This window comes from Antechinus flavipes, chromosome 4, assembly GCF_016432865.1.
Source record: "Antechinus flavipes isolate AdamAnt ecotype Samford, QLD, Australia chromosome 4, AdamAnt_v2, whole genome shotgun sequence".
Classification (NCBI taxonomy): domain Eukaryota; kingdom Metazoa; phylum Chordata; class Mammalia; order Dasyuromorphia; family Dasyuridae; genus Antechinus; species Antechinus flavipes.
Genome location: NC_067401.1, coordinates 461,261,596 through 461,405,774, shown reverse-complemented (window position 1 = coordinate 461,405,774; position 144,179 = coordinate 461,261,596). Strand labels below are relative to the sequence as shown.

The following is a 144,179-nucleotide window of genomic DNA, read 5'->3' as shown; positions in this document are numbered from 1 at the left end:
TGAGTGACCATGACAACTCTGGAGTCCACATCTTTCTCTGGTCAAAGTCATATATCCCGGGGTCTCTTTCCCTAGCAAATCGATGCTTTCAGAACCATTTAGCTCCTTCCCCCTGCATCACTACATTGGAGCTTTCAAAGCCACTTAGGTCATTTCTTGGCAAGGCCATTGGATGTCTATTTTTGTTCAGTCAATAACACATGAGAGCAAAATAAATTGGAGGCTTCTCGGTATTAATAATGCCCCAAATATGCAACTTCCCCTCCCATAGTCGACCAGCAATTTCTTTGAAATCAATCTCAAAATGATAGATTTTGCTTCCAACAGAAGAAAAGGATTTTGAAAATATGGTTTTGAGTTTGAATGCTTTGAAAATGGTTGTGAGTCAAAAAATAGGGACAGAGCGGGACCGGCCTTTTGGCCTGTTACCTTCCCAATTTACTTTGTCAGTTGGTTCAAAGGGCTCCTTAGGAAACTAGGTTACTATCACCCCTGAAGCTAGCCACCTGGACAAAGACTGGAGGTTTCAAACAGGATCTGGTTGCTGGAAAATAGTGGGATGGGAAATGCTTTTGGGTAAGTCATATGCCCTAAGAAGAGCCCAGTTGACAGTAGATCAGGCCTGGTCTCAGGGACTAGATAACAAGGGGCAGGCTGAGTGAACATGGAGGTCTCATTAATAGTAAATGGGGGGAAGTCCATGAAGATAGAAAGTCAGCACGGGGGCTGGGGGTCTGGGATCCAGCTCTAGCTAGGAATTGGGGACCAGAGGCAAGGCTACTGTCCTGGGGAACAGCAAGTCTGTGTCCTAGCAGGTGTGAACTGTAGTATAGAACAAGTAGAGATCAATGTACAGATTGGAATCCGCAGCAAAGCCAACCTGTGACCTTGGAGAAGTTGCTTAACTTATTGGACCTCAGTTTCCTTTGCTGTCAAATAAACATAAAGGTAGTTTAAACTTTTTTTTTTGTCTTTGGATCCCCAGTGACTGGCACATACTACATACTTAATTAATGTTTATCAATTTATTGATCCATTAATAGTTGACTTCTCAGGCTTTTTGCCACTCTTACAATCCATGATGTGAGTGTAGAAGAGACTCTGACTACAATGGCTGGTGCCATTCTCCTCTCCCTGTAGGGTCGAAAAGGGTCTCATCTCTACCACCAGTTCAAGCCTTCACTGGTTTTGTTCTCCCAGTTTTGTTGGGTCCGAGCACGCCAGTTCCTTTAAGCCACTTATTAGTCAGATTAAGTTTTACAAAAGAATACTTGCTTCAAAGGTAGAGCAAGAAAAAAAAAAGCAAACATTCCAGTAAGTTCTGGGCAGGGAAGAAGCATCAGACTTCTGGGTGGTCCCTCTGGGCTGACTTCTTACAAGCTTCCCTGCTGGACTGGTGGTAACCATTAGCCTGAAATCCCAGACTCCATCATGGCTCAATCTCCCAGGTTGGGGACTCCTCACACACCCTGAACCTGAACAGCCCAAATGAGCCAGATCAAAATCACAAGCCTGTTTCTTGGTGAGACCTTTTATGAAGGCTGTCCATCTTGCTTATTAAAGAGAGTATTTCGGTATGGTGAATAGTGTTGGACATGGAATCAAACACCGGGGTTCCTGCCTCTGATAATGACTGTATGACCATGGACAAAACCCTTGGTCTGCCCCTCTGTTTAAGGGACTACTAATGGCTATGATACCTATTTGTTAGGGTAATTGCAAGGTTCAAATATATAAATGTAAATAAAGCATTTACTTAATGCTTAAAAACCTAATATTAATGAGGTCAGCTATGATGGTTCCTAAAGGCTCTTTTTTGACAGAAATAAGAGCATTAGAGCAGAGTCTCTGGCGTTCTTCTTGGGTATGCTGGCAGAGGTCTCAGTTCTCATGGAGGCTTCCTTTGATTTCATTGCAAAGGAGACTGGGGAATCTTGTTACTGGATATGAAATGCAGCTGGGGTGCACTCTAGGTTGTCATATAGAATTCCCACATTGACTGATGGTTATTGTACCAGTATCTCACTTAGCAGCTGTGTCTAGTCCTGCATGAACCGTGATTCTCCTGGGGGTTGGAGTTCTGTATTTATTTATTATTTTTTAAAATTATATTTATAGTTCATTTATTTTAGCATTCATTAAAAAATTGTGAGTTCTAAATTCTCACCTTTCCTGCAGCCTCTCTCCCACACATCAAGAAGACAAGCAACATGATTTCATCTAAAAAATTAAATTATAAAATTATAATATACTTTATGTATAATTATAGTTGTTAAAATAAGCTTTCAATAAAGTTTACTTTCCTTCTCCCTTGAGGATCTTCATCCCAACAGTGTCACTCTAATGACTCCACCAATTACTTGTTCTAGTTCACTTTGGTAATTAGGCTCCCTACATTCAGGGCACAACACATATGAATTTGGACCCTAGCTTTGGTATTTTCTAATTTGTGATCCTGAGCATATCATTAAACTTCTTTTGAGTCTCAGTTTACTTATAAACGGGGATCATGGGTGAGCTATTGACTTCATGGTGAAGAAGATGGCTTTTTTAATCTTAGAATATTAAGTAAATGTAAATTATTATTATTATAGAGACCAGATCTGTGATATTTCCTCAAATAATGACACGCTCATTTCTATATTCTAGCCTTGCTTGGATTAATGGGATAAGTGGGGACAGGGCTATGTGCTTTTTGACATTAAGATAAATGACTGACCTCAAAACATTTAGATTGAAGATGATGGGAAAATTCTGAGGTTTTTATTTTTTTTTTATTTTACAGAGGAGAGATGAGAAGTTAAATGGCTCCCCCAAATTCTTCCTTGGAACCCAGGACTTTTACCTCCAAAATGATCACTTTTCTCATCTCTCAATGAAACCATTTTTACTGACTCTTCCCACTCCCCAGCTGTCCTAAACTTTCTTAAAGCTCTGGTCTCCTGCTTCAAAGACTAAGCCTTGGATCTCTAGGGGCTGCCAGACCACTGTAATTGCTCCTCAGTTCACTTCCCAGAGGCACTGAGGCACATCATGCAAATTAAACACATACTTTTAAACCAAAGAATCCACTATAACTAATAGAGGTTATATAAGGATCTAAGAAGGGGTCCACAGAGGGTAGAATGGAGCTCAGATGTGACCCCTAAATAAACAAGAGAAAATTGTTTTCAATGGTTGGCAAAGGAGGAGACTTATTTGGAGCAGTTGTTGTAATTTATTCCCTCAATAGAAACTTAAAGACAGTGGGTTAGGGTAGAATGCTATTTCCTCCTAAATATAATAAAAACCAGGAGGATTTGCTGAATTATTCAGGAGAAAATGGTCTTAGTGTCAAAGAATTTTAGAACTGGAAAGGACCTCAGTAAACATTTAATCTGGGGGAGGAAGGAAGAGGAATAAACAATTCCCTCTCTAAGATACCTGATAAATGGTGTTTCATCCTCAACTGGAGGATAAAATTGAGTCGAATAAGCAAGTATTTTTAAAGCACCTACTATGTGCCATGCACAGCGCTAAGTGATGAAGATGCAAAGCAGACCCCCACACCCCCCAAAAAATTCATGGCCTAATGGGTGGGAGAAAATACTGTAACACAATTCTAAAGGACAAATGAGAAAGGATCAAAAAAGGGAGGCACTTAAGAGGGAATGGGGGAAAACTTGCAGAAGAGGGGATTTTATTTTTAAAAAATTGTGATTTCATCACTGTGGTGAGCCCTCCATGAATACAGATTGCAACCTTTCTGTTCCTTAACACTTAGTTGTCTCAGCAACAAGACCCCCTAGATTTAAATCGAGAAAGAACTTTAGAGGTCTTCTAGTCCAACCTCCTCATTTACAATGGAGGAAAATTAGGTTTATGAGCATTAAGTGATTTGCCCACAGTGATGCAGCTCATAAATAGGTTGGTCAGTTTGAACTCAGTTCCTGTCATTCTAAATCTAGCACATTTCCTTAAGTTACTTTGACTATTTATCTACCTACCTGTCTGTTTACCTACCTACCTACCTATCTATTTTCATAGGATATATATAATATATAATATATATGTATATCTATCAATCAATATATGTAATCTGTACATATGTTTGGATGTGTATATATACATATATGCATATCTACCTATATATATTCTATACATCTGTATGGATGTGCATATATATGTGTATAACTCTATCAATCAATATAGATAGTCTACATATATGTATGGGTATATATATATAGCTATCAACATAAATACTTTATACATATGTATGGATATAACTATTTATATATCTATCTATCTACTCTATACACAAGAATACATCTATCAATATACATATATACACTCTCTATATATGTATGGATATGCATATATATATATCTCCATCTATCTATATATATACACATATTATGAATGTGTATATATATGTGTGTGTGTATCTATATGCTATATATATACATATATACACACATACATACACACATGCATACATACATTCTATACATATGTATGGGTATGCATATATATGTGTGTATATCTCTATCTATCTATCTCTCATATTATGAATGTATGTGTGTGTATATATATATATGTGTGTGTGTCTATCTATATATACACTCTATACATACATATATACATGCATACATACATTCTATACATATGTATGGGTATGCATATATATATTTGTGTATATTTCTATCAATATATACATTACACATATGTATAAATGTATCTATTTATCAATATATGTACTCTATACATATGATGTGTATGTATGTGTGTTTTTCTATCTATATCTATATATACTTTATAAATATGTATGGCTAGGCATATATGTGTGTATATCTATCTTTTTATCAATATATATAGTCTATACATAAGTATGCAAATGTATATAATAGATACATATATATTGCCTATATGTATGTGTGTCTACATATCTATTGACATCTATAATCCATACATGGATATGCATATATGTGTGTATATCTATCTATCTATCTATATATATTCTGCACATATGTATGGGTATATAGATAGGTATATATATCTATCCATCTTTCTATCCAATATATAGTCTATACATATATATGTGCATATATAGGTATCTATACATAAGTATGCATGTGTGTGTGTGTGTGTATGTATATGTATACCTGTCATTTACCTATCTATTGATGTTCTAGATCACATCTCATGAAACAACAGAGTGAGAAGATTTTTCAGTCAATCTTCTCTCTTCTGACCTCTAGCCTACTTTCCCACAAATACACGCCCCACTAGTGAGTACAGGATCGCACATGAAGGTCCTACAGATGGAGACCATATGGAGAAGAACAACTTAAATCTCAGATTCTTCAGGTTTTCCAGTGTCTTCTGGGGAACTCTCACGTCTTTTCATTTGTTCCTTTCCAGGGGGTGTCTTCTCTGGGCCCCCTTAGGCTCACTGGTCTTGCTCCTCAATGAGTAGGTTACTCTGCTGGTCTTGCCAGGTGGTGAAGATCTGTGTTGGGGGGCTTCTTTCTTTTGGTCTTGTGACCTTTGCTGGACACGCTCCCTCCTGCCATGTTTTGGGCTCATCTCTTTCAGGACCAGCTTCAGTTAACTAGGACATAGTGATTAGAACCTCTTCCTAATGAGGTTGACAGCTCCTTTATTGTGGCCATCACGCCCAGTGAATACAAACCCAGGCTCTTAGGCTTTCCTCTTTGACTCCCAGGTGTGAGTAGAAAGCAAACCAAGTCTTCTAGTACAGATAATTATCTTCAAGTTCAATACTCAGCTATTTCCTAAATCTTCTCTGGCTTAAAAGCAAATGAATTTGACCAGAACAAAAGGCAAGCTAAGGAGGCAAGGTCAATATTCTCTCCCCACTTAGCCTTGATTCCTGCCGTTATAATGTGTGCTTGCCAGCAGCAAAGTCTGATTGCTCTCATACTGTATTTTGGCCAGCAGAAAGACCTGTTTTTTTTTATCTTGAAAATAAGCAGAAGGTAATTTGAGGAGGGTACCTGATAACTAGGGGAATTAGTGTGGGAGGCTGTTAAATTTGGGATTACCAGGGCTGGTAGCCCATTTTTTCTACTCGTCTTGGTACTAGTAGTCCGATCATTTCCCCTCTCTGAGCCTATTTCCATATGATAATTAAATAAAATTGGGTTAGGTCATTCTGGGCTCAAAATCTATGATGATCTTCTGACTCAAACTCAATTGCAATATGTGCCTAGCATCATAATTGCTCTTCAGATAATGAGCGGTCCACCATGCCAGGAACCAAATCTAGCCTCTTTAAAGTTGTCTGAAAACCCAGCTGCTTCCCCTAGGAACATGGGCACTCACACGTGTTCACGTCACATCAGTTTATTATTATCCTTTCTCATTACAAATTGCCTGCTTTTTCAGGGTTGTTCTCAAAGTGGTTTCTAAACAGTAAATCCTGCAATGCTTTTACTAACAATTTATATGACTCGCCAATAACGTCACTTGAATGTTACCTTTGCCGAGCAGAAATGTTCTTTTGGGAGCATCGTGTCTTTTGGGTGAACATCACAGGAGAGAATGAGATTGGAGGAAACGGTCAATGTTGGGAAATCCTTGGGCTGATGTCACTGAAGCTTCAGGCACTGCTAATGTACCTCTAGAATGATCTGGACGTATTACCCAAGATCCTCCCCACTGGACGCTCTCTTCCCGTCAAAAAGGATGGGAGAAGTTGCGTAGTCTAAGCTCCTGGACACTTCATGCTTCCTCCTCAGTAGAGGCCTTGTAGCCTCTTCTTAAATTCACCAAGTGACGGGAAGCATATTACATCACAACATGATCTGCTATGTTGTTGGACCGCTTTAATGACTCGTCAGTTAATAAGTAGGTAAAGAATATGCTATGGAATTCATAGGAATGAATTCTCAAGTCAGAGGTCCTGGATTCAAATCCTACCTCAGTCAGTCACTTTTTTGCTAAATCATCTTGGGGAAGTCTTCTTATTTAAAGACTTCAGTTTGCTTTTTTTGTCAAATGAAGATAATAAAAGCATCTTTGTTGTGGTTCAAACATTTCAGTCACATCCTATTCTTCATGAGCCCATTTGGGGATCTCTTGACAAAGATACCGGAGTGATGTCTTCACCAGCCCATTTTACAGATGAGGAAACTGAGGCAAATAGGGTGAAGTGATTTATCCATAGTCACACAGCTAGTAAGTATCTGAGGCTGGATTTGAAGTCAAGAAGATGGGTCTTTTGGACTCCAGGTCCAGCACTCTCCCTGCTGTACCCTATAGCTGTCCTAATAAAATCACCTACCTCAAAGGATTTTGTGGGATTTAAATGAAATAATGTATAAAAATTACTTCACAAACCCTAAAACTTTAACTATATTATTGTTATCATTTATTTTATTAATGGATACTAACCCACACTGGTCTAAAGCCCTAGCTCCTAGTATAAAACCAATAATAGAAAATATGTCTGCCTGTCAGGAGCAGATTGTCTGACTGGGCCAAGTTCTTTAATGCCCAACTCCTCCTCCTCCCTGAAGTTAGGTTCTACTAGTCTGAATTTATGTCCTACTATTTCCCCCAAACTTAGATTTAGTCACCATTATTTTAGCACATACTTAGTTTCGGTTGTTTTCCTTCTCAAAGAGATCTTATTTTGGGGATTTCCATTGTCAGGGATTGCTCACGTTTGAGGTATCTTCCTAACTTTTCATAATTTCCATATAGGATCACAGAGCAAGAGCTGGAAGGGGTCTGAAATTCCATTTAATCCAAACCTCATATATATATAGGAACTGAGGCACAGAGAAAGTGCTGGACACGGAGTTAGGAAGACCTGAATCCAAATCCAGCCTTAGATATTCATGAGATGTATGGCTTTGTCTGGATAAGTCCCAACTTTGGGGCTTCAATTTTTCATCTGTAAATGAAGATATTAATGAGACTTGCCTCCCAGAGTACTTGTGAGGATTTAATGAGATGACATTTGTAAAGCACTCTGTAAATCTTCAAAGTGCTACATAAATACTGCCTATTATTATTATTTGTCCAAAGTCACTCATTTAATAAGTGGCACACCTAGTGTCTGAACCTGCATCCCACAATCCTTACTCTACCCTTCCCCATCTCGTGCTGGGTGTATTTACCCTAAAGCAGATAAAATTGCATAGTGGGGGGAAGAGACAGACAGAGGGGCTGCCTTCAAGCTTTTGCAAGGCTAGAATATGGAAGAGGATTTATTCTCTTTGACCTCAGATGATAGGAGATTGAAGGATGGCAATTTTAGATGAAGGGATTTAAAAACAAATGGTTGAAGCTGTCCAAGGGCAAAATGGCGATGGGGCACTTTGGGAAGCGCTGAGTTTCTCAGCACAGGAAGTCTTCAAACACAGGAAGGAGGAAAACATGTCAGAGATGGGGAAACATGGAAAATTCCTTGTATTGTATTAGAATTGTGGCTGAGGTTGTTCCCTGAGCCTGCAGTGTCTGGACTCTGCCTGTGAGCCAGCCTACATGGTCTCGGGTTTGTTGGTTTTTTTGCCCTTTGGGAATGGATTCTCCTCTCTATTTGCTTTTGCAATTTCTGCTTATATGATTGTGTTCCCACTTTTCTCCCATGAGTTGAGGGTTTCTAAGCTGTTTACTTTAGAAACCTGCAAGCTTGGGGTTTTGGCAATATTGCCACAAGGCATATGTGGAATATGAAGAAGGGAGAGCAGACAATTAGAAACGAGGTTCCTCATAGTGCCCTCCCTACTTTTGTGGAACAATATGAGAAGGCCTATCTCCCTATTCCTCTGAAAAGGTTGTAGGGCCACAGGTAGGAAACACTGCATTATTATTAGGGATTTGTGGATTCCCAAATTCTTTTTCTCCCTCTCCCTCTCCTTCTTTTTCTCCCTCTCCCTCCCCCCTCTCTCTCCCCCCTCTCCTTCTTGCTTTCCTTCTCCCTTTCCTTATCTCTCTCCTTCTCCTTCTCCCTCTTTTTCTCCCTTTCCTTCTCCCTCTCTCCCTCTCTCTCCCCCTCTCCCTTCTCCTTTCCCTCTCCCTCTCCCTCTCCCTCTGTTTTTTTTTTTTTATCTCTCTCTCCCTCTCTCTCATATATGTCTCTCTCTCTGCCTCTCTCTTAAAATTTTTCTTTGTTATATGAGATGGTCCACTGGGAATTAAAAAGGAAGTCTAGGTGATATAAAAAGATATCAGTAAAATTTATTTAAAATAAGAAATGGGGATAGTCCATAGCTTGAGACATAGAACAAAATTTAGAGATCTGAGGGTCCATCAGGAACACCACAGAGATTTCCCCTCTACCCTTGGCCTGATCCAGAGCCTCAAGGAGGACTAGTTTAGGGTTTGGGCTGAAAAGGTTTCTTCTTTGTGACAGAGGTAACTTTTTAAAATTTTTGTGTTTTCTATTATATAAGCTTTTTTAGCTTTTTATTTTCAAAATATACGCAAGGATAGTTTTCAGCATTAATCCTTGCAAAACCCTGTGTTTCAAATAATTTTCTCCTTCCCTTCCCCTCATCCTCTTCCTAGACAGCAAGCAATTCAATATATCTTAAACATGTAATTCTTCTATACACAAGAGATAACTTTTTAAAATAATGCGTGATTGCTAACTTGTTTATTTTTATTTCCAAAAACATTTAGTTTTGAGTTCCAAATTCTCTCTCTCCTTTCCTCCTTTCTCCCTCCCCCAAGATGGTAAACAAACAGATATAGGTTATACAATGCAATTATGTAAAACATTTCCATATTATTTATTTTGTAAAAGACTCAAATAAAAGAAAAAATGGAAAAGAAACAAAGTGAAAAATCGCATGCTTCAATCTGTATTTAGTTAATAGCAGTTCCTTCTCTGGAGGCAGGAGGCTTCATCATTAGATCTTTGGGATTGTTTTGGAACATTGTATCCCTGAGAATCCCTAAGTTGTTACAGTTCTTCATCAAACAATATTGCTTGTTACTATGTTCTCCTGGTTCTGCTCACTTCACTATGCATCAGTTCATGTCAGTCTTTTTTAGGTTTTTCTGAAATCATCCTTCTTATCCTTTCTTATAGCACAACAATCATCTGTTACAATGTTTAGCCATTCTCCAGTTGATGGACATACCCTTGATTTTCAATTCTTAGCCACCCCAAAAAGAGCTGCTATAAATATTTTCAAACAATCAGGTCCTTTTCCCTTTTTTTAGATGTCTGTTGCAGAAGCATTGCTTAGCTTACAAAACTATCAAGACTGAAACATATTAAAATATAACCGAGAAATATTTAATACAACAAAATAGAGACGTGACATTTTTAAACTTGATATGAGACACATAAGGTCCTTTATGTTCAATTTCATGGCCCCCATTTGTACTTGAATTTGACACTTCTAGTTCATTATATAATTCATTTTTAATGCAATTCAATTCAACAGACTCATTCAACATTTACAGTGTTCTAGGCTCTGATAATATATTGACCATATGGTCCCTCTCCTTAAGGAGAGTATAATCTACATTTAGTAGGCAGAGCACACAAATTATTAGTTTGCTCTAACACCAGGGGAACGGTGACCTTCTGTTCACTTACCTCCCTCTCTAAATGTAGATAAAACAACTTGTTTAACTGTAATTATTTAGTTGGCCCTAATGGTGAAGGGACATCTGGAGAATATTGAGGTGTTTTGTCAAGCTTCTAACTCCATTGGAAGTGCTAGTGCCTGTCAGAACACATAGATAAAATTATGAAACAAGGAGATGGGAAACATTAGGCTATTAACTTTGCCCCAAAACCACCCAGTGTCAATAAAAAAGCTTATTCAAGGATGAGATATTGGAAAACAATCACCCAGCAGAATAATACCTGACTCAGTCTTGGGCTTTGCCACTTAAATTCTTGGCAAGTTAATTAACTCTGGGCTTCTAATTCATCATCAGTAAAGAGACCTGTTTGAATGAGATGAACTCTCTGGCCTCTTCTGATTCTGTCTATATGAGTCTGTGTCTTTGACTACTGAACATCTTTGTGTGTGATGCCAGAAGTTGATGGTCTCTATAACTCTGAGGAGACATTTTAGAATTGTGATACCCTGATCTGATTCTTCAGAATACTTTTATAACAAGGAAACTCTGAAATATCTCCTTCTATCATACTGGGTTGGTAACTCTAAGAGAGGTTTGTTTCCCTTTGAGAGATATGGAATACTGCAATCAGAGAGATGTAGAAGTAGAAATAAAGCTGGAGAGAACTTACCTACTAAGAACTATAGAGAGCTAGATAGGTATCACATGCTGGGGAACCAGAAAAGTGAGTTCCAGCCAGAAGCTCTATCTAAAGTATGATTGTGAGTATCTGTGAGTCCCTGGGGAAGGATTGCTCATATTTTCCATGAATTCTTTGTGTTTTTTCTATGTATAAATGGAATTTCTTCTTTTTTGAGCTTTGCGAACCTTTGTGCTTGTAAGGAGAATTGGTGATAAGGAGATGAATCTTGTTTATTATGGTTTCTAGATTTTGTAACTGAAAGCAATGAGGAAAAAAAATGTGAGAAATCCCTCAAAGCATATTCAGGACTTTTGTACCATGTGAAGGTCTCTAACCCAAGGGGGGTTATGATTATAATATGAATTACAATGTGCTAAGAGATTAACAGAGGTACAAATAAAATCCTTTGAGGGAAAATGAGGAGACAACATTTCCATCTGGGTAGATGTCTCAGAGAAAACACAGAATAGAGGGAACTCCAGCTGCATCTTTAAGGAAGGGAAGGAGTTTAACAAATGGAGGCCAGTAGGATTGACCTCAGGTGTGGGAAAGATCACAAATAATATCACAGAGACAGCACAAATCCAGAAGTTGCCAAACAGGATGATGAAATGCCTTTAGTTCTATCAATCAATTAAAAAAATTGTCATAGCGCTGTGCTAGAGAACCAAGAGTAAAAGTGAAACACCCTTGTCCTCAAAGAGCTTACATTTTACCAAGGGAAATAATTGTCCCTAAGCAGACAGAAAGGATTATTGGAAGGATGGGTACAAGCAGCTGAGGGGACTGAGAAAATTTCTTTGCTGAAGATCCTATAGGAAGTCAGAGATATCTAGAGGTAAAGAGGAAGAGGAGGAAGAAGAGGAAGAGGACTATTCCAGTTATGGGGAATCACTAATGTGAAAACATGAAAATCAGAGAAAAAGCAGCAGGTGAGATATGTAAAAAGATATGATTTCATGATTGATTTTATACTCATAGCACACTTGCCTTTCTTTAGAATTTAGGAGACTTTGTGGCCCACATTAGGTGCCTAATAAATACTTGTTGGCTTGATTTGGCTTTAACTGATGATAGAGGGCTGAAGAGTGAGGAGAAAGTGGTACGGTAGAGGAACTAGTCTGGAATTAAGAACTTGCCACAAACACTTGATATTTGAAGGACTGAGAATTTACTATTTAGGAAAAAAATATTTTTAATATGATCTTAGGTCTTAGAACTGGTAGAGACCTCAGAGATTAAAAAAAAAATCCAACCTCCTATTTTGCAAATAAAGGAACTAAGACTTTCTGTCTGAAGTAGGATTGAAAACAAGATTTTCTTGGGTCTGTCTGAAGTAGGATTGAAAACAAGATTTTCTTGGGTCCAGTGCTCTATGTACTAGTGAAATCATGCTGTCTCTGAGCAGAGTTTGTTGATTTGTAATATAAAAACAATCATAGGAATCCCAGGATACTTTTGAGTGAATGAGATTTCCACCCATCCCAGGAAACAGAGAATTCCCGTCCAAAGGCTCAAAGCCCATAGTAATAGCATTTTATAGCTAAGGAAACCGGTCGGAGCTTAGACAAGAAGGAATAGCAAACATCTGTGTTTTCATCAGCGTACAGAACATCACTTTGTTCAGTCAGTTGATTGATCAATATTAATTAAGTACCTACTGTGTACAAGGCACAGGGACACAAATATAGATAATGAAACATTGCAAAGAACTGAGACACACTGAGATAAAATGATTAGCCCCAGTATACACAGCTAACAAGTGTTAGAATTTGGATTTGAACTCAAATCTAAGTTGTGATCCAGTATTCTCTCCCCTCTGCCACAGTGTTTCTAGTCTAGACAGTGCCAGGAAAAATTCCGATATGAATGTGGCCCTGGAAATGTTACATTTGAAGGAATTGCTCTTTTTATATCATAGCTCAAAAGTGCTACCCAGCGTGCTCCGCTGAGTAACTAGCTATTACAATAATAGGCTTCCATATTTTCTTTGGGCTCGATCTAAAGGTGTTCTAAGAGTTTTGAGTTAAGTGACATCTTGAATGGGAGTGTGATTGGCTGTGTCACATTTTCCCTGCTGAGATTGTTCATTCTTCCCATAATATTCTGCCTGGGAAGACCTCAGGCTATCTCCAGGTCAGAATCAGTCCTTTAGTAAAAGAGCTGATTTCCTGGTAGGGAATATGTAGATTATGTCAGTTATACGATGATCAGAGTAGAAGGATGGAGACCCAGGGAGCTGGGAACATTGAGTTTCCTTCCTATTCACATTTATAAGCCTTTTTAGAAGTCATCTATTAGAGACACTTGAAGCCAAATGGAACACTGCTAAAATGGTGGCTTGAGATACAGGACAGCATTTTTATTTTATTAGCTCTCCACCTCCCTCCTTTTCTGTATCTGAGTGGAGCCAGCCCTACATTGCTTTGTCCTTTGTACTATCCAGTCTTTGCTATATGGCTCTAAATTGCTTTCTGGCCTTTTTGGGCCAGACAATGTTTTTTGCCCATTCTACTTGGAGCTGAAAATAGCCTATTCAGAAGGTTCCACACAAACCATTCCTAAACAGTGGATGAATGTCACGGTTCTAGCTTGACCCTGAGCATCACAGAATTGCAGAATTGTAAGGGAACTTAGAACATAGAATATGAGAAGTGGAAGGAAACTTACAACACAGAGTATTAGAGATGAAAGGGACCTTACAGCACAGAATGGCAGACCCAGGAACACTCTATGCCAGTGGTGTTGGAGAACTTAAAATGTGGGAACAAAGAAGATAGAAAGTAAGAACTGGAGAAGAATTTAGAAAAGCATCTGTCAGGGCTACAAGAGACCTCGGGACAAAATTTTACCATTGGGGAATCTGGGGAAGTTATGAATTGACAAAGTAACTCATGTAGTGAGCTAGATTTCAGCAGGTCCTTTCACTTCTGAATCAAGATTCTATGGCTTTACATGCTGTGCTCTTTCAATAGAAAAAAAGCAAAAATAATGAAATTCTGTTCTGGTGGATGTGGTGGGAGGACCCAGGCAACACTCATTGTAATGTAGCATTCTGGAAATCATAGGGGTTCTGCCCAGTGGTTGCTAAAATAAGTCTGAACCAGGACTCAGAAGACTGAGGCAATGAAAACTGCGTGACTGAATGATTCACCTCTCCTCTTTTAGTTTCCTCATCTATATAATGAAAAGGTTGGACTAAACCAGGGATTCTTACCATTTTATGTCTTATAGACATCTTTGTTATAGGCTCCTGCTTAGAACCTTGGATTTGAATCAGTCGTAGTGGAAGGAAATGTTACAATTCTGTAATCCCTCAATGAAAGTTATATATTTTTTCCCATCCAAGTTCAAAGACTTCTTGAAATCGATCTATGCATTAGAGACCTATTGTCTGTGTACTCCTGTCAAGAACCTGTGGATTAGATGAAATCTAGACTAATTTTCTGACTTCAGTCATCTGGTGGTTCTGTGGAATTATATTTATGGAGAAATCCCTAGTTTTTCTGAACCTCATTTTTCTCATTTGTGTAAAGAATGGATAGCACGAATCTCCTCAATCTTTTCCAGTTTTCATGATGAGTAGAAGTTTCAGAGGCACAAATTTAAGCTTGTTATAACAATGGGATGTTGTTTACTCAAATAGATTGTAAACTCCTAGAGATCACGGGCTTGTGCCCTCTAATTCCTAGCTCCTCCCACAAGTCTCTGGCACAAAGTTGGTGTCTAATAAACATTTGTTGAATCAATGAATGGAAAATTGAAAGTAGAATCTTCTGGGAAGGGCTGGATGACCAATTGTTGGGTGAACTGAGGAGGGAATTCTTACTCCAGAATGGCTTGGACCCCATGCTCTTTGAGGGCCCTTCCAACTCAGAGACCTTGTGATGCTGCAATTCTGATTCTAAAAGTGGAGTCATGTTCTCAATGAAACAGTTCACATCTTGAAAACATTTCCACTGAGATAACTGAGGGAAAGGCAGCCAAGTGACGGAAGAGCTGGCTGGAGGAACCCATTCTAGGCACTTGGATCATTACACTGATTCTCCAGTTTGCCTGTTGCAGGGGGTGGATTTTGGGTTGTTCAAGAAGGCAATGCTTATTTGTTTTGGGAAGGCAGCTGGTCTAGACACGTGACTGAAGGAGGTTTACATCCTGAAGTATGATTATACAGAGCTCAACCTGGTATGCTGAAATTTTAGTTGCTGTGAAATTGTTATGTGGGTTGGGTTTCAAAATACTTCACCTATAAAAGTTGCAAGAAACAAATATTTATTTACTTTTTACATATCTTAATCAGGGTTACCAAGGAGTTATATTTAGAGTAGTACAAAGGAGCCTGAATTTGTATTTTGCCACGCTCTAGGATTTGCCATCACTGTGAAAATGGACAAGTGAGCTAACTTCCATTCATCTCCGTTTCTTTTTAGAAAAGTAAAATGAATTTTTCCATCAATGAAAATCATCCTTGTCTTTATCTTACCGCATCCTCAGCCCATTGAGAAAGAAAAATACAAACTCTATTATGACCACATATAATCACACAGGAATTTCTGCTTTGATGTCAAAAGTCTATGTTTGAATCCACAGGAGGTTGGTAGCAGATTTCATCAAGAGTTTTCTGGAATCATTCAACCACTCTGGAACAAGTGGGAATTGTTTTGATCAGAGTTCCAATCTTTCCAAGTTGTTTCTTTTTATCACATTATTGTCATTGTGTAAATTGTTCTTACCTTCTACATCAGTTCATAAAAGCCTGCCTAGGCTTCTCTGAAACCATTTCCTTCATCACTTCTTGCAGCATACTACTACTCCCTCATAGTCAATGTTCAGCTATTTCCCAATTAATGGGTCTCTGCAGTGGGGTGCTGATAAACATTCAATTATCAACAACTCACCAAAAAATCCAAAGCATAAACAAAATATTTAAGTTTAATCTGTATTTGTACACTTTCTCCATCACTTTATTAAGTTTAGACGATCAACAAAAGAAAAACAAAACGAATCATATGATTTCTAGTCTTCTGATTCCACAGTATAAATGTCCACACTGAAAAGTTTAACACTTGTCTCTGATGAGCTGCTTTGAGCTCACTCCAGCATCCAGTTAGGTCTCCCTATTAGTTTCTGATTCTTTGCCACGACAAAAAGAGCTGTTCCAAATATTTCTGTACTTATGTGCGCTTTCCTTTTCTCTTTGATCTTTTTGGAATATAGACCTACAGTGGTGTCATTGGGTCAGTTTATGCAGAATTCAATAACTTTTGGGGCCTAGTTCCAAATTACTTTCCAGAATGACCGGGCCAGATCACAGTCCCAACAAAAGTGCACCAATGTCTCTGATTTTCCACAGTCCTTCCAGCTTTTGTCATTTGGGGGGAGGGGTCAACTTTGCCAGTCTGAAAAATGTGAGGTGAAACTCAGAAATCTTTGAGTTTTAATTTCTCTAATCATCAGGACTTTAGAGTATTTTTCCTATTTGACTATTGATAATTTGAATATTTTCATCTGAAAATTGCCTCTTGATACTCTTTCCCTGTTTATCATTACAGAACATTCTTATTCTTCTAAATTTGAATCAGGTCTTTATATAGATTAAAAATAAGGTTTTTTTTTTTGTTTGTTTGTTTGTTTTTTTGAAATCAGAGAAGACTTACTATACAATTGTGCTTTTTATTTTGCTGGCCAGAGGTTTCCCTGGTAGAGGAAAGAGTGTCCCTGGCCAAAGTCGGATGGGCACCTGCTCTGCAGCTCAGAGCCTTGCCAAGTTGCTGGGTCACTGAGATCTTAAGTGATGCGTGCCAGACTTTGTGTGTTAGGGCAGGGTTCAAATAAAGTCTTTCTGACTCCCAGGTTATCTCTCTGGTCATTGTCCCATATTGCATCTCTCTCCCCATTTTACAAATGAAAGTGAAGTACAGTTAGGAAATGACTGAGGTTGGCTCTAAATCTCTCCTGACTTTCCAGTCCAATGCTCTATTCACTAAGCTATCCTACCTAGCTAGCCTAGTGCCTCACACACGGCACGGTGTGGTACAGTACCTGCAATATTATTGGTATCAAGAACTCCCCATGAAATGCCCTCAACCAACAATAGTAGGTGTGTTTTATGCAAGGGTTGGCTGAGGCATTCAGATATTAAGTTTGGCTCAGGGTCACAAAGCCAGTGTGGATTAGAGTAGGACCTGAAGGCCACCTGTCTTCTCCTGAGATCAGAGTTGCTCCCACTATGCTAAGCTGCTGCTTACCTTTGTGTTGAATAAATTCTTGTCAGATTTCTCTCTAGTCCTCAATCTGCTGCCTGTGGCTTGGGAGGCCCCAGTAGCATCCCAGCAGGCCCACTGTCCCAGAGGATAGAGTGAAGATCAGCTCCTGGGGAGCTCTCCAGAGAGGGCATTCAGACTGTGTGTAACAGGCAGCAGTTGGGGTGATTGCAAGCTTGGCCACACCATGATGCTTCTTGGATCAACAAAGTAAGCTGTATATTCCTTGTGGCTACTGGCACATTGCTTAGTAAAACAAGTTCTGAAATGTCCACAGCAAATGGCTCTGGTGCCATTGCCCAATTTATTAGGTGAACCCTACCATAATTTTTTCTTGAGTTTCATCATCTTATTTGATGAGATTCTCATACTGCCATTCAAGAAGGAGTCAAGTCTGTATAAGAGAAAACATCAGGATTCACTTGGAGGACCTGTAAGGGGGTAAGGCTTTATTAGAGGCTCAGCTGTCAGTCAGTAAGTCAATAAACATTTATTAATAGCCCACTATGAAGGAGGCACTGTGATAAGCACTGCAGATACAAAGGCAGAAAATAGTCCCTGCCCTTGAGAATCTAATGGGTCCAAGGGAGGGTTAAATAATTGTCACTTGCCACCTAACAATGTATCGATAAGTTTAACGGGTACGTTTATTGATTTCAAGCTGTCTCACCATAATTGGCACTCATCTGATATTTCCAGATGAAACACTGATCCTCAAAAAGATCATCCTAGTGCCATCTAACCATCTCAGTTAGAAAGAAGGGAAATTCATATTTCAGATGTAGGCAATGGTACTCTGGCACTCCATCTGCCTCTGGGGCAGGACCTCATTTCCTCCCACCTGAATAGGCTGTTTGGTGGCTTCTCTGCCACAAATCCTTTACCAACACAGTCCATCCTCCACTCAGCTCTTGAATTGATGGTGCTAGAATGAAAAAATGTTATTCTCCTATTTGATTAACCCCAGTAAGCTCCCTAATAACTTCAGAATATGGAATATGGAATCCTCTGTTTGTTACTAAAGATCCTTCATAACCTGCTCTGACTCCTTACTTATCCCTTCCTTTCCCTCATGGACTCTTCAATGCAGTGACAATGGGTTATTTTTGTTCCCTGCACAGATTCTCAATCATCTGACCTCCTGATTCTATGCATGTTTGCCAGCTGTTCCCCCATTGCCCCTTCTCACCTCTGCCTCTGGCTTCCCTGATGCTAGTCCAAGCTAAATTCCCCCCTTCCATAGGAAATCTTTGCAAATCCCCTTTAAAGTTAAATAAACTTGTTCCCCTTTTGATTTCTCTCCAAATCATCCCATCTACATCTTGTCTGTAGATAATTATTTTCATGTTGTCCCTCCCATGAGATTATGAATTCAGACTGTCCTTTGCCTTTCTTTGTATCTTCAGCGCTTAGAACAGTGCCCAGCACACTTAATCAACCAGTGCTGACTGACCTACTCTTTCCACACCTAATATCACTCTCAGACATGGAAGGAGCTAAATGAGCTGTATCTAGTAAAACCTCCTCATTTACACATGAGAATGTTGAGACCTAGGAAGAGAAAATGACTTGTATAAAGTCACCCAAACAGTAGGTAACAGAACTTAGATCTGAAAATATGTTCCCTGTCTTGTGTAAAATCCAGCTTTCTTTATACTTTCATGAATCTCAATGTTTTCCCTTTCCCAGATCCAAATTCTGTTCTTTTAACCTAAATCCTGACCTTTCGAAAAGCTGTCCTGAGAAAAAAACCCAAACACGTATCTATTGGGTTATCACCCAAATGATACAGCACAACATCCCAAGAGCATTTCATGCAATCACCCAAATGACACAGCACAAAATCCCAAGAGCATTTCATGCAATCTGTGACCTTTTCTTTGGCCGTCCCCATGGTTTTCCCATGTTTGGTTGTAATAGGTGGCAGAGATATTGGAATGAGAGAAAACAGATGATGTCTTTTGCCATGGCAACAAGAAAAGCTTTTATAAAGTAAGCCAGGGAGGGGAAGGTTGTTTTTGGTCGCTGTGAACCTGATTCCTTTGAAGGAGGGATTCAATTGCTTTATTAGTTTTCCAAAATAGTAATCAACAGACCACAGTAGTCAATTCAATTAGTGTGCCTTTCTCTTTCTGTAGTTTCAGGTAAGGCTGATTCCACATTTCCTCACAATTTTGGGGATGAGAAATAGATTTAAGACTATAAGTTTCAGAACAGTTACCCCTACATAGAATTATCTCCCAATTAACTTTCTTAATGATTATATAAACAAGTTATTGTCAAGCTTCAGCCTGAAGGCTTCATTGGGGGATGTGGGGGAAGAACTACTCCCAGACCATTCCATTTCTAATTCTTAACAATTCTTTTCTGATGTCAAACCTAAATTTCCTCTTCTCTGGGCTAAACATTCCCAGTTATTCAATTGTCCATCTATGACATGGACTTGAGACCCTTCCCTATCCCAGTCACCCTTGTTTGGATGATCTCAAGCTTATTTTTAAAGTGTGAAGACCAGAACCAAACAGCACTCCAGATGAGTACATACAGTGGAGCTCTCTCTTCCTTCTTTCTGTACCTCTGTTTTTCTAAATGAAGCAAAATGAACTTTAGGTCTTCCATGTCAACCTACTGACTCCTATTCAGGTTGGAGGCCACTAACCCTTCCAGATTGTTTTCAGATCAACGGCTGATTTCCTATGCTACCTTCATCTTGCATTTGTGAAGCTGACATTATTTTACTCATATTTAAGATTTCAAGTTTTAGAGCCTCAAAAATTTTACCCTACCAGTAAAAAATAACAATAACAAAAATCCTGAGTGTGTACTCCCTTTATATGTGTATTAACTTAGGTACAAATTATATACATTTTCTATTATATTAATAATAATGAAAATTGTGAAAGATGAAATAAAACTACTTGGTCCTAGATACCATAGGGAGTCAATGGAGCTCATTGAATTGGGAAATAACATGGTCAGACCTCTGCTTTAGTAAAATCCCTATGGCTACTGTGGAGAGGATGATTGGAGCAGGGAAAGCCTGAGGAAGGGAGGCAATTAGAACACTATTTAAATTGTTGAGGAAATAAATTATGAGGACTTGAACTAGAGTCCCCATTTTATACTTAGGGAAACTGAGTCACAGATAATAAATGATTTGCTTAGGATTGCAGAGTTATCAAATGGATTGGATCTCATCTTCCTGACTTGAGCTCCAGCTTTCCCTCCATTGTATTACCCAGCTTTTTCTTGCGTCATATATCACAGAGTTATGAACTAGAAGGGGCATCAGAAGGTCCTAATTTTGCAAATAAGGCCCAAATCATGTGAATTGTCCAAGGTCACACAGAGAGTTTAGTGCTTGAATCAAGACTATTATTCTGTCTCTTTCCACTGCTTTTAGCTCTCCACTGATTACTCTTGCCACTGAAAACATCAACAACATTAAAGTTGGTTGTTTTTTTAAAAGCTTTTTAAGATCAAAAATTATAAAAAGATTAAAAGCTCATTGAGAGATGAAAATATGTTTTCTGCACAACATGGAGGAGTGCTTCTGCTAAAAGTTTCTCTCTAGTTTTGAGACGATGAACAGAAATGCATGGACAAAAGTATAGTTTCCTCCCCAATTCAGGATAGTTAGCAAAGACTGATTCACTCATGGGTCACAAAGGGGAGAACATTTGCTGAGTTAGATTGAGAAGCTAAGTGCCTCAAGGTGAAAAGGAAAACTTTGTTCATCACAAGAACCCTCTTTGTGTCACAGAGTTCTTCAAAAGGTCATTTTGCTGCCCGTGTCATCATGTTCCTGATGTCCTTGGGAACTCTGGGGAAAGAAAGGCTGTGGCATCAAGTGGACCATTAAAAGAGACAGACATTAAAAGCAGAAGAGAAGTGGCAAGATGGCAAGGTCTCTGGAAACCAAGAGTCCTGCTGGCTGACCAAATTGGAGGCTTGGATTTTTAATTTGATTTTATGCATCAAATAATTATTAAACAATGTTATTTGCAAGCTGAGAGCCAGTAGGGGAGAGGAGAAACCCAGAGAGGAGGCAGGAAGTCCTGGGATCAGGGTCTGCCTCAATCATGTGCCAACTGGGTAACCCTCGGTATGTTGTTTGACCCTCAAGTGCGATAGGGTCAGGGTAGCTTCTCGTTGTTACAGAAAGCTTCAGAGCAGATGCTGATCTTGTCCAGGGGTGGTCATTACTGGGAGTTCCCAGGAAGTCAGACATTGGACCAAAAATATATTTTGTAAGATATTATAGTGAGTACTGAAAAGAGAGGCGGGACAAAGGATGGGGAAAGAGAGAGAAAGAGACAGAAACAGAGACAGAGACAGACAGAAAGACAGAGACAGAGAGAAAAGGGAGGCAGAGGGACAGAGGCAGACATAAGGAGAGAAAGACAGAGACAGACAGAGATGAAAAAGAGACAGAGACAGAGAGAGTGGGCAGGGACAGGAAGAGAGAGAGGAAGAGAGAGACACTCAGAGAGAAAGAGACAGAGAGACACACATGCATAAAGAGACAAAGAGAAAGAGAGAGCCAGAGACAGACACACACAGAGACAGAGACAAAGAGAGACAGAGACAGTTCTTCTACCTAAGTGTTGAAAGAGCACTATATCTGGAGCCAGGAAGACCCGAGTTCAAATGTAGTCTCAGAGGCATTGTCTCATAATGTCTCTCAGCTTTAGTTTTCTTCATTTTGTAAGACAGGACTAAGACTAGACTATCTTCTAGGGCTGTTGTACAGAAAAAATGAGATAATATTTCTAAAGCATTTGACACACTTTAAAGCCCTGTTAGTTCTTGTTACTATTTTCCTTAGTATAACAACAAACATTTGTAAAAAAGCCCAGTATGTACCAGGCACTGGGTTAATGCTGAGGATACAAAGAGAGGCCCCCGAAATGATGATCACGATCTGATAGAAGAGCTCACAATTTGTTATTATTACCTGACAGGAACTTAGAGATCAGCGGAGAGGAACACTGAACAGATGCAAATAAGTGTAATTAAGGAGAACTAGGCAAAATACTATGAGAAATCTGAGGGGAAAAAAAGATCACTGGGGGCAGTGTATAGGAGTATACATGGTAAGTATAATAACATACATGATGATGCTAGTGGGATAGGAGCTCTGGACTTGGGACCAGGAGAGAACTGGATTTGACTCTCAACTCTGGCGCAGATTTGTGTGACTTCTCTATAAATCTCATCTATAAAATGAATGAATGAAAACACACTGATTTACTAAGGCTTTTATTTTCCAAGCACTATGTTATGTAATGGAAATATAACTTCAAAAAGTAAGATGGTTCTTGTGCTTAATTACATTCTAATAGGTCATGATATCACAATAGAGGAGTTATAAGCCATTTGGGAGCAGAAGAGCCCACTTTTTAAAGTAATAATGGCAGGGTTGATAAGATCATATTTCTATAAATGGATGGAGGTATCAAAGACCCCAGCTTCTGCAATATTTGACAAAAATTGCTGGGAAAATTGGAAAATAATATGGCAGAAACTAGGCATTGACCTACACCTAACACTCTCTACCAAAATAAAGTCAAAATGGATTCATGATTTAGGTATAAAGGGTGATACTATAAGCAAATTAGAAAAACAAAGTATAGTCTACCTCTCAGATCTGTGGAGAAGGAAAGAATTTGTGGCCAAAGAAGAACTAGAGAACATTATGGAATACAAAATGGATTATTTGGATTATATTAAATTAAAAAGATTTTGCACAAACAAAACCAATGCAGCCAAGATTAGAAAGAAAGCAGAAAACTGGGAAATTGTTTTCACATCCAAAGGTTCTGATAAAGGCCTTACTTATTAAATATATAGAGAATTGACTCAAAGTTTTAAGAATACTAGCCAATCAGTACTTGTATTGAAACTAAGTGGATGCCCATCGGTTGGAGAGTGGCTGAATCAAGTTATGGTATATTATATTAATGTTATGATTATTATAGTTCTATAAGAAACCATCAGCAGGATGATTTTAGAGAGACCTGGAGACTTACATGAACTGATGCTAAGTGAAGTGAGTAGAACCAGGAGAATATTGTACATGGCAACAGCAAGATTATACAATGGTCAATTCTGATGGACGTGGCTCTTTATAACGGAGAAGTCATTCAAGCCAGTTTCAATAGTCTTGTGATAGAGAGAGCTATCTGCATCCAGAGAGAGGACTGTGGGGACTGATTCAGGATCACAACATAGTATTTTCACCTTTTTTGTTGTTTGCTTGCTTTTTTCCCTTTCTAATTTGTTTTCCTTTTTGATCTGATTTTTCTTGTGTAGCATGATAAATGTCGAAACACACACACACATATACACATATATGTATAGAAGAATTGCATATGTTTTACATATATTGGATTACTTGCTGTCTAGGGGACAGGGTAGGGGGAAGGGAAGGAGAAAAATTTAGAACACAAGGTTTTGCAAAGGTGAATGTTGAAAACTATCTTTGCCTGCATTTTGAAAATAAATCTATTATTGTTTATCTAAAAATATCAGTGGGGTTGGGCAGATAGTAGACAAGGCAATTGTTAGGGATGAGAAACAAAGTAAAGTGGCCTGGGTGAGGTGAGGTATTTACCAATGGAGATAATAGGGCCCCAGGGAAGAGATTCTCCAGATGAAAAAGTTAAAAATACTACAGCTTTGACTCTGGTCTCTGGAGCAAGTCACTGAACAAGAAGATGGACAGTGATAAGATTTTGAGTGAAACATGAGGGTAATAATTCACAAAGATCTTCAGGAGCAAAGAACAAGCAAGAATATAGGCCTTAAAAGGCTTTATAATCATCAATTAATATCATTAGTCCTAGAAGAGTAAATATGACCATTTTGTCAAGAAATTGGCCTATTCATGGAATTTTGGATCTCTGGTGAAACATTTGTTGTGTCCCCTAATTCCAAATCATAAAAACTCCATGATTTTATTATGCTACTTTTTTCTGCCCAATACAAAAAGATCACTGATTGAAAATTTTACCTTCAAGCAACAGATATTTATTGAGTTACAACATGGAGAAAAGCACTTGAGCTTATTAGTCCTTTAAATTATGTTTGCAAAAATTGAATGTAGCTCATCTATATTTACCAAAAAATAAAACCCACATGGTCAATATAGCTCTGTTGTGATGGTTTCAATCTCCTTGATTTTCAGATTTCTCCTTGTTAAGCATATAACATCCTGCCACCTTCTGATTACATTAGAACCAGATTACTGAGGCCTTGAAATAGAAGTGTTTTCTCTTGGTTTTCACAGATGTTAAAACATCTATTTAAACACACAGGTGGTCTTTTTTTCCCTCTTTATTATTCTGTGTATTCATTTAAAAATTGTCAAAAGAAAAATTATCTTTCTTTCCTTTTTCTATTTCTGAGAGAGTACTCTGTGTGGTTGTTAGCTGTTCTTACCACTGGAACACAAACATATTCAAAGAACTTATAAAGAAAAATGCTATCCTCCTTCAGAGAAAAAACCAATGGAGTCTCAATGCAGATTGAAGCAGACATTTGAAATTTTCTTCATTTTTCTGGAGGTTTTTGGTTGGTATTTCCTTCACAACATGACCAATATGGAAATATGTTTTGCATGATTGCACGTGTATAATTGATAACAAATTGTGGATTTGGGTGGATTTGGAATTCAACATTTCAAAAAAAGAATTTTGAAAATCTTTTTTTCATATAATTGAGAAAAAATAATATGAGAAAAAAAGGATACAATTATAGTTCCTGTTCAAAGCAGGATTGTATTACTGAAATGTGTTACTGAAATGACTTTATTTTTGCACTCAAGGCTCATTTTTAAATGTAGAACTCTACCTGACCCATTTCTTCCTTGTAGATACATGCCATTAAGCTGTCAGCAGCACCAGAAGTCATATTGTCTTGTTGCCAAACATCTGTAAATGGTGCTCTGCCCAGCATGGTAGAATGCCATAAATGCCTCTTGTAGAGATTTGAAAAGAAAAAAAAAATGATTCTACACTAAAGTGACTGATAAACATTTTAGAAAGCTGGAAGGAAAATCCTGAAGAATCCCATGATGCATTCTACTACAGGGCATTTCCATATGGCACATAGTAGGTGCTGAAAAAATGTTTACTAAATAAATGAATGTGGCAATTAGGAAGACTGGTGGCAGGGTATAGTGGCAGGGGATTGGTCTTGGGATCAGAAAAACTTAGACTCAATCCTAGCTTCAAGTATTTTTTAGTAGGATTGTGAAGCTGACAAATCACTTCATTTCTCTATATCTGTTTTCTCTTCTGTAAGAGAAGTTGGATTTAATTGTCTCTCTCTCTCTCTCTCTTTTTTTTTTTTCTGAGGCAATTGGGGTTAAGTGACTTGCCCAGAGTCACACAGCTAGGAGGTGTTAAGTGTTAAGAGGCCAGATTTGAACTCAGGTCTTCCTGACTTCAGGGCTGGACCTTTATCCACTGAACCACTTAGCTGCCCCCTCTAACTTCTTTTCTAAATTGAATATAACTTGAGCAGTTAGTAACTTTAGAGTAATGTAATAGAGAATCATTGGCTAAATTATTTATCCTATCTGAATTCCAATTTTGCCAATCTGTAAAATTATGATTATGATTTTTTTTTGGGCTGAGGCAGTTGGGGTTAAATGGCTTGCCCAGGGTCACATAGTCAGGATGTGTTAAGTATCTGAGGCCAGATTTGAACTCAGGTCCTCCAGACTTCAGGGCTGGCGCTCTATCCGCTATACCATCTAGTTGCCCCATGATCATTTTTTTAATTAGCTTCTCATTTTGCAGAAGAAATTTCTTTGAAATTTGTTTACTAAATCAATGTGGGTTGTTGGCTCATTGTTAATATCAAGCTTTTATTTGTGTGACTGGGTCCTGGCAAACAAGGACACAGACCTTGGAGCAGAGGCAGTATCCTCTGCCTGAAAACAACCCCCCAACCCTCCAGAGGTTTGCTTCAAGAGACACATAATGTCATGGAGATGTCATGGAGAGCCTTGCTCTGATTCAGAGCATGGATCAGCATCTATTATTCATCAGTTTTCCTTGTCAATTTATTGATAGGTAGCAAAAAGCCTTTTGGTTGACTGTTGAACATCCAAAAAATTTGCAGAAACAAAGAGTTTACTCTCTCCCTGGCAGTTAGAAAGGAAAACTGATTCTTCATAATTTTACAGATAAGTCTTGAAGAGGACATGATATAGCCTTGCTCTGGGGACCCAATTTGCAAATACAAATGAATGTTGGGAAATTAAATTCAGTGTGTAAGTCAATAAGCTTTGGTATTCACTTACTTGGTGTCAGGTGGGCCACTATGCAGACTGCTGGGGTTACAAAGAGTCTCCACTCTCAGGGAATTCACAATCCCTAGTAAGTGAAACAATAGGAGAACAACTATATACAGATCAGCTACATACAAAATAAGTTGAAGATAGTCAAGAAAGGAAAGATACTAATTAATAAAAAGAATAGATAAAGTCTCGACATGGAAGGTGAGTTTTCAGCTGAGAATACAGAGAACCAGGAGCAAGAAATAAAGGGGAGAGAGTTGAAGCTATGGGGTGAGAACCCTCAGACTAGAGAGATGGAGGATCAGCATGGAGAACCATGGAATACATTGGATGGGAATGGGGGATGTATAAGAAAGGGGACAGGATAATGAAAGACTTTGATCTCCAAATAAAGTACTTTATATTTAATCCTGGAGGTGACATGGAATGACTAGAGTTTCCTAAGTAGGGGAGGTAACATGAAGTGACTGGGATTTACTGAGTAGAGGAGGTGACTTGTTCAGAACTGCATTATAAGAAGATCAATTTGACAACTGAGGGGAGAAAAGAAAAGAAAAGAAAGACTTGATTCAGGGAGACCTGAAAGCTATGGCAACAGTATAAGTATGAAACAATGAGGATATATAGCAGGATGGTCTTAATGTTGACTAAGAAAAAAGGGGTAGAGACAGAATCAGCCCAAAGTTTGCTATTAATGTGCCCTTGAAACACAGGGATATAACTTTCATAAGTTGAAAACTGTAGGTCAAAAAGCAAAAAAGGAAATAACATGACTTGTTTTTGCCTTGGGAAAGCGTATTACCACTTTAAAAGTGTTGCAAGCAGCATTGCTGCTGCCCAGTCTCTGTTTTGCCAGGGTTGATTGTCCAGATACCACAAGTTCATACCAGTTGCATTCCAAGGGAAGGGGAAAAAAGGAATTGCAGAAGACGAGGTCCCCCACGTGTAACATGAGGCTGGGGCGTATCTCCAGAGCCTAAGAACCAACTGCCAATTGGCATCCAAAGCATTCAGAGCTCTGAGACTAATTGTGCTCTAGGGAGTGGTACCCAATCTGAGGGTTACATCCCCATGGAGAGTCATTGCAAAGGCTCCTCAAGTCCATTAAAAAAGAAACATGCCCAAATTAAAATGTGAGTCTGATATCTACATGTCCTGCCAATTTGCAAATGTATGAAGGTTAAATGTTGATAATAAAATACACATTCATCTCACAGTGTTGTTTATTGTGCAGAAGGTTTTTGGAGTTTGTATTTAGAGACTGAATGTCCAACTATTTTTCTGTAGTGGTTCATGATTTTTTTCTTTTTATAGTATTTTATTTTTCCAAATATATGCAAGGATAATTTTCAACATTTATTTTTTGCAAAACCTTGTGTTCCAAAATTTTCTCCCTTCCCTTTCCTCTCCCCAAGACTTCAATAGCAATATAGGTTAAGCATGTACAATTCTTCTAAACATATTTCCATATCCATCATGCTATTTAAAAAAAAATAGATCAAAAGGGGAAAAAACACAAGAAAAAAAACACAAGCAAATAAACAATAACAAAAAAGATGAAAATACTATATGTTGATCCACATTCAGTCTCCATAGTCCTGTCTCTGGATGTGGATGACTTTCTTCATCAAAAGTCTTTTAGAATTGCCTTGAATCACCTCATTGCTGAAAAGAGCCAAGTCCATCACAGTTGGCCATCAAGTGATCTTGCCGTTATGGTGTGCAATGTTCTCTTGGTTCTGCTCACTTCACTCAGTATCAATTTAGGTAAATTTTTGCAGGCTTTGCTGAAATTAGCATGCTAATCATTTCTTATAGGACAATAATATTTTATTATATTCATATGCCCTAACTTATTCAGCCATTCCCCTAGTGAGGAGCACATGATTTTTTAAAATGTTAAAATGGAGCCTTGTGCTCAGAAAATCTGGAAATCACTTCTCTTGTTCATTTAAATTTTTGAAAAACAAACCAGTTATGGGCTATATTAACTGGGATTTTATAAAATTGATCTTTATGCTCCTGTGGTGTTCTCTTCTTTTATATAATATATGATCATTCTCTGTGAGCAGATTTCTTGGGGAGGTTTTCTGGAGGCAGCCTTAGTTTCAGTTCAAAGTAATAATGATTTCAAGTACAGCCAGCTGATAAAATCCAAACATTTATTTTTTCCTTTCAAATCTTGTCTCTTTCCTTGGGCTGGTTAGCTTTCCCAACTCCTGGCAATCTTCCTAACTAACTGACTGACTGAAGCTCTAAGAGATTCTTACATATGATCTCTTAAAGGTGTGAACCCAAAGGTTGACTCCTCCTCTGAGAGTGGGATTATGGGAGGTGTGAATTCATGAATCTCATACTGAATACTGACTTGTGAATCTCCCCAAAGTGTGAACTAATGTGTGTGAGCTAATGTGTGAACTCTCAAAGGTGCAAACCCAAGCACACAAGCATTGCTTCCATCAATTCCATTGAGTTATCACCTTGTTTCAAGTTCTGGCTCAAAACATGCTCCAATTAAAAATTATTTAGATCTCAGTTTCAAAACTGATAAAATTATTGTTTTCTTTTTAAAGATCAAACAATATATTTTAAAACAATAAGAAAGTTTTAGGTCATGGGCTGACAATACTTCAATAATAATGATTTTTCTCAATGAATTGTCAAATGGATTGATTAATAAGTAGGTTTAGCAGTTGCTATATGCTAGACACTGATCTAATGTGGAAGATACCACTGGATTAAAAGTCTAGAAAATGAGTTCTATTAGTTAATTATAAAAATTAAACATTTATGTTATGTTTTCAATACCTTACCTACATTCTTCCATGAAATTCTCACAACTCTGAGAAATAGGCAGTGCAAATGTTATTATTCCCATTTTTGTTGATGAGGAAGTGGAAGCTCAGTGAGTTTCAGTGACTTGCACATGACCTCAGCTAATAAGACATGGTTTCCACCCAGTCCTACTCATTCCAAATCTAGTATTAGACTGCCTCTATTATGATGCTGACCAAATCACAAAGCCTCTCTTGGTCTCTGTTCCCTCATATGAGAAGTGATGAGACTGACCACAAGAACCCTCAGAGTCGTCCCAGCTTTAACACTCTGTGTTTGTACAGTAAAATTTTCCCTTACCACAGCCATGATGCAATTATCCAGATATTGATTATCCAATTGGTGACTCATTTTGTCCTTTACTCTCACCTTTTCTTGCACTTCCTCTTTAGCTCTTGTTAGTTCTCTACCTAAGTTCAGACTGATTGTATGTTTTTGAAAGTGAAACATGTAAATATATGGGCTTAATTTGGGCAATTACTTTCAAAAATACTTGGGCTTTTAAAACCACTACTTTTCAACTGTAAGCACTGCAACGTTAAATGTGTGTTTTCAAAATGATTATTATTTTTCTCAGTTAAACTGATTTTCAATTAGAAATAGAGTGTAAACAATCCTGAGAGATAAATGTTATTATGGTACACAGTTTACAGTTAAGGAAATCAGATAGAGGATAAGTGACTTGTTCAGTGCCACCCAAAGTAAATGGGAGAATAGATTTGAACTCGGGTGTTCTTGACACCAGGTCCAATACTCTATCGAAAGTGTCACTTATCTGTCTCTGCTAAGTAGAGCTATGAGTCTTGGCCATTTGATATTAACTCTCTAGACTTTAGTTTTTCACCAGTAAAATTAGAGGAAGAAGAGAATATGGTGTACTGGATGGACAATTGGTTTTATCAATTGTGTTCAAATGCCATTTCTAATACATATGAGTTGTGTGACTCTGGGTCAGGTTGAAGAGGGAAGACAAGTGGAAGGGGCTGTGCATAATAATAGTCATTTTAGAGGGGAGATGGATGCTCAGTGTCTTTTTGACCCTTGTTTTTACTCTGGGGAAATGTCATTAATTACCCAGAAGACTTAGAAACTCACCTTGGCTAAGCTTGAAAAACTGTTAAATTGGGCAGATGTTGTGTGGGACCCTTGGTTTAGCCCCAACAGGACTTGTGAAAAGGGAAAGGGCAGAGTGTCGGAGCAGACCTTCCACTTTGGATTGTAAATGACTCTCTGTATTGCTTGACATGCTCGTATAGGCATTGTTGGCTCTACTTTCAGGGATCTGTTTTGTTTACTTCTTTCTTTTAATAAAGCTTCCTTCCATAAAAAAGCGTGAATACCATTATCTTCTTCAACCCTGTTTCACATGAAAAGATGCCAAGGCAAAGGCCTCTACCTGCATAAGTAATCCCATTCCATTGCATTTTCTCCAGCAAATTGGCCCTCAATCATCCTGACTCTCACATTTCCCCACTGACTCCTTCCCCACTTCATACAACATGTTTATGTCTCCCCACCCTCAACACCCCCTCACTTCCTTCATCCATCTCTGCAAACTTTTGTCCTGTATCTCTTCTTACTTTTTGTCTAAAATCCTTGAGAAATACCTCAACAATAAGTGGCTCTGGTCCCCTTGGTCTATCCTTAGCCCTCTAGGGTCTACTTTCATCCTCAATGTGCAATCAGAACTCTTCTCTCTAAATATACTCTTCCTTGAAGAGTCCATTAACCTCGATCCTAATCTTTTTTGACCTCTCTAGTCTCTGCTACTGTCATCTACTTTTCTGGATATTCTCTTCTCTCCAGGTTGTCATGAAATTATTCTCTACTTATTCTTTTTCTACTTATGTGACCTCAGTCCTTCCTGCTAAGGATTCTTCCAAATTATACCTGCTAAACATGGGTATCCCCTAAAGCATCTGAAACTGGATGTCCTGTAGACATCATAAACTGAATATGTCTAAAGCTGAACTCATCTTTCCCCCAAAATCTTCCTCCTTCTAGTATTTCTGAAGGAAATTCTATTCTTCCAGTCACTCAGGCTTGCAAGACAAGATCATCCTCAACTCCTTATGCTCTCTCATCTCCTTATTTGACTTGTAGTCAAGGCTTATTTATTTTAATTTGGTAAAAGCTCTCATATATACCATTTTCCTCTTTCATTACACTTCCACCATTCTGGTACAGACCATCATCATCACACATCTGGACTATTGCTCTAGCTGCTTATGAGTCTGCCTGCTTCAAACTGCTCTCCACTCCAATCCATACATTTACCAAATGATTTTCCTAAAGTGCAGATCCAATCATGTCACCACATACTCAATAAACCTCCTAGCTTCCCAGATAAAATCCCACAATTCCTCTTAATTCTATTACCTCCCCTTGGTTGATTTTGAACTTATGTTCTACACACACACACACACACACACACACACACACACACACACACATTTTCCCCCTATATAATTGTTTGCATACTATTTTCCCCAATAGATAGTGAGTTCCTTGAGAACAGGACTGTATCACCATTGCTTAACATAGTGGTAAGACATAATTGGCACTTAAATATTTATTGACTGCCGGGCTGCCTGATGTTCTACTTAGTCATGGTCTTGATGAGGTCCTTTATACTGAGTATATCAGCTGAAGAGGATATTGTTTAATTGACATTTCTTTGTTAATTCACATAAACTGATTTAGAACATTCATTAGAATTTTCTTTGCTTACCAAAAGAGTATTTATGTGTTTTTCTCAGCCCTACTGCCTAATCTCCTTTTAATATTTTTTGATATGAATTTGTGCCATTGTAACTTTTTTAATACAATCCTCAGCCCTCTCCTTGAACAAAGAAAAGTAGTCAAGAAATAATTATAGCCATAACCACTGAAAGGATATATAACAATATAAATATAATATATATTATACATATGTAAATCTATATAACACCTACCACATCTCTATGGAGAGATAAAAATTCATTTTGCTTCAGTTATAAAAAGAACTGTGACTTTATGCTTGGAGAGGCTTTTGAATCATGGCTTTTTAGCTGATAGAAACTGAGATGATCAGGAGATGATTCATCAGTAGACAATTAGAACCGAACTTTGTGTATCATCTGAACTCGATTGCCTTTAATGCTGTTTCTTATTTACTTTATTTTAGTCATCATGTATTAGGTATTCCTGGTCCTATCTTCTTCATTCATCTATTTCTCACTTTTTTTCAGTTCCTTCTATTTTTTCTTAAAGTGTAAGTTAACACTTTGAACTCTTTCGATAAAATTCAATAGCTATCCCCCTCCTTATTGACTATAATCATTAAAATACATTCTCTATATAATGAATTCTATATTGAGTCCTCAGAAACTGTCTAATTACACAACATTCCACCTTGATCCAACCTAAATTTCTTCTATAGCACCTTAGAAATCCACATTTATTAAAGGTTTATAATGTGAAAGATTCTGGTAAGATCAAGATGTAAACTAATACTATCCCTATGAAAAGAATGAGAAAGAGATCTGTGTCACAGAACCAGTGAGAAGTGATTTATAATTAGAAGATAACAGGAATTCTTAATGACATGCTAAAAACATTTAACACTAAGCCCCCAATCTTCAGAAGCTCAGAGCTGAACATTTTAAAAGCACCTGAAGTCTCTCCAGGTTTCAATGGCTCATCCTTAGTCAGAACCACTCTGAGATGGACCTTCGTGACTAAGGGTGGAAGCAGGACAGCACTCAGGAAAGAACAATGGGGTTGAAATCCAAGGAACTGGATTGGAACCCCAGTTCCTTCTGCTCACTAATTGTGACTGGTCAAATTCTTTCCTTCCCTTCTCTGGGAATGGAGTTCAAACTGATTGATTGTACTTGATTTTTTTTTCCTTTGTAAAATGAGGGAATTGGACTAGTAAAGTCCAGTGAAATATGTGTCTCTCTTCTTCAGAGGTTTTAAATTACATAAAACAAAGTAAAGGGAATTAGAAAAGAAAGTAATGATATTTAAATACAGCCATAAAGAAAATTTAAAATAATAGCTTTTTAAAAATTTTTAAAATACATGGCGAAGATCGTTTTCAATATTCACCTTTGCAAATCCGTGTTCCAAGTTTTTCTCCCTCTCTTCTCCCCATCTCCTCCCCTAGACAGCAAGCAATCCAATATGTTAAACATGTTTGATTCTTCTACATATATTTCCACATTTATCATGCTGAACAAGAAAAACCAGATCAAAAAGACAAAGAAAAAAAAGCAAACAACAACAAAAAGGTGAAAATACTATGTTGTACTCTACATTCAGTCCCCATAGAGCTCTCTCTGGATGCAGATGTCTCTCTCCATGCCAAGGAACTGGCCTGAATCATCTCCTTGTTGAACGGAGCCATGTACATCGCAGTTGATCATCACATATTTTTGTTGTTCCTATGTACAACATTCTCTTGATTTTCAGTGCTCTACTCTGCATGAGTTCATAAAAGTCTTTCCAGGCTTTTTTGAAATCAGCCTGCTCATCATTTCTTATAGAACAAAAATATTCCATAACATCCACATACCATTATTCAGCCATTTTCCAACTGATGAATATATACTCAGTTTCTAGTTCCTTATCATTATAAAAAAGGATGCTATAAACATTTTTTGGCATATGTGGGTCCTTTTCCCTTTTTATGATCTCTTTGATATACAGAACAAATAGAGACACTGCTGGATTAAAGGGTATGCACAGTTTGATAACCCTTTGGGCCTAGTTCCAAATTGCTCTCCAGAATGGTTAGATCAGTTTACAACTCCACCAACAATGTATTAGTGCCCCTTATCTCTCCCTACATTTGTCATTATTTTTTTCTCATCATATTAGCCAATCTGAGAGATGTACAGTGGTACCTCAGAATTGTCTTAATTTGTATTTCTCTAATCAATAATGCTTTAGAGCATTTTTTCATATGACTAGAAATTATTTTAATTTCTTAATCTGAAAATAGTCTTTTCATATCCTTTGACCATTTATCAATTGAAGAATGGGTTATATTCTTACAAATTTGAGTCAATTCCCTATATAGTTTAGAAATGAGGCCTTTATCAGAACCCTTACATATAAAATTCCCCTCCCTCTAGTTTTCTGCTTTCCTTTTAATTTTTTGCTGCATTGGTTTTGTTTGTACAAAACCTTTTTAATTTAATGTAATCAAAATTATCCATTTTTGCATTTGATAATGCTCTTTAGTCCTTCTTTGGCCATATATTTCTTCCTTCTCCACAGATCTGAGAGGTGGACTATCCCTTGTTCTGCTAATTTGCTTATAGTATCATCCTTTATGTCTAAATCATGAACCCATTTTGACCTTATTTTGTATATAGTGTTAGATGCTGGCCAATTAATTTCTGCCATACTATTTTCACATATATGTGTATATATATATATATATATATATATATATATATATATATATATATATTCCATATGTGTATATATTCCACATATGTGTATATTTCATATGTATACATATATTCCATATGTATATATATGTAAAATATATATTCCATATATGTATGTTGTGTGTGTATAGTTAGATAAATAGATAGATAGCTGAGGAAATTGGGGTTAAGTGACTTGCCTAGGATTACAAAGAATATTATTTTCAAAAAGTTCATTGATGCTAGGTTAAGAATCCCTGTACTAGATGGTCTTTAGACACTGCCCTTGTTTTGTGTCAGACACTGCCTGAGATGCTGAGAAAACAGAAGCAGAAAACACACCCACATGTGCCCACAAAGAGCTTACATTCTATACAGAGAAAGAACATATATCTAAGTAGGTATATGGGAAGTAGGACAGGGACTGGATCTGGGATTTTATTAGTATAAACAGTTTCTGGATGAGGGAACTTCTTCTCTGCAATTTACAGTTTCTGAGAGTTGTCCAGAGCAGAGGTATCAAACACATAGATTAAAATTTAATTGGGAAATATTTAACAAAACCAATCAAAACAATAAAACATAGAAAATATTAATAGGTGACCTTTTAATCCAAACTGTGATCCATAGGGATATTTGTGTATGTTTTAGGAGATCCCTTTCTATTTGAATTAAACTCAATTGCTCTAGATTCTTAAGATATTTGGTGACTTATTCTGGCTCGCCCAACTAGAATGTGTAAGAAATATGACTTCAACTCAGATCTTCCTATCTCCAAGATCATCTTTCTGTTCTTAAGCTATGCTGCCTTGCATATATATTGACTATATTAAAAATAAATAGAAGGTGGGTTAGAGAGGGAAGGCAAGCTGAGATGGGAGGATCTGGAGAACTTTCTTATGGAAAGATTATGCATTGAATGTAGCTAGGAATTCTGAGGCAGAGTTGAGAAGGGAGGGCATTCTAGGAATGGACAATGGTCCATTGGGCAAGGCATAGAGATAATATATGGATTTTTGATGAAAGAAAACAGAAAAAAAGCCAGTTTAATTACCATAGAATATATACAAAAAGGCTGTAAAGGAAGATTGTGAAAGGCTTACAAAGATATAGCTTGAATATTACTACCCTAGAGACAAGATAGAGCCTCTAGTGTTTATTGAGAAGAGAAGTGATGTGATCAGTCTTCCACTAAAAGTAAATCAGAGTGGAAGCCTTGTGGAGGAAGAACTAGAGAGGGACAGACTTCAGGTGGAAAGACTAACAAGCAAGCTATTTCAACAGGCCAGGTAAGAGGTGATGAAAGTCTGCGATAAGGAAGAGAGAGTTATGGATGATGTTGTGGAACTTGAAATGGCAAGATTAGCCAGCTGACTAGAATGTTTGAGATGAACGATAAAGAGAAGCTGAGAATAACTCAAAGATTGAGAACCTGGGAGACTAGAAGGATGATGGAACATTTCACAGAAAGAGGGAAATCTAGAACGGAGATGGGTTTGGGAAAGGAAGATACTGAGTTCTCTTTTGAAGATCCTTAATTTGAGGATTCAAGGAGATAACAAGTTTGACATATCCAAGTAATGGCTTGTGATACCAGAGTAAAACTCAAAGAAAAATTGGGGTTACGAGTATTATCTGCATAGAGAGAATAGTTATTCTCATTGGAGCTGCTGAAGTCATCAAGGGAGAGAGTACAGAGAAGATGAGAGAGGGTCCAGGACACCCAAAGAATATCCAAAATAAGGAGGTATGATATGGTTTGTTATCCAGAAAAGGAGACTGAAAAAGTTGCTGTCCAATGGGTACAAAGAGCACCTGGACAGAGAAGTGTCATGGAAAGAAAAAGACAGACAATGAGAATGAGAGAGGAAGAGAGACAGACAGTAAGAAACAACAAGAGAGACAGCAAACAAGAATGAGAGAGAGGGAGAATGAGAGAGGGAGAGATGCAGAGAAAGAAACATGGACACAGACACGCAAAGACCCCCTTTACACACACACACACACACATCCTTCCTTCCCTTTCTTCCTTCTTTCTTTTCCTTCCTTCCTTCCTTCCTTCCTTCTTTTTCTTCCTTCCCTCTTTTTCTTCCTTCCCTCCCTCCCTTCCTTTTCTCCCTCCCTCCCTCCCTCTCTCCCTCCTTCCCTCCCTTTTTTCCTTCCTTCCTTCCTTCCTTCCTTCCTTCTTCCTTCCTTCCTTCCTTCCTTCCTTCCTTCCTTCCTTCCTTCCTTCCTTCCTTCCTTCCTTCTTCCTTCCTTCCTTCCTTCCTTCCTTCCTTCCTTCCTTCCTTCCTTCCTTCCTCACTTTCTCCTATTGTTAGTCTTCATATTATTTGGATTAGTGTAATTGGTACCATTTTATTTCAGATTTTTCTCGTGTTGCTTTGGGCCCATCAGGGCTAAGGGAGAGCCAGATGCCGTTGGAAGAAAGGTCTCCGTGGGTCCCTTCTGCATCTCCCGGGGCAGAACTCTCCCTCTTCCACGCAGCAGAAGTGGGCACAGTTACTTTCTGCTCATCCCCTCCCACTTCGTCTCTTTCTCGCCCCACTCCTGGCTCCAGCTATGTGCGCCCACCACTGAGACACCCGTCCAAGTGACAGCCCGGCGGGGCCCCTCACCGCCCGAGTCTCCCGCTCCCTTGCCCAGCCACGGCGGTTTGGGGAGCAGGCGGGGTCGTCACTAATGACTCCCCAGGTCTCCAGCTGTCACAGCTGGAATCGAGGCGTCCACGATCCTAGTCCCTCGGCCGCCCCGCGCGGAGGGCTGGCGCAGGGGCTGGAACGCGTGTCCGAGGAGCTGCTGGCTTTTCCAGCTCTCCTCCCCTCGCTGCCCCTCCCTCCCCTCCGGCAGTCTCTTCCTGTCCCCGGGGCTGGCGCTCCCCCCTCTCTCCGGGCCTCCCTCACAGTCCCCTCCCCTCCTCTCGGGAGAGTTCCCGCTGCACCTTGCCAGGGAGTTTGGCCGGAGCGCGCTCACTCAGCCAGGGATGCTCAGAGCCTGAGCCGCCAAGAGTCGCAGGGGCCGCATTCCCTCCGGGAAGACGCCGCCGCCAAGGCTGCCCTTGGCTTTGCTGGCCACTCTGCGGGGCGCTGGGGGCCGTGGATTCAGGTAACATCCCACCCCATTTCTCCTCCTCTCTTGTGCGACTCAGTTCCGGGGGTGGGGGACTAAAGTCACGTTAGAGTTTGACTCAGGAGGGCAGGTGTGACCCAGGTGTGTGTGTGTGTGTGTGTGTGTGTGTGCTCACACGTGCTCGCTCATGTGTGTTGTGCTTGTGTGGCTAGGTGTTTATGTTTGGTGTCTAGCACCGGTACGGTGTGAATGTGCAGACTTTGCCATAGCTAAGTGTGTAGTACGCATATATATTGTGTGTATATGTGCCTATGTGTATTATGTGTGTGCATGTGCGTACCTCAGTGTATGTCCTGCACAGCCACCTGAATTCTCAGCTTTGTTCCTTTCTGATCTGTATTAGGAGTTGGGGAAAATGTGTGTGTAGGAGCTTTTAGAGGTTGTATGTCCTGGGAACATCTGGAAGTCTTCTCCTGGACTGGGGCTCCAGCTGCAGTGTTTGGAGTCCCCAAACTTTCACCGCTATTGAAGTAGAGGGTGGGACCGGCTGGACTCCTTCCTACAGACTTGTAAGGAAACAGGCTTAAATAATGGGTCCTAAGAAGTTTGTCTTGTTTGGGAAGGACCCAAGCCTGGAAATCACAGAGCAAAGTGCATCCCTTGTCCCTAACCTATTTTCCAGATTGTTTTCTACATATGTGTGTGTGTGTATTATATCTTTATATATGTATATATCTTTACATATTATATATGTATTTGTGTGTGTATGTGTGTGTACATATATGTACACACGTTTGTATGTATCTATTAGCAAGGTCCAATCTGGACTTGGGAACTCTATTCAGTTCACCAAACTTTTAAGAAGCACCTATGTGCAAGGCAGTAGGGATAAATCCAAAAGAGTGCAAAGACAAAATGGGGGAAAAGAAATCCTCAAATTGAATTGTCTAAAGAAATATTTTTTGGCTTGCTAAGAGCTTCATTAATTCCTTCAAGCAAAACAAAACTCAAAATGCTCCTCCTCTCCATTTTTCCTCCCTCTCCCCAAATAAAAAACAAAACTAGGTGCATTTCTTGAAGAAAAGCATAGAAAAACTAGACAATTATTTTTTAGCCCAGAGATGATGATACAATTATTTGATTGTTTGCTTTACTGTCTGAGTACCTGTTTCCTGATTTCTTTTCCTTTAGAAATGTTTGGGGAAAGCATGGTTATTGGGAGCTTGCAAGGGATGATGTTTGAGTGGTTTGAAAATTGCCTGGCTGGGATTTTCTTTCTAATTTCCCTCTTGCTGCTAATGTACTTGTTGGATTAGATGGTCTCCAAGATCTCTTTCAACTCTGAAACTCAGAGAGTCTGTACAAATATTGAATGCAAGTGATGGGTTTCCCTGCAACACTAAACCCTCTCAATGGTGGCTTTAGCATCTGTCCATGTGATTGTCAATAATGAGCAGGAAGAGATCATTCCATCATTATGGAGATGAAGAAAAGCACAGAAAGTAAGCAGCTCATCCAGGTCACCCAGGTCACACAACTAATAAGTGACTGAGATGGAATTTGAATCCATGTTCACTATTCTACTATAGCATGTTGTCTCTGGATTTTCCAAATAATGACAGTAAAGGAAATTATTTATAAATCGATATGAAAGAGCATGGCAAGTTGGAAAGGACTTTGGAAACCAACTTTATTTTTACAGAATAAATCACAGCCCAGAGAAGATAGATGGAAGGAACTAGGTATGTTTAACCTAAAGAAGGAATTTGGGTGGGGACATTGGGGATCCATTGTTATTGTTGAGTCAGTTTTCAATTGTTTCCAATTCTTTGGGGTTTTCTTGGAGGAGCTTTCCATTTCTTTTTCCGGTTCATTTTACAGATGAGAAAATAGAGACAAATAGGGTGAAGTGACTTTCCCAGAGTCACACTGCTAATAAATTAGCATTGACATTGGATTTGAACTTGAGTCTTCCTAGTTCTCATGGAAAATGGGATTAAATGGGGTCTACTTGGCCCAAAAGGTAGATTTAGGAAGGATGAGTGAAAGTTACAAAGGAGAAAAGTTAAGAGAGTTAAGAGAGAGGTAGGTAAACATTTTCTAGCACCAAGAGCTGTTCCAAAGGAAGGTATGGGTAGAGCACTTTGATCATATGGTTACATGAAGGGCAGCTAGGTAGGGCAGTGGAGAGAGCACCAGCCCTAAAGTCAGAAGGACCTGAGTTCAAATGTGACTTCAGACACAATGCTTCCTAGCTGTGTGCCCACAATTGCCTCAGGAAAAAAAAATAAGTGAACACTTATTTCTCTGTTCTACTAAACCATAGTAGGCTTACACAGGACTCTATGGACCACTGGTTCCAACTCTGAGATTCTGTGATTCTCTGCAGAGGTTTCCATGAGGCAAACAAGGTAGAAAGAAAAAGCTGGGCTAAGAGTATGTCTCCTCACTCCAAATCCAAGAGCCTTTTCAATACACTCTGCTGTCTCTGAGAATTCTGATATTCTGTGTCCATGCTCTCCCTCCAGTATGCTTTTCTTTAGGGTATGGAGAGCCAGTACTTTGAAGGGTTTTTTTTTGTTTGTTTGTTTGTTTTCTTTTCTTTTCTTTTGCTTTGTTTTTATTTTTGTTTTTGTTTTTGAGGATGAGCAATTCAAACAACACACCATGTTATTGTTGCTCTTGCCAATTAAGTTTTTTTTTCAAAGTTAGAGGCTATGGTTTAAGGTCTAGTTTACCACTTTAGTTGGTGAGCAAGGGGTCATAACTCATAGCGTTAGAGTCCCTGGACACTGATACAATTTGATTTTTAAAGTTGCTTTCCCCTCTAAACTTAAAGGACTAACACCTTTTGTAACCATGTGAACAGATATATTGTGATTTTGCAACTAGAATAATGCAGCTGGAACACAATATCTTTTCTAATTTACTGTAGCAAAAAAAAAAAAAAAAAAGCTTACTTTAAAGGAAAAGAAAGTAAACATTTCCAAGTCACAGTTGTACTTGAATAATCTTTGTTACTTTTTAATATAAAGTTGTGTGTCGAATGCTAAGGAAGCAGTTTCAGACCTCGTCAGAGCTGTCTGAAATTAAGTCTACTGGCAGACAACTGCATATTTAGTTGTCTTGGAAATAATCCCAGAAAACAACAGAGGTTAACTAAATAGATAAACCAGAAATTGGAAGTTGTCCAGATTCTCCCTCCTTCCCGAAATATAACATGTCCAAACCACAAACTACCTCCCTTTGCCCCTCAAACCTCTCCCAAACAACTAACCAACTAGGCAGTTGTGCAAAGGATTGAACTTGTGTTCATTAACTCTTGTTTTTTATTTGTTTTTTAATCTAAAAATGATTTTTCTGTCTATCAAGAGAATGTAAAATCTGATTAATTCACTTTTGTGGTTGCTAGTAATATTTGTCTCCCCCTTCCCCAGCCATAGTAGTTTCAGTTATTTAAAATGAAACCATCATATATGCCTGTGGATTTGGAACTGAGAAAGTCATTGAATAGTCAGCTTCAGTCTCTGGAGAGGAAATAGTCACTCTGTGCCCCAGCCCCCTATTCTGTGCTGTGCCCCACCTTGTGGGCTTGCTGAAGAATGAGAGCATAGCAAGGATAGTCTTCTTAAAAGCTTCTTTGTGTGTCCCTAGAATTTAGCACAATGCTAGTCATATGGTGGATGTACTAAATGTTTTTTTTTTTAATTGTTTTCAAAGTATTGAGCACACAAAAAGAAGGGAAAAGAATGTCTTCTCTCAGGGAGCTTATATTCCATTGGAGGAGCTTCCATTCTTTCTGCATCTAATTTTCTTTGGTATATTTAATTTCATAATTTCTTTCTTTCTTTCTTTCTTTTTTCATTTCATTTCATTTCTTTTCTTTTCTTTTCTTTTCTTTTCTTTTTTTTTGCTGAGGCAATTGCAATTAAGTGACTTGCTCAGGGTCACATAGCTAGGATGTTTTAAGTTTTGAACTCAGGTCCTTCTAACTTCAGGATGCTCTATTCACTGTGCCACCTAAGTGCCCCCATTTCATAATTTCAAAATAAATTTAAAAGCATTTATTTTATGACTCCAGGTTCTTTGACTTCTGAACTCTTTTTCCTGGGCCATATTAACTCCCCTAGGGGAACATTTCCACTAAGTGTCAGAATCAGGACTTGAATAGGGTATAGATAAAAATAGCTATTCTGCTAGTTTATTTTTCAATACACCATCCTCTCAAGAGGGCAGGGATAATAACTGAGGATATTCATTCCACAATATGATGGCTTAAAGAATTGTTTCCCCATGTCTGGAATTCCTCCTCTCTCCCATCTTCTTTTGACTTTCTGTGATTCTCTTAAAATTTTATCTTCTGAAAAAAGTCATTCCCAGTCTTGCTTAAAGCCACACATTTTAAAGTGCTAGATAAATACTAGCTGTTATTGCTGCTTTCCCTGTGAGACGAGCCTTAATTTGTTCTATCATAAACTTATTTATGGATGCTTGCCTGTCGGCTTCCCCATTAGACTGTAAGCTCCTTGAGGGCAGCAACTATATTTGCCTTTCTTTGTATCCCTAATACTTAGTCCAGGGAAAGGGCATATAGTTGGCACTTAATAAGTACTTGTTGACATGTACTCATGGCAGAATCTCAGCTCCATCTTTTTCTTTTTTATAAATAGAAGTGGACCTGCAGTGTTGAATTGAAATGCCAAACCTTGTAGAGTTTCTTTGAACAGAGTAACTGTTTTGCCTTTCTCAAAGATGAAAATTTATCTTTTAAAATTGATGACTAAACTTAGTTGACAAGATAGGTGCAAACTGATTTCCCTTACTTTTCATAGTGTCCTATTACAGTTTCCTCTTTCATTTCTTATATTAGATGGGCAGTCTTGCTCAATTTAGATTATTGAAAGGGAGTAATTGATATTTATCAAAGAAAATAAACCTAAAATAGGAAATCAAATCTGCATGGAACAAAAAGACAAAGTAGATTTATTAAGTACCATAAGGAGAAAAGAGGGTCAATGTATTTTGGACATGTTACTTTATAAGTACCATTGAGATGATAAAGTTAAAAATTTTATAGATGAAGCCTATGAAGGATGATCCAATAAGAGTACCCCATCCAAGGGAAAGAATTAGGAGGACTATGTCTTGGAATGGGGTGCCGCAGACAATGGTTATTCACACAAGGAAGTGTATTGAGAAAGAAAATAAAGGGGGGATTCTGAACCACAATTATATTTTAGCTCGATAAAGGAAGAGACAAGGCTATCTGAAATGTTGTATCTTGTCTGACAGTCATTAAAGCAATATTAATGGGAAAAAGTCAAGAAGAGTAACCAAAAAATATTCTAGAGGAGTGAATTAGTGGGGGCAGGGAGAGGAGTTAATAGGATTATAGGTTTGAAACCGGAGATAGGCCTTAGAGATTAATGGATCTGATTTTATTTTATTTTTTTTACAGAAAACCAAGAGTCACAGTAGCTAAGGGACTTGCTAAAAATTGAATAGTGATGAAGAGGTTCTAAAACTTGTATCTGGACACTGGTCTCCTTTTCAGAGGACCATTCATTCTCCTGCACTCAATTGTCTCTTTTGAAAATAAGTATTTCTGAGTTGTCACCGAATCAGATTCTCAGAAATAATAGGGAACTTGGATTCTACTTGTGATGTATATAAAATCCAGTGAGTATCCTCCTTAACTTCAGAGTAATATAATTTCATAAGTACAAGATGGGGGAGACATGGTTACATAGCACTTTGTCTCCAAGAGATCTGGGGATTTAGGAGGCTGCAAGATCAACTTAGTTGTGTGATGGCTTTGTGCTATGGGAGCCAGAAAAGTTAATATGATCTTGGACTACATTAAGAGAAGAGTTGCCAGAAATTAGGACCTGAATTCTCTCTCCATGCTCTGCCTGGTCAGACTATATTTAGTGGGTTGGATTCAGTAATTATATCTAGAGTGTTGTATTCAATGACTTGAGAATGTTATATTCAGTGTTCAGAGCCAGTTTGATCAAGAGTAACCAAGATGGTGAATGGTCTCCAGTACATCCCCAAAGGATATTGGTTGGGAATAACTAGGAATATTTCATTAGAAGAAGGATCCAGAGCTGTCTTTATTTATTTGAAGGACTGTCACTTGGAAGAAGTATCAGACATGATCTGTTTGGTCACAGAAAGCCAAACCTGGGACAAAGGATGGAAGTTATAAAAAAGCAAATTGAGATTTGCTATTAGGAAAAACTTCCCAACTACTAGAGTTAAAGAATAGAACGAGTTGCCTTGAAAGGTGGTGAGATCCCATTCTCAGAGATCTATGGGTGAAGGTCTTTTGTACAGCTGGAAATTTTTCAGGCAGAGGTAAGACTCAGCCATTGAACTTCCTTCCAAAGCTGAGATTGTGATTCCCTGACCTTTGGGCACTGGGCTTCCAATCTTCATCCTTTCTTCTTATTTTATAGGGTTTTATCCTGCTTTTTGCCATGCCATCTTTTCCTTTAGATTTAGAGCTAGAAAATTCCCAAGTATCCAGTGAGAGAAAATTTTTGAATTTTTTCTTGTTGCCATATTTATCAGTCTGCATTAATGCTATTATAATAGGTTTTTAAAATGTGAACTCATGTTTAGGAACAGCTGTTACCAAATATCTTTTTTTATTTTTTTGGTGGAGTCAGGGTGGCAATAGTTGTTCCCAGAATTATATTCTCATTTCATATCAGTTAGCAGCTGCTACTTGGGTGACTAAGCCCAAGGAAACCAAGAATCTTTAAAATGCACTAATTGAGCAATTAGATTCTATGAGCAATAGGAGGAATTTCTGGACTGTATTGGCCAGTTTTTAGCAAATGAAATGGGCAATAAAAGAAGGAATCATCTCCCTTCAGTTGTTAGCATGCTAACTGAATTAGTCCAGCCCAGGAAATAATTCATAGACTTAAAATGAATGAGAAGTAGCAGAAATCACCCTGCCTAGCTAGGACTAGGGAAATAAAGTCTGAGGAGGGCAAGGGCCTGAGGTCACACAAGTAGCAAGCTTCAGAGAATAAATTGAGCTCAAGACCTGATGCCTAAGGCAGAACTCTTCGCTTAAAAATACAATTCTATTCCATTTCATTCCCCATTAGAGCGCTATAACCACGATAATTGTTGTTTCCATTTTACAGACTCCATTGGAAACTCCATTGGAGAGAACTGAAGGTCACACAGAAAGTATGTGCCAAAGTTGGGATTCAAATAAACTGGTTCTAAATCCATGATCTTTGCATTTCCCCTCAACCTCCACCTCTTCTCAAACACCTTCTCATTCAGATAAAGTCATCTGAATTCTGAAATGGGCACCTTAAACCTCAGGGCTGAGTAGTGATAAAATTACACTTCCCTTAAAGGATTATTGTGAGGATCAACTGTGATAATATTTGTAAAGTGTTTAGCACAGTGGCTGCCAATTAGTAGGTGTTGAACAAAGACTCATTTCCTGCCTTCCATTACTCAAGAGAGATGAGGCCATTTGGTTTACATACTCACCCAGGTGAAGAAGTGAAGATGAATTATACTAGAAAGGACAGACCCTCCAAAGATATGTTCTGCTGAACTCCTAGCCTTTGAAATCGTACAGTGAAAATGGCCAAGTCCATAAAATTAGCATTTAGAATGAAAGGTGGCCAGACAAAATATTTGTTCTGTTTCTTGTTGATGGAAGAGAAAAAAGATTTTGCTTTAGTGGAATGAAAAACAAAGCTCAAAGACAGACAGGGCCCGTTGGGACCCCTCTTTACAGTCACGGAATCATCAGGCTGTTCTACATGGATTCCTTTGTCAATCAGTTTTCCCAGGACATGGGAATGCTTGGAATTAGTGGAACCACTTGCCCCTGTCTCAACCAGTTAGTTCTTCCATCACTTTCTCCAGACACTTATAAATTTAGAGTTTGAAGGGACCTGGAAGGAATCTAACTTATACAGATAACAAAACTTGGCCAGGTCTTCTAACTCAAAGCAAGTAGTCTTGCCTCATACTATCTGCTTGTCTATAGATAGCAAAATGACATTATTTATTTCCACATAGTGTGTGGTACACATGTTTCACTGAAATCCTACTCTAGGGCAATGGATAGAGTGCTGGGCTTGGAATCAGGAAGAACCAAGTTAAAATCTGTCCTCAAATAAATAATAACTATGTGACCCTAAGCAAGTCATTCAACTTCTGTGTATCTCAATTTCCTCATTTGTAAAAGGGGGACAGTAATAGTACCTACTTCCCAGGATTGCTATCAAAATAAATTAGATAGTAATTGTAAAAAGCTGTTTGTGCACATAGTAGGTGAATGCCTATTTCATTTTCTTTCTTTCCCTCTGCTGATTCCTCAAAGTATGGAGCAGATCTTGGACTCCAGATAGTTATGCCAGCAGAGCTAAGGCATGGGTAGATAGATCTAAGCTACAAAGGCTTTGAAGACAAACACAGTCACCTGTGGCCTTCTCTTGTTTGAGCAGTTTAACCTAGATCCATTTGGAGAGCCCCAGTGCCAGGTTGGTTGTATGGTGATGGATTTCCCCCCAACCCCAGCTCCTCTTAGGGATCATCTGCTGAGTCCCAAGGTTATGTTACATCCTTTTACTCTCTATATATTCCAGCCAAAGTGACTGCTTTCTGCCCCTTCTACATCCCTTTCCACCTCTGGTACTGATGTCTTTGTGTGCATTTTCCCCAAGGCCTAGAATACTCCCCCACTTCTGGCTTTTCTGTCTCCATTTAATGTTCAAGTCAACTGTTGACTCCTAGGCAAGGTCTATTCTGTTCTTCCTATAAGATTCTGGAAGGCTGGAGCTCTTTCATTTTTGTCCTGTACCTCCAATACTTTGCACACTGTTTAAAACATCCTAGACACTTATTAAACACCTATTGATTGATTGATGGATCTGTCATCTAATCAATATGGAACTTCATTGTAGATCACCAATTATTCTTGTCTGCCCATTCAATGCAATAATAGCCCATGTCTGCCTTTAATTTGCCATATGGATTCCAGCCAACATGGTGGGGATCTCTCCCCAGTTTTCTTGCATGTGTGTGTATATTTATATCCACACATGCATACATGTGTACACACACATATGTATATATGTCTCTGTGTGTGTTTATGTGCCAGTGATGCACACTGGTTGCCCATTGGTTATCTACCTGCTACCGCAGGTCCAATTTTTTCTGATTGTCTATTTTATCCTTTACATCAAAAGTATCAAAATAATTTCCTGGTGGCTTCTTGTGGACCCCTTGAATGTGGCCTGAATCATATTAAAATGTAACTGGGAAATATTTACCAAAATACATATAAATACAATAAAACACAGATAATGTTAATATGTTTTCTAAGTAAGTTTGTACCTACAGGGATTCTCATGTATTGTGTAATACAACCCCCCCATCTCACCCCCTGTTTCTAGTTGATTTTGACACCACTACTTTACATCCCAATATATTGCAGCTCCTTCTCATCCATCACACATCTCTGCATTCCCCTTTGGTGATACTTTATACTTTATCAACTTTATTCTTTAGAGACTGCGGCTTGTACACTGGAAAAAATATTGGTGCCATTCTATCTCTCCTTAGGGAAGAAATTTGGGGTCATTAAAAAAACCTTATTAATTCAAAGGCAATACAACCTAACTTTCACTTCCTATTCAATTTGATTGATATTCTCATACTACTACATTTTTCTAAGATATATTCATTGTTAGAGAAGGTCAATATGTTGCACATGTTACACATGTATCTAGACCATAGCCATATATCATCCACTTGGTTTTTCTTGTGTGAATGGCAAGGACAGACTTTTATGAGATGTTATGAATCTTATTCTGAAGGAAGGCTTTACAATGTTCTAGGGCTTAATGTTATCTACAGACAATAATATCTGGAAGACCTTGCCATTTTCTCCTCAGTGACAGTATTGAACAGTCTGGGGCAACACCATTTTAAATAGAAGCTCATTTATACATTCTTGTGGAAAAGAATCATAGAAGATTTTGATTGGGACAATCTCATCAACAGTAAGAAGGAATCAAAGGTAAAATAAAAATAAAGAAAACTTTGTAAGAGACCCTACTACACAAAATTATACCAATAGCATTTAAGAATGCATCTGGAAAGACAACAGACATGAAAAATAAAAAAAATATCTGAAAAAAATTTCATATCAAACTTTCAGAACCATTAAAGACAATGAAATAAACATAGAGAGACCCACCATAGTCCCAAATCTGCTTAGAGAAGAGGCAGGAACAAAGCTAAAAGAAGCAGCTGAACTGGAGAAATTGTACACGGAAGACCCATTGAGGAAACAATTCTCAGGGTATCTGAAGAAGGGGCAGATACCAAAGGTGTAAATAAATCTCAGACCTTAGTGACACCAAAACAAGAGGTGACTAAGAGAATGAAAGTAAATAACTGATTTGTGTAAGTACATTTCCATTTATGTAAGACTTTAAAATTTTAAATATTGCATTTTTCTCAATTACATGTAAAAACAATTTTTAACATTTGTTTTTTTAATTAAGTTCTGAATTCTCTCCCTTCATTCTTTCCTCCTCTTCACTTTCCCATTGACGAAACATGAAATTTTGTGTTGGTAATACATGTGCAGTCATGCAAAACATATTACCATATTAGTCATGTTATGAAAGAAAATCAAACAAAAAAACCCCCAGAAAATTTTTAAAAAGTATGCTTGGACCTGCATTCAGATTCTATCAGTCCATTCTCATGAGACAGCAAGCATTGTTTTCAACATAAATTCTGCATTGTCTTGAATCACTGTATTGCTGATAACAACCAAGTCATTCACAGTTTATCAGCATAAAATATTGTTGTTGCTGTATACAATGCTCTTTCAGTTCTATTCACTTTACTATACATCAGTTCATGTAAGTCCAGATTTTTCTGAGAGCATCCTGCCCTTCATTTCTTATAGTACAATAGCATTCCCTCACAATCACATGCAACAATTTGCTCAGTTATTCCTCACTTGATGGATTTCTTCTCTCTGTTACCACAAAAAGAGCTTCTATAAATATTTTCATATGTATAAGTCCTTTTCTTTCTTTCTTTTTTTTTTTTTTTTGCTCTTTTTGGGATATATACCTAGTAATACCTAGTAGTGGTATTGCTGGGTCAAAGAGTATGAATCGTTTGTGAGTCCTGTGGGGATAATTCCAAATTGCTCTCCAGAATGATTGGATCAGTTTGCAACTCCACCAATTGTGTATAAATATCTTAAATTTTCCACACCCCATCCAATATTTCTTATTTTCCTTTTCTGTCTTATTAGTCAATCTGATATATATGGAGTGGTCACAGTCTTTTTTTAAATTGGCATTTTTCTAATTAATAGTGATTTAAAGTACTTTCTCATATGACTCTGACTAGTTTTGATTACTTTGTTTCAAAACTGTCTGTTCATATCCTTTTTTATTAAGTGGGGAATGGCTCTTATTTGTAAAATGTTAACTCAGTTCTCTATCTGATGATAAATAAAACCTTTAGCAAAGAAACTTGCTGTAAAATTTTTTAGTTATTTTATAAATGTATCCCCTTTCCCCCTCTGTTTATTTTACTCTGTCTCTATCTCTGTCTCTCTCTCTCCCACCCTTCCCTTTCACCCTGTTTATCCCCCAAAGTATTTTGTTTCTGATTACTACCTCCTCCAATATGCCCTGTCTTCTATCAGGATCCTCAGCCCCTTTCTCTCTTTATCCTCTTCTCCTACTTTCCTATAGGGTAAGATAGAATTTTATATTTAACTGAGTGTACATGTTATTCCCTCACTGAGTCAAATCTGATGAGAAAAAGGTTCATATGCTTCTCCCACTCCCCATCATCTCCCTCATCTTCCCCTCTTCTGTAAAAAGTCTTTCATGCCTCTTTTGATAATTTACCCATTCTACCTCTCACCTTTTCCTTCTCCTAGTGGATTCCTCTTTCTCATCCCTTAATTTCATTTTTGTACTAATCATCTCATAATATTCAAGTCATACCCATGCCCTCTGTCTAATTATACTCCTAAGTATCCTAATAATGTCTGTAAGCTTTGGGTTCTTTCAGGGAGGTATGATCTAAGGAGAAATGTGTTTACTACTTTCCTGTCCTGTGCTCTGGTCTGTGAATTAAGCACAGGAACTCTCTTCTGCTTTGGATTTATGACCAGTATTCCTACTGCTCTCTTGGGGCTTCAAAGTCTGGTGTGCTCATGTTCCTCCTCATCCTGCAACTGTGACTTAGGGCTATGACTTGGATCTGAATATGGATAATACGTTAGAACCCTGCCCACAGTGACAGCAAAAGAACCCTTGTAACCTTCTGACAAGTTGTCTGACCCCCTCACAATCTATGGGCTAAGAGATCGAGAAGCAGGCCCTGTTGCTACTGATTCAGTCCCATTTAAGACTTCCTCCTGGTCTGATGGAGTGCTAGCTAGTTAGCAGGAGCATTGCTGCCTGTGTTAGAGCAGCCTGTGATCCACACTCATCCTGGTGAAAGAGACCTTTCTCTCTAACCTTCTAAGTTGTCTTGGGCTGGGAAACTATTTCCCACTTTCTTTTTATGGATTCTGTGGCTCCAGAATTTGATTTAAGGCATTTTAAAAAGTTGTTTGAAGGGGGATTCCAGAGAGTTCAGACTAGTCGCTGCCCTTTCTCCTACATCTTAGGTCGATATACCTTGAGATCCTTTTGGAGGATCTACACTGCCAAAACAATATATAATAAAATTAAGCTTTTTAATTTCTACTCCAATAAATATTGATAAGGAGAACTTACTATATGATGATAAATATTTAACAATCAGCTCTTCAAAAAAACCATACTCAGCACATTTTTTACTTTAGTCTAGACTAACATTTTCTTCCTCACGTTCTTTAGTTCAGACAATCAACAAAACTCCAATTTGTATTCTGAAGTGTAAATTCTTACACTGCAAATTTTCACAATTAGCTTTTGCAAGTTTCTATCAATTGGTGCCAGTAAAATCCTGAATATAAGGACAATAACATTAGTCACAATTATATAGAGCCTACTGTGTACCAGGCATGGAGATAAGTATTTCATAACAATTATCTCATTTGATTTTCACAATAATCTTGGGAGATAAGTGCTATTATTATTACCATTTTACAGATAAGGAAACTGAGGAAGGTCACACAACTGGTAATTGGTTGAGATTGAACTTGAACTCAGGTCTTCCTGACTACAGGGCCAGTATTTTCTCTGCTTCTCTACTCCGATGCCTTAATCATTTTTAATCCTCAATTATTTTACAGAACATAAATGCATCCTGACATTAAAAAAGTTGACAATTGCTGTTCTAATCAACCTTATCTACAGAAGAGTTAGTAGCTAGTGAGTATCATCTTACAAGGTGGCATTTATCAGATTTTCCCTAGCCTTCCCAGGGACAAATTAGGATGTTGGTGCAGAGGGCATCAAAAATTTCTTTTTTTCTTGAAAGATCCCTATGCATCCATAATTTTTATTTTTAATGATTTTTATTTATGATTTGATTTAGCCTCAAACTGATTTTATTTAGCCTCAAACTAATTTTTCCCAGGAGTCAAGTCTGTACTGTTATGCAGTTTGGGCCCTTGGTAGGGTTGAGGTTTGACTAAGATGTCCTTTCGAAGACTCAGTTCTCAGCTGCTGGGATTCTGTGATCTTTGTACATGCTATTCTATATCCTGTCCGAACCTGGTTTTCTGATACTGTTTGCTTTTGAGATCCTGTTCAGGCTTTAGCTGTAGGTAGACAAATGTTTGTTCGATACTGAAATGAAATTTTAATGTCTCAGGAAAGCTTAGTTATTTACCACTGATCTTTAGGGAGAGATGACCTCAGAGGAGAAATTCATATTCCAATAACAATAATAAGAATTGATAACCTTCTGGAGTTTCCAGCATAAATTAGTATTTATGCCTCCCCCAAAAAGAAAGTTAAGAAGTGAAGAAATGGGGTTAGAAATGAGTAAGAGATTATGGAGTGTATCTGGATTTCCTTCTAAAGATGCATATGTGCAGTGCAGTGGAAAAAGCTTTGGACCAAGAACCTAGAGACCTCAGTTGTAGTTCCATTTCCATCCTTAACCGTGTGACCTTAACAGGTTGCTAATATTTTCTGGACCTCAGTTTCCTCTTCTGTAAAATGAAGTAGGACTACATCAAGGAAGGATGGATTTATTTTACAGAACTATCTTGTGTGTTTTTTTTTAAATGAGCAAATTCTGCTCTATCTTGAAGCTTGAAGAACATTTCTTGTCATTACTGAAAAGAAGGTAAAAAAGGAAAAGTCTAAACTTGAGAAAGAATATTAACAAGATATTAAAAAGATTAATCAATACTTACAATGAAATGAATGATTTGGGACCAGGTTTTCTGGGAAGAGGAACAGAGTCAACTACTAACTCTTGAAGTTTTGAGGAGACTTTGATGGTGACATTGGTCATAGCCAAAATCTTATAAATAGTAATTTATTTTTGTTTATTATGGCACATGTGCACAAACTGTTTTGAGCAAAAGAGCGTCCACATTTGTACTGATGATCAATGTTTTCATGGATCCCCTTGTCAATAAGGTGTTTTTCATTGAATAGAATCAGTATGGGTCAGCAAGACCCAAACTAGCTGTAATGTTTTCTTAACTCTGGTGCCTCAGGGTTTATGGGAAATATTTAATTGTTTTGTCTTCAAAGAGCTTTTATTTTAATGAAAGTTGCCTTGAGAGGTTGTTCACAATAAATATGGAGGTTAAGCTTGTGGAGTACAAAGACTGCCAAATTTTCCCCAACCTACCAGGTTCAGCTTTGTCCTTGACACATGGTAGTAGCTTAAATATATATTGTTTGATTGATCAATGCATGCTAATCATTACTCTATAAGTTTTATTTTTATGCTCCTTAGCTCCAATGTCTTTATTCTTCAGAGACTCCCCTTCGTCTATAAACATAAATGTGTGGTTGTATGCATACACACATACAGATAAATAGATAGATAAATAGACAGACAGACAGATAGATAGATAGATAATTGGAACTTTAAAAATAATTTGCTTTTAAGTCATTTAAGTTTCTACCTGTACCTTTCCTCATGGGAGTAATTTAACTTATTTTCCCCCATTAGGCTATTAGTTCCTAAAATCATAATTTAAATTATTTTAGAAATGAATGTGTGCATTGCCATCTTGCCAGCATGGTGACCTTTTGGATTTATAGCTGCTATAATGAAAATCAGAGACAGGAAATGAGCTGGGGAGGTGACCAATTGTATGTGAGGGCTGGAGATCTCCCAATAACATTCACAGTGTGAGATTTACTGTTCGATAGTTAATTAACATTGTGAGTATTTCCACTTAGTTAAAAATAGTCACTCTTCTATGAAATCCACTTTGGTTTGTTTTGGCATAAAAGAACTCAGAATACTGTTGATTATATGATTGTTTAAAATTGTAAAAGGTAGGATGAGCAGTGGAATAGATTGGTGGTAGCCAGTAATTGCATGTTACATAGGGGCCTTCTCCGTGGAAGATAAAACTACAATAATAAACTCTGCTTTATATATATACACACATACATACACACACATCACACACATATATATAATTTTCTGAATATAATTCTCTCTTTAAAGCTTTTTTTTTTTCCATTTCAGATTAATTTTCCAGTCCCACATCTTAGAACAAGATGCGTTTTCAAAAATTCTTTGTGGCATTGCTCCAGTGGGGTAAGTTTTTTTTTTTTTTTTTTTTTTTTTGTTCTTAAATCATTATGAAACCCCTCACTATATGAGAGATTTTGTCTCAAGAAATCTAACTGTAAACCTTTTTACATTGATTCAACAGTTATGAATAACATCTCTCCTCAAGTTTCATACATATCAAAAATATCAAACCCAAAAGAGAGGGAAGACATATGTTTAAGAAAAGAGACCATTCCAAGTTATGACTTGCTAAGGATCATGTCTTTTTAAAAATAATAATAATAATATTATGTCATTCTTTTGAATCTAGAAATTTTAGTTTAGGGGATAGATCAATCAGAGAATATATTTAAAATCTTGATTTCATACTTTTAGATAACCCATATGTGTGGGACAATATTTATTTCATCCTTCCCCCTTCCATCCTGTTCTTCATTGAGTCAATATAATGTAAGTTTTCATATGAAACTGGAGGACATCTAATTAACAATTACAGTCTTTTATTTCTTCTCACTCTGATTAGAATGTTATTGAAGTCTCTCTCTCTCTATATATATGAATCTATCCACATTAAGAAAAAAAAATCTCCGAGGAGTACTAGTTTAATGATGTCTTAACTTATGTGTTAATTGGATATGAGCTGGGCAGAGCTGCTCAAAGATCTTAGGTTCACTCTCTCTTCTGTAGTCACTGAAGTCCAGTGAGAGACAAAATTCAAGGTGTCCAGCAGCGGCCCAGGATGCAGTGAGTGACCTGGTCCTTTCTAAATTAAGGCCTTTCCCAGGTCTCAGTTTATCTGAGGCCATGCCCATTCTACATCTGAGGGCTGGGTAAGAGTTGAGTCAAAAGATGGTTCAATTTACCATCACAAAGATATCAATCTGGGAAGAAGAGACTCTCAGAATTTCTGGGCAGAATAGAAAAAAAAATTGCTATTTGTACCCATTCTGAGTCATTAAAAATCTAAACAATTAATTAAAAATAAACCTAAACAATAAACCACTGAGCTTGGGTAGCTACTATTGGCTATTCAATAAATGCAGAGTGATTTGGGTTTTAAGGCAGAGTCAAGTGGCTTCACTTAAAACACAATAAGCTTTTCAAAGCCTGTCTTTTCAGAGCTATATTTCAAGAAATCAAAATGAAAACTGCAGAACTAAAGTGAATTTTCCCAATTTCTTGAAAAAGAAAACCTTAAGAATAAGTAAAAATAAAGAACAAGAAAGAAGAAAAAGAGGAGAATGAGAAGAGGAAAAGAAAGAAAAGGAGGGAGAAGAGAAGAAAAAAGGAGGAGGAGGAAGAGGAGGAACAAAAGGAAGGAGAGGAGGAAGGAAAGGAGAAGAAGAAAGGGGATAAGGAGTTGGAAGAGGAGGAGAATAAGTAGGGGCAGAAGGAGGAAGAGGAGGGAGAGGAGAAGAAGAAGAAAGAAGACAGGAGGAGGAAGAAGAAGAGAAAGAGAAGGAGGAGGAGGAACAAGAGAAGGAAGAGGAAGAGAAGAGGAGGAAGAAGAGAAGGAGAAGGAGGAGGAGGAGGAATTCCCAATTTCTTCTTAAATTGGTACTTTGATTCCCCAAGGGTCAATGACTATTACTCTCAGATAACATGGTAAAAACAGTGAATACAAACATTCTCCTAAGACTTAATTACACTTTTGAACAAACACAGCTTCTGTGGGAGGAGCTCAGTTTAAACTCACCATATTTATAGTGAAACCTGTGTTTCAAAATATGTGTAACCAGATTTACCTAATACCATCTGCTCTGGAAGTCCTTTCCTCTGTCCTTCCTGTAGAACTCTTCCGGCTTGTTGTTCATCCTTTTCAGAAAGGACCAATAATATCACCAGGGTGATATCTTCCCTTGTGCTTGAATTGGATATAAGTGGGTCAGAGCTGCTCAGCATCTTCAGCCTCAATTTCTCTTCCAGAGCCACCAAAGTCCAGTGTCAAGATAAAGGTCAATTTTGGAAGAGAGGTGACAGCTGTTCTGCTTGGTCCCTAAAGGAAGAAGCTGGAGCAATGAGTGAATACTCTGAGAGAACATTGGAAAAATCTAACAATTAGAACTATCTAAAGGATAATTGCCTGGAGAGATGGGAAGTGCCCTGTCATTAGAGATCTTCAACCACAGGCTGGAGGACCACTTGTAGAACATACAGAAGAGTAGCTTTTGTCTAGGGAAGGATTGGCAGACTACCTTCTGAAGTTCCTTCCAGTTCTGATTCTGTGTCTCTTCTTTCTGATTCTCTTTGACTCTCAAACTGTCCTGCTTCATTCAACACTTAGACTTTCATATGATATGGCCTTACATATAATTTCTCTCCAGAAAAAAGCTCCTTTGAAGACTTTCTAAAAAACTACCCTTAGAATTTATGGAGAGACAATGAACATATTTTGTTAATCCTTTCTTTTAGAGAAGTAAATGAAGTGAATTTGTTAAAGAGCTGGCCCTGGATTTTGGCAGAGTGGACTTTGATTCTGTTCTGCCTTTGAATTATATTGGCTATATGACATTGGAAGAGTCACATATCCTTTCCATCATGTCTGATACTTTGTGACCCTAGTTGTATACGCCCACACACACATATATATACATATAAAAACTCAAACACACACACACATACACACATACACACACTCATCTATTCTCTCTCTCTGCCTCTGTCTCTGTCTCTTTTTCTCTCTGTCCCTCTCTGAATCTCTCTCTTCCCTCTTTTCTTTCTCTGTCTTTCTCTGACTCTGAATCTCTCTCTCTCTACACTTCTGTCTCTATTTGACTGTCTCTCCTCTTCTCTCCTCTCTCCCTTTCTCTCTATTTTCTCTCCCTGTCTCTCCAAAGAAATTGGTAGAGGGAGTCCACTGGAAGATCAAAATATCATGAAGGGCCACCTGTAAGAAGATGTTTTAGTTACCTTTTTTTGTCTCCATATTGGAGTATTCTTGGATGAAATATCTGGGCCTGATATCAAATCCTTGGTCAGATGGAATTTTTATTCATTCATTCATTTATTTGTTTGTTTATTTTTATGAAGCTTTTTATTTTCAAAATACATTTTTTTCTCTCCCTTTCCTCTACTCCCTCCCCTAGACAGCAAATAATCCAATACATGTTAAACATGTGCATTTTTTTTTCTTTCTGAGGTAATTGGGGTTAAGTGACTTGCCCAGGGTCACACAGCTAAGACGTGTTAAGTGTGTGAGGTCACATTTGAACTCAGGTCCTCCTGACTTCCATCCACTGTGCCACCTAGCTGCCCCTCTGCAATTCTTCTATATCTATTTCCACAATTCTCTTGCTGCATAAGAAAACTCAGATCAAAAAGGAAAAAAAAAATGAGAACAAAAACAAAATGCAAGCAAACAACAACAAAGTAAAAATATACATTGAATATTTAAAAGGAGAATATCCTGTCTAGTTGGGTTGAGCAAAACTAATTCCATCTGAGGAATAAAACAGCATTTACTAAAGAAAATAAAATGACAATGTTGGACCTTCTTTTCTTTCTGATGAAGTTGATGAAGAAGTCACTGTCCATTGTAGAGTCAATCTCTTTATTGCTTAACTACACTTTTCATCCCAGTTTCTTTGTCAAGGACATGAGGTTAAAGTTCATTCCAACTGACTGCATCTATCTATTAGGGTTGAAAAACTTAATACAGCCAATGAGTCATGTTATATATTCTTTGTTTTGTTAAACAAGAAAAAAAACAAACAAAACTACATGATTACCCTTGAGACAGCGACTGATTTAAAAAAAAAAAAAACAGTTGTTGGGGAAAAAATGAACTTTTCAGAAAGAGAATCATGGTAGGATTTTACTTTTAATAAAAGGCCTAAAATAACTGTTTGTCCATTCAGATTTATATGCTGAATTTGTCATATGCCATTAATTTGCTAATGTGCCTTTAATGAGTTATATTGTTAAGGTTTTTTGTATTAGTCAATTTTTTTCTAATCTCTAATATCTCATATTCATTGAGCTCTTTTTAATTCTGTTTTCTTCCTATGTAGAGATAAAACAGGATGATCCAGAACTAATTATCCAAACAAAGGTTTTTTAAGAAGTGATTTTAAAAATGATTTTTTAAAGACTTTGAAGTATACATCCATATTTTCCCTCTGTGGAGCCACTCATGAAGTGAACAGATTATGTCCTCAGGGAGCCTGGACTTTAATGAGAAAGGTTCCTCTTCTCCTACTCTTGATTAAATCAGAAGTTTGGGCAGAAACAGAAAGGTACTCAGTACCCAGAGCAGCTTAGATCTAGGTCAGCTGTTTATTTTTTCTACACAAAAGAAATGCTTAACACACACACACACACACACACACACACACACACACACACACACACACACAGAGTCTACAAATGGCATTCATTGAACACCAAAGAGGACAAAGTTACTTTTCACTACTATTAAATTCTCTCAAGAAGCCTAGATTGAATACATTAAGACATGATGCAGTTGGGAAGGCTACTGACTAGGTATTTTCCATTTTGGTCCAGTTCTACAGTCTAAACCATTCCCTTCAGGTCTACTTCTCCTTGCAGACCTGGGCAGAAGGTCATCATTTCACTTTGGGAGATGTCTCCTCTGATTCACAAGCTCTCTAAGCCATTAGGCAGCTTCAATTAAAGGAAACAGGCTGATTCCTTGAGTTTCCTAGGCTGATTCCAACTCTGATTATTTCCATTCTGAGATTACTGTTGGGTGTCCATTTGCCATTAGCTGCTTTGTTTGGTTTGACTCCACCTTTAACATCAGCTTCTCTTCCACCCCCAAGAAGCTCATTATCCAGAAACTCCTATAGATTGCTTCAGCTCTGATACTTTCACTTCATTAGCAGCCTCAGTTACCACTCCTCCAAGAAGCCTTCCTTTATGGAATCCCAGAGAGCTCTTCATTTGTCATCTACTGTTCTGGGTTTTGACACTATGGTTACCATCATGCTCTGAAACCCAGTATTCTCTGGTACTTTCCCTCCCTTTTCACCTTACTTTTGTGTATTGTCTTCACCTTTTAGATTGTAAGCTCCCTGAAGGCAAAAACAATCTTTCTTTTTCTTATTTATATTTTCAGCATTCAGCACAAAGTCAGGCACTTAGTAGGTAGTTAACAAGTATTTGTTGTATTAAATTTACTTTGCTTTTACTAGGGAAGGAAATGCAAAATAAAAAAGGCAAGTGGGAATCTCAAGGCCCAAGTTCTATGTAGATTGAATACCTACCATTGTACCTACTTAGGCAATCTCCATATCTTCCATTAAAAGTCTGACAAGATGTTGGAGTTGTGAACTAATCCAACCATTCTGGAGAGCAATTTGGAATTATGTGAAAAAGCTATCAAAACTGCTCATACCATTTGTTCCAGTAGTGTCTCTTCTAGGCCTGTATCCCAAAGAGATCTTAAAGGAGGGAAAGGGACCCACATATGCAAAAATGTTTGTGGCAGTCCTCTTTGTAGTGGCAAGAAACTGAAAACTGAGTGGATGCCCATCAGTTAGAGAATGGCTGAATAAGTTATGGTATATGAATGTTATGGATTATTATTGTTCTATAAGAAATGATTAGGGGGATGATTTTAGAAAGGTCTGGAGAGATTTACATGAATTGATGCTAAGTGAAGTGAGTAGAACCAAGAGAACATTATATACAGCAACAATAAGATTATAAAATGATCGATTCTGATGGATGTGGCTCTTTTCTATAATGAAATGATTCAGAGCAGTTCCAATGATCTTGTGATGAAGAGAGCCATCTGTACCCAGAGAGAGGTCTGTGACTATGAGTATGGACCACAACATAGCAATTTCATTCTTTTTGTCATTTGCTTGCATTTTGTTTTATTTCTCATTTTTAATCCCCAAATGCCAAGTTCTTGACTAAATGGGATTAGTCAAGCGTCTGTAGTATATATGCCCAAGGGGTATCATCCCTCTTATAATCAAAACATATAAATAGAAATCTGTGAAGTGTGTCTAAAGAAGATGAAAAAGAATTGATGGAGAAGTCAGTAGCATCTGATGGAGAAAAGGGGAAGGAGATGATCAAGAAAGGTTTCAGGTAGAAGATGTTTAGACTGAGTTTTAAAGGAAAGTAGAGCTTCTAAGAGGCTGAAATAAGGAAGGAGTTCATCCCTCATATGAAGAACAGCCAGTGAAGTGGTAAAGAGATAGAAGCGAGACTATCATATTTGAGGAAGAGCAAACAAATCAGTATGACTGAATTTTAGTGGGCATGGAAGGGAGTAATGAGTGAGAAAGAAAGAAAAAAAGGCTAAAATGGAAACTGAAGCACTTCAAATGCCAAGGAGAGGAGTTTTTACTATAAGTAATAGCTTTTTGAATATGTGAGGATGTATAAAACATGAGCATAACTGCACTTTCAAAAATCCCCTTTAGCATATATGCAGAAGGTGGTTAGCATGGGAAGAGACTTAAAGCAGAAACTAGTTAAGAGGCCAGTGCAATAGTCTAATCAAAAGGAAGTCATGTCTGACCTAGGGTGATGGAAGTCTGAGTGGAAGAAAATCAACATAGATGAGGATAAGACTTGATAAAATATTGAACGTGTGGGTGAAGAGTAAGGGGTCAATAATACCACTGTAGCTAAAAGGATAGTATTGAATTCAATGTTAAAAGCAAAGTTCTGAAGAGGTGTGAGTTTTGGGTTAGTCAATGATTTCTGTTTTGGATATGTTGAGTTTAAGATGCCTATGAAACAACTAGTTTGACAAACTCTTTAGGCAGCTAGTGATACAATACTAAATTTCCAGGAAGAGAATGGGGATGGCTATAGGATCTGGAAGTCATTTATGGAGAGATGATAACTGAATTCCTGGAGCTGATGAAGGAGGTAAACATAGAGGGAAAAGCGAATTGAATTTAGGAAAGAATGGTAGGGGCATGCCCATAATTAATAGACATCATAAAATTATAATAGGAATGGATAGATAGATAAGAGCAGGACCAGGAGATAATAATGTTATTAAAAAAAAAAAAAACAAGAAAAGGAGAGGGCCATATGAAAGAGGTCAGGCATGATGAACACTGAGAAAAGACAATCAAATTTGGCAGGTAAGAGATCATTGTTATCTTAGGGAAGAGTAATTTCTTTTTATTTTCTTTTTAACTTATGTAATAAAATAAGAATTTCTATATCAATAAAATAAAAAGATGATTTTATATGAAATTGCAAATCTATGCACAACCTGTTATTTCTTTTGAAAATATAACAAAATTTTCACGTAAATTTCTTTTTCTCTTTCCTTCTGTCACTGCCTGCTCTAGAGAAGGCTATTATTAGACCCAAATGGATACACACACACACACACACACACATACACACGCACACACACACACCACAGACATATGTCTATATGTATGTGTATATAAACACACACACACACACACACACACACACACACATATAGCACATAAGTTCTTTTTCTTTTCCCCTAATAATCTTTGGAAATAGGTGAAGCAGTGGTATTGCTAGATCAAAGGGTATAGATAGTTTAATAACTCTTTAGACATAATTCCAGATTGCTCTCCAAAAAGGTTGGATCATTTCACAATTTCATCAAGAATGAATTAATGTCCCAATTTTTCCACATCTTTTCCAACATTCATCACTTTCCCCTTCTATCATTTTAGTCAATCTGGTTGATAAATGTAAAATGATATCTCAAGTTTTTTTTAATCTGCATTTTAAAAAATCAATAATGATTATAAGTTATTTTGATTTCTTCATTGGAAAACTAATGTTCATGTCCTTGGACCATTTATCATTTGGGAGATGACTCATATTATTATATATTTGACAATATTCTTTATATGTTTTAGATGTGAGACCTTTATCTAATAAAAGGTAACCCTCCCCATTCCCGCCAATTTTCTGCTTCCTTCTAATCTTGATTTTATTCATTTTATTTGTTTAAAAAAACATTTTTTATTTAATGTAATTGAAATTATCGGCTTTATACCTAATTTTGCCTTCTATCTCTTGTTTTTCATAAATTGTTCATCTATCCATAATGCTGATCATAACATGTTCCACATTCTTCAAATTTTTTTTGTAAAATCTCTCTATTTAAATCATGTATTCATTTTGCCCTTATCTTGGTACATAGTGTGAGATATTAGTCCACACTCAGTTTCTGCCATATTGTTTTCTAGTTTTCTCAATGATTTTTTTTTTACCTGACAATGAATTCCTATTCCCAAATCTTTGTCTTTACACTTGTCATTTACAAGGTTATTATGTTTATTTGCTGCTGTAAGTTGTATATCTACTCTATTCTATTGATGTCCTTTTCTATTTCTTAGTAATACCAGATAGTTTTGTCTTATAATACAGTTTAATATCTGGTATTGCTAACATACCATTCTTGGTACCCTGCCTTTTTTTCTCCCACATCAGCTAAAGCATAATAAATTCTACTCTGATCCTACATTTTAAATCTATGTATTTCTCATTTTTAAATGTGTTTCTTGTAAAGAAAAATATTGTGGATTTTGATTTTTAATTCATTATGCTGTTTCCATTTTGGGGGTAAGTTAATTCCATTCCCATTCAAAGTTATGATTGCTATTTGTGAATTTTCTTTCATCTTATTTTTACTATATTCCTCTTCAGCCTTTCTTTTTACCCCATCATTCTTACCTTATCTTCTCCCTTTATCCTCTTATAGCTTATTACACCCTCCCCTCTAAAAGTCCCTCCCTTATTTATTTACCTTACCCTCCCAATCTTAATCAACACACCCTAAGAGAGCATTGGTAATTTAGGGGAGAGTAGTTTCAATTGGAGCCAGATTATAAAGGATCAAGAAATGAGTGAGGGAAAACAAAATGGAGATAAGGAGTATAGAGACACTTTTTCGGAGTTTGGCTGAGAAATGGAGAACAAATATAGTATGAAAGAGTATGGAAATGGTGCTGTCTTTTAAGGATGGGAAAGATCCATATATATTTGGAGACAATGGAGAGGAAACCAGTAGATAAAGCTAAAACTTCTTTCTCCAAGTTACTAAAAATATCCGTCTTAATTGTCAATGATTTTTTGATGGAATCATATTTGAGATTTTTCTAGCATGGTAGAAATGTCTCAGGATTTTCTCTCTTTTTGACATATCTTTTGAGAATTCCACACCATGATTGGGCTTCATGGAGTATGTTGGAAAGATCTCCTGTGTTGAATTTATGGGACAATAGCAGACAAAAGTTACATGAGATGAACAGGCATTGATGAGATCATGGATCTACTGGTGAATTTGAGTAGATAGAGTGTTGTAAGATTTTAAAGTTCGAATTAGCTCACAAATGACTCATGTGTTTCAGAAGCCAAATATAAAAGAACTTTAATAATAATAACTCAAAACAGCAAAGAATAGACCTTTTGCAATAGCAAAACCAGCATATAAGGATAATAACTAAACCCAGTACAATTATTAATATAATAATCAGAATAGAAGAAAAAGAGAGAGGAAATATCATCAATTCGGGGGAGCACCAACTCTGATTCACTGTGGCTGGGGCGTCCCGTGTTCAGCCTATGAATCCTGAACTGGGCAAGGTTCCAAAGCAGAGTGTCCTCTTCATGGATGAGACACCAATAAGCCATTTCATTGCAGGGGCTTTTATGGGGTTACAGAAAAAGAAGGCTTTAGGCCAGTGATTTGGGGTATGGATGCGTCAGGAGTTTTGGGCTTTGGTCCATCTTCTTGGCTATTGACCATGGGAATACAGATGTGTTAGCTCATCAGGGAGATAACCATGAGGGGCTGCAAGGTTGTAATTAATAAATGACATACATGGGAGCTTAGCCATTTCTCCCAAGTACTATCCTTGAATTTCAGGAGGGGCTAGTTCCTGCAACATAGATAAGCAGCCAATGCATACATGATACATTCCTTGAGAAATCAACTAAAGGACAGAGTGAACTTATTCAGGAATAAGGAATATTCGTTCATAGAGGTATAGTCTCTTGACTGAAACTTTGGAAAGCTTTAAGAATCATTTTTGAACTTTCTACTGTTATCAAATTTCTACATGTAACAGCCAAATGCTCTCCTGCTTTCTAATTTGCTTTTTTTTTTTTTTTTTTTCCTGTCTTCACAGATTTTGTGCGAATGATAATTGCATATGACATGGCATATCAAATTCCTCCATGGAATTTCATACTCTCCTGTTTGCCATCAAACAACACTGCTGACTTCCAATGGCCTTCAGGAGTCTTCAAGAACAGTTCTGTCTTCAGCAGAGATGATCAAAGGGCTGACAACAACTTTCGTTCACTTGATTCACACCCTTCAGAATTTGCATCAACAGAAAGTTTGCATTGTTGCCTTTGGAGTCAAAGTGATAAAAATTCTTCCAGGTGTGCAAACAGTACAGAAAGGAAGATATCTGTTTCTTCATCAGCATTCTCCCAAGCTCTTCAGCAAAAAGGTAGATTTTTAAAGTTCTAGATAACCCCTTTTTTAAATTTTTAAAAATTTTCACAGTTTTTTGAACATTTTAATGGTTGTTTTTATTTGATAATTTACTATTCAATAAATCTGAATGGGATAGATAAAAAGATGTTCTCTCAATCAACATTTTTTGTATGAATAAAGAACATTACATTTACATTAATAGTTTCAATTGTTGTATTAAGTAAAAGAAAAAAAATGAAGGTCTATTTCCCTCCTTTAGTTCTATTCCTTTATGAAATGAGCTATTTAATTTAATTAAGACCTGAGTAGATTCTTCTTAGAATAGAAAGTTATTTTAAAATTTTGTTTAATATTTGCAGCTCATGTATATATGTTATATATACTGTTTACAAAAATGTTTATTTAATGCAACTCTGTGAAGTAGGTTGTGCAATTTTTTTTTTTTTTTTTTTTGAGGGAACTGAAGCGCAAAGATACGGAAATGACTTGCCTATTCTATTATGAGTAGTAAATGTTTCAGGTATAAATTGGAGGAGAAGGTCACTGAAGTCTTTTCTAATTCTGAAATTCTACTATTCTGTGAGCCCCAGAGCTACAGTTGGAAGAAGTGGGTCCAATTTATACCTGAAAAAGAATAAGGCCTATAGATACATCAACTGAAGAAGCTTTATTGAAAATATTCAAGAAGAGGGAAGCCATCACACATTCTATCCCAATCTATTTTTACATAGTTCTAATTGTTAGGAATTTCATTATCCTCTTCTCTTTTCTGCTCCCTCCCCCCCCACCCCCCAACCCCCCAAGTCTGTTTCAGTCTCTCTGTGCCTCTATCTTTCTCGGTATGACTTTTTTAATCCGTTTTTTTTTCTTTCTTTTTCTCTCCCCTAAAACCAAGATGAACCCTTAAAGACAAATTTGACCTCTGTAAGTCTCGGTGATATTTGACAGGATGAACTGAATGACTCAACTATACCTCTATAAAAATAAAAATTATAAAAACTAGCATTTGTGTGGCATTTAAAGTTTATAAGTACTTTATATAGTTTATCTCATTTGATTCCCACCACCTGTCAGGTTGGAGCTCTTATTATCCCCATTTACAGATGAGGAAACTGAGGCTGAGAGAGTCTAAATGACTTTACCAGAGTCAAATCAGGATTTGAACTCAGGTCTCCCTGAATTTCAAGTCAAGCACCCTATCCAATGACTGACTTAGCTGTCCTCATGGAATAAGATAAGTGAAAATAGACATTATCTGTTAAAATGATATATTTGTGAGAAAATTCAGAAATTTGACATGAGGACATGTTATATTTGGGTGAAGAACAACTGAGGCAGGAATGGAAGTGATATCATCAACAGAGTCATTTATAGACCAATTGTACAGAAAGAAATCACAGTTGAGAAGTTCAAAAAACATTCCTGGCCTTGGTAATTCTGGCCCAGATTGCCCAGAGTGATGAGGTTTTCAGTTACCTGGATATCCACTTGAGGGCTCTCTCTTCCTAAAGTAGAAAAGCTGGTAATTTTCTGAGTTGCTTTAATGATAGTTTCATCCTTGATAAGATTTGTGAATCAAAAAGGCAAAATTTATCCTAAATTTCACTTTCCTCAATAAAAAGGAACCGGCTTCTGGGACATGGAAATGGTCAGAATGTTAGGAAAAGATTAAAGTTCATGCTAGGTGAATAGAAAACTGGACACAAGCTTCTATGTACCTCAGATTTTGGGAAAACAGATTTTGCATTCTAAGGAATAAGTAGAATTATATAGGAATAGATAGCTTAGGACAGACAGGAAATAAATTTCTGAAGACACAGAGAAAATTGAGTTTTGATCAAGGAGGAAAAATGCCATCTAAAAAGACTGATGTTGATGCACAGGGTACTCCCTGAATAATTTAGTAATGGTGATGGAAGCAAGAGGTAACAGAATTAACCAAGAATTATTTATTAAGCAACTACTTTGTGCCAGATAAGAATTAATACACAAGAATCATGCAAACAGGTATTTTTAGGACAGCTCAAACTTTATCCACTTCAGATTACTATCTACTTTGATAATACATTTAATTGATTTTATGTATTTTCATTTTTTTCTCAATAGTATTTTATTTCTCCAAATACATGTAAAGATGTAATATCAGGGATGCATACTATGATGGGAGTGAGCATGAGGGGACTTTCTAGTGTCAGTAATTACTTTTTGAAGCAATTGGAATTAAGTGACTTGTTCCAGAATTACATATCTAGTAAATGTCTAATGCTGGATTTGAATACAGGTTTTCCAGATCTGTCCTATATTCACTATACCATCTAGCAATTCTTGAGAATAAGTTTCAAAGAAGGCTCACATTGATAGAGGGAATTCCTCATAGGGATCTCTGAATATTGCTCCAGCTTCCCAAATTAAAAAAAAATAACAAGAGAACAAAAAATCATATTGTTACTCATGCGTACTAATAAATGATGACAAAAGTGTGTTATAGTGAAAAGATCACTGTCCCTGGGACAGACTATGCCCTTAACATTTCTGTACTCAGTCAGGTATAAGATAATATGATAGTTATGGTGAAAAGATTCCTGAATTACTGTGAGGATCTAATGAGAGAGTATATATAAAATATGTTGTAAACCTTTAATCTCTAATTAGTATTATCAATCATATTTAAAGTCTGAATAGCTAAGTAACTTTTAAGTCTAATGAAAATCTCTGAAAATATGATGCAAGTAGAACTTATATCTAAAGTAATAAATAGTACCCCACAGGTACTGTTACTTACTTATTATGTACTTACTTATTAATGTACTATTATGTTATGGGCCAGAACTCTACTTGAAACAAGGATTCTTACTATGTGTTAAATCAGTGGAATTGATAAGACAATGGTTATCTAGTTTAGCATGGTGATTAAAAGTTCTCTAGTTCAGTACATGAACTTAGTACTTAATATAGTTCTACACTTATTCTACAAGATTCATACCTACAATGATGTAATTATGATAGAGTATATAAGAAGCCAACAAGGACAGAGAGAGAGACATTGCATCTTTATTCAAGCTCCTGGTGGCTCTCCTGAGGGACTAGAATAGACTTGGGGAGGGCTCAGGCAGACTCAGAATGGGACTGGAATAGACTGGGGAAGACAGTGGCTGGAGGCTGGAGCACAAGCTCTCAGACTGAGACAGACCTCAAGACAGACCACGATGTTGGTCCTCCTGCTTCCTCCATAAAAACCAAGACACATTCTGGAGGACCTCCAGAAAGTCCAGGCCCCAAGCAAGGAGACATGACTATAAAGGGGATAATAAAGAATTTAGATTTTATCCCTGGCTATTCTTGTGGTGATCATTCAACTGAAACGAAGGCTGGTTCCAAGACCAACCAGAATGTTACATTATTACATTACACTATGTGTGTGGAGAGATATAGTTTGGGAAGTTGGGAATATTGACTTTCTGAGCTATTAAGTACACAGCACTAGCTAGAGGATTAATTCACAATGAGCATTCTAAGGCTACTGTGATCAATTAAAGCAAGTCAAATTTGCTTTTGGCTCTCTAGGGAGTCAGAATATGTCTCTCAAATTTGCCTTTGCCTGGTGATATGCAAACACAATTTAAAACACATTTGGTTCTCTCTTGCATTGTTCAGATTTTTTTTTTTAATCATTATCTGTGATGTTTTCTTTTGAATTCAGGTGTGAGCTGGAGCATTGAATGCTGGGTCAGAGGGGACTTGAAGATACTCATCTGTAATTTGGAATCATTATCTAAGAATTCTTCCAAGATATCGGAATTTCAGACTCATCTTTCATATGTTCTGTAAGTAGCTGATTTGAGGTATTCTTTGTGGAGTGGATCTGGTGGCAAAAAAGGCCTGGTTTTGGGTCCCACATTGAAGCTATTTAGCGTTTTGTGCCTGAGCCAGTCAGTAATTTGTAAGAGGATTGCTTTAATGAAAATAGTCATCATGATTGTGCTGGGAACAAGAAAAACTTGAAGGGAATGAGATTGAAGATTTACTTTTCATTTAAATGGAGAGTCCAACCAATTTTAGGGCAATTGCATCTCTTAGCTCTGCCTTCTCTCTAGTTCTATGCTTTTGTGTCCAGAAGAAGGGAGGCAGTAGTCCAGCTGTGCTTAACCCTACTCAGACTTTGGTTTTTTTGGGGCGGCATGTTGAGAAGAATGTTGAAAAACTGGAGATTATACAAGGAAGGTCAGACATATAGCAAAGATCTTTGGGATTGTTCCAGGTAAGGATCAGATGACAGAAGGGAGGATGTTTATCCTAGAAAAGAGAAGGCTCAATGGATGGTACAATGGTAACTTCACATATTCAGAAATTTTTCATGTAGAAGAAGACATAAAATTGACCTAGAGGACAAACCCCAAAGTTGATAGGGTCTCTTTGCCATTAGAGTTATAGGAAAGTGGAACGGGCTGAATCATAAAATAGGAGATTTTCAGTCGGTTAGTCAAAAAGCATTTATGAGTGTCTACCAGGTGCCAATCATTCTGTTAATCCCTGGGAATACAAAAAAGAAGCAAAACCAGCTCCTTAGTTCAAGGGGCTCACAGCAAGTACAAACAAGACATACAGAGGATAAATTGCCATTAATCTCAGAGGGAAGGTCATCTTCAAAGAAAGACTGGGCATTTGTTAGAAACATTATAAAGAATACTAGGTCAGAGAAGGGTTGATCTGAATGGTCTCTGCTGTCCCTTCTGACAGCAGTTTCTTTTCTTTTCTTTTCTTTTTTTCCCCCTGAGACAATTGTAGTTAAATTACTTGCCCAGGGTCACACAGCCAGGAAGTGTTAAGTTTCTAAGGTCAAATTTGAACTCAGGTCCTCCTGACTTCAGGACTGGTGCTCTATTCACTACACCACCTAGCTGCCCCTACTTTTTTAATTTAAAAAATATGGAGTTCTTTAGTAAAGATTTAACATCTTTCAAAAGTAGACACAAAATACTTAATTATATAACATTATTTTTAATTTAAAGTACAAAAATCCAGTTGGAAAGAAAGTTTTATTCTTAAAAGTTTTTGGGGAAAATTTCTGAGAGTCAAACTGAATTATTAAGTCAAATACAACTCTAACCTTGGTGAAGGATATGTTCCAGTTGTAAATTGCTAAATCTTTCAGTTTCCAGGTAAAGGCGATAGCAGAATTCATCACCATGCCTTATGCTGGGAAGTGTTTACCTGTTTTCAAGATGTTTTTAGAGTTAATCTTGTATTTCCTGTGGGCATCCAACAGGGCAGGCATCACATCCAATTTACAGATGAGGAAACTGATGTTTAAAAACTGTGAATAGTTTTCCACCCCCATTTTATCTTTTTTAAATCCTATCATGCTACTCTCTACTTATAACAGAAGCAAGGATTTAGAGTTGGAAGGGACCTTACTGGCCATCTCTTTCAATCCTGAGATACTCAGTAACAGTTACTTTTCAATTCAGACTGTCCTGGAATTTGTTAATTCATCTGATTGTATTATTGTTTAAAACCTACCTCATTCCTATCCTTAGAAGAGTAGCATAAGATAATTAATCAAAAGCTCTGCTGAAATCTTGATAAACTATATTACCTCATTTCCCTCATCTTCGTTTAGTAATCCTGTCAAAAAAAAAAAAAAGGAAATCAGGCTTATCTGTAATGAATAATTGCATTTATAAACATTTTTATTATATATTTTGAGTTCCAAATTCTATCTTTCCCTCTCTTTCCCTCTGCCAGAGACAGTAAGTAATCAGATTTAGGTGTACAGTTATGGAAAATATTTCCATACTCAAAAACTTTCCCAAACTCAAATAAAAATGAAAAAAGAAAGTTAAAAAAATAGCATGCTTCAGTTTTTATTCAAACAATAGTTTTTTCTCTGGAACTATTGCTTGATGGATAGCATGCTTCTTCATTACTTTTTTTGGATTGTCTTAGATCATTATGTTGCTGAGAAGAGGCAAGTTATTCACAGTTCTTCATGAACAATATTGCTGTTGCAGTGTACAGTGTTCTCCTGGTTCTGTATATGTCATTATACATCTGTTTATGTAAGCCTTTCCAGGTTTTTCTGAGCATCCTGTTCATCATTTCTTACAGCATAATAATATTCCACTGCAATCATATACCACAGCCTGTTTAGCCATTCCCTAATTGATGGACATCTCTTTGATTTCCAATTCTTAGTTATGCTCATGGATAGGTTGAGCCATTATAATAAAAATGACAATACTACCTAAATTAATTTATTTATTCAAAGTCACACAAATCAAAATACCAATGAATCATTTTACAGAGCTAGGAAAAAAAATGAAATTTATCTGAAGGAACAAAAGATCAAGAACATTAAGAAAATTGACAGAAAAAAAAAGTGACGGAAGGTAGACTAGCAATACCAGAGCTCAAACTGTGCTACAAAGCTGTAATCACTAAAACGATTTGGAACTTTTTAAGAATTAGGCTGGTAGAGCAATGGAATAGATTAGGCATACAATCTATGGGGAAAAAAAAGGACAGTAGCCTTATATTTCATAAACCCAGAGATCCAAGCTTACCATTTGACAAAAAACTACTGGGAAAACTGGACACCAATCTGGCAGAAATTAGGCATGAAACTAACATTTCACACCATGGACCATGATAAGTTCAAAATGAATACATTGTGTGTGTGTGTGTGTGTGTGTGCATATGGGAGTGTATGTGTGTGTCTATCTTAATATTTTATCTATATATACTGAATAAAAATTCGTGCAAAAGTTACGTACAAGGTAGTTTGAGAAAGGAAATTGTCAATCAAGAAAGACTTCATATGGAAGATTATGCTTAAACTTCATCTTAAAGGAATAAAGAGTTAATTGAGGTCTTTAAAAAAAAGACATTATATGTTATTGACATTTTGTTTTATAGCAATTTTCTTTTCAAATCAGTCTCTACCCCTTTCTCCCTTCCTCCCTCCATGTTCTTCTTCTCCCTTTCTCTCTCCCTCCCTCCCCGCATCTATTTTTCTCTCTGTCTTTCTATGTCTCTGTCTCTCTCTCAAAAAAATCTTCTTTTGCAGCAGGAAAATTTTTTTTAAAAGATAAAGAAATAAACCCTGTCCAGCAATAGTAACCAATACAACAATTAAGTATCTACTCTGTTTCATATCCATGGCTCTCCATGGATATTATATTTTTCCATCTTTTCTTTTGGGGCAAACATGTTATTATACCACCGCATTCAATTTCTTTATTATTGTTCTTTCTTTTTACACAGTTGTACAATTATATTTCATCTCCCTGCACTCTGCATCATTTTACAGAATTTTACTCAGAATTCTTCACTGTTTCTCCTACCTCTGCCCACCCTTTACCCTTTATGCTCATGCCTGAGGCACAGACCAAACTGAGAATCTCCACCTTCGTGCTTGTATCTAATATGATGCTGCAATGCATTCTGCCTACAACAATCCATATGTTTTTATCCTATAACAGGTTAGAAGCTTCCCAGGAAGACTCACCTATTGTTTCCCAGAAGAGTAATTTTCAGGTTGTTCAGTGTGATTGCAATAGGTCCAAAGACTGTGAATGCCATGTACCCGTACCCACAGCTAATCTCAGCTCTATCTCCTGGATATTTCTGGAAATCACAAATGGCACCATATTTCTCCAGTCACCCATTATGTCTGTGAAGCCTATAAATATTGGTAAGTGTAAAGTTACCAGATATTAGAGCTTTTCTTCACTGAAACTTCAAGGATACATGATTTCCTCAGTGTGGGTACTTCTTTCATCAATGCATCAGTAACCCCTCTCTATGACTGACATGGGTCCAAATTCTTCACCTAAGTGCTATGCAGTGACAATAGTCCTGGAGTGGAAGATAGACAATATGGAGTTCAACTCCTCTCTTTGCTTATTACTCTTTATTGTCACCTCCTTGAGCCTCAGTTTCCTCATCTGTAAAGGGAGACAGTTGAACAAGTTGGTCTCTGAGGATCCTTCTAATTCTAGATTTATAATATTCTATTTTTAGTGGTATCTCCATTGAAGTCCATCTTGGGAAGGAGATGGCCTTGAGTCTTTGAAGACTACCCCTGAAATATCACACTCTGCTAGTTCCATCCATGCAGAAAAGGTTTTGAGCACAGACTCCTGATGGCCAGGGCTCAAGACCTAGCCTGCCTAAGTGAGGAGAAGCCCATCTCCAACTTGACTGCCCACATAAGCACTGGGTTTCTGGTCCATGAGGCAGAAATATTCAGGCAAGCCCAGTCCTTATTTCACTCTTCCCTTTCTGGAGGCTTTTTTCCACAGCCTCCTACTTGACACTTTACAAACTTTGAAGCTCTACCAAAAATATGATCTCTTATTATTATTATCCTCATGTCGCTTATTAAGTCAGGGTACTTGACCATTTTTGGTATCACAGACTCTTGGTGAAGCTTATGGACCTCTTCTCATATCATGTTTATAAATGAATAAAAGAAAATGTAGAGGATTACAAAGGAATACAATAACATTGAAATGCAATTATCAAAATGTTAGAAAAGAAAAAAAAAAAACAAGAAGTTCCTTGGTCCCAAGCTTGTGAACCCCTGTATGCAAAACTGGGGAAGGAAACTCAATAGCATGGAAGAGTAAGTTCCAGGAAAGCAAGGATTGTTTCAGACTTTGCCCATGTAACGTTATCTCCTAGCACTGTGCCTATCCTGTAGTAGATGCCTTATGCCTTTACTCATTGTTTTTAAAAGGAAAAACTCAATAGGATATGCCCCTTTTTTCTTTTATCTAACATCTGTCTGAATGACTAAACAGGCTTAAGGAGAGACTATACTTGGAAGGATTGTAATCAGCACTGTTGGCCCATGCTGATGATATCATATATCTGTGAAATGTGTAGGTTCTCAATAATGGGATTTCTATTCTTATGGGGTCAACCAGTTTTGCGTCATGGCCTCTCAATGGCTCCTTCAGGAAGGGAATGATTTTTGCTTTGTTCTAGCATCTCCAGAAGTTAACACTATGACACAATATCTAGCATATAAAAAGCTTATTGAGTTGAGATGAATTAAACTATCTTTCTATTCATATGTCTTTTCATCTATTGGTCATCTATCTGTACCTACCAATCATCTATTATCTACTCATGTCTGTGATCTGTCTACCTAGCTAATCCATCTGTCTTTGTTTCTCTTGACTCTGAGGATTGTACCATTTTGGCTACCCCATACTGCTTCTGCAATTATTAAAATCAGATTTAGTTCATGTTCTCATAGGATTAGAGCTCAAGAGCTCCAAAAAATCACTTAATCCAATTTTGTAATTCAATTGAGGAGAAAATGGAAACCTAGGGAGTGAGTGACTTGCCTAAAGTCACCTTGCTGGTGTCAGAGAAGATATTTAAACAATATTCCACTGATATGAAATCCAATATTCTTTCTACTGAAGAACTGATACTGACTTGCTTTTTTTTTTTTTTAAGTGAAGCCAGACCCACCTTTACACTTGCTAATGGAAATAACAGATGAAGGGAAATTAAAGATCTTTTGGTCCAGCCCACTGTTGGTACCATACCAACTTCAATATGAAGTGAAATACTCTGTAAGGTCAACTGAGACCATGGGACAGGTACGTAGTTTCTTTTACTGTGCAATTAATGAAAATTAAAATCCTGGGGATTTCAAAAACAGCTGAACACTCCTTAGACCCCAACAGCATCTTACCTTTAGGATAAGATGAAAATGTTTCCTCAGGAAAAAGAGCCCTTCAATCCCTCACTTTTTTTCAGCATCTGATACTCGTGTAGTGAGAGCTTTCAGAAGCCTGGAGATCACTGTGGGCCATGACCTATATCCAAGTATATCTTCATCTTTGTTGAATGATGAAGTTTGCTTTATTCCCTGATCCCTTGTCAGAGTGACCCCAAAGAAAAGCTTATAGACTTTCTAGTGTGTCCATAGTTAACCATGATAACTTTTAAAGGTGACTTTTGTAGACTTATAGATAAGAAGGTCATTTGTTACTAGCCTTATGGCTTTAGAGCTGGAAGGAACTTCAAAGGTCATCCAGCTCACTCAGCTTACAGATGAGGAAACTGAGTCCCAGAGAGGGTAAACAACCAACAGTATATGAGAAAATCACAATTACAATACAGTTCCTCTGACCCCAAATCTGACATTCTCAGGGCATTCTGACTTTTTCTCCCCATAGCTCAGAGCAGCACATATTAAGACAGATGCCTAAGCACTTATCAGTTTGTGTAACTTATTGGAAGACTGTATCAGGCAATCTGTCTTAAAACTTCTCAAACAACAGGCCTTAAATTGTGAGTTGGAGACCAATTTGGACCATGGATATTGGAATCTCATCAGAACTATCAGGGAATTGAGGGGGGGTGGCATTAGTTTGGTCACAGGACCAGTTGCTCAAGACAACCAGTCAAAAGGAACACAAGGGAAAGTGTAGGGGAGAAGAGGAGAAGGGGCAAAATTTCACCCCTGTAGAGGCTCACACAAACCCAGGTACTCATCAGCAATCCCTGTTTGTGTGGTGTTTTGACTTTCTTAAATGAAATTTAGCAGATTGCTGCGATTGTACTAGATACCTCCCTGCTTGTGGACAATGTGCTTCCTGGTTCTTCATATACAGTTCAGGTCCGGGGCAAGAGGCTGGATGGCCCAGGATTCTGGAGTGATTGGACCACTCCTTCCAAGTTCACTGCTCCAGGTACGCTGCTGGCAGAAAGAGTACATCTTTTTCTGATTGTTTGAGAGAAGATTTTACACTTCTCTCTGTCTCTCTTTCCCCATGTCTGTCTCTCTGTCTCTCTCTGTCTCTCTCTGTCTCTCTCTTCCTCCCCTTCTCTCCCTCTTTCCTCCTCTCTCCCCCTTTCCCCCAGCATGTGTTCCAAATACTTGATATTTTGTGGCAGAACATATGGGCTCATGAGATTAGGTGGCCTAGGGGACAGGGCTTTGGAGTTGGGAAAAGCTGGTTCAAGTCTTACCTTCTGATATGGAATAACAGAATTTTGGAATTGGAGGGAACTTAGTGACCATATTTTCTAACCACACCCAAAAAGAATCCTCATCATCAAGTGGTCATACAATTCTGGCCTGGAAAACTCCAAGGAGGGCAAGCCCCCTAATCCTTAAGGAAAGTCATTCCCTTCTGGAACAGGGTGGATTATTAGATCATTTATCTTTACATTAAACCCACAGTGGCACATATTGGCTATGTGACTTTGGGCAAAATATTTCAGAGTTCCATGGTCCAGGTAACTCTAAGACTGAAGCTTATACAAGTCTTGCCAGTTTGTATTAGTGGAGATTTCTTCATCAGGAAATCTCTAAGCTGAGAAAATCACAAGTCCACCCTGTTCCTGGAGCCACCTGCTAGTGGCTGCTGGGGGTTCTGGGAGCCACCTGATAGTTGCTCCTAGGGATCTAACTCTGACCAGCAGAAGAGATCCCTTCATGTGAGAGGATGATAACAGTTCAAGGAACTGAGAGGCAGGGGCATTCTCTGACCTCCCTCCTCTTCCCTCTTGCCTCCCATTTATTTCATTTCCAATCCACAAGCAATGTCTGGTTAGGAAAAGCTGATTTGCAATTCATTTAGGGGCATTATGATTCCTAGCTGTGGGGGCTTTTGGAGAACCGACCCACCCCTTCATAGCTAGGCATGATCCTTAACCCTACCCTCTTTACCTGCTCCCCACAAAATGGATACCGAATTGGGGGGTGGAAATTGTTTCATTATAACATTTTAAAACTCAGGGTAAAATACACTTAAATGAAAGCACATGTATTATTGAAATTAAGAGTATGTTTTGGAAATACAGCCTGCAGATTCAGGAAGAAGAATGTTGCCATAGTCATCTCACTTTTTTATACTTTGAATTTTTCATAATTTTCAAAATTTTTACATTAAAATAATTTCATGGGGGAAAAAGAGTTCAACAGAAGATTAAAAAACTTAATTTTAGAATCTATTGGCATGCTTACTGAATCTTTAATTCCTGTTTTCAAATGAGTACTTTCAATTGTTGTGGTTTTCAAATATTTTATATACTTTTTGAAAAGAAAATTATTCTGAATTTAACACATTTTTTTTTTTTGGCCGAGGGATTTGGGATTAAGTGACTTGCCTGGGGTCACGCAGCTAGGAAAGGTGTCTGAAGTCAAATTTGAATTCATGTCCTCCTGACTTCAGGGCTGATGCTCTAATCCACTGCATTACCTAGCTGCCCCCTTAACACAATTTTTAAAAAAAATCATATATATGAGATCAGAAAAAAAAAGATTGTATGTGGTTCTTTTTAATTACATAACAAATTAAACATAGAACATATCCATTCATACACACACCCAAATACATATACACTTATATATATGCATATATATTAATTTCTTATGATTTCTATCTTTGAGTATTTCAACTTTCTCAGTTTGATTTTTTCTTTCAGTTACAATAGTGTGGAAATTTTTAAATAGAAGGTGAGAAAACTAAACTATGTTCATAGTTGGCTGGTCTGGCTAGGGCTGGAGATTGGGTGGTAGTCACCATGGGTGGTAGTCACTATGGGTGGTAGTGAGCTGCTGGTCCCTTATTAAAGTTAATAGCATTATAGTCACATTACCTCTTTCAGAGTTTTGTCATCAAGAAATTGTCTTGATAAACAATAAAACATTCGGATGAGAATAATTTTTGCTTTGGGGAACAATAAATGCTATTATCACTCAAATGAAACATGCACATTTCTTGTATCTTGTCTCTGAAAGAAATATTCTAAAAGAAGTCTCACTAGATAATGGGGTGCAGCTTCTAGAGGCAATAGAACAGTAATCCTAAAGCCACCTGGCCTTGGGAGTGGTGTAGTTAAAAAATGATCTAACTCTTCCCCTAGCTTCTGAGGGAGATGCCGACATAAGCCCAAGATCCCCTGACCTTGGGAGTGCTGCTGTTCCACAGATATTGCTGGCTGTCAGCTAACAATCTGTTGATCAGTGATGACAAAGTTCCTGAGACAATAAGGAAGTGTATACCAGACCACTCCTCGGATCCACCTATAATTCATAAAGTCAGCATATCAGTGACATAAACTACCTGGTCTCTCTTTTTCCTAGAAATTTATCTTCTTACTTCTAGTCCTTTGCTAAATTCTTTTGGAACTTAGACCACTTTAATTGGTGTTACAATTATGATAAACTTTGCTTTGGGGATAGGGCCAAACTTGCAGATTTTTTTTTTTGAGACACCTCACAGCACTGGTCTGGAACCCCAACCTTTTGGGGTCTCATGTGATCTCCAACACTCTCAATTAAAAAGGATAATGTAACAAATATTATTCCACTAAAATGGAAGATTCTTTACTTTTTTTCCCCCCCGAGGCTATTGGGATCAAATGATTTAACCAGGGTCATATAGTTTGGAAGTATTAAGTGTCTGAAGTTGGATTTACTCAGGTCCTCCTGACCTCAGAGCGGGTGCTCTATCCACTGTACCATCTAGCTGCCCCTAGATTCTTCACTTTCACTACTGGAAATTTGTAAGCTGGATTGACCTCTCAGTCTTTAAATCTGGTGCACTTCCAGGTTTTCCAAGTGAATGAAACTCCCTTTATTTTCAGTGTCAACCAATAACAATAAAGAATCAGCAGAAATGCACTAGTTTTCTGGACCTGAACCACTGAGCAATATCCTTGCTCCATTGCAGCATGAGATTCTTTTACTATCAGAAAAAGGAGACAATCCAACTTGTCTATCAACTAATCAATAACCTTATTTACTAGCACCTTTTGTGTGCCTGACACTCTGCTAAAGAATACAAAAGAATACAAAAAAAAAGTCTTGTCTATAAATCTTTCACCACCTACAGAATTACTCTGTTTTTCAATGCTTAACATAGTGCCTGATACTAGTAAGCACTCAATAAATGTTTTTGCTTGATTGATGGGTGATGAGTTTCAGTATTATCTGTTCATTAACTAATGACTTTACTAACTTTAGATATTTTCCTTCTATTCTGACAGGTAACACAGGGTTATTTGAATTGTTTAATGTTATAACCAAATAGAAGTGGGAGCCAACTCATAATAGAACAAAATGAAAGGGAGGAAAAGCCAGTCCATTAACTCTAAAATGGGGGTACTCCAATCACATTTGTACATTATTTTCAGCAAAGAAGCACCTATCACAGATATGAGAGATTGTTGACCTACCTCGAACACACTTCATTATCCCACAGTACATACAGAGCAGCCTCTAAAAGTCTCAAAGGATAGCTTTTCAAAATGGACAAATAAGCTTTCATATTAATTCCAGTCAAACTTTACTTTTAAAAGTTCAGAAACTGAAGCCGATACCCCAAACTTCTTCATGTCTAAATAGAAGACATCGAGGACAATTTGTCATAATTTTTTGATGTTTATTTGTTGGGGCAATACATCCCTGTTATATCTCTTGCATCTTTCTCTTTATTACTATTCCCACTGTCTATTAGAACTCTCCTAGTTCATCCAATATTTATAGTCCATTATAATAACCAAACTTGATGACTTTCTATACCCAAGACAAACTGCATACTGTCCTACTTCTGTGTTTGCAGCATAAATAGGTAATGCAGCTAAGTTATAGGACCAGGAAAGCTGCAGTTGCAGCTCCAGTCTGGGAACCCTTTTCTCTTATCTGGGGTAGGAAAGACTAGGCCTGGAGTCGGGGAAAGCTGACTTCAAATTTGGCCTCAGGCACTCACTAGCTGTGTGACCCCGGACAAGTCATTTAACTCTATTTGTCTCAGTTTTCTCATCTGTAAAATGAGCTGAAGAAGAAAATGACAAATCACTCCATTATTTTTGATACCAGAAAACCCCCAAATGGGTTGTTTTCCCTCGAAATCTTATTCTTCAATATTAACCTCAAAAGAAATCTTCCCTAAATTTCCTAGTTGATAGTAATCTTTCTCTTATCCAAATTCCCAGAACTATCTCCTTTTGTAAATTTGTTTCTCTCCCTTTTTGTTTTTATTTTTGCTTGTTTTATTAATATTACTAGCCCATATTTCCTACAAAAGTTAGGTGATCTCTGTTGTATTGCCCTCAGAAAAATTTGGTAACCCCTTGATAAATGAATAAAAACAAATCAAGGTCTTTCTGTGTGCCCATTATCTTGTGAACTATTTATCAATGAATGAATGATTAGAATAATAAAAAAAGCTGACAAGTAGAATTGAAAATGATGTGCCCATAAAAATCAAATAGAAATATTTTATAATTCTACATAAAATAAATATTAAGATTCTGGTTGACAAATGTCACATTTCTTAATATGTAAAATTGGAAAATAACTGTGCCTTATTTTTATTACTGAGAAGCAATGCATTTTTCATGTGGGGGATGTATTGAAGAAATTTTGGACAAGAAGAAATAGGGATAATAATGCAATATAAAGATGTGTGAGAACCAATGAGTCAAATTATTCCACTAAAATTTTTTCTTTTAGAAAAGGTAATGAGGGTTTGGGTTTCCCAAAATAGATTTTTTGACAACATAATACTCAATGTACATAGCTTATTTGAGAACAAAAAATATTTTGTCTATTATAACCAGAGATACTGGAGAAAAAATGGAAAAATTGTCCAATTTAAATTTAATTTTTATTATGGCAGAAACATAACACAATTTCTGGAATGCTTTAAGCTTCCTTAAGTGCTGTGGTCAAGTCAGCTCTTCTAAGGCTATTTCCCACATATGCCCATTGAAATATGTGAAATAGCATTATCTTAGACTCAGGCTCTCCGATTTTAAAACTCTGCAAGTAAATGGAGGATTATGATTGACAGGTCTCATCATTCTCAAGGGAGTGAAGAGATTTATTTGGGAGATTGTTGTCTGGGAGAGACATTACAGTGGAAAACAACATTTTTTTTTTACTTTTATTTTCCCCCATTACATGTAGAAACATTTTGTGTGTGTGTGTGTGTGTGTGTGTGTTATACATATGCATTCATTTTTTTACACATTTCCTTATGAATTGTGTTGGGAGAGAAAAATCAGAGAAAAAGAAAAAAAAAAACATGGGAAGAAAAAAAAAAACAAGAAAAAGAAAAATAATAAACACAGCTTGTATTGATTTTCATTTGGCCTCCATAGTTCTCTCTCTGTATTTGGTTGTCATTTTCCATTCAAAGTTTATTGGAATTGCCTTGGATCACTGAACTGCAGAGAAGAGACAAGTCTGTCATAATTGCTCATTGCACAATCTTGTTGTTTCTGTATACAATATTTTCCTGGTTCTGCTTGTTTTGTCCAGCATTAATTCATGTAAATCTTTTGGGGCCAGCTAGTTCCTCATTTTTATGTAATAACAATATTCCATTACTCTCATATATCATAACTTATTTAGCCATCCCCCAATTGATGAGCATCTTCTCAGTTTCCAATTCTTGATACCACAAAATAAGCTGCTACAAACATTTTTCGCACATGTGAGTCCTTTTCCTTCTTTTTTGAATTTTTTATGATACAGACTCGGTAGCAGCACTGTTGAATCAAAAGATATGCATAGTTTTATAGCCCTTTGAGCATCGATGATATATATATGTATATATATTTATTTATTTATTTATTTTGGTGAGGTAATTGGGGGTAAGTGATTTGACTACACAGCTGGTAAGTGTTAAGAGTCAGAAGTCACATTTGAATTCAGGTCCTACTGACTTAAGGGCACTTAAGGAAGAAACACTTCAATTTCTGTGAATTCCAAGTAGACAAACTTTCAATAATTGGTGTTTGGTTTCAGTGTATTTAATCTTCATGTTTAAGTTTAAATCCAACAAACATTTATTGGTTGCCTACTGTATTCATAGCTTAGCCTACTATGCTAAGAAAAGACAGAAAAATATTCAAGAAACTAACATCTACTGAGAGTATTCAGTGTATGCACAGAAAAGAAAAAGGAAGGTAATTGGAAGAGAGAACATTAATTAGTGGTTGTTGTGGGTGTGGGAAGGAGAGCCTAGTAGATAATAGCTGTTTCTAACTTTTTTGTAAAAGCAAGATCCACAGTCAAATTTTTTCAAAGCTCATTCCCCATCCTTGAAAAAAAGTTTTCTCCTAGTTTACTGAAAACATTGGCGCCATTTCTAGTGAACCCTTCCCTTAACCTTTCCACCCACTTCCTAAAGTCTTCAGAGACCTTCTTCAACCATCCTTTCCTCCTTATGCTAGAGAAAGAGGGGGATCCCTTTTTTGTCAAAGCTACTCAGCTCAATTAGCTACCCCCTAATTTCTTCTATGACACCATTTAAAAAATTATCCTTTAACTATAATTTAGGAAGGATTGAGTAGACTTCTTTCAATGTTTAAATGCCCCATTTTATGTTAGCTTAGTCTTATCATTTGCCTTGGAATAGACATTGGAAAAATCTTTGAAATCGATCTTTTCTAGAGATTATTAATATCATATATTCTCTCTTTTCCCCTGCCCTACAGAGGTCATATATTTTCCACCCAAAATTCTAACAAGTGTTGGATCTAATGCATCATTTTACTGCATCTACAAGCATCAAAATAAGATCATCCCTTCTAAGAATGTCTTCTGGTGGTTGAATTTAGCAGAGAAAATCCCCTCGAGTCACTATGATGTTATGAATGCCCATGTAAGCAGGGTCACCCTTCTCAATATGAATGCAACTAAACCCAGAGGAAAATATACCTATGATGCTGTGTATTGCTGCCAGGAGAACGAGTGCCATCACCGCTATGCAGAATTATATGTAATCGGTAAGAAGGCTCTTTCCAACTTATTACATTCTACCTGCTGATTGTTCAACATGGGCCCTTTTGTAGAGACTCAGTTGAGAACTAAAAAGTAGTTTTGTTTTGCATTCAATTTCTGTGTTCTGTTTTCTCTTTATATTAATATTTTAATGTGTTTTAAATAGATGTCAATATCAATATCTCATGTGAAACTGATGGGTACTTAACTAAAATGACTTGCAGATGGCCAGCCAACACAGTTTCATCACTCATGGGAAGTATCTTGCAGTTAAGATATTTCAGGTATGGATGATTTTCATGGGGTGGGGTTTGGGAGAAGTTTTCTGGGTAATGGGAAATCTACTTTTGGCTGAGGACAATCATTACGGCAAAAATAATAAAGAAGTTAGTTCCTTGCTCACAGTAAAAGCATAAAAATATTTTTATAATGATTGCCCATTCCTCTACATAAATTGGAAGGTTTTTATATCAAAAGAATAAAACTAATAAAGAAATTAGTTCCTTGCTCACAGTAAAAGCATAAAAATATTTTTATAGTGATTGCCCATTCCTCTACATGAATTGGAAGGTTTTTATGTCAATAGAATAAAAGTTTGGGTGTTTCTTAATATACTGAAATAGTCAATGATGGATGTCTACAGTTTGAACCAAATTATGGTTTAAGTTCAGACAGGTCCATTAAAGGTTGGTTGCCAAGGGATGAGCTTAAAAGAAAAAGTAGGATGGAAGAGAGGATCCTGTACCTGGAGTTAAGAACTGTGTTTGAGCTTATCAAAGATAATTATGGCTGTTGAGGTTGCGAAGGAATCCCAAAAGGTTGGGGGTCACAGACTGGTATCTCCAGGTATCTCAAAAGAATTTGCAGGCTTGAACCCATCTCCAAGTCAAGGGGCAAAGTTTATTGTAACCGTGATGCTAATTTAAACAGTCTAAATTCCAAGAGAATTTAGCAAAGAGCCAGAAGCAAGGACACACATTTATGTAGTTCTTCATGGTACAATATGCTAATTTTATGGCAGAGGAGTGGTCTCTGGAATTGGGCTATCACTGACCAACAGATTATCCATCTGATAGGCAGCAATGAACTAAGGAGTGGTCTCTTCACTATTGTCTTGGGAGTTTGGTCTGCGGGACTATCCCAAAGCCAGAAGACTTTAAAATTCTCAGGTTGGGTGTGGGAGTCCTCGGTCAGGTTCCAGAACCAGAGGTCTTAGAATCACTGACTTGTTGTTAGAACAGAAGCCCCCTAAGGTCAGAGGACCTTAAAATTATTGCTATCTTCCCTAGAAACTATATTATTTGATCTTATCAGGTCCTTGGGCACCTCACTTAACTATTCTGTGCATTATTATTATTTTTTTAATATGTAAAATAATGAAGTTAGGCTCAAACGCCTCTGAATCTATGATCTTATGATCTTTAGAGATTTCTTTGGCCATGCTATATCAAGTCATCAAAAGATAACAAGCTAGGCTGTTTTACCTGGTCTTCATGTTGATACTCTATCATTGAGCACTGAAATATTGAAGCAACCTTTGGAATTCTTTAGTCTTCTGTGATCTGTATAGTAGCTCACAAATTCATGCTTTCAGAAAAATGCAGAATATATTTTTGTTCTTGTTCACTTCTTTTAGTCATGTCTGATTCTTCTTGACCCCATTTGGGGTTTTCTTAGCAGAGATATTGGAGTAGTTTGCTACTGCCTTTTCCAGCTCATTTTACAGATGGGGAAACTGAGGCACACAGGTTTCTGTAGCTACTATGTGTCTGAAGCTGGATTTGAACTCAGGTCTTTCTGACTCCATGCTCAGAACTCTATCCATTGTAGTGTTTAGGTGCTCCTATATATATTCAGAAATTTTATACCTCCCCCACATGTACACATATACACAACAATGTGTGTATATATTATATATATGAAAATATAGAAATATAAATTAGCTTTCAAGGGAAATTGAGGGGATTTCAATTTTTCATTGATTCAGAAACAATTACCATGTTCTTGCTATATCCAAGAAACTTGACTATGTACTGTGGGAGTCACAAAGATATATATCTATAAGAAACTTACCTTGAAGTAAACAGAAGAAAACATACCCAAGATTATAGTAAGAAGTTGTGAATAATAAAAACTGTAAGAGGGGGATAACTGATGGGAATTCATAGGAAAGAGATCATTTCTGGCAGGGGAGAACAGGGAAGTTGTCTTGGCAAAGGTGCCATTTTTATTGGGTTTCAAAGAATGAGAATTTCAGAGGACTGTTTTCAGATCCCTAGGTAATCCAGTAGTGAGGTGACAATTCAAGTACTTATACATCTCTCCTCCTCAAAGGTTTCTAATAGTCAGTCAGCAACTGACTCAATACCCATTGAGTACCATAGAGCATGACCAATAAATATTCAGCAAGTGAATAATTATTCATTTACTATTATGTTCTTTACTTGGTGCTAAATGTTGCATAAAGGAAGTCAATTCTCAAAGCTTTGGTAAGTAGAAAGAAGAAGCCAAAACAGACATTTCAAAGGCATCAGAATAGCCTGAGCTATTAGCTTTGAGGAGAAAAGGATTCCCTCAGGTACTAGGGAAAGAGCTTGTGAGTCAGAGCTCACTTCTTGTGGAACTGTGGACAAATGAACCCTTCACATCCCTCCAACTTAGTTTCTTCATATCTAAAAGGAAGGAGTAGTTTCATTGGCTCCCACCTCGCTTCCAGCTTTAGATCTGACAAGGAGAGCCTTGAAACTCTCACTCTCTCTCTCAGACTTTGGGGGGAACACTTGAGAAATTCCCTCAGAGAAGCTTTTCCCTGAGAGACCCACCCCAGGGAATCAAGATAAAGTGGTTTCATTCTGTTATCTGGATGGGACTAGTTGAATCCAGGATCACTCCTACTTAGTTGGAGCTGGACATCTAGATCTTAACCTCTATTGAGTTGGAGATTAGTCAAGAGGCACTCATTCAACTGGAAGATTCTCTATTCTAATTTCAACTCAAACTGCTCCCAGCCCCCACCAAGAGTTACCCATATAACAGGCTTCCTTCAGCTCAATTCCTTGCAGAGGATGTAAAAGCAGGAATCATGCCAGGCCAAGGGACCTCCCTTGGCATAACTATCTGTGAGGGATCTCTGCCTATTGAAAAGACATTGTCTTTTTCAGCGTTAATCTCTCTTTGTTTCCCTCATACATTTCCCTAACAGGGCTATGCCCCTCTTTATCTCTCTGTCGGGACTTCTCTGCTAGACCTTTATCTCTCTGCCAGGACCTTGCCACTTAGAAGTCAGTCTTCCTAGCAAAGGCTAACTTCCCAATGTCAAGTGCCAATAAACTTCTCTTTGCCAGTCTACCTTTTTGGGTTCATAAATTCATTTACAAAGGATTCAATGCACCGACCAGAACGGGGTTCCCACAACTCTCTGCCCTGTGCCGAACCTCATCAGATCAATGATTCTAAATAAAAAAATGAATGGGAAAGCATTGATCAGGTATTGAATATGGGGCAGGCACTGTCCTAAGCACTTTGACCCTAGACTTTTTAAATGCACTAAAACCCACAAATTTCTTTAGATGAACTTTAGCAGCTATACCTCTATAATGACAGTAACAAAAATAACAGCTAACCTACTTCAGCTACATTATTTCATTCGATCCTCACAACTCGTACATAAAGTAGGTAACACAATTGTCAAATCTCCATTTTGCCAAAGGAGAAATTGACTCCCCAAATGCAGATTCACACTTCACTGAAGAACCTCAGCTCCATAAAAGAGACAGAGACAGAGACAGAGAGAGACAGAGTAATAGAGAAAGAGGCAGATATAGAGGCAAAGATATATACAGAGATAAGAGGCGAAAGAGGGATATAGAGACAGAGATTTATAGAGACAAAAATAGTGAGAGAGAGGAATGGTGGTGATCCTGGGCCTTATAGTGGATGCAGATAAGCTATCTGGCAGGTACAGAGGAGCAAGGATTAGATAAAAGACAACGTGTTGGGGTATTTCAATACTTGTATGTCAGTGTGAATATCAATTTCCTCAAAACTCTTACCCCTTACCATTTAACTAGGTATTATCTTCTGAATTTCCTACCTGCTCCTACTATTAAGCCCCAGATTAGTCAATTCCTGGAAAAATATACAAGTACATCCCTTAGTTAGTATGTGAGTGCCTTCTACTCTCCTGTTCTGGTTCCAAATCCCATTCTTTTCTTTATCTCTATTATATATGAATTCCCAGATTTTATCTAATTTCTTGCTGGCCTTGACTTTTACTTTCCTAATACTTTTCTAGTCTAACCCTTTCTCTTACCTGGTCTTTTACTTTCTATTTCCAGAGTTGCCTGAATGATGGCTTTCTGCCTGTGCTATTAGTGGCAAAGTTCTAGGAATGAGAATGTCTGCTTCTTGATACCTATTTCCATTTCCTAACTTATCCTTTCTCTATCTCTTTCTCTTTTTGTTTTTTTAGCTCTCTCACTTTCTCTTTCTTTCTCTTTGTTTTGGTATCTTCTTCTCTTTGTCTTTCTCTTTTTGTGCCTCTTTCTCTGTCTGTCTCTAATTTTCCCATGTAGATCTTTCTTCTAGTCCTTCCTCAGCTCCAATTTCAGGCCCACACTATCTTTCTCTCTTGATAAAATCTCTAAGATGGCACTAACCTGGGAAGAACATACTTTTCAACAGAGTTGGCTAGAGCATTAGACTGTCTAGTAACATGAAACTCAACATCGATTAATAAAAAGTCTTATACTTGGGTTTAAAAAAACACAACAAATTTACTAGATGAGGAAAGTTTATTTAGATTATAGTTTAATCTGGAAAAGATCTGCTTAGTGGATCACAAGCTTTCATTAGACATTAATCAGCAGAGTGATATGACAGAGAAGGTAATAAGAACTAAGGTTGCCCTGATAAGAACATAACTAGATTGTTGTGGGTAGGTTTTGGTGCCAGAATTTAGAAAGAACATTGCCAAGCTGGAGAGCAAGACAGAAATGGAAAAGAACCTTGAATTTATTTTACAGAGAGATTTGTTTGAATTTCATGTTTAGTCTGAAGAAGAGCAAACTGCAGGCCAGGACAGGGCATAATACCTGGATTTGAAAGATTATCCTGGGTAAAGACAAAGTTTGGATCCTGAGGGCAGAACTAGAATCCATCTTTGAAGACATCAAGAGGCAAATAGGCTTGATGCCAGGATAAGTTGGTGATCAAAACTTCACAAAATGAGAGGGCCTGCTTAAAGAGTCTATGCATTTCCTTGTATTGTGGAAGTATTTATGAAGTAGCTCCATTTTGGGCTCATTGTGGAGTTTTCCTTTTCTGGTATAAATTGGACTAGAGGCTGCTGAGATTTCCTTTCATCTCCAAAGTTCTGTTATGCTCATCCATATCCTACCTCTGACATTTACCAGTTGTGTAAGTCATATAAGTATTTAATTTCTCTGACTGTCTGTTTCTTTTAATTTTTGACTTTCTGTTTCTTCATGTCTACAAATGGGAATAATAATGCATCATTGCAAAATCACAAATATACTTGTAATGTCTATTGCTCTTAGGATTATTGAAAGACTTAAATAGATAATGTGTGGGGAATTCTTTAATTTAAATTTAAAGTGCTATGTAAATATTTATTATTATATAAACATTTGAGAGGCCTCTAACTGATAGATTCACCATCATCTCTCTCCCCCTCAGTCCATGTAGATGTCATTTGTCACTCTATTTTCCTTTGACCCAGATTTATGACACAGGGATCTCCCAAGAAGGAAACTTCCTCCATCAGGACCTATATGCATTTTTTTTTAATTCATTGATTTTTGGAGTAGCCTAGAGGCACTGAGATGTTATGTGATTTTCCCAGGGTCACAGAACCTCTCTCTCTCTCTTCTTCTTCTTCTCTTCTTCTTCTTCTTCTTCTTCTTCTTCTTCTTCTTCTTCTTCTTCTTCTTCTCTTCTTCTTCTTCTTCTTCTTCTTCTTCTTCTTCTTCTCTTTCTCTTTCTCTTTCTCTTTCTCTCTCTCTCTCTCTCTCCTTCCTCTCTCTCTCTCTCTCTCTCTCTCTCTATATATATATATATAATCACAACCATTTTTTATTTTGTTTAAATTTTTTTATAAAAGCTTTTTATTTTCAAAACATATGCATGGATAATCTTTTTTCTTTCTTTCTTTCTTTCTTTCTTTCTAAATCTCTCTAAATTTCTCTAAAAATCCATGAATTTTATAAATTCCTGTCAGTCCCTTGGGTTATATTTCTTTAATCTAATTCTGGAAATCTCTTTGAAAGAACTCAATGACTGAGGTGCTGAAAGGGAAGATATTAACCTGTGATGACTAACTAACATACTAACATGTGCATACTAACAAGAAGCAGACAGGGACAGAAAGAACATTAGATGCATATACAGAAGACAGCATTAGCAAATAATTAGCCTATTTGCTAAGGATATAGAGTCTGAGCAGTAGTTCGCAGAAATCTTAGAAACTTTCCCACTATTAAAATAAACACTTCTACTATACAGTTCTTATGACTCCTTCCAATAATAGTAGCAAGTATTTATCTAATGATTCGGGATTTTCAAAACATTGAACAAACATTATCTCATTCGATTTTTGCTGCAATCCTAGAAGGTAATGCTATTATTATTATTATCATCTCCATTTTTATAGCTAAGAAAACTAAGAGAGACAAAGCTCAACTGACTTGGTAAGAGTCTTACAGTTAGGAAATATCCAAGTCAGGATTTGAACTCAGCTCTTATTAACTTCAGATACAGCATCTAATACCACTATTACTGAGCTACCTCCTCACTTTTACTTGTTATAATCCATTTTATGTTTCCTTCATGTTATTTATTTATTTATTTTGCTTTCTTCACTTGTTAGCTCCCATAAAAAGCCTTCTTTGAATGTTCTGATGAATAGGCCTCTCTCCTTCATCAACTGACCTTATCTTTCCTTCTCTGTTTACATTTCTTTTTGTTATCTCTATTGTCAAACATAAGTTTCTTAAAGGCAGAGGGTGCTTCACCTTTGACTTTGTATTCCAGCACCTAGGACAGTTCCTAGTGTCTAGCATGTACCAATAAATGCTTTATAAAATCATGTTTCGTATGACACTGATTTCTTAATGTTTGTTTCATTCATGATTGTATGTTTTGACTTTATCTTATTTGCAAATTCTTGTAAGGTATGGGCGCTATGTTTTCTGTCTTGTATGCCTGATTCTAGTCACCTCTGTGAAGCACACAGTAAAAGTTTCTGTTTCCATTAGAAAATATTAGATTTTAATGGTGCTGGGATTTTAAAAAAAATGTTTTTCCACTTGGAAGATCAATTTAATAAATGGAAACAGGTTGCCTGCCTTCCCTTTAGATATAAGAAAAGCCTAATTTTCTCTAAAGTAGCCTTTATGTTTTTCAAAAAATATTTTTATTTTTATTGAAGATGTAACCTAGAAGGATCCTAATTGATTGCTTTTATGCCTTTTAAGGAGCAGCCTGTATTGTTCTGACTTTCCAACTACTCATCATGCCTCAGATCCCAAAGATTGTCATTTACAGAAGGATGGCTTTTATGAATGCACTTTCCAGCCCATCTTTCTTCTGTCTGGGTATACCATGTGGATACAGATCATCCACTCATTGGGGTCACTTGAATCTCCCCCAACATGTGTTGTTCCAGATTCTGTAGGTATGTCGTGTTGTTTTATGTGTTTATCTTCCTTTGGAATATTCCATTAAGATGGCTACGATGTAGGGGGACAGGGCAAAGAATAGTAGATTATTGCTGAATTTCTATTTTTTATTCACACAATACCCTGGAAAGATTTATGACTGTTCAGAATGAGGGCACACAAGTTTAGGTAAAATTTTACATTCTCATTTTGCTATAAACCACCACAACCTATAGAGAGCAGTGGCTTGTTATATAGCACTTCTGATGCTGAAAAGGGTCTATTTTCATTATGTTACATGATGAATTATCATTGACTGAAAATGAAATTTATGAGTTTTTAAAATTTATATATAGTTATTCCCATATAAATATGCATATATATGTATCATTGCTGTGTGTTCTTTAATGCATTTTTCATAAGATGACTAACACTATTATATATTTAGAGCTGGGAAAGGTACTTTAGAGGGCTTCTAGTCCAGACTCCTCATTTTTCACATCAGGAAACTGAGGTCCAGAAAAATTAAGTGATCTGCTCAAGGATGTTTGAATAGAAAATGGGAAGGAGATTTGAACTCATCACATTATTCTAAATGTATCCCTCTTTCCAATTTACAATATTGCTTTCAATTCATGTTATAAAACATTTTTACCCAATAAAATTGAACTGAACATATGTACATATCCCAAGTATGTTAGTTCATATGTATATGTATAGAATATAGGCATATGTACATATATTAAATGATAAGTGTGTGTATGTATATATATACACAATCTGCTCTCTCTGTGTATATTTGTATATGTGAATGTAGATATATATATATATATATATATATATATATGTATATGTATAGACATGCACATATTCCTTTCAGCTGAAATTTTCATATTATTAAAAATAAGTTCTTTGTACATTTCCTGTGCCGGCCCATTCTTTGGATTCTTGAAGGCAAGACCAGCAGAACGTCCTTCCAAACTGGACTGGATTTTCATGACAGACTGTTGGTTCAAGGACTTGTAACCAGCAGGTTGGCTACTAGGTGTCTGATGATGGGAAACTCTCCAGAAGGAGATTCGAAAGATATAAAGAAACATCTTTCATAAGTTTTAAAAAGAGAAGTCCTATGAAGACAGCAAATGGATGAATAAGAAGATCACTGGTTATATATACACGTACACACACACACACACATACACACACACACAAAAGATAGAAGCAAGAGCAGGTAACAGAAGATGAATTCAAAAATGTTACAAGGTAGAGTATGAAAAATGTTCAATATGTCAAAGATGAGAACGAGAGGGAAATTAATATAAATAAAGACATTGTTCTATTATGGCAACTGATGACAGAATTTAAAGTCATTCAGGGTTTAGGTAATTTTTTAAAGTTCTTTTTCTCTGCCAAGGAGAATGCATTTGAAAAGAGAGGAAATCGTTAATAACAAGCCAATACCCAAGATAAAAGGAAGAATTAAAGAGATACCAAACAAATAACTGGTTTCCTTTGACAAATTTGACTCATTTGTCCAGATCAACTACATTGAGGCATACTGAATGACCAGGCAGAAATGATCACTGACCTATTATCCATTATATTTGAAGGATTGTCAGAAACATAATCATCCCTACAGAAACAGAGAAGGGCAAATGTCTCAATTTTCCAACAAAAAAAAAAAAGAAAAGAGAACAGATTTTATGAGCTATAAATCAGTGAGCTTGACCTTGATTTCTGCAAATTGTAGAATATATCATTAAAGAGATGTTTAGTGAGAAAGAAAGCATTGCTCATAAAGAATCAGCTTAGCCTCATTGAGAAAGGTCATGACATGTAACTCCATTTCCAGCACTTAGCTCAGTGCTTGGCACATACTAGGTTGCTTAATAAATGTTTTATTGATTTATTATTCCTTTTATGGACATCGTTGCTGAACTGGTAGCTCATGAAAATGCGGTAAATCTTAGCAAAGCATTTAATGTAGTATCATTCTATTCTTATGGAAAAGATAATAATAGCAATAATAATATCTCTTATTAGCTAGCATTTTTATAGTGTCCAATGGTTTGTAAGCCACTTTTTACATGTTATTTTATTTTATCTGAACAGTAACCCTCCTAAAGCAGGTGCTATTATTATCCTCATTTTATAGAGGAGAAAACTGAGGGGGAAAGAAGTTAAGTGACTTGCTCAGCGTCACACAACTGTTTCTGAGGCAGAATTTAAAGATGCATTCCCAACCCGAGCTCCAGGATTTTGTTGTCTAATGCCCTCTAGCTACATTTATACACAAAAATCATCCCAGTCAGAAGTGGCTGCTCAGCATCAATTGATAGGATCAGGAATTTGTGTTCTAGGGTTCATGAACTTATATATGCACACATACATGTGTGTACATATATGTATATGTAAATTTTATTACATTATATAGTATTTTATTATTATATAATGCTATATATGTTTATATATGTGTATGTACACTCTGATAACTATTTCAACTACATTGTACATATGTAAAGTAATATACATATTTTGTTGTTCTTGTTTAGCCATTTTAGTGCCATCTAACTCTTTGTGGTCCTTTTTGGGAATTTTCTTGGCAAAGTACGAGAGTAGCTTGCCATTTCCTAATCCAGTTCATTTTGACAGATGAGACAAACAGGGTTCAATGGCTTCCCCAGGGTTACACAGTTAGTAAGTGTCTGAGATCAGCTTTGTTCTCCTGAAGATGTCTTCCTGACTCCAACTCTCTATCCACTGCACTATCTATTTACTCCAACAACAACAAATATGTACTTTGATAACTATATTTCAATGGAAATTATTTTCTTGGTAATCTTGTATATTTTATTTTATTCATTAAAAATACTCTTTTGGAAAAAAGGATCAATGAGCTTCTTTAGACTGCCAAATGAAGTTCATGATCCAAAAAAGAGGAAAGCTCCAGAATTAAAAAAAAAAAACTCATCAAGACTGGTGTGAAATTAGAAGACATCTTGAAGATGAGAATTAGATCTTACAACCAATGATCACAATTTTGTCTTTCAATCTGTCATATCTAAACAGCAATTGGATCTGAAAATTAACGCTAATCCTTTCTCTTAATGAAGCTCGAATGACAAAAAGTATTACCAATATGAAGAGACCAACAGAGCCCTAGACAAAAAAGGAAGAAATAAATAAAAAGAAGAAAAGAAGGGAAATAAATGCAAACAAGAAAAAGAATTTCTTTGTCCATGTTTCTACATTCAAGTCCAACTGTGCCATCCTTCCCTCCTAGTCAATAAATTTCAATATCTCCCTATCACCTCCAGGATAAAATACAGAATGATGTTTCACCTTTGAAGCCCTTCATAACCAATGTACTGTGCCAATATTTCCAGTCTCCTTATACTTTTGCCACATACATACTTTTTCATCCAGTTACATCAGCTTCTAAGCTGTTCCTCAAACAAATCTGCTTGGAACATTTTCATCATCGGTCCTCTTTTCTCTTCATATTTTTGTTAGCCGAAGTTGTCAGCCAAAGACCCCAAATCTGGCAAAACATCTCACTATTTGAACTATGTTTATCTCTTTATTGGGGATATTGCCCATGTCAGTAGCTTTCTCTCTACTTCATCTTTACTAAGGATACCACCATTAAGTTAATGTTTCTGGTTATCATAGTTTAAGATAAAGCAAACCCTTAAAATAAAGAAAAGGAAACAATTCTTCTCCCTTTCCTTTTCCTCAAGCCAGGAGAAAACACTCCTGTCTCTCATTAAGATGCTCTAGGGAAGAAAGAAGAATGAAGACAATAACTTTAGACAGTAGTGGAAATTAGCAATTTGACTTCTGTCCCAATGTGCCTCCCTCTCAAGGCCCAAGCAAGTGGGTCTCCTGAATCAGGTAGTCTTTCTTTGGGGTCAGGTGTCCCTTCCTATGTTTCCTCTCTTGGTTCTTCCATAGTTTCTTCCGCTTTGTCTTTCTTTAGTTCCAAGTTTCTTTTCTTTCCATTAGGAGGTAAGTTCCTTATTGATTCTATTTTTTAGACTTAGAAAATTGACTTTTGGACATTATTCTGAAATACAATTTTTACATGTTTTATTTTACATGCTCTTATATTGTCTCTTTTCTGACTCATTTAAGGGACTAATTTTTACCTCATAAAGATATCTTTTGGTCTGGATGTACCATTTATCATTAATTCAACATTCCATTGTCTAATGTTTTTCTGTAATTAGCTCCTGGGCTTTCAAAGCCCTCATCTATGTATACATGCATGTGGAGGAGGTCAATAAATGTATATGAAAATGAACAGTCTGTCACTAGAATTTCTATGGATATCTCTTCTCATAAATTATGATTGCAACTAGTCCATTTAAACTGACCTCCCAAGCACTGTGACTCAATGCATTGCCTGTTTTTGTTGTTGTTGTTGTTGTTTTGGTTTTTATTTTTTATTTTTTGTATAAATGGACTCTAGAATTCTTATTAATGTCAATAATGGGAACTATCTTCAAATTTCTAGTAAAGCCACTGCCTCCCTCCAGAGTGAATGCAGAAATTATGGTCAAAACTGGCTTGTTGAATGTGAGCTGGAGAAAGCCAGTCTTACCAGAGAATAAACTTCAATTTCAAATTCGTTATGCTGTGAATGGACATGGAGATCAATGGAAGGTATAATCACTTGCTAACCAAATTTTGTTTTGTTTTGATTTATTAAATTAAGAAACATTATTGAACTTTAGTACACACAATCTTGATAGCAATTTGTTCTTTGAATCATATTAATTTTATTTGTAATTGAAATATTGAATATTACCAAATAATTTATTCCAGTAAAAAAATAAAGAAAATATTCTATGTATTTTTAGGAGATTTCTGTGAGTAAACATCTTAATCTAAACTAATAACTAAACACTTAGAAATATAAGTATTATAGACAATCTAGGGTCACATCTGTCAACTTTCTTCATGATAATGAAGCAGTGATATACAATGGAAATAGCGAGGAGTCAATGGAAAATTAATTAAAAAGCATTTATTAAGCACCTACTATTTACCAAGAGGCATCTTCAAATAATGGAAAAAGAATGGAAGAAGAGGTAGCTTCAGAATTAGAATCAGGAAAATCTGGATTCAAGTCTTGACAGAGGCTGAGTGGCTATGACCATTCAGCCCTCTAGGCAACTCTCTGAGGCTTGAAGTTGGAGAAAAGTTACTAATCTACATTGAAAGAGGGAATTTCCTTCTTTAAGGAATTCTCTGTACCAAGAAAGTCAAAGGTCCCATTCCTATTCACCATTCTATGCCATATGCTTCAGCTATATCAAGTTACTGAATGGCTGTAACTGGCAAATAATTTTACTATTGGATAGCTTAATTCCAATCTATCTCTCATGTCGCTTAAATTCCAAATATCTTCCAAATATCTTGGAGTCTCTTCCAATTATATTAGTACTTAGCTACACTCTAACTTACCATTTTATCAGGAAATATTCTGTAATCAGAGTGACTGATTCCATATAATGCATTATCTTACTTGAGCCTCAAAATAGGTCTTTGATGGAGTTTATAGGAGGAACAAAGAATAGGAAAAAGAGGGATGGAGGGTGAGGCAGAAGGAGAGACAGAAGAACAGAAAGTAATACTATGAAAGAGGGTTCAGAACTCATCTGTGGAAATGGACTGCATTTTCTAGTCATTGCTGCCTTTGAACTTTCCCAAGCAGACTTGCAGTTCTAGCCCTAGGACCTCACTGGCCTGATAAGTGCTAGCTTACCCTATCTATGCCAATCATCCAACCATACTTCTGCCATTTTGCTGGTACATTTTCCACTTTCCTTTCCAAATGATGCTCAGAAAACTGGAATCTGATCAATGCTACTTGATATAGGAAATGGCATGCTAATTAATTGCCCTATGATCCTACTTACCATGAGAGGAAGACTATAAACCTGGTGCTGGAGTCTTGAGAAAGGAGAGGGAAAGACTTGGAGACCAATAGATAAATTTGAGATTCTTTGACCCAGAAATCAGAAAATAACTGAAACCCAAATGTGTATTTAAACTAATTCAGCAATGATTTAATTAAATACATTTGAAATTTATTATTTATTATATACCAGGCTTTAGGAATATATAGAAGGAAAAAGACACAATCATTGCTCCTAAAATATATATATTCTGGAAGAAGGATACAAATTATGCACAGATAAGTAGAAGGAAGATCTACATGATTACCCAGTTGATAACTGGTCAAAGTATATGAACAGCCAGTTTTCAGATCAAGAAATCAAAGCTATATTTAGTCATATAAAATTGTTCTAAATCATTATTGAGTGGAGAAATGCACACTGAAACAACTCTGAAGTACTACCTCATATCTGTCAGATTGACTGACAGATGACATGAAAAGAAAAAGAAAAATGTTGGAGAGAATATGGAAAAATAGGGACACTAATGCATTGTTGATAGAGTTGTGAGTGGATTCAACTATTCTGAAGATCAGTTTGCAACTGTGTCCAAAGGGGCTATCAAACTCTGCATACCCTTTGTAAAAATACCACTATTAGGTCAATAACTTAGAGATCATAAAAAAGGAAAAGGACCTACATGTACAAGACTATTTATAGCAGGTCTTTTTTTTTGTTGTGGCAAAGAATTGGAAATTGAGGGGAAGTTTATGCATTGGGGAATGGCTGAACAAGTTGTGGTATATGAGCATAATGGAATACTAATGTGTTAAAAGAAATGATGAGCAGGCAGATTAAAAACGCACTGAGTGAAGTGAGTAGAACTAGGAGAACCTTGTATATAATAATGTGTGATGATCAACAATGATTGATTTTGCTCTTCTCAGCAGTACAATGATCCAAGACAATTCCAAAGGACTCATGATAGAAAATAATATTCTATATTCAGAGACAGAACTCTGGAGTCTCAATGCAGGACAAAGCTTAGTACTTTTACTTTTTTATTTTTTTTGATGGTTTCCTTTTTGTTTTGTTTCTTTTTTTACAACATGACTAATGTGAAAATATGTTTAATGTGATTATATATGTATAACTTTTATCAGATTGCTTGCCGTTTTGGGAAGGGAGAAAAACTTGGAACTCAAAATGTTATTAAATTAATGTTAAAAAACTATCTTTACATGTAATTGGAAAAAATACAATTTTCCAAAAAAAATTATACATGAAGAAATTAGCTTAGGAAACTCCTATTCTCTGAATTGGACCACCACTACAGATTCCAATTGATGTGATTATTTCTGAATTTCTGGAGGCCTACAGATGTTAGTTGACATTCTCAGGATTGCATAGCTTGTACATGTAAACGTTTGAATCCAGATCTTCCTAACCTTGAATCTCCTGTGCCAAAAGGGGCAGCAAGAAAGACCTTATGTAAGAAAGAGACATCTGAACTGAATCTGGAAGGGAAACAGACATTCTAAGAGCCAGAAATACACTTCATTTCCCAGGGCTAATCTGTCCTGTGGCATCTAGCAGAATTGTTTTAGCCATACTTTCAGATTCACGGTAGTGATCACATCATATTTTCTGACTTACTTTATAGGTACATCAAGTTTATGGGTCTGAATCCCAATCTGCCAGCTTTCAAGTACTGGATCTCTGCACCATTTATGTCACTCAGGTCCGCTGTAAGAGGCTCGATGACCTGGGATATTGGAGTAATTGGAGCAATCCAGCCTACACGGTTGTCATGGATATAAAAGGTCGGCACAGATGTTGTCAGTGCATCCTGAACACTTTGCTGTGTATGGTTGGAAAATGTCCTTCCCTAATAGATGTTTCTACCATTAGCCTCTCTTACTTATCATCTTGCAGCTCCCATCAGAGGGCCTGAATTTTGGGGAGTCATTAATGAAGATGTGGTGCAGAAAGAAAGAAATATTACCTTATTTTGGAAGGTATGTTTCCTAAATTTGCCACTTATATGCCTTTTGTGGTCATGAGAAGACTGGAAGAGAGATTTTGGTGAAGAAATTCCCTTTCCTAGTGTAGAACAGTAGCTATTCTCCATTTTAAAGCTTCTGCCCAGTGCATTGACAGGGTAAGAGCCTTATTCAGTCACACAAACAGTATGTGCCAGAACTGAGACTTGAACTTTTATTTTCTTCTTGACACTGGTTAGCATTCTCCCTGCTACAAATGCCATATATACACATCATATATTATATTATATATAATATTTATATATATAATTTATATTATATGTAATATATGTATAATATGAAGTATATTTAGTATATATGTGTGTATATACACATTATATATATTATATGTTTATATATATATGAGAGAGTCTAAATACTTGTAAAGTGTGTGTGTGTGTGTGTGTGTGTGTGTGTATTTCACTTTTACAAGTACTTAGACTATTAATGCTTAAAATTGTGCCAAAGATTTTGGGACACCTCATATATGAACATGGTCATTTGACTTTATGGGTTGCAGGCATAGCCCCACTTGTTTGTGTTATACAAATTTTTAATATACATTTGACAAAAAAAATCAGTTTTTCTATCATGCCTCAGTGAGAACTAGAAACCAAAAGACACTATTTTTCTGTTCTCCTTCTGGATCCTAAACAATGATTCTATTTATTCTGGATCTTTACTTGCTTTCAGCTTGATTTCTCAAGTAGAACATTTTTCCTGAACTATTTAAAGTAGGGGTGAGGCTGAAGATCAGGGCTGAGACCTTTCAAATCCCATCCCTGATGAGTTGGAAGAGGAAATCAATTGGAAGAGATTTCAAAACATATTTTATTTCATATATTTAACTTGTATTGGACTACCTGCCATCTAAGGGAGGGGGGAGGGGAAAATTTGGAACAGAACATTAACAAGGGTCAATGTTGAAAAAATTACCGATGCATATGTTTTGTCAATAAAAAGCTTTAATAAATTTTTAAAAAATCTTTTGTTTCTCAATGGCAGAGGTCCACTTGATCAGTGTAGACATGGCCGAGAGTATGAATGAGGAAAAAAGAATGGTCTACAGACTATATAGTGACTCTCATAGACCCATTTGAATTCATACATCAAGTCTGAATGAGCATTTTTGCCCTAGCAATGATGAGTTTGAGTGTATAAACCAGGAATTTTAAGAATCCAATTGTTACCATCCTGATTATGAATTAATGAATGAATGAAAAATCATTTCTAGTTTTATGTGATACGTCTTTGGTTAATTTCATGAGTCCAAGGATAGTCTTTCTATGCCACAGATTGTAACCCATCTTGAACTTAGGACATAGTCCTGAAAAGTTTCTGGATCCCTCAAATAAATCAACCTAAAGTCAACTATCACTGGTGCTGATCTTAAAGTCATGAGCACTGGATTTAGATCCTGGCTCTGTCACTAACTCCCTTGGAAGAATCATTTTAATGCTTTGTGTCTTGGTTTTTCCTCATCTACAAATTCAAACCTCTATGTTTCCTTTTGTTTTAGATCTATGGTCCAATGTGTGACCACAGAAAAACTAAGCCTACCTCTCTATAACTCCCTGTTCTCATCTGTATAATGGCTACCAATGTCCCTTCCAGATCACTTTGCGTGAACCAGTAAACTTTGGGATGAATCTCTCTGAACTTAGCTACTCAAATTTTCTCCTCAACCCTAAATTTGGACTGGAGCTTACAAACTATTAATAAAGTCAGTTAGACCCCAGGCTCACCTCCATGGCTCTATGAGGCATTTGAGAAGAGGGTGTTGAGTGAAGGACTATCTGCTAATCCATTTTTTTTTATATTTTTCTGCTTTGTTCTCCATTTAAACATTTGATTTTTTTAAAGCAAGAACTGATGCTTACCCTGAACTTGGATCAAATATGACAAACAATCTTAGAACTTAAAGTCAGGGCTTCTTAACCATTTTTTTTTCCTGTCATGGAACCCTCATGGATCCCTTTCTCACAACACTCTTCTTCTTCAGTTACATAAAATAAAATACATAGAAATATAAAGGAAACCAATTCAACTGAAATAACCATTATTGATTTTAAAAATAACTTTATAGGCTCCTAATTGAGAATTGTTTAAGGTTATCTTCCATTTGCAATGTATGGATTTAGTATGTATTTATTTGTTTACACTGAGGGCAAGGATTGTTTTTCCTTTTTCTATATTCCTAGAGCTAATGCAGCAGTGCACATAATGAATACTTACTGATTGGTTGACTAAAAAATGGATGCTGACAAATCCTCTATGCTCTTTGTAGTGAGGAGAGGAGCTGCAATTATGCCATATAATCTAGGCTACCTCATGTACTTTGCATGTTGGTTTGTTTTATTTTAATTGTATTTTTGTTGTGTTCCCTTGCCTTCCCCTCCCTTCTCTTCTCTTTCCCTTTCCCTTTCTATTATCTTCCTTCTTTGTATCAAGGGAGGCTTCTATAAAGTGGAAGAGCATTAGTAGTAGGGTGATGGATACTAGAAAATGACTAAGGTGTTAAAAAAAATCCAGAAAATATCATTGAAACTTTAAAAAATCATTTAAAGAGTCCTCAATCCCAAACTCTTTGGTTGAATAATTCTCAGTGAAGGCATATTGATTTTTGCTGGACTAGTAAATATGCACTACCACTATTTATCTTTCCTACAGATGGTGGATAGTGGCTAAAAAATCTGTGACTAGTATTTGGGAGTTAGCATACAGGACAGGAGGTGCTGGGGATGTTGACAGAATCAGGAAATATCTAGACACAGGAGTTCTGGATGACTAGTTTTTGAAATAGCCTAAAAAATATGGTTTTGTAGTAGATGATTTGAAGGTTAGGATTAAATTGTTCAAGTAGTGACTATAATAATAATCTAATATCTCTCACTATCTAGTGCTCTGAATTTCTCTCCCTCAACAACTGGTGGGAGTAGCAGTGGGTACAGATGAAGGCTAAAAGTCCCTTTGGAAAAAGCTAAGAAATCTGAAGGATAGTTTCTGCCTTTTATTTTCCTTTTTTCCTTCTTTCAACTTTATTACACATTTCTACATAAAAGTAGAATCCTTTCATAATTCAATGGGTTAAAGGTCAGTCTCATTGCATGTGGCAAGGGAAGAAAAACAACAAAAAAACCCTAGTGTTTCTTAATTAATTCAAAAGCCACATTTGAAATGTATCTATTTTTATTTTTAAATTTCCAGAAAATAAAAAGATTATTTTTGTCAGTGATGATGGGAAAGTCAGAGGTCCCTTGGCTGATACACAGGCTGCTTTTCTCTTAGCTCCCTTTTATTGTTTCAGAATTCATAATAAAATAACTCTGTTTTATAAAGGTTCATTGTATTAGCATATAATCCTAAATGGTGAGGGTCAATCCATGTTCTCTCACCATCACTTGAAGCATTGTTCTTGCACCAACTGCCAGCATTTGGCTAAGGTTTTGTAGTGCTTTGAATCATGGAGTCAATCTCTGATCTGCCGAAATTGACTTGTGTCTTTTGTAAGAGTTGTGATAACTGAGGATAATTAATTTATGGAGTAGTTAATGTGCCCAAAAGTGATGGATGAACTATGAGCATGAAGCTTGAGAAAAGGAAAACCACAATAATTCAAGGTTGTTGGTGATCTTAGAGACTTTGTTTTGCTAGTACCCAGATAAGTGTCCCCTCTACAATATAATAGCAAGGGGAAAAAAGTCTTGTAAGGGTGAGTTTTTTGAAGGAAACTAGAGATTTTAAGAGGCAGAAGGGAATTCTCAACATGGAGGATGGCAGCCTCCAGAAAGGTAAAGAGCTGTGAAAAAAAAAAAAAAGATCACGTACAGAAAATAGTTACTACACAATTTTGGCTAAAACGGAGCACCCTTGATAGAGAATGGTATGGAAAAAAGAAAAAAAAAATCTAGAATGATAAGCTAAATTTATTTTGTGAAAAGGATTTAAGTCCCAGAGATAGGTGGGTTTTTTTTTCACCTAAGAGGAAATAGAAATCACTGGAGATTTTGGAGCAGAGAAGTTATAGGGTTAAGACATGGATTTTAGGAAGACTTATTTTGGAAGGTGTGGGAGGATTTATTAGAGAGGAGAGAGCCTAGAAGCAGAGAGACAAATTGGGGCTATTGTAATGGTCCCTACAAAAAGTGATCTGGCCCATAACAGGTAGTGGCCATATGAATGGAGAGAAAACAATAGTTATGAAAGATTTTGTGGAGTAGAATTGATAAGACTTGACAATTAATTTAGACATGGGAGAGGGAAGGGAGGTGGAAGAATTCAAGGATAATTCTATGTCTGGGAAGCTGGATATCTAGAAGGATGGCGATAATGAAAACAAAAGTAGGGAAGTTAAGAAGAAAGATAGGTTTAAGGGAGAAAGATAAATTCTGTTTTAGACTTGTTGAGTCTGAGATGCCTGTGGGACACTTAGGTGGTAATGTTTGGAAATTGATGGGCATTTTGGAACATCATCTTAGGAAAAAAAATGACAATGAATGCATGTTGTTCAGACATTGAAATATGTCTGACTTTTCATGATTCTATGAACCACAGCATAACTAGTTCTGTCTATGAGTTTTTTTGGCAAAGATACTGACTGGTTTGCCATTTCCTTCTCTAGTGGTTTAAGGCAAACAGGGTTAAGTGACTTGCCCAGATACACACATCTAGTAAGTGTCTGAGGGCATATTTGAACTCAGAGTTTCTTCACTTCTGAGCTACCTAGTTGCCTCCTAGATTTTGGATTTACCTATGTAGAAGTGATATATAATTGAATCTGTGAGAGAATGGAAGAGATAATAGGATGGGGTTTTTCAAGTCATCCGTGCTTAGGACACAAATGATAGCAGTTCAGATGTGGTTGGTCTGGGCCTCTCAATTCCCTAATCACAAATACTATAAATTTGTCATTGTAATCTAAGATCGCACCAGCTTTGTGTTTGCTGTCATGTCACCCTTGGGCTTTTCCTTTAACTTGAAATTTTTAAAAATCTAGATTTTTTTTTGAGAGATTGCTTTTGAGATGCATTTCTCCTATCTTATATTTGTGAATTTATTTTTTCTGGGCCAATGTTTAAGATTCAGTATTTATCCCTGTCAGATTTAGGTGTAAATTTTAAAAAAATACCAATTTCTGATGATTTGATAATTAATTTCCTTAGAAGAAGTATGCTTTATATTACTATAATATGAGGATGTTGGGCTCCCCAAGGGGCATGATGAGTAGCCACTTACTAAAAAACTGGTGTGGTCCTAGTATAGTTGCTTTATTTAGAAAACAATTCTGGAAACACTGAATCTTAGAGCTCTAGTCCTTGAAGTATGAACCTTAGAAGGCTTGAATTATGAATTACATTTAATACATTCCAAAAGGTAGTCATCTAATTTCTCACAAAATCAATTTATTAAGTACTACTATGTGCCAGCACTGACACAGCGTAATGTTAGAAAGGAAGTCAGAAGCCTTCTGATTTTTCATCAATATGTGAAAGGAATCCCTACAATGACTTACATAATCATCCAGGCTCTTTGGATAGACTTCTGAGGGGAACCCATCACCATGAGAATTAATGCCTGAACCTAGGATAGTCTGTTTCCAGCTTGATTCCTTGTGCTATCTGAAGAAGAATGGGTTCGGGTGAACTTCTAGTGTCAAACCCTCTGAGGGTCTACATAAGGGTGGCAGAATTGAGCTTCACTTGGAAAGAACAGTATATGGTATTTTCTCTCTTTAGTATTTCACGGTATATATTTATAAACACCCTTCCGTGATAGAAACTGGTTGCTTTGATCTGAGTGAATGATTTTCAATTTTTTAATTGCCTTGCTTAATTAAAAAAATCAACTCCAATTCTATGTTTAATTATCTCTAGAAAATCTAAAGTTTATGAGGATATCAACACTGCATTATTAAAATAATAAAAAGGAAAATTAATATGACTTATTCTAAGGCAAAGACTATATATTCAGAGCTGGAAGGAATCTTAGAAGTCACAAAGTCTAACTTTCTCATTTTACAGATGAGGAAACAGAGGCTTATAATGGTTAAATGATTCTCCCAGCATCACAAGTTGGTGTCAGTGACAATTTTGAACCCCGATATTTCTTGTTCAAAGGCAAGCACTGCCCACTGTAAGATGCTACAGTACTTTGAAGGTATCTGAACATTTCATCAATTTCTTAATCTCTATTATGAAAATATTAGAGTGGAAAAAAAGAGCCAGCATCATCTACCCCAAATATTGGTTTGTGTGACGATGGAAGTGAAGGGAGCAGCATGACGTAGGAAAGAGAGTTCTGGAGCAGGGTTCAAATTTTGCTTTATACACCTGCCAAATCTGTGATCTGGGTCTCAGTTTTCTCATCTATAAAATAATAGGGTTGGACTCACCAGTGTCTAAGGTGAATCTGTCTGTCTGTCTGTCTGTCTGTCTCTCTCTCTCTTTGGTTTTGGGGGTGGATAATAGTGCAAACATACAGGATATGATATAGGATGCCAAGCTGAAAGAATAACACAAACTAGTTTGTCTGCGAATTTTTCTTCATTGCCCCTCAACCTTAAAAAAAAAAAAAGAAAAAGGTCTAAGACCTAAACTAGCTTTAGCACTGTAGGAAAATTGTGCTTTTCTCTTAGTACTTTGACCTCTATTACTCATGAAATATGGTTTTTATAAAAATTGATGTTTCCAACAGCCTTTGGGAAAAAACCAGTCACTGTGCAGTGTGAGAAGATATACGGTGAACCATTACACTGTTAACAACAGGACTTGGTCAGAAGACATAGGAAATGATACTAAAGTCACTTTTCCATGGACTGAACGAACACATACAGTTACTATTGTGGCTGTAAACTCGATTGGCCCTTCTGTGGTGAATTTTAATCTAACTTTCTCATGGAAGATGAGCATAGGTAAGAGCACTAGCTTGATGCAATATATAGTTTCTTTTCTTTTTAAAATGTTATATTGATGCTCTATTTTTTTACATCATCCACAATTTCTAATAACAAACTCCTATAACTAAATCAGAGGACCAGTCCCCATATTTGAATACAGTGTATCCCCAAAATCTTAGTGTGATTTCGAGCTACAATAGTTTTAAGTTGCATATGTATATATATATATATATACATACATACACACATACATACAAATATATGTGTGTTTGTACATGTGTGTGTATGTATATTTCATTTTGTTCCTTTGAGGGATTCTTGTCTTTAGTCTTAGAGCAAAAAAGTGTCTTTCAGACAACTTGGGAACTCTGCTCTGTCTCCAAAATAATTCTGTGAATTCTACTATGTCTCCAAAAACATTCAGCTTGCAAAAAAAAAAAAAACCCTCATACATACATACGTGCACGCGCACGCGCGCGCGCACACACACACACACAAATTATTATAGCCAAACAAATGTTAAAAAAAAAAAAGGTATTTCTCATCCCACATCTAAAATCCATCACCTCCCTGATGAGATTCAGGAGGGACATTTGGCCATCAGTCCTCTGAAGTCACAATTATTCATGGCACTGATTATAATTCCCAAGTTTTTTCAATCTTTGCATCATTGTGGTCAGTGGTACCCAACCACGTCTCCTTTAAAGAAGAGATTCAGCCTTGGTACCACATTCTCTGGGTGGCAAGAAATTGATATTTGGATCTCTAATAAGTAAAAAACCTTCAAGTAAGAATCCCCCCAAATGATTCTATTCTGCACAGATTTATAGCTCTTTTTGTTCCAAATTTTATATGTGGCCAACTGTTTAAAATATGTATAATATTTACTTTTTAGCTTAGCTTTGCTTCCTCTTGAAGCTCATATATAATATTACAAATATAATGTTTTTCATTTCCTTTTTTTCCACCTGCAGTAAATAGTGTACAATCCCTCAGTGCTCATGTAGTAAATAGCAGCTGTGTGGTTCTTTCCTGGATGGTAATACCTACAGAATACACTCTGATGTATTTTGTTATTGAATGGAATAATCTTGATGAAGAGAATGGAATTAAATGGATTCGAGTTCCTTCAAATGTTAAGAAATATTATATCCATGGTGAGTTTGGATTGTGTTTAAAGTACTATAGGGATGTGAATGCTATTAATAGCAGTAATTATTGAGAAGTGTGTTCTATTCCTCTGCTGGAATGGGAAGGCTAATGTATGTAATCAGCATTGGATGAAAGTTGGGAGACATCGGAGACTATTCCAAGATCTACTGCAAAACTAGCTCTGTTGTAATGCTTGTATAGATCTCTTGATTTATCTGAGTGTCATGTTTTCTCATGGGTAAGATGAGAAAAAAAAAAAAAAAACATGTTACCTATCTCCCAGGGTTGTTGTCATGACTAAATAATGGACAAGACACAGAATGGACTCATTAATTATATTTAAATCTTTGATGGGTGCAGAAGGCAGATTCAGGACCCATAGATGGAAGCTCCAAAAAGACATATTTGAGCTCAGGAAAAAATTAACGAGCTATCTAAGGAAGACATATGTTCTTCTCCATTGGAGAGCTTCAGAGAATCACTTGGTGGATTTAACATAGCAGGTATTTCTTTTGGGTATAGATTGGAGTAGAAGGGCCCTGAGGTCTTTTTTATCTTAAAAAAATAATGATTCTTTGAAATCATATAACATACGAGGATTTCCCCTAAAGCTTTAGCTTAAAACTACAATTTGATTTTTGGGGAACATTATATGCTTTTTACATACAACCGTGTGTGTGTGTGTGTGTGTGTGTGTGTGTGTGTGTGTGTACATATATATATATATATATTATACACATTATATTTTATATATTAGGTACACACATAGCATGCCATAACTGTTTTTATCATGAGTTCATATAGTCACACAATTATGCATCTTTATTAGAATATTTTCATTCAGAGATTAAATTTATATGGTTTTATTTATATCAAGTATGCAATTGATATGATGTAATATTTTCTCTAAAATACAATGTTCTCTGTTGAGATTTTCTTGGGGTCTCTGGAGGCAGCCTTCATTTCAGTTCAGTAATCACCACATGAGTAGCCAGGGGGTAAAGTCCAAATCCTTTATTATCTCTTTCAAAGTCTTGTCTCTTTTCCTGGGACTTTGGCTAGCTTTCTTGGAGGCCTTCTATAGTCTTGGCTCTGAGAGCTTGAGCTTCCACCTGCCTTTTCTGGTTTCTGAATCTCCCCGACTTCCAAGGGTTTGTGCTTCAGTCTCCAGCCACAACAAAGGTGGATGATGGAATGAATCTGTCTCAGCCTCCAAGAGCTTTTAGTGCACTTGTCCTTTCTGGCCCTGAGAACTTTTAGCTTATATGCCCCACACTGAGTATACACCAATCATTACATCACTAGGAAATCATTATTTGTTGTAGGATTAAATCAGTGCTAAACTAGATTTAACCATTGTCTCCTCCAAGTTCTGGCCCATAACAATGTGACATCACACAGATTATGAGATCACAACTCAGAGCTAGGAGGGACTTATTAGTGATCTAAAAGATCTACATAAAGGAAATTAATGCCCTGAGGCAGCCAGTTGGTTAGTGGATAGAGTGCTGGATTAAAATTAAAGACCTGAATTTAGATCCATCCTCAAAAATTTATTAGCTGTATGATCCTGGGAAAATTCAATGAGATTTACCTCAGTTTCCACATCTGTAAAAAGGGAAATAATAACACCTACCTCATGAGGATATTGTCAGATGGGATAATATATGTAAAGTGCTTTGTAAACTATAAAGTGGTATAGAAAGCAGTATAATGTTATCAATGACTACTATTATTAAGTAACTTGACCAAGTGATACACCTGGGATTTGAAGCCAGGTTTTCTACTGATAAATTCATTCCTCTTCTTCCTTTACCCTCTATACCACTGTATCATTTTTAAACTGACCAACCAGCAAATTGAATAAGCTGACCTAAGAAATGATAGCAAGATAATAATGATGATGATAAATAATTAGGATTTTAATGATAATAGGTAACATTTATGTAGTACCCACTGTGTGCCAGGTGCCACTATTATCTCATTTGGTCCTCCCAACTACACTAGGAAGCAGGTACTAATATGATCCTAACTGCAACATAGTGAATTTTCAAATGATTTGAATATATCATGGAATATTCATGGATAGGCAATTGATGGAGGGAATATGGAATCTGTAAAACTACATTTACTGAAGAATCAAAATAAATACATGTACATATATGTAATTATAATTTATAACTTGCTTTAAAATTGCAAAGCACTTTACAATTGTAATCTCATTTGATCTTTGTAACAACTCTGGGAGAGATGGGGGAACCGAGGCAGTCAGAGGTAAGATGATTTGCCCAGAGTCACATGGTTCCTAAAAGCCTAAGCTAGACTGGAACTCCAGCCTTCCTGATTCTATATCCTGCAGACCTAGCCTGTTTTACGAATAAAACTGTTTCAAACAAATTTAAAACAAAAATTATTAAGTTTTCCAATTAGTTAGTTGTTTTTCAAAGAAGAGTAATACTTATCAGTTGATTACTTCTCCTTAGCTTATATAAATGTCCATAAAATGGATTTATATTTTGAGGCACCCAGGCATTATGTTGACCTCTCTGACAGCCAAGAGAGCTGATTTTGCTAAAAGCTGCATAGGCAGCCATGACCTATATCCTTGGAAAGATCCGATTCAATGGTTAAGAACTTGAATTTTTTTTTTAGTGAACTAATATCTGGAGTATGGACTCTAAGACCTCAAGATGCTGAACACCCTCTACCTTACTACTCTGCAAACCACTTTTCCTATTTTGGAATGACTCCAATTGTTAGGACATTCTCCCTTAACTCCCCAGTGGGTTTTCATATAATAATGATCATAATCTATCCTGCTTTTCCCCTTCTAAGGACAAGCAGAACAACTCTGTTCCATTTTCAGAGTGATATCCTCTCAAATATTTGAAGAAAGTAATCATGTCTCTCTCATGAGTCTTTTTTGTGTTAAATATCCCTAGGTCATTTATCCAAGAAATAATAATCTGATCATAACACGATATAGCTTGCATGGAGGAAAGACTGGGAAATGGTTTGTTTGGCTTGACATGAACTCTAACAACACTGGGCTCACTCATACATGTCTAAATAGAAAAAAACATTTAGAAAAAAACATTCCAAATTCAGACATCAATGATTTTTGTTTTTCTGTCAGTTTGGACTGAGAGAACCTTTATGCTGTTGTTGCTATCAATATCAGAGATTAAACTTAAAGCAAGAGCTGGAGAGGGAGCCCTTCAAACAATGAAGGAATACTAGGTTTTATAAAAATGTCCAGTTATAGGAATTCCTTGATTAGTTCAATACAAAAGACTTTCTGAGCTCTGTTTTCTTTCCAGATCACTTTATTCCTATCGAGAAATACCACTTCAGCCTTTACCCAGTGTTTCTAGAAGGAGTAGGGAAGCCTACGATGACAAATACATTCACTAGAGGTAAACTACCTTTTACTGTTGCCTATTTTTTTAAAGAATGAGATGGGGGCAGCTAGGTGGCACAGTGGATAGAGCATCAGTCCTGAAGTCAGGAGGACCTGAGTCCAAAGACATTCAAAACTTCCTAGCTGTGTGACCCTGGGCTAGCCACTTAAACCCAATTGCCTCAGCAAAATAAATAAATACAAAATTAAAAGAATTAAATGATGCTGCTGCTGCTGATGATGCTGGCAGTGGTGATGGTGATAGTGATGATGAAAATAATAATGATGATGAAAGTGATGAGGAGAAGGATCATGATGATAGCTTTTATATGTAGCTTTTTTTTTTTTCCTGAGGCACATCATCCTGGTACATCATAGAATGTGACTTTGAATTCTAGCTCAGATTGAATGGTAAGAAAAATAAAGAAGAATCTTTAGCCCGGCAGTACTTTTAGGATCTATGATTTCAACTGGTATAAATACTTCTCTACATCTGCTTATTCAGTCCCTTTGTAATTGTAAATTAGTTGGTCATTGAGCATTTATTAAATGCTTACTGTGTGTCAGGTACTATCCTAAACCCCAGAGATATAAAGAAAAAAACCCAGCAGATTATCCTCAACTAATGTATAAATCAGCAAGCAGTAATTAGGTACCTACTATGATACTGTGATAGACATAAGGCTAGCTACTGAGAATACCAACAAAAAGTGAGGGGGGAAAAAAAAACCTTCCTGCCCTCAAAAAACTTGCATTCATTTTGTTGAAAATGCAGGTAAAATGAAAATGAAGTTCTTAGACTTGATAACTCTTGCTTATTACTATAATTCTAAGTATTTGTTTTTCATATATTTAGCATTCATATTGTAAAAGCTATAATGACCTTAGACTAAAATATGACAAACAATAGTTGTGATGTTTTTGGTACAGACCATCATAACCATTCCTTCAAGGTTCTGAACTGTGTGAATTGAATTATTTTTCAGAAGACATCATGAAACAGGAGAATGATCCAGGTCTCTATGTAATCATTCCCATAATTATTTTCTCTTCAATCTTATTGCTTGGAACCTTGTTAATATCACATCAAAGGTATGGTATTGCCCATGGGGCATTTTGCTCATCCATGTTTTAGGGAATAGCTTCATAATGGCACAGGGCTTTATAGACATCATTTCATTTGAATCTCATTAAAAACCCTGAGAGGTCAGTGCTGTTTTTCTATCAAGTGACTATATGAGCAATCAAAGGCCAACACTGCTCACTCCAAACCACAAGAGCTGGTTTGGCAGCCAAGAAGCTCTGATTTCTCTGCCAAGTTCCCAAGCTCTCATTGCTTTTTATCCTGGGTTGTTAGGACTCTGGAGAGCATCCTACACATTTCAAACCTGCACTGACTCCATACTCTCCAGGAAAATAAATGGAGTTTAATATTTGAAAGCATCTTTCCATGCCATGGAACAACCAGAACAGAGAGAACCTACCAAAATGATGTGTCAAATGGAATTATTTTGAAAACTCACTTCTTAGGTGTTTGTGAGATTTGTATGTTCTTCATTTACAATAACTTGGATCCACTGGCTTGGGGAAATAAAGGGGCATGTTGCTTTGATTAGCTCAAAAGTGAATAGCTATTTCAGAGTGGTGATATTTTTCAACCCCATGATGAGGGCAGGGGGCACAATATTTGAGTTCATACTTTGGTTGTTCACATTTTCTACGTACTTCTGTAGTTAGACCAAATCAATGTATTTTTAAATCTCTTTTTTTCAGAATGAAGAAGCTATTTTGGGAAGATGTTCCAAACCCCAAGAATTGTTCCTGGGCACAAGGAGTAAACTTTCACAAGGTCTCTTTTTCTGTCTTAATTATAAACCAAAAGCTGTTCTTACTCAGTTTCATTCTTTATTAGTTCTTTTTGTTTGAAATTTCCCCTGCTCTAAGATGATTCTACAGAAGGTCTTCAGATTAAAACATTTCAAGAAGGCAAGACACCAAATTCTCTAGAGCTTTTTAGCTGATGATATCTGACAAGATTTATCTCAATTCCATGGCATAATGATAATGAGAAGATCAGACATTTATTCATAGAGAATTCCACAGAATTCCTGCTGTAGAAATGAGAGAGAGAGAGAGAGAGAGAGAGAGAGAGAAACAGAGAGAGACAGGCAGACAGACAGAGATACAGAGAGACAGAGACAGAGATAGAGACATAAAGAAAAATGAGAGAGAGAAACGGGGGGGTTTAAAGAGATAGAGACAGGAAGATAGAAACAGAGAAAGACAGAGAAAGAGAGACAAAGATAGAGAGACAGAAAGACAGATAGAGAGAGACACTGAGACAGAAAGACAGAGGCATAGATGGAGAGAGCCAGAGACAGTCAGATAAAGAGAGGGAGAGGGAGAGAAACAGAGAAACAGAGATAGAGACAGAAAGAGACAGAAAAACAGAGAGATACAGAGAAACAGAGAAAGAAACAGAAACCAAGAGAAAGAGAGAGAGAGACAGAAATGAAACAGAGAGACAGAAACACTGACAGAAATGAGACAAGCTAGGTTCAAAGTCTAATGAAACTCTAACTTTTCCACCTGTTTATTTAAAAAGTCAGATTTTATTACATTCTCCTCATGCTTTTGTGATCTACCAAACACAGTATATTTTGATCACTTTAGGGAAAATACATATCGGTTTCCACCTCACTTTATGTATCTGAAAAGCTTAATTGCCAAGGAGCTAGCTCAGGGCATTTGCTATTTAGGGCACTCCTTTCTGCAGGCATTTGTGAATTCCTGTCATAGGGGGGTGAGCTCAGTGAACTGCAATCATTCATTACCAAATGTCTTATTTTATTCCTATCAATAAATTCTAATTCAAGTGCTATGTGCAAGAAATCTAAAAACTTAAAAACAAACCAGTTCTCTCCCTTGAGGAGGTCACCCCACCTGTACACAAATATGTTTAGATGGAAGACCACCAGCCAGGGGGAGCCCAGGAAGGGCTCACAGAGGATGGAGCATCTCCTGAGTAGAGCATGAAAGGAAGACAATGATTTAAAGAGCTAGGGATGAGAAAGCAGGTTATTGCAGATATGGGTAAGGCTTAGGCAAAAATGCAGTGGGGCAGGAGATCCAGTAGTCTAGCTGAGTGTCTAGAGTAGGGCTTGAACATTTATTTTCCACTCAAGATCTCTTTTCACTGGAGAACTTTTTACATGACCCCGGTTATGTAGGTATATGAAAGAGATATACAAATCAAACATGCACTGATAGTAAATCATAATTTAATGACTCCCACATGGGATTGTTACCCACAGTTTAAGAAATTTTGCTTTAGAGCTCTGGACATAAAGCTAGGAAGATCTGAATTCAAATCTCACTTTGGCTACTTATAAGTAGTGTGACACTGCATAAGCACCTCTCTAAGCCCCAGTTTCCTATATATAAAATGAGAGGGTTGGACTAGACTTCCCCTCTAATTCTCTGAGCCTCACTCTTGAGGACAGGCTAGAAGTCTAATTGGCTTGAAGTGTGTGACCAATTCAGTTCAGTAGGCTAATGTATCAGTCATCATGTCAGCCACTACCAAAGACTAAAAAAGTGCCACTCCCTGCTTTCCAGTAACATATCTTTTCCTATTTAAAGCTATTAATTGCAAATTGGGAGAGATAATTCAAGAAAGAAGAGTAGAGTGGACAGAATTGAGAGTGCTTATCCTGAATGGTCATGGGCAGTGATCTTAATAATGGTTCTTTTTATCCTTTAAGAGAATCCAATGTGAAAAAAAAATCATTTAGGAAAATTTAAAGACTCCTAAGCCCCACATGAATTTATTAATTTCCTGCATTCTCACTTCACAACACCTTTAAGTCATTTCAATTTTTCTCTAATGTTTTATTTTGCTATTAAAATTAAGCTACTTGAGAAAGTATTTCAGTTTTATATTTGGATTTCAGTGCCAGGTGTATATTAAATGCTAAGCAAATGTTTTTATTTTTTAACTCATATATTCTTTGTTCCCCTTAAAAAAATTTTTTTTTTGCTATTTCTTATTGACTATTTTCTCTTTTTTTCTATTTATTACGGTTTATCCTTTGCTGTAATGGGCTGAGGCTTGAGTTGATGCACTGAGGTCCCAAGCACATGAGGCTAAATAGTAACTGGACCATACTCTATTAATATATAAGCTTGGAGAAAGAATGGCCCCCGCCCACTCTTTGTGCAAGTCCTGATGTGTTGTATAGGAAATGACGATTTTGGTGGGTGGAGGCAGGGGAGTGGAAAAGGAAGGGGAAGGAGAGACTGCTAGCATTTTTGCAATTGCAATTGGGACGGCCTTTCAGCTCAGACCTCTCTCTCTCTGCTGACAGTGCTTTAAATTCACCACGCCAGCTTACAAAAGAAGCTCAAGAGGCTTGAGAGAAGTTGAATCCAATGTGATTGAAAGAATCACTCAAAAACCCTTGGAAATATCAGTTTTTGCCACACAAGAGGCACCCACAGCAGTCCTTCATCAAGGAGACAGTGTGATAGAGTGGGTGAACCTCCCGGTACAACCAGAACAAAGCCTTACTCCTTACCCATGCTTGTGGCTAGAATTTTGTTAAAGGCCATTAAGCGAGCAATACAACTATCTGGGGCAAGACCTGATAAGATATACACCTTTTACACCAATACACAAATTAATGTGTGTTGTAAGACCATCCCAGAGTGGCAAATTTTATTAGCCATTGCTCCAAATTTTACACATGGGTCTCCATTAAAGATAACCCGACTTTTACATAATTGGCGATGGATTCTTGAAGGAAAAGTTTCTAAAGTTCCTCTTAAAGGACCAACTATCTTTACAGATGCGTCCAAACACAATATTTGTGCTGTATACTTTCATGACTTAACGATAAAGAGAGTAGTCAGAACGCCTTTTCAGTTCACTCAGCAGAACGAATTATATGCAATCATATTAGCTCTCACTTATTACCCAGGAGACATAAATATAATATCTGATTCATCCTATTCAGTAGGTGTGATACAAAGAATTGCCACAGCCCAAATGAAATTTGCAGCTTCTAATATATATCAGCTCTTTAAGGAACTTCAGGAGCAAGTGAGAAAACATGCAGGTAAGATTTATATCTTGCATGTCCACTCACATAGTGGACTCCCAGGTCCTATTTTTGATGGGAATTCAAAGGCAGATCGTCTTTTAACTATGTTAGCCAGTACGCCTTTATTTCAGGAGGCCCAGGAATCCCATTCTAAATACCATCAGGCTGCTCGAGCTTTGCGTTTACAATTTGGGATTACAAAAGAGGAAGCTGGGAGCATAGTAAAAAGCTGTACAGCTTGCCTTCCTTTCCATGCTCCTACACTGCCTCCAGGGAAGAACCCTCGTGGTTTGAGACCCAATGAAATCTGGCAAATGGATGTGACCCATTATAAATCTTTTGTTCGTCTGTCTTTTATCCATGTTGTGGTAGACACCTTTTCAGGATTCACTTTTACCATACCAGCAGCAAAAGAGACAGCCCGAGTGGTCACTGAATTCCTCACACAAGCATTTGCCATTATGGGTGTGCCACAAGCAATAAAAACAGACAATGGTCCTGCATACACCTCCAAACATTTTGTACACTTTTGTGCACAGTATAAGATTTTACACACCACTGGCATACCCTTTAATCCTCAAGGACAGGCAATAGTAGAAAGGAGAAACAGAGACATTAAAACGCTGCTCCAAAAACAAAAGAAAGGGGGAGGAGATGGCTCGGTGGATAGAGCACCAGCCCTGAAGTCAAGAGGACCTGAGTTCAAATCCAGCCTCAGACACTTAACAATTCCTGGTTGTGTGACCATGGGCAAGTCACTTAACCCCAACTGCCTCAGCAAAAAAAAAAAAAAAAAAAAAAAAAAAGCAAAAAGAAGAAGAGAAACAAACAGAAAAGTCATCACAATGGCAAAAAGCAAGCAGTCTCTCCTCCCCTTCCTTTTCCACTCCCCTGCCTCCACCCACCAAAATTGTCATTTCCTATACAACACATCAGGATTTGCACAAAGAGTGGGTGGGGGCCATTCTTTCTCCAAGCTTATATATTAATAGAGTATGGTCCAATTACTATTTAGCCTCATGTGCTTGGGACCTCAGTGCATCAACTCAAGCCTCAGCCCATTACACTTTGCTCTTATTTTTCCTTAGTATATTCATTTGGGTTGTCAGACTTCATTATGGCATATGGTGTTTAGGCCATTTCTACCCTTAGATGAGCTAAGGGATCCATGTAAACAAGTGAGACTTCTTGCTTGCATTTCAACACACTTTTTCATTCTTATAAAGGAGGAACCTTGGACCTCACTGTAATCCTACTAATACATCCCAAAAGTCATAACTGATAAACAGGAGAAATATTTGAAAACTTCAGCATTTCATTTCTAATATGAATGATTTTTTTTTCTTTTCATTTTTTTTTTTTTTATTTTATCAGAGAGTGGACGTTCTTTGAAGTCTAATCTTGATCACTACCAGCTGAACCCATTGGGCCAGTTCCCCATCCTTTCTTTAAAAAGCTGTTAGAAAATGTTTATTATTTACATAAGAAGGAGAAAAGCAATTCTATTTTTACAAAATCATACATGTGTTGCAATATTATGGGAGCATATGGGGGTTACAAATTAGGATAGGAGTATAAAATCAGATCAGAGTTTTGTTGGATTTTCTTTGCATGAAGGAAGCAAATGTATTATCTGTTAACTCAAACATAGGTTTAACTGCATGAGTTTTCTAGTTGAATGTCTATTCCAATTAGAAAGGCAACACATGTTAATGTTATTGTGAGATATCTGTTAAACATTCCAGATAAAATGTCTGCGTACTGCTAAACACCAAATGAAAGTAGAAATTTCAGTTGCTCCCAAAGCAGTTTTGCATGAAGCTCTCAAATATAGCAAGAAAGGATGTTTGTGTCTGTTCCCAGAGAACCTTTATCTTTGTCTCACAAAGAAAATTGGTTCATTTAAAAATGGATTCTTTTAGACAGACACAATGGTTTTTAAGTTGTGTCTAGCATCCTTACTGAATATATAATTTTGAGTTCAGAGTGAAAGTAGAAATTAGAATTGACTTCAGTGAAAACCAATAAAATGTAAGTTCCTTGAGGGCAGGCACTAATTTTTTTTCTGTCTGAATTGCTAGAATGATATATGGTACTCAGTACTTAGTAGAAACTTAATAAATGCTAATTAAAATTCCAGTTAACAGCAAAATCATTTAAACATAGGGTGGCTTCACTCATCCAAAGTATAACTTTTATTCCTGCTTTTGTATTTTTGTTTTGTACTATTATATCTTAAATCTTCATAATCCCTTCTTCTGAGTGAATAAATCAACCCAGAAGCAGTTATTAAACCTTTATTCTGTGCCAGACACCGAATTTGGAATTATAAGACCTGGGTTCAAATTCCCTATTTGTTACTTAACAGTTATGGGGGCTTGTACAAGCCACAATCTCTTGGGGAATTGATTTTTTTCATCTACGAAATAGAAAAATTGAATCAGATAGGCTTGAAAGCCTTTTTATCTATTGGATCCCAGATGTTCCCAATGAAACATCGACACTAAATACTTAGAGTCCCAGTAGAGAAACACCATTAAAATTATCCAGAGAAAATGGGCTAAAACTATTTTCAAATACCACAAGTCTCTTTAATGAAATGATCTAAAGTGCCCAAACCAAAGTAATGACAAAAAAGTTTGTTGCAGTGCATGGGACTCACCATGTATGTAGAATTACTAAGAAGTGTCAATAAATTCATTTATTCAAGAATCAATTATTAAGTACCTACTACATTCCAGGCATTGATATTGTCATTGAGGATAGAAATCCAAAAGAAAAATAGACCCTGTCCTCAAGAGGCTTACATTCTATTGTTTTTATGGGAAAAAACAGAAGATCATTAAAAAAAAAAAAACATTAAGAGAATAATGTTGATGTATTTAAAAACTGCAAGAAATCACTGGATCTGAAAAAAATATTCTTAATTAAAAAACTATGAAAAGTTGTAGAATAATCTAGTGATACAATGTAGTTGAACTTCTCAATATTTTATATAGTGACAGGCATCAATAAGCACATAAAGGCTTCTTTCGTGAATCATTTCTTTGCAAAACTGGAATATAAATACCACCTGAATATTAATAGGAACATACATTCCAATCATTTTAGGGCCATAATTCCTATCTGCATGTTAATCTTGAAACAATTTTCTGCATGAAAGCAGAAATATTAGGAAGAAGCTAGCCAAACAACTCAGTGAGCAAATGAAGATCTGAATATTTCACACAACATCACAGCAAGTGTCTGCCAGGAAGATGAGAAGCTTGATGATGATTTTTCTGTGTATGTATAAAATGATAGGAAAAAAGTGTTCCCAGGGTTGTTTTTAGCTTCCTTTAATCATGTCTCTATAATCAGAATCCATATCCAGTGTGCTCAGTTTATTTATATATCATCTATTTTTAAAGCAGTGATTTCTCTAATTTAATAGTCAAATGGATTTTAAAATATATATGATGTATTTGATGTATTTTTAGTAGGTCATTTGTTGGTCATTTAATCAGACAGTTGAATGTAAATTCACAGGGAAAAGTAAATTGGACAGTTGCCATTTCCATTGCTAGAGTGTGTCATAGTGACATTGTATGTATTTTCTAGGCCGTGTCAACAACCTGTTATTTTTTAATGTGATATATCCACAATGCTTTCTAGTTTTCACTTACTTTTAAATCATATATCAATTCCCATTGGCTATCAAAATTAGCTTTTTATATAGATCACTGATTTTCACCTCTCTCGGCAGGATTTTTGTTATGATGTAACATCCATTTGATTTGTTGTGATAAACAAAATCCATTTGTTGTGCTTGATGTCTTGTGGTTTTTTTTGTCTTCATTCCTCATGACGCCTTGCATGTAAGTTTGTAAGCTAAGTTTTTCATAAGGAAATCAGTAATTGTTTATTTATACATCTGTGTTTTTCTATCTTACCAATATCATCATCAATGAAAACCTTATTAATTTCCTATTCAGATGTTATTCTGGGGTATTCAGCTCATGCTAATCCAACCCAATCTAATCTACCACAACACAATAAAAGTCATTTTAGTAAAACCCAACCCAACCCAATCTACTGCACCAAAACAAATCCTGATACAAGCAAACCCAACCTAATCTAATCTAATCCAGTAGGCATTCTTAAATTTCTTTTATGTATGAGATACTATGTTAGGTCTTGGGTTTACAAAGACTAAGATAGTGGGGACAGATTAGGTAATATCTAATAGTAAAGAAAAAAAAATTATATATATACGTATATATATATATATACATATATATAATTTTTGTGTATATATATATATGTATATATATATAATTTTTTTCCTTTTTACATATATATATATATAATTTTTTTCCTTTACTATTTATTTTTCCTCTCTTCTTATAAAATTGTTACTTTCCATTTTTAATCTGTCTTTGCTCTAGGTTATGTTAGAAAATTATAGTTTTTATGTTTCACACAATTAGTTTTGGGGATAATATACTACACTCTAATAAATCCTAGCAAATTCTATATAACAAATAACATTTTCATGTAATATGTTTCTGACATATCTCACTTCACAACTATCATGGTCAATTTGAAATTCCCATCTTTTTGTCCTCATTGGTCCTTATATCTATCCATCTTAAAGAAGGATTTAGTATGCAAAAAAAAAAATCCAAAATCATTGATGACCATAAAAAATGTGTCTTTTTTTTTTAGCCTGAAACTTTTGAGCACCTTTTTATCAAGTGCACAAGAGCTGTCGCATTTGGTCCTTTTCTTCTGGAGCCTGAACCAGTTTCAGAAGATCTAACTGTGGAAAGAACATGGAAAAGTGGAGAGGAGAAGAACATGGTACCAGCTCTTGGACTTTCCTTTTGTGACCCAGAACCTGAGGAGGATTCTGTTTGTCCTGGTGACCACATCACTAATACTCATCTCGCCCAGAGTGGTGGTTGTAGGACAGTCAGTGAGCAGAGCAAACAATCCGTGAAATACGCTGTACTTTTGAATAACTCTAAGTCAAGTACACTAGATAATCAGCAAAAGAGTCTAAACAGCTCCTTCAGCAGATGTTTATCGATAAAAAATTCCCTGTTAAAAGGGTCTTTCTCTGGTAGTTCATGGGAGATAGAGACTCAGGCCATTTTGATATTATCAGATCAACATCCAAACACAAGACCTTCCCATTTTCCATTCTCAGATAGTTCTTCTGAACTGTCAGATCAAGACAAAAACTTCCATGAAGAGAACAGTGCCCAGAGGCCTGTTTACTATTTAGGGATCACTTCAACAACCAAGAAGGAAAATGACATTTTTTTGACTGAAACCTCCGGAGTGATGTGTCCTCTCCCTGCCCACAGTTTATTCACAGATGTAGGAGTACTTCAGGACAGTTGTTCAGGCTTACATCCCTTTGTAGAAACAAACCTTCACTTGGGGGCGTCAGTTAGTAAGACATTTGTTTCTTACATGCCTCAATTTCAGACCTGTTCTGCCAAAACACAGAAAATAACAGAAAACGTGATATGTGACCTCACTGTGTAACACCATTATCTGTGTCCCCACATTGCTTGCTGCTATAATGGTTTCTCTGAAAACATTGGCTTCAATGGATCAGTGACCTCACATTGTGGAGTTGACATTTGTGTGAACTATGTGGAGCCCAACCCATACTTCTCTTTGTCATTCTGTGGGTTGTTGTCAATGTCCTCCTGTGCCTCCTCCCTCAAGGATCTCCTCAACATACTAAAGTCATCCTCTTGATCGATTTCCATTCCATGGCCACCAGTGAAGTCCTCTTCCCTTGCTCTTACTACGTGATTGCTCCATCTCATTTTCTAAATATGCTTTTCCGGCATTAATTCTGTTATGTGCCTTGCATGCAGAGCATACTCACACCCATACCCTTCGTTATTTTTTGGGTCACCTACAACTTTGACACTTCGGAGATTGTAGAGTTCCCAGATTTAAAGATAAAAATGTCATAAATTCCAAGATCTTTCGTGAAGAGGAAGGAAGAACAAAATTTTCTACACTTGAAAATATTTCCCCACAAAATCAAAGGTCTGAACTGGAAGGTACTAAATTAAAAAAAAAAAAAAAGTATAGTACAGGAGAATTGAATAAGAAATCTGGAATCAAGTTCTATTTATGATCCTAACAATCTTAGGTAAATCAGTTAGTTATCTTTGGTCTTCAGTTTACTCACCTGGAAATGGGGTTGGACCAGATGGCTTCTGAATTTCCTTACATCTTTAAATCCATGATTTTGTAAATACTTCTTACCATGATGAGGAAAAAGAGAAAATGTATAAAGCTTTATTGTATTACAAGTGTTGTTCACAAATCAAAATGCCAGCAACCTCATAAGCCTTCTTCCTCCTAGAAACAATTCCAAGAGTTTTTGTTGTTTTATTTTGATGGGAAGTGTTCACCACCAGCTCCATTTCTATGCATGCTTCTGAAAGAAGACATTGGATGAGCATACACATATGAGATGAGCCTATTTTTTTCTTTCCTATTAATATCTATGAAGTTCAGTCCTATCAACTCTTTTTTGTGAGTTTAGCTTCCATGTTGCATTAACAAGGAGTGTGTTACATTGGGAACCAAATCTAGGCTCTAGTATAATAGAATGATGTCACTTAGTCGAATGACAGTACCTGAAAATACTTGTTGATAGTACCACAAATTCCCCCTCCCCATATTTTGGATGATCCTTATCCTACCTGAGGAAGCAAGCACTGGCTTTGGAGTCAGAGAATGTAGCTACCCAAATCTTGCTTATAATGCCTGTTACCTGTGCAATCACCGACAAGATATTTGAGCTCTCTGGACCTCAGCTTCGTCCAGTGTAGAATGTGAGAATTGAACCTGGACCTCTGAAAGCCCTTCTGGTTCTTGATCTATGATTTTATGAACCTACCGACAGAATGCAGTGGCAAAAGAATCAATACATCAATGTTTTTGGCTTGCTGTTTTGTACTGTGGACTGTTTTGTAGAGTTGCGGCCATTGCTTGAGTACTGAAGAGAGAAGACTCAGGCTGAGTTGCACATTGCCTATTCATCACAAAAACTTGAACAAGTCACTTATAATTTTTTTTTCACCTTCAGTATGAATATTATGTAGTGGAGAGAGAATGGATGTGAGTCAGGAGTCTGTGCTTTGGACTGTACTCAGTCCCTATGTGTCTCTGGTCAAGTCTGCAAAATGTGGGAATTGAAGTGAATGATCTCTAAGGACTTTTCTAGCTCCCAGAATTATCCTTTGTATTCTAATAAAAAAAATATTCATGTCAGAGGATTTCAAGCTGTGGGATGTGGACATTTGAGAGATGATTTAAAGCTAGCTCCAATATTTTACAGAAGAGGAAGTGGAGGCGCAGAGAGATGAAGTGATTTCTCTGAGGCCACATAGTCAATAAATAGCCCAGCCTTATTTTCCACCATCAGAAAATGTTTCTTGATTGCCAATTTGAATGTGGTATAGAATCAGAACCTGCATGAAAAATCATTTCATATGGACATATTTCTTCAGGTCAATTCCAATAGACTTGTGATGGAGAGAGTCATCTACATCCAGAGAGAGAGCTGTGAGGACTGAATGTGGATAACAACAGTATTTTCATCTTTGCTGTTGTTGTTTGCTTGCTTGGTTTTTTTCTTTCTCATATTTTCTCTTTTGATCTGACTTTTCTTGTGCAACATGATAAATGTGGAAGTATGTTTGGAGGGAAAAATATTTCATGGGTATTTGGTCATATTGGTTGATATAAAATTGATATAAAGAAAAAACTTGGAATCTGTGACATGGAGTTAAGAAACAAACATGCCCAGTTGGACATAAAATGGCTTCCTTGAAAAAAGCCACTGATTTATTACTAAGACCCTCCAAATCAGAAGCCTTTGGTCTCTTCTGAAATCTTTTTACTTTTTCTAAACCCTGCCATAATTTCTTCTTTGTCTCTAAGAGGAAGAAAATTCTAATGATAGATAATCTTGTATAATGAGCAACTGAGGCAGAGCCTTATACAAGGTAGAACAGTCTAAATGGGTCACCATTTTCTATAAATGCTTAGCTAGAAGTTATGGTAAGGCTCCTGGAGTTCAGCAACTACCTACACAATCATGATATTTAATCAGTCAAACAAAAAACATTTATTGAGTGTTTACTATGTGCCAGGCACTTGAAGCTCATCTATTTGGCAGTTACAGGAAAAACAAAAACAAAACAAAAACAAAACTTCGGGGTCCAGAATTAGAGGACCTTGCCTTGAAATTTTGCTATATTTTTAATTGCCTGTATAATCTTAGGTTAGTTATTTTCTCTCCATGGTCCTTAGTTTCCACATTTATAAAGTGTCACCCTCAAGATGACATCTCAAGCTCCTTTTTAGCCTTAAAACTGATCTATTGGACTATTTGATTCTTTCTTTCCTTTCCTGTCTTCCTTCCTCCCTCCTACTTTCCCTCCCTCCTTCTTTCCTTCCCTTCCTTCTTCCCTTCCTTCCTTCCTTCCTTCTTTCCTTCCTTCCCTCCCTCTCTGCCTCCCTCCCTCCCTCCTTCCTTCCTCCTTCCTTCCTCCCTCCCTCCCTCCTTCCTTCCTCCTTCCTTCCTCCCTCCCTCCCTCCCTCCTTCCCTCCTTTCTTCTTCCCTCTCTCCCTTCCTCCCTCTCTCCCTCCCTCCCTCCTTTTCCTCCCTCCCTCCTTCCTTCCTCTCTCCCTCCCTCCCTCCCTTCCTCTCTCCTTCCTCATTTATTTATTTATTCAATGTGTGTGTGTGTGTGTGTGTGTGTGTGTGTGTGTGTGTGGCAATTGAACTTACGTGACTTGCCCAAAGTCACACAGCTGGTAAGTGCTAAGTGTCTGATCTTCAATTTCAGGGCCAGAGCTCTATCCACTGTGCTCTCTACTACCCCTGGGACTGTTTCTTAATATAACAATTATTGGGGACATGGATGAGGATTCCCAGACTTGATCTATTATTATCACTGGCTCCCAGGGGCTGGTTCTAAACATGCCCACATGAATCCATCAGCAACACAAAATGCCTCTGATGCTCATGGTGAAGTGGTTTTAAGGCACTGGCTACAGGGAAAGACATCAAAGAAGATTTTGTGCTACCATTTATCTCCTTTCTGTGACAAGCAAAAATCATGGTTCCTTGTATGAGAGTTTCCATTAATTGATTATCATCCAATCAAAATACATGTTCAGAATAGTGGTATATAGTCAAGAATACGAAAGAAACATAGAGCATTGGGGAGGGAGAGGGTTTCTCCTAAAATCTTTTAATGATGGATCACTCAACTGTGTTTGACTTTCTCAGATAGATGGTCAGAATCTGTAAACAAACTCCCCTTAATGAGTGTCTAAATGTACAAACTCTCAATGGACTAACAGCTAAAAATTTATGAATAGTCCCTCTTTGGCCTGAAAGCCATGGATTTATATTTGAATGAGATTTACCATATTTACCTTCATGCTGAAAGCAAAGAAAAACTCTGCCACTGATCTAATAGAAATTATCTCAACAAATGGGTGAAAGGGTGAATTCAACAAAAAGGATTACCAAAGACTGTTTGGTCTTTGTGCTCTCCGGGACACCTGATCTGCTGTTGGAAGTCAGGATTTGCCCGTCCAGTGTTATATGTCTGGGTCTGCTGTAGTAGGCTCACCCTTACTATGAGCTTGGTCTAGAGGAATACTCATTAGATATATTGCAAAGGGGAAGGGCCTAAATGTCCCTTGGGGCCTCCACTATCCCCCAAATACTGTAATGCTATAATACATAGAGACACACACACATTACACATAGGAAAGTATAATTAAGGACAAATAAAATCATGGCGACTTTCTCCTACAATTTGGAACTCAGAGGAATAAGATTAAAGTGCTGGTAGATGCTTCTGAAGGCAGAGTCCTTGACTTTACCTGACTATGGTAGTTGGGCTTTTTTCAACTGGGCTAGCACTAGACAGCCTTTTTGTGATACAGTCAGAATAACCCTGGTACCAATTGTACTTCATTGCTGCCAGGCTGAATGGGAGGCTCTTCTGAAAGTCTAGGGGGCACCATTGGATGGGCAGCTTTGAGGCTGGGAGTAGAGGGTTCTTCAGGGGTAAGGGAATTCCAGAGAGAATTTCTGGGGAAATAGTGCATTGTTCAATGGGTGATATGTTATCTGTTCAACAATAATTTGTTAAATATCTATCATGTGATAAGTTCTGTGCTAAGTGCCAAAGATATAAAATAAAGGAAAAACAATCCTTGTTCTCAAGGAATTCACAATCAAGTAATTGAGCCAACATGCAAATGACTCCATAGGATTAAGTTATAGAAAAGAGAAATTGGTGATAAACAAGCGAGAGATGGCAATTGTGCACATGAAAGGAGACCAGGGAAGGTTCTTTTTTTCTTTAAAAGATAGGAGTTTTTTAAAGCTTGAAGCAAGCCAGAGAATGCAGGAGGTAGAATTGATGAAGGAAGCAGTTCTCAGAATTGGGATTGATCAGAGAAAATGCCCCATCAGGGGATGGAGTGTCTTGTTCCATTAATGAGAAGAAGGTCAATGGTATCACTTCAAAGAGTGTATGGAAGAAAATAAGATCTAAGAAGAATAAAAAGGTAGCAAAGGGCCAGATTGTAAAGGGCTTTAAAGGCCAAACAGAAGGTTTTATATTAGATCTTCAAGGTAATGGAGGACTACTAAGGAGATGACTAAGTCAAACCTAAGATAAGTTGACAGATACATGATGGATGGATTGGACAGAGAGATGCAATAGAAAGACCAGTAATTACACATATGCCCCAAAGTCCCATTCCATAAGTCATTGACAATATTCAATAAATATTTATTATGTTTACGTAGCACACACAACACTAAGCATGGAACATAAAAAGGAAAAAAAAAAGTCTTCATGGGGTTTCTTTACATTTTACTTTGATGTGACAAATCAATTGAAGGGTAATTTGAAAAAAGAAAACAATAATAACTGGAGACTCAGGACAGGTTCGGGGTATGGAGGGGCTTGAGCTCCTCTTGAGCTGCAGCTTAAAGGAAGCTCTGCAATGGAGAGAAAAGATGAGGAAGGAAAGCACTACATTCCTAGGAAGGGGATGCTGGTGGTTTCAAGGCAAAAAAGATAAACAAGATTAGGAAGTGACTAGTAGACAACTCGATTAATCAATAAATATTTATTGTGTCTACTATGTGTTAGAGATTGTGCTAATTTAGTGCAGAATTGGAATCAGCTTGGTGGACTTTGGTTCATATCCCATTTCTAGTTCCATGTGTGATCTAGGATACTTTAATCCGATTCCTTTGGGCCTCAGTTTAGTGCTGAGGCATTTGGAGCCCTATCTATAAATGAGGAAAGTTGGACAAAATAATTTTTAAGCTTCTTTCTGACTTATCAGAGTCTTTTGGTAAATTTGAAAGAACTATTTTTAGATATGGCATAAATTCAGTGTCAGAGATGGGTGGCTACATGGGTTTCCAGTTCCAAGATTCTTTCCATCCTTGAGAGTCTATGATTTGCACTTTCCAAGAATTGTTTGTCAACCCTACTCGGGACATTGTGTAAGCTAATAGATTCTTGGACCGAAAACTTAGAGATCAGATTTTTTTTTTTCAAATTTTTACTTTTACTATTAAGGAAACTGAGGAGCAATGTCTTTCATGCCCTTGCTCACTGATCCTCCTGACTGATCACCATTCTATCCTAGTCCACCTTTCTAAATTTGACCTCAGTGTTAGAACCAACAAGCATTGAGTAAGTCTTTACTGTATACCAACACTGGGAACATAAATATAAAAGCACAACAGTATCTGACCATGAATTTACACTTTAACAAGGGCATTCTAGACAGCTTAGGAAATGGTGTCCAGAAGAAGAATATTTGGTCTAAGCAGTCACGGGGATTGGGTGGAGAGCCAAAGGATGGTAAGGTGGTTACAATCTCCCCAATAATAATGGTAGGATTGAATGGAGTATTATTCCCAGAACAAGAGATTAAAAAGCAGAGGGTAGAGGGAAGGAGATGGAGGGAGGGAAGGACAATACTATCTATTGCCAGAAGGCAACATGCTGGCACTTGCTAGGTTCTGGTGCCCTGGTGGATGGCTGGATGGGAAGGAACATTACTTGAGGGTCTGTGATTGGTGAGATAGTGAAGACAAGGTTTAATGCCTTCATTCTCAATCCCAGGCAATTCTTCCTAAGGTAAATCCCCAAAATGAGTGGATTAACTATCCTAAAATCCAGGGAGGTACTAACTAAGGTGGTGAAATGGATAGAGTGCCAGGTCTGAAGTCCAGAATACTCAATGTCCTAAATTTAAATCTGGCTCAGACACTTACTAATGTATGATCCTGGGCAAGTTACTTTATCTTGTTTTCCACAGTCCCCTTGTCTATAAAATGAGTCGGAGAAAGAAATGATAAATCAGTTTAGTATCTTTGCCAAGAAAACCCCAAAAGAGGTGATGAAGAATTTGACACAACTAAAGTCAATTCGACAACAACAAAAGTCAAGAAAGATCTAAAAAAAATCATCCTTCCTGGGTAAGGGGAGGTGAGCAGTGACAGGGCAGGATTATGGAGAGGAAGAAGAACTGACTCAGAAGTCACTGCAAGTGTTTTAACCTTCAAGGTCTCATTGTATCAGAGATTGCTAGATGGAAGGGAAATCAGAGGCTTCCCAATTCAATCCTCTGTTTGCTGATGAGGAAACTAGGGCCAAGAGAGTTTAAGTGACTTGGTCAAGCACAAAGTAAACAACTATCAGAGGCAGGACTCCAATCTATGGCTTCTTGACTCTCAGTTGAGAGTCCTATCCCATTTCTAATCTGGAAAATAAGGGAGACAGTTGAGATACCCACTAAAGGCCCCTCTAGCTTTAAGAGAGGAGGGCCATGGTTTCACATACATGAGGGCTTTGTATAGTTGTCCTGTTTGGTTTGCTTACATAAGTTATGTGCACACATGAGGCTCTGTCTAGATATAGCTCACAGGGAGGCAAAAGTAATTATCTAGTCTCCTTCTCCAACTCTTTTTCAAGGAAGATTGAGTCCTACCAGAAGGGGAAATAGGAGATTATAGTCAGAGTCCGGCTACTCTCCTTCCCTCAGAGAAAAGGGGTATTGGTTAACATCAGATCTGTAACAATTAGGTTCAAGTGAAGTTCCTGGCCACTATCCACTGGTGGGAAATAAGGACCCCAAGGTCTCTCTCCAAGGCTTGACTCTTCCCACCAAATGCTTGCTCCACAAGGAATATACAGCATAAATAGCAAATAAATCCATTTATCCATGTTGACAGTAAAAGAGAAATAAAAGAAAGTATATCCAGAAAAATACAGATCAGACTACAGAGTAAATGAGCTCTCCCATTGTAAATGAAATGGGTTGACTCAATCAAGAGAATCTCAGGTCTTACCCGAGAAGAAATTCCCCCAAATCTCTTTGTGTAACAAGCTGGGAATAGGAGCATGAAAGAGACTGCCAACATATACATATATAGACACACACACGCACACTCACATACACACACACACATGTTCCTTCCCATCCAGCCATCCACTAGGGCACCAGAATCTAGCAAGTACCAGCAGTTGCCTTCTGCCCTGCTGCCATGTATTGTGCTTCCCTCCCTCCTTCTTCTTCTCTCTACTCTTTTCTTTTAGTCTCTTGTTCGGAATAATATTCCATTCAATCCCGGTATTATCATTGGGGAGACTGTAGGCTCTCCACCCAATCCCCGTGACTGCTTAGACCAAATATTCTTGTTCTGGACATCATTTCCTAAGCTGTCTAGAATGCCCTTATTAAAGTGTAAATTCCTTGTGGGCAGATACTGTTGTGCTTTTATATTTATGTGCCCAGTGTGTTTGTGTATGTCCTTCCCAGAGTCTTTCTTTCCCTTCAGGGATTTAAAGAGAAGTTGGAATGGTCCATCTTCCCTCTTAAAGCTGCAAATCAAAAGAACTCAGATCTCTTTTCTTTAGCTCCTAATTGCCCCTCACACAGGTTCAGGGTATTAAGTAATCAGTCTCTACCAGTGGGAAGAGAGTTCCATGCAAGTGATCCTTTGATAGTCAAGGATCACACACACCTATTTATTAAATGTTTACTATATATTAGACACTGTGCTAAGCCCTGGAAATATAAATCCAAGCAAAAAGAAAGAAAGTCTGCTTTCAGTGAAAGCAATATATAAAACAGGGCCCAAAATGGAGGCTCCAGTGAGATAAGGAGAGCTGGAGGGGCAGAAGGCTGATTCAGGAGGAAAAGGCATCTCAGGCATGGATGGCCCAGCTCAGCAAGCAGAGCCAGAAAAGGAATGTCCATATTCAAAATAAAGGTAAGCTAAGTGTTGAGTCAATTCCTCAATCACCCCTATTATTACTAATGCATCTCTCTCTGTGTGTGTCTCTGTGTCTCTCTCTGTCTCTCTGTCTGTGTCTGTCTCTGTCTCTGTCTGTCTGTCTCTCTCTCTCTCTTTCTTTCTCTCTCTCTCTCACACACACACACAATATGAAAGATTATTTCACTTTTGTCTTTGTATTCTTAGCACTTAGCACAGTGCTTGATTGGACACATGGAAGATGCTTGATAAATGTTGATTGATGACTGGATTTCAAACTTCAGGATCCTAGGACTGGATAGTGCCCTCGGTGGTCGGCAAATGCTCTTTATTTACTTCACAAATGCTTGTTTCTTTCATTGTGGTCTTCTGGCCATGAACCACAAAAGGCAAGGTAAGAATCTTGAAGTTCAGTCCACAATGACTACAACTGGCATTGGGGACACGAAGAGCTTGTGTGATTTGAAGGGCAGCCTTGTAAATCATTACATTAGAAATTGTAAAGTGCAGCTTGTGTGTGAGGGCCAGTGGATGGTGTGCTTTGGGAGAGTGAGTACACATTCATTCTGGATTCCTACCTGATACTCATTTAGTAATTTTGAAACTGTTCTTTGTAAGAATAAATGGAGGTCCCACCTCCTTATCCATTCAGTTGTGTGGCAAGAAACTTTTTTGTTATTGGAATCAGGGCTGGCCCACACTGGGGTGGGAGAGGTGGGTACCCATGTAGTGTTTTAAGGTTAGGAAAAAAATCCATATATTCATTTAGCAAGCACATAATAGATGTTACATAGTAGATAGTCTAAGAACCACAAAAGCCTAGGTTCAAATGTTGTCCCTGACACATACCTTCTGGGAGATTCTATATAAGCCTCTTCCCTTCACTGTGTTCTAGGTAACACTTGGGTTTTTGTGGCCAAATTTATCAATAAAATAAGCATTTCTATAACAGAATACAACAAAAAGACAATTTAACACATACAAATCCACTAGTCACAATTTACTATTCATTTCAAATATAATAAATTTATGCAAATTTCTTTTTTTCTTCTCTTCTTCCCTCCATCCCTGCCTTGGAGATGGCCGCCATTACACACACACACACACACACACACACACACACACACACACACACACGTAAATTTATTTTATCCACACTTTTATTTATCAAACTCTTTCTCTGGATACAGATAGCATCTTTCCTCATATGTCCTTTATAGTTATTTTAGGTATCTATAATAAACAAAATAACTTATTCACTCAAAGTTCTGAAATGGGACTATTTAAGCAATTTACTTCCTCCTCTGATAATCTGGGAAGCCTATATTTTTGGAGGTAGTCATCCATTTTGCTTAGGTTATCAAATTTATTGGCATAAACTTGGGCAAAGTAACCCCTTATTATTTCTTCAATTTCTTCTTCATTGGTGGAAAGTTCTCCCTTTTCATTTTTAAATCACTCAAAGTTCTTAAAACAATATGGTAAAACCATCAACAAGCATTATTTGTAATGGGGATAGAATCTAGGGCTTCCCAGTAAGACCAGGTGTCAAACAAGAATGCCCATTGGCAGCATTTCTTACCACACGAAGCCATCTCCCCCACTCTTTCCTTCTTTGGTGTCTAGCAGGAAAGGATGCCTTTCTTGCCAAGACAAACTTCTATGGACACCTTTAATTACCTTTTTCCCATCTTCCACAGCAGATAGTCTTCTCTATTATCCCTCTTCTATTTATTTTCAGACAATCCCTGGCTTTGAGAGTTCCTTCCAGTTGTAAAATTTTGATTTCATGAGATATAAATAATATTAGCATTATATTCAGCACTTAGCACAGGGCTAGAACATAGTAAATGCTTAATAAATCTTCACTACTTTAACATATTTAACATGTACTGGAATATCTGCCATCTATGGGAAGGGATGGAGGGAAGGAAGGGAAAAGTTGGAACAGAAGGTTTTGGAAGGGTCAATGCTTATGTTTTATCAATAAAAGGCATAATAAATGTTTACTTATTGATTGATTCACTTCTTTGGTTGAAGACATTGTTAAGAAGCAAATAGATCTCAAAGGGTAAAAATTTTAAAGTGATATTAGTCAATAATGTTTTAGTTTGAATTAGCCAATCAGTTCTCTTTTCATGAGATAAATATCAGAGAGTAATCACCTATAGGAATGAGAAACAGCAATGACAAATTTTGATATAGAGAATGGAGAGAGAAAACAGAGAGAGAGAGAAAAGGCGAGGAGAAAGGGGTGGGGGAGAGAGAGAGAGACAGAGACAGAGACAGAGACAGAGACAGAAAGTTATCATGGAATGATTAGTGGCTGTGAATACAAGAAGTAAATTTCTTGAAGTAAGCAGGATAGTAAGTTGTGATTAATTCCATTCTCCTATAAAGGGAAAGAATCCTACAATCCAAAAATTTCACTATTTAAGAATTCCAAGGTAGCCCTCCCCTTTGGTACTTGTTTTTCAATTGTGTCCAGTTCTTCATGACTCTATTTTGAATTTTCTTGGCAAAGATACTGAGATGGTTTGCCATTTCCTTCTCCAGCATTTTTTTTTTAACAGATGAGGAACTTAAGGCATGAGGTTTAAATGACTTGACTGAGGTCACACATGTCTGAGATCTGATTTGAACTTGAGAAGATGTGTTTTCCTGACTCCAGGTCCAATGTTCTAACCAGTGTAGCACCACCTACCTGCTGCAACTAATATCCAAAATCTCCTTTGTAAGCTAGGCTTAAAAGGGCTTCTCATTCAATAATCATGAAAGGCCCCGGGCATTCAGGATTCCAAGTTTTTAACAACCTTAAATCTCTTTTGTTGTCCATGCAAAGGACAGAGTCAATGGATGCTTGGGGGCAGGTTTATTGGATTCTTAATTCTTTACTGGTCTATTTCCTGTGCAAGCAGACTGCTCCAAGATCCTAAGCTGGAGGGAGTACATTGTTAAACAAGCCTGCTTGGTTTGATACTTTTTACAAGGTACACGATGATCTTGTGGAGAAAATTACATATGTGAGAAATCTTGAGTTTGGGAGAAACATTTTCTCCCTAAATTCAGACACTCCAAGGCCAAAGGAATAGAGCTGCAAGTTTGTGTCAGTAGAGATCCAGGCTGTACTTTATTTCTCTGGAACAATGCGATGATGAACAAGACTGATTCCAACTTTAAGGAAAAATCTACCATCTTCGAGGTTATCACAGAGAAATGCACTTTCCACATTGAAATAAACCTTGTAGATGATTTCAGAGAGGCCTGGAGAGACTTACATGAACTGAGGCTGAGTGAAATGAGCAGAACCAGGAGATCACTATACACTTCAACAACAAGACTATGCAACAATCAATTCTGGTAATTTGGCTCTCTTCAACAATGAGATGATCCAAACCATTTCTAGTTGTTCAGTGATGAAGAGAATCAGCTACACCTAGAGAGAGAACTATGGGAAATGAGTGTGAACCACAAGATAGCATTTCCACTCTTTCTGTTATTGTTGGCTTGAATTTTTGTTTTTCTTCCCAGGTTATTTTTACCTTCTTTCTAAATCCGATCTTTCTTGTGCTGCAAGATAATTGTATAAATATGTATACGTGTGTTGGATTGAACATATTTAACATGTATGAGACTACCTGCCATCTAGGGGAGGGGGTGGGGGGAAGGAGGGGAAAAGTTGGAACAGAAGGTTTTGCAAGGGTCAATGTTGAAAAATTACCCATGCATATTTTTTTAAATAAAAAGCTATAATAAAAAATAAATTATCTAGAAATAAAAAAAGAAATAAACCTTGTATTTATCAACTGTTGTGACTCTGAGGCTTTCACAGTTTCATAGATTTTCTTTCTGTCTCTCATTGCTGCTCATTGACTCTGACCTCTTAAATGAGCCTTATTTAATTCAGTATCTTAGAAGTTAAAGGTTTTTACTAGCTCAAGCAGTATTCTTTAGTGCACCAATATTTTTTTTCCTTTCATTTTGGCTACTTCCTTTATTTGATCTCTAGTCTTGGGGACCTGAAGGGCAGGTAAATGGCACAATGGATGGAATATTGGACTTGGTATCAGGAAGACTCATTCTGGCCTCAGATATTTACTATCTGTGTAACCCTGGACAAGCCACTTCACCTTGTTTGCCTCAGTTTCCTCATCCATAAAATGAGCTAATAAACTAAATGACAAACTGCTTCAGTATCTTTGCCTAGAAACCCCCCAAAATGGAGTCATGAAGAGTCAGAGAAGAATGAACTAACGGAACCACAACTTGGGAACCTGATGGTAGGTGAGATTCTCTATGGGTTCTCAAAGAGCACAACACAACAATTCATTCAAATCTGAAAAGGATCTTATCCTTTATTCTCAATCTTTACAAGGAGCAAATGGAGTCAGGATTATATCTCATTGTCTCTGCCATCTGTTCCTTACAACCCACAAATTTGTCAAAGTCCGAAAGGGACACGCCTTGACTCTCAGAACGCTAGCTAAAATCTCAGAATCTCACAGAATCTCAATGCTAGCGCCACAAGAGATCCATAACTGAACAAGAATCTTGTCTGTGATTTTGTATCTGAAAAGTAGTCATCCATCTTCCTCTGTAATGCTGCCAGTGCTGAATAACTCACTACTGTTCATTTAATCTCCCTTTACCTCCCCACCAAACCGGATCAAGCGAGTGTATTGTTAAATTTTCAGTGTGCTCATTTATTTCGGAGAAATCTACAAATAAATGCTAAAAATCAATATTTATTGTTTTATTGATTGTCTAGACATAAGAAAGGGATAGAGAACTTTTTAATGCAAAGAGATTAAAATTGAAAATGGGGAATGCAGGTTTGTTTTTGTTTTGTTTTGTTTTTCTTTAAAGCTGAGTGTTAAATATTGATAAGTACGCTCCTGGTTAGATATAATCATTAAAATCTAGCTAAATGTGCTTTTCTATAACTGCCATCTGTTGTTCATTCTGAAGCCCAGCAGAACCAGTCTGATGCCTCCTCTAGGTGACTTTTAAGGATGTGAAAGCATCCTAGAGTAAGGGGAGGGGGATAAGGAAAGGAAAGTTTGATAGGTCAGTCAGTAGTTTCTGCAATGACCCTCAGCATTGATCTGTCCTCTGCTGCCACCTTGTGGCACTTTACTTCCAGGCTGCAGGGGCAGTCTATATGCGGCAAAACCCATATTTTGTTGAGAAGCAAAGATAATTAGTTCTCTCTCCTTGGGGGTCTGTTAAGTTAAAGCCCTGCTCACTCAGTGTCCTCCCCCTTTCATATTGGCTTCCACACTTCTGGGAGGAGCCTCTCCTGACTCTTAGCCCAGCTCCTTCTAGAGTCCCAGAGCTCAAGTTCAAGTGTGGAGCTGGTTTTTCTCTCCCCTTGGAAGTCCTTCCATGGAAGTGTGGGCTGGGCTTGGCTCATGATTTTAGGGGACTCTAGAAATCTGTAGCCAAGGTTATCCCTCTCTCTTGGATTACCTCCTTAACTATCTTGCTTTCACTATGTGTATATACAAACATATCTATAAATATGTACAAATATATAAACATATATGTGCATGTATATATACAAAATACAACTGTATCACAATACACATCTGCATCCACGCACTCACACATATATGCACACACCAATACAGGCTACATACATGCCTCTGAATAAATAGGTTGTACATATATGTGCACAACATAGAACACATTAAAATACACACATCACAGTATGCAAACAAGTGGCCAAATAAGCTATATGCATACATGTGCATACATACATGTATATGACCCTATATGTATGTCTATAAGCATATATGCTCCCATCCAAATATGCAAATAAGATAATATATACATATATAAAATATAGTATACAATAATTTATATATTTATACATATATGTATACATATGTATATAGATACCAAATAAAAATATTCCCATCTACCCTGTGTGTACAAATATTTTGCATGTTGTCTCTTCATTAAAATGTCAGCTAATTTTGGGAGTCTGCATTTTTGCCTTTCTTTATATTCCCAGGGCTTAGCAGAGTACCTGGGATGAAGTGAATGGATTCCTATTAGTTCATTGATTTGGTGTCTGGGGAACTGACTAGTTGTGTGGCCTTAGCCCAATGATTCTACCATTCTGGCCTACAATTTACTCATCTTTCAATGAAGAAGATGGGAAGAAATGATCTCAACTGTCTTGTCCAGGGCTCCAAGTCATAGCTAATGGTTAAATACTGACAAATAGTGGGGATGTTTTGTTAGCTTTCAAGCACTGGCTAGGTTTGAGGGCACCCAAACTTAGCCTAGAATGTGGTTGTTAATTATCAAAATTTATTGACTGGTCAATTTTCCAGTGATTGAGACTTTCTGCACCTGGTTGGGTGGCTTTCTGGGCAGGTGATCAAAGTCTTTCTGGTTTGTTGGAGCAATCAGAGTTTTGACTTGACGGTCTCACTTCTGCCACCCTGGGGTCACTTCCATGTCCTGTGTGAGGGAGTGGAAGATTATAAAGTTTTCAGATTCTGTCACTGCCTCTGGGGGGACCCTTCTGGCCATGTTCCCTCTCTGTCAGAGGTCTCATAACCTGCTCTCTCCACTGGTGCTTGCATTCTTTCTGTTTTTAGTTAGCTGGGGGTAATGGAGGGAGGATACTTTCTAAATTTGATTGTCTCTGAGAGAGACTCAACTTCAGTTCCATCTTTTGTCTGAGGTCTTGAAGTCAGAAAATGAGACCAAAGTAGAGAAAACAATATTTATACTTTATTATTCATCCCGTTAAATGGCCAGGTGGGGGCGTCATGGAGAAAACAGAAAGCTTCCATCTGAAAATCCCTTGGACACAGATTTGCTGCTTAATTTGTTTTTCCTAAAGCATGAAGCGATTCTCTCCTCTCACACCTTTCCCATTCATAAACCATCTATCATAACACAGGCATGTAGGCAAAGTAGATTAGACAGAGATAAATGATCTATGATTTCATCAGTGTCGGTAACCCCTGTTATGAAAGTTTCCTCTTTGGATGGCCGTTCTGCAGCTTCTAGCCTTCTATCGTGTCTGTGAGGATACACGACTCCCTCATGGTTCCCATCTAATATGAAACAGAGGTACAACTAGAACCCAGTTCTTGAGATAAGGAAGAACTTCCAAACTATTGAAGCTCTTCCAAAATGGAATGAGCCACCAGGGAAGCTGCTAGGCAATCCTTCCCTAGAAGTCCTGACTCCAGTCTTTCACCACAGGACATCTCTTTATCATAGTATCACACTCTGCTTTTCCAGTTGCACTCAAAAAAATAGACAAAAAGAGGGAGGGGTATTTCCCAGAATCATGGTCTCAGAATTGCCACTTTGGGGGCTTCCTCACTACCATGTTACCTGGAATTTGGCAATCAACCACTGCCTGAAGATTCTAGGGAAAGACTTGTCACTTTCTGTTCAGCCCATTTGGTTTTGGAGAATTCAAATCATTAGGCAGTCCTTCCAGATAGCAAGCCATAAGCTACCTCTCTACAATGTACAGATTATTGGACATTGTATAGTACAATGTACTAATATTGTTCCATAGTACCAGTTACATAGTAAGTACTTAACAAATCATTCTCTCACTTTTCTTCAACCCCCTCTCTTCCATTGCCACAGGAAAATTCTAATCTCTTTTCTATGTAACAATCTTTCAAAGGCACCTATCATGTCTGCCTCCCTCCCCCACCACATTTTCCCCCCATCCCCTCCCCTAGATGACATGTAATCTAATATATGATAAACATTGTAAAAATATATGTTAAATCCAATATAGGCATACATATTTGTACAATTATCTTGCTCAAGAAAAATCAGATCAAAAAGAAAAAAAAATTAGAAAGAAAATAAAATACAAGCAAACTACAACAAAAAGAGTGAAAATGCTATGTTGTGATTCACATTCAGTTCCCACAGTATCCCTCTAGGTGTAGATGATTCTCTCCATCACAGGTCTATTGTAACTGGCCTAAACCATCTCATTGTTGAAAAAAGCCACATCCATCAGAATTGATCATTGTATAATCTCGTTATTGCCTTGTACAATGGTCTCCTGGTTCTTCTCATTTCACTCAGCATCAGTTCATGTAAGTCTCTCCGGCAGGCTAAACCTTTTTTACTTTAGAAAGACAACTTAGGGTTGTATCTTTGGAGCTGAGAGGGACCTCGTGGCTTTAGAGTGATCTTCTGGATCAAATTTCTTCATGTTCTTATATATCTCCATTGCTTTTAATTCAACAAACTATTATTAAATGGCACCGGGATACAATCTATTCGGATGAGGTTAAGAAATAATAGTATTCCTGCCCTCAAGAAGCTTACATTTCACTGAAGGGATATAACATGCAAATAGCTAATTGTTTTGAGATAAATATTCAGTGTCGCCAAAGAATCCCTAATGTTTTTAGTAACGACAAATAGGTTACTAGCGTATACAACACAGTGATTCCTTCTGGAAGCAGAGGTGGTCACAACTGGTTGCCAGTAACTTTCAATTATGAGGCACCATTAAATGAGAAAACATCTCATCAGATTTTTATTCAGAATTCTGGGGTATATTTAGTTAATAACTTTCTCTGCATATGTTATTTCATTCTTGACATTTAGCATATTTTGAACTTCTCTTTTCTTAATCCCAGTGATTCTGATTTGCAGTTTAATTCAGGGGATAGACTTTCTCTTTTACTACTTCTTTCAATATTCTAATCACCATCGAAAATAGTCTCCATTTCCCTGTGCCCTCTCTCAATCTGCTATTAATAAGGTCAAAGATCTTAAGCTTTGAAGTTCCGTTCTCGAATAGCAATGCCCTATATTCTTATATCATTTTTTCCCTGCTTCACGCCTATAGAATTTATTGTTTAATCCTGATTATGATTGAGTCAGAAGGGACTTATATGCCAGCTTGGAAACCCATATTTGAAAGAATCTCTATTATATAATTGACAAATTGACTAGGTGGCTCAATGAATTGGCCCTGAGCTTGAATCGGAAGACCTGAGTTCAAATCTGGTCTCAGACACTTACTAGTTATTTGATTGTGGGCAAGTCACTGAAGACTGTCTCAGTTTCTTCACCTATAAAGTGAATTGGAGATCATTCAGTTCATTTTTAGTTGTTTTTGAGCATTAATGATCTTATTTGGGGTTTTCTTGACAAAGATACTAGAATGTTTCAAAATTTCCTTCTCCAGCTCATCTTACAAATAAGGAAACGGAGGCAAACAAGATTCAGTGACTTGTCCAGAGTAACATAGCCAATAAGTGTCAGAGACCAAATTTGAATTCAGGGCTTCCTTACTCCAGCCTTGGTACTCTATCCACTGTACTGCTTACCTTCCTTAAAATGAGCTAGAAAAGGAGATGGCAAAGGATTCCAATATCTTACCTGAGAAAACTCTAAATGGGAACTCAACAACAACAACAAACAACCAAACAAGGGGAATTCATCATTCTCAAGGCAAGCCACTCTGTCTTTCATCAATTTTAATAGTTCAGATTTTTTTTTTTTTTGCTGTCAAGCCTAAATTATGTTTCTGATAACTGCCATTAATTATTTCTGGTTTTGACCTCTAAGGTCAAACAGAACAAATACTATCTCTCCCATGATAAACCTTCAAATACTTAAATTATCATCCTTCCTCCTCCTCAGGCTTATTTTTCCAAATTAAACATGCCCAGTCTTTATATGCTACAAACTCAAGGTCCTTTACCATTACCAGCTTATAAATATCCTTTTTAAAAGTATAGTGCCCATAAATGAAGGCAATTCTCCAGATGAGGTCAGACAAGGACAGAATGCAATAGTACTCTGTTCTTCATTCCTGGAAGCTATATTCTTCCAAATAACCCAACATTATATGAGATTTTTTGACCGCTGTATCATACTGCTGATCAATATGAAGCTTGCCATCCATCCATTAAATCTCCTAGAACCTTTTTATAACAACTGCTATTTGTCCATGTCTTGAGTTGTAAACAGCAGAGGTATCATTTGAACCTGGCCTCTCTGAATACAAATTCACTCTTTCTTCAGACTTGCCAAATATAACACAGATGAAAGTATCCTTTCTGTGAAGGTTAACCCTTATACTTATAGATTTGAGTAAATCCTCACCCACCTTAAGAAGCTTATGCCATTGATGAGTCTTGCTTTGGTTTTCAATGTCCTTTCCTTTTATCTGTATTTGTTTCTTCTGTATTTATAAAAATCCCTTGATCTGCTTTCCATTCACTATAGCCACCATCTGATACCTCACCTCCCATTCACTTTTAAGATCCTAAAAAGAACAGTTGACACATGCTATCTCTACTATTTTTAAAACTTATTCACTCTTCAAACCCTTTAAATTTGACTCTCTCGATATTGATTAGAGAAAAGCAAATTAAAACAATTCTGAAGTACCAACTCCCCTATCAGATGGGCTAACATGTCAGAAAAGGAAAATGGCAAGTACTGTAAGGGTTGTGGGAAAACAATAGCCACACTACTGAACTATTGGTTGAGTAAAATAGTTTAATAATTCTGGAAAACAAGTTGGAACTATGCTCAAAGGGCTATAAAACTGTACAAACCCTTTGACCCAACAACACTACTATTGTGTACATATTCAAAGGAGATAAAAAAAAAACAGAATTGTATCTAAATGTACAAAAAGATTTTGGTGATTCTTTCCTCGGGTGGTAGAGAACTGGAAATTGAGAGGATGCCCATCAATTGGGAACCAACTGAATAAATTGTGGCATATAATTGTGATAAAATACTGTTGTATTTTAAGAAATTACTTGTCTTCTCACTGGGTGAAGAAGGGGCTAAAGGGAGGGAATTTGGGGCTCGATATAAAAAAGGATGTTAAAAATAAATAAGAACAAAAAAGAAATTTGACTCGCTGACCTAAAACTCAATTTCAATTGCTTTTTCAAAACTTGAGATATTTTAAACTTCCATTTTATGGATATATTTTGTTTTTATATCACTTTTAGTTCTCCAAATATTCTTTCTACAAATGGTCAAACTTTTATTTTTTTTTCATTTAAAAGTTATTAAAGCTTTTTATTAACAAAACATATACATGGGTAATTTTTCAACATTGATCCTTACAAAACTTTCTGTTCCAAATTTTTCCCTTTTTCCCCTTTCGCCCTCCCCTATATGGCAGAAAGTCCAATACATGTTAAATATGTTAAAATATATGTTAAATCCAACATATATACATAATTATACTGTTATCTTGCTGCACAAGAAAAATCAGACCAAGAAGGAAAAAAAAAACCTGAGAAGGAAAACAAAATGCAAGAAAACATCAACAGAAAGAGTGAAAATGCTATGGCGTGGTGCATACTCAATTCTTACAGGCTTCTCTCTGGCTGTATATGACTCTCTTCATCACTGAACAGTTGGAATTGATTTGAATCATCTCATTGTTGAAGAGAGCCAAGTCTATCAGAATTGAAAATGATCAAACTTTTAAACTAACCAGTCCTTTCTCAGTCTTTATCTTCCTAAACCTTTCTACAGTTATTAATAATCTTGACTTTTCTTTACTTCTGACCACTTTCTTCTCTCTTTCGTTCCATGTTTCTATTCTTATTTGGTTTTCCTCTTATATGCCTGATACATCCTTCTCATGTTCCATTATTGTGTCTTCATTTATCCCCTGCCCTATAAACTTGATTGTTTCAGAAGGTGTCATCATGGGATTTATTTTTTTCTTCTCCATATAGTAACTCATTTATCAATATCAATTGTTGGCCTAAGTCCAATTATTGAGGAATTCTATGTCTATATTGTTGCTGTTCAGTTGATTCTTCATGATCCTGTTTTGAGGTAGAAATGGCAAGGATTCTAGAGTGGTTTGTTTTCTTCAGCTCATTTTACAGGAAACTGAGGCAAAAGAGGGTTAAATTATATTCTCAGGATCACATAGCTAATGAGTGTCTGAGGACAGATTGTAAATCTGGAAGATGAGCTTTCCTCATTCCAAACCTGGCACTTCATGTACTATGGCACTACCTAACTGTTCTATAAGTCTATATAGCTAACCCAAATCTCTCCTTGAACTACACTACTATGTCTCTAACTTCCTGCTGGCTATATATATACCTGGATGTCCCATTGACACTTCAAAAAGATTTATACAATTTTCCATGAAATCTAGATCATAAGCAAGGCATAGTAGATAGCATCATCATCATCATCATCATTAGCATTTATGTATATCACTATGTATCAGTATGTTACCATGTTAAGGTTTTGCAAATGCCTTATTTGATCTTCACAGTAACACTGGGAAAGTTGTGTAGTAAAAGATAATAGATCTGGCTCTATTATTTTCCCTTCTTGACAATTAAAGAAACTGAAGCAAATAGGAATTTTAGTGCCCAAGGTCGTACAGTCTGATGTGGAATTTAAACTCAAATCTTCCTGTCTGAGGCTCATTGAACCATGAAGATTTGTTCTAACACTAAAAAAAAAAAATGACATGGATAGTATCATTAAAATTTGGTAGAAGAAAACTAATTAGATTGAGATGGGTATTATTCAAAAGGGGGGGGGAAGTAAATGTAGTTGGGAAGAGTAGCTCTATATGGTTAATATCTAATATGGTTCTATATATTAGGAAATCTAAGAACCAAAGAGAGAAGCATTGTAGAATGCAGCTGGGTAAAGGTCAGTAGAGGTAGAAAGAAAACTAATGTTATCTTTGGCACATATTCTCCTCTTACACAGTTATTTTCATGTTTCCCCCTTCCACTGTGAGCTCCTTAGGGGCAAGAACTGTCTTTTTGCTTGTATTTGTATCACCAGCGTTTAGCACTATTCCTGGTACACTGCAGAGTTGTAATAAATGTTTGCTGACTGACTGAATATACTACATACCATCTGGGCAGAAAGAGGAAATTGATAAGGAAGAACTAAAAGTCTACACAAAAGCATATTGATTTATCATTGAATATATCATTCAATTTTTACCAGAGTTTTCACTTAGATTCAAGCAAAGCAGAAAATAAGTTCTAGATCTGTTTCAGTTGAGTTTGTTTCAATGAAAAGGAAGAAGAACCAATAAGAGGAATGCTTATTTTAAATCTGATTCTCACAAATAAAAAGAAAATGGTTATTAGGACCAGATATGTTCAGAACTGTGGAGCGAATGACAACTCCATCTTAGAATTTTATATAGTAAAGGAGAGGACAACCACACAAAATCCCATATGCACCCTTAAATTGGGAGAGTAAATTTCAAAAGACTCAGAGATGAGATCCATAGCCTAAAATTATGGGGAGGAAGTTTGGCTAATGTATAAAACTCTTTTGGTTATAGAATTCTGAAGAAGAGTTAAAAAGCAAATCTCACGAGAAACAAAAGAGAAAATATTTTTTTTTCTATTTAAAAAAAAATCAACAGTATTTTATTTTTCCAAATGAATATAAAGATAGTTTTCAACATCCATTTTTCTTCCTTTCTCCCTTGCTTTCTACTTCCCCAAGACACCAAACAACCTGATATAAATTACATATTTAAACAATTCTTTTTAAACATATTTCCATATTTTTCATGTTGTGCAAGAAAAATAAGACCAAAAGAGGGGAAAAAAAACTAAGAAAACAAACAAAAAGGTGAAAGTATCATGCTTTGATCCATATTCAGTCTCCATAGTTCTCTATCTGGATATGGATTTTTTTTTTGTCCCAAGGCTATTGGAATTGCCTCATATCACTGTACTATTGAGAAGAGCCATACCCATCATAATTAATCATCACATAATCTTGTTATATGTACAATGTTCTCTTAGTTCTGTGCACTTTACTCACCTTCAGTTCATTAAAGTCTTTCCAGGCCTTTCTGAAATTGGCATGCTGATGATTTCTTATATACAACAATAATATTCCATTACATTCATTTACCATGACTTATTCAGCCATTCTCCACCCATTGGAATCCATTCAGTTTCTACTTCCTTGCCACTACAAAAAAGGACTGCTACAAACATTTTTGCATATGTGGCTCCTTTACTCTTTTTTATAATCTCTTTGGGATATAGGCACAGTAGAGACACTGTTGGATCAAAATATATGCACAGTTTGATTTCTTTGGTTAGAGTTCCAAATTCCTTTCCAGAATGGTTGGATCAATTCACAACTCTACCAACAATATATTAGTGTCCCTAATTAGTGTCTCTACATCCCCTCCAAAATTCATGATTATTTTTTCCTGTCATTAGCCAATCTGAGAGTTGTGAAGGTATATCTCACAGTTGCCTTAATTTATATTTCTCTAATGGTTTAGAACATTTTTTTCATATGACTACAAATGGTTTTAATTTCTTCATCTGAAAATTATCTGTTCATATCCTTTGACCATTTATCAATTGGAGAATGACTTGTATTTTTATAAATTTGAGTTATCTCTCTCTATATTTTCAAAAGGAGGCCTTTATCAGAAATACCTATTAAAAATTGTTTCCCAGCTTTCTGCTTCCTTTCTAATCTTATCTGCATAGTTTTTGTTTGTGCAAAACCTTCTTAATTTAATGTAATCAAATAATCCATTTTATAATTCATAATGTTCTCCAGTCTTTCCTTGAACATAAATTCCTCCCTTTTCCACAAATGTGATAATTTGCTGTCCTGCTAATTTGCTTATGTCATCTTTGATGTCTAAATCATGAATCCATTTTGACCTTATCTTGATATAAGGTATGAGGTATGAGATTCTGGTTGATACCTATTTTCTGTCATACTATTTTCCAGTGTTCCCAGGAATTTTTGATACAGAGTGAGCACCTATCTCAGAATCTGGATTTTTTTTTTGTTTATTGTTTATCAAACAGCAGATTATTATAGTTATTGACTATTGTGTCTTGTGTGTCCAACCTATTCCACTGATTCACTACTTTATTTCTGAGCTGGTACCAAATGATTTTGATGACAACCACTTTATAATGCAGTTTTAGGTCTGGTACATCTAGAGCATCTTCCTTTGCAAATTTTTATGAATTTCCTTGATATTCTTGACTTTTTCTTCTTCCAGATGAATGTTGTTATTATTTTTTCTAAACTCCACAAAATAATTTTTAGCAATTTGATTTATGTAGCACTGAATAAATATATTAATTTAGTTAGAATTGTTATTTTTATTATATTAGTTAAACCTCCTCATGAGCAATTGATATTCTTCCAACTATTTAGATCTAGTTTTGTTTGTGTAAAGAGTGTTTTATAATTGTGTTTATATAGTTCCTGACTTTGCCTTGGCAGGTAGACTGCCAAATATTTTATATTGTTTACAGTTATTTTAAATGGGATTCCTCTTTATATCTATTTCTGGTGGTAATATAAAGAAATGCCTATTATTTATGTGGGTTTATTTCATATCCTGCATCTTTGCTAAAGTTATTGTTTCTAGTAGTTTTTTTAGTTGACTGTTTAGGATTCTCTAAATATGCCATGTTTTGGCCCTTCCTGGTTTAAATATCATCACCATATTTGTATCATAAAAAGAGTTTAGTAGGCCTCCTTCTTTTTTCTATTTTTCAAATAATATATATACTATTAATTGTTCTTTAAATATCTG

General features: G+C 36.9%; 1 protein-coding gene across 1 annotated transcript; it reads left to right on the top strand.

Moving 5' to 3' along the window:
- The first annotated feature begins 37,746 nt into the window (after positions 1 to 37,746).
- Positions 37,747 to 122,404, top strand: LEPR (leptin receptor). The gene is made up of 19 exons (XM_051996847.1): positions 37,747 to 38,169; positions 63,421 to 63,538; positions 63,990 to 64,319; positions 68,007 to 68,130; positions 71,788 to 71,999; positions 73,778 to 73,923; positions 74,877 to 75,021; positions 81,788 to 82,078; positions 82,240 to 82,357; positions 89,567 to 89,766; positions 94,266 to 94,414; positions 97,316 to 97,475; positions 97,588 to 97,670; positions 104,388 to 104,604; positions 105,564 to 105,746; positions 109,062 to 109,157; positions 110,128 to 110,233; positions 110,915 to 110,990; positions 118,951 to 122,404. Exons 1-19 carry the CDS (start codon positions 37,747 to 37,749, stop codon positions 119,776 to 119,778), a joined length of 4,005 nt encoding a protein of 1,334 aa, XP_051852807.1. The 3' UTR covers positions 119,779 to 122,404.
- Positions 122,405 to 144,179: the final 21,775 nt, after the last annotated feature.

Excerpts from the sequence above, each read along its gene's own strand:
- LEPR (XM_051996847.1), top strand. The coding sequence starts at position 37,747 with ATGACTCCCCAGGTCTCCAGCTGTCACAGCTGGAATCGAGGCGTCCAC. Across the intron at positions 72,000-73,777 it reads TGTGAAGCCTATAAATATTG|TGAAGCCAGACCCACCTTTA; the intron begins GTAAGTGTAAAG and ends TTTTTTTTTAAG. Across the intron at positions 97,671-104,387 it reads ATATTACCTTATTTTGGAAG|CCTTTGGGAAAAAACCAGTC; the intron begins GTATGTTTCCTA and ends TGTTTCCAACAG.